General features: G+C 44.0%; 1 protein-coding gene across 1 annotated transcript; it reads left to right on the top strand.

Annotated features, from left to right (window-relative positions):
• Positions 1–23,027: 23,027 nt before the first annotated feature.
• LOC126427959 (serine protease 1-like) lies at positions 23,028–143,084 on the top strand. Its single transcript, XM_050089847.1, has 6 exons — positions 23,028–23,243; positions 51,882–51,997; positions 58,773–58,908; positions 67,580–67,696; positions 80,344–80,484; positions 142,781–143,084. The coding sequence occupies exons 1-6, from the start codon at positions 23,028–23,030 to the stop codon at positions 143,024–143,026; spliced, it is 972 nt and encodes a 323-aa protein (XP_049945804.1). The 3' UTR covers positions 143,027–143,084.
• The last annotated feature ends 1,095 nt before the right edge of the window (positions 143,085–144,179 follow it).

Below are 144,179 nucleotides of genomic sequence, written 5' to 3'. Positions count from 1 at the left end.
TGTGCTACAAACTTCTCTTCTCCCCAATCCTATTCAATACTTCCTCATTAGTTAAGTGATCTACCCATCTAATCTTCAGCATTCTTCTGTAGCACCACATTTCGAAAGCTTCTATTCTCTTCTTGTCCAAACTATTTATCGTCCATGTTTCACTTCCAAACATGGCTACACTCCATACAAATACTTTCAGAAACAACTTCCTGACACTTAAACCTATACTCGATGTTAACAAATTTCTCTTCCTCAGAAACGCTTTCCTTGCCATTGCCAGTCTACATTTTATATCCCCTCTACTTCGACCATCATCAGTTATTTTGCTTCCCAAATAGCAAAACTCCTTTACTACTTTAAGTGTCTCATTTCCTAATCTAATTCCCTCAGCATCACCCGACTTAATTCGACTACATTCCATTATCCTCGTTTTGCTTTTGTTGATGTTCATCTTATATAGTTATCTAAATATAAAATAAAACGAAATAGAAATAAAAATATACAAAAAAAAAATTCTAAACTATAAGGTATCAACCAAAAACCAAGTTCTCACTGATGCAATTCAAGAATGCCAGGCTGTACATGTGCCCCAAAGTTGAACTGAACTAGATTTCTCTATATGAGATTATAAATGAAGTTAAAATTTCGCATGAAACATAAGAGCATAATGAATATTAAGACATAGTGATGTAGGTTTAAGTTAAACTTTCAATTCTATCAATAAAAAACGGAATTCGAAATTCTTCAATAGCAATCTTAGATACAGGAAGTGTTCAGCCATCTATAGTTGAATATAACAAGATTCCTCTATTCTAAATTTAAAAATTAAATTTAAAGATGAGATAACGTTACAAATCATCAATTGTTAGAGACAAGTGGTTACCAAAGTTAGTATAATTAATAAAAAGAATATAATTATACTTGGTATAAAAGAAAATGAGTATAAACAGTGAATTTTTAAAGTGTATGGTGTCTCCTAAAACCAGATTCTCACTCATGCAATCCTTGAGTGTGCAGGCTGTGTATGTACCTTTAGGTTGAACAGAACTAGATTTCTCTACATAAGATTGTAAATAAGATTTCAAATTTCACTTGAATAATAAAGCAATATGAATATTAACATATAACAATACACTTATACCTTTTAAAGGCTAGTAATCATAATTGATACCAAAGTTCTCAATACACAAATAAAAATACAAAAATATTTAGGTAGCTGAAGGTTGTACATAATCAGTTCCTCTGTACAAAATATTATTTGGGACAGTGGATTACTAAAGTGGAAACATTGTTAAAAATCACTAAGTAAATCTAGAAGTAGATGGTTGAAAGACACATTGAAAAACAAATCATATACTCTACTGGCCATTAAAATTGCTACACCACGAAGATGACGTGCTACAGAAGCGAAATGTAACCGACAGGAAGAAGATGCTGTGATATACAAACGATTACCTTTTCAGAGCATTCATACAAGGTTAGCGCCGGTGGCGACACCTGCAACGTGCCGACATGAGGAAAGTTCCCAAACGATTTCTCATACACAAACAGCAGTTGACCTGCGTTGCCTGGTGAAACGTTGTTGTGATGCCTCGTGTAAGGAGACGAAATGCGTATCATCACGTTTCCGACTTTGATAAAGGTCGGATTGTAGCCTATCGCGATTGCGGTTTATCATATCGCGACATTGCTGCTCACGTTGGTCGAGATCCAATGACTATTAGCAGAATATGGAATCGGAGGGTTCAGGAGGGTAATTTGGAGCGCCGTGCTGGATCCCAACGGCCTCGTATCACTGGCAGTGGAGATGACAGGCATCTTATCCGCATGGCTGTAACGGATCGTGCAACCACGTCTCGATTCCTGAGTCAACAGACGGGAACGTTTGCAAGAGAACAACCATCTGCACGAAGAGTTCGACGACGTTTTCAGCAGCATGGACTATCAGCTCGGAGAATACGGCTGCGGTTACCCTTGACGCTGCATCACGGACAGGAGCGCCTGCGATGGTGTACAATACGAGGAACCTGGGTGCACGAATTGCAAAACGTCATTTTTTCGGATTAATCCAGGCTCTGTTTACAGCATTATGATGGTCGCATCCGTGTTTGGCGACATCGCGGTGAACGCACATTGGAAGCGTGTATTCGTCACCACCATACTGGTGTATCACCCTGCGTGATGGTATGGGGTGCCATTGGTTACACGTCTCGGTCACCTCTTGTTCGCATTGACGTCACTTTGAACAGTGGACGTTAAATTTCATATGTGTTACGACCCGTAGCTCTATCCTTCATTCGATACCTGCGAAACCCTACATTTCAGCAGGGTAATGCACGACCGCATGTTGCAGGTCCTGTACGGGCCTTTCTGGATACAGAAAATGTTCGACTGCCGCCCTGGCCAGCACATTCTCCAGATCTCTCACCAATTGCAAACGTCTGGTCAATGGTGGCCGAGCAACTGGCTCGTCACAATACGCCAGTCACTACTCTTGATGAACCGTGGTATCGTGTTGAAGCTGCATGGGCAGCTGTACCTGTACACGCCATCCAAGCTCTATTTGACTGAATGTCCAGGCGTATCGAGGCCGTTATTACGGCCAGAGGTGGTTTTTCTGGGTACTGATTTCTCAGGATCTATGTACCCAAATTGCGTGAAAATATAATCACATGTCAGTTCTAGTATAATATATTTGTCCAATGAATACCCATTTATGATCTGCATTTCTTCATGGTGTAGCAATTTTAATGGCTAGAAGTGTATACAGGGTGTTACAAAAAGGCACGGCCAAACTTTCAGGAAACATTCCTCACACACAAAGAAAGAAAATATGTTATGTGAACATGTGTCCGGAAACGCTTACTTTCCATGTTAGAGCTCATTTTATTAGTTCACTTCAAATCACATTAATCATGGAATGGAAACACACAGCAACAGAACGTACCAGCGTGACTTCAAACACTTTGTTACAGGAAATGTTCAAAATGTCCTCCATTAGCGAGGATACATGCATCCACCCTCCGTCGCATGGAATCCCTGATGCGCTAATGCAGCCCAGGAGAATGGCTTATTGTATCACAGCCGCCCACAATACGAGCACGAAGAGTCTCTACATTTGGTACCGGGGTTGCATAGACAAGAGCTTTCAATGTCCCCATAAATGAAAGTCAAGATGGTTGAGGTCAGTAGAGCGTGGAGGCCATGGATTTGGTCCGCCTCTACCAATCCATCGGTCACCGAATCTGTTGTTGAGAAGCGGACGAACACTTCGACTGAAACGTGCAGGAGCTCCATCGTGCATGAATCACATGTTGTGTCGTACTTGTAAAGGCACATGCTCTAGCAGCACAGGTAGTGTATCCCGTATGAAATCATGATAACGTGCTCCATTGAGCGTAGGTGGACGAAACTAAAATGAGCTCTAACATGGAAATTAAGCGTTTCCGGACACATGTCCACATAACATCTTTTCTTTATTTGCGTGTGAGGCATGTTTCCTGAAAGTTTGGCCGTACCTTTTTGTAACACCCTGTATATTTTGAAAGCTGGAAATAACTTTAGTAAACAGACCAAACGTTAAGTGGTTCTAATGGCTCTTAACACTATGGGACTTAACAGCTGAGGTCATCAGTCCCCTAGAACTTAGAACTACTTGAACATAACTAACCTAAGGACATCACACACATCCATGCCCGAGGCAGGATTCGAACCTGCGACCGTAGCGGTCGCGCGGTTTCAGACTGAAGCGCCTAGAACCGCTCAGCCACACCAAACGTTGAGTCTCATAGAACTGTAGAATATAATAATTCAAGTGTAAAATTGCTTAAGTTGATTACAGTTGACTCTAGTACATCTGGCATGTCAAGTTACAAGGTTGTGAGCCAGGAAGGGGAACCTACATATATATCCAATGAAATCTCAAACAATCTGTGAGCCAGAAGTGGGAGCGTACATTGTCTGACTAATGAAATGCGTCAATCAGGCTTATGACACAGTCACTTGTAAGTTTGGCCCTTCTAGACCCGTATAAGTATTAGTCAGTATCTATTTCGCTGCCCTTCTACACATTCTCTCAATACTAATCAGTATCTGTTCTAGTGTGTGTGTCAGTGTCGGAGCTGGTTTCTTCCCATGTGTTGTGTTGGGGTTGTGTTACTGTCTATGTTCTTGTTCTGGCAGTAGGATGTTGATTTTTCAGCCGGCCGCGGTGGTCTAGCGGTTCAGGCGCTCAGTCCGGAACCGCACGACTGCTACGGCCGCAGGTTCGAATCCTGCCTCGGGCATGGCTGTGTGTGATGTCCTTAGGTTAGTTAGGTTTAAGTAGTTCTAAGTTGTAGGGGACTGATGACCACAGATGTTAAGTCCCATAGTGCTCAGAGCCATTTGAACCATTTGTTGATTTTTCGAACGACTTGTTGAGTCCATGCCATGTCGAGTTGCTGTACTACATCGGTAAAAGGGGATGAGACACAATACTAGGAGGTATATCTTCTGGTAAACCTTCCGGGATGTAAGGTCGTGGTCCATGAAACTCTTCAGCTCCTAACGTTTCGTCCAGAGCTGCGCTGGACATCTTCAGAGGGGTGTTTCTCCTCCGGTGAGTCGGAAAGACTCACCGGAGGAGAAACACCCCTCTGAAGATGTCCAGCGCAGCTCTGGACGAAACGTTAGGAGCTGAAGAGTTTCATGGACCACGACCTTACATCCCGGAAGGTTTACCAGAAGATATGTCATCCGGTCGTGAAAGCCTTCATACTATGACTAGGAGGTATCCCATGACTTTTGCCACCTCACTGTAAATTATGTATGAAACAAATGCCGACTCATTTCGTGCGCCAGCCCGTATGAAAGACACTATCAAATTTTTGTAGTCTCTGGACACTTTTTGACAGGCAATTTGGAACTGGAAATGGGTGTTTGCAGTGGTTAAGTAATAAAGAAAAAGAACTTCCAAAGGTAATTACACTTTCGTTCACAGTTCGTGCAGCCACGAATGAAGCGTTCTAGAAAGCCACCGGCAGAGTTATTAACCTCTTGTGGGTGCGATATATCAGGCCGGTGTGGTCCCAGACGTAGCAGGTAGGACACGTGAAGTTTATGGGCCCGGACGAGAGCTGTTGGACGGGTTTATTGCTGGGCTCGCAGTTATCAGAGGCGCTGAACGTATGTCCCTGTTTGTAGCTGGTGGGGCGCGCATATTGCAGACGACTCCACCCAAGCCCATTCCCCTTTCCCCCAACGAAGTACTGTACGGTATATTTTAGTTTCTGCTGAACATTCATAATGATATGAAACTTCCTGGCAGATTAAAACTGTGTGCCCGACCGAGACTCGAACTCGGGACCTTTGCCTTTCGCAAGTGCTCTACCATCTTAGCTACCGAAGCACGACTCACGCCCGGTCCTCACAGCTTTACTTCTGCCAGTATCTCGTCTCCTACCTTCCAAACTTTACGGAAGCTCTCCTGCGAACCTTGCAGAACTAGCACTCCTGAAGGAAAGGATACTGCGCAGACATGGCTTAGCCACGGCCTGCGGGATGTTTCGAGAATGAGATTTTCACTCTGCAGCGGAGTGTGTGCTGATATGAAACTTCCTGGAAGATTAAAACGGTGTGCTTTCAGGAGTGCAAGGTTAGCAGGAGAGCTTCTGTAAAGTTTGGAGTGTAGGAGACGAGGTACTGGCGGAAGTAAAGCTGTGAGGACGGGGCGTAAGTCGTGCTTGGGTAGCTCAGTTGGCAGAGCACTTGCCCACGAAAGGCAAAGGTCCCGAGTTCGAGTCTCGGTCGGGCACACAGTTTTAATCTGCCAGGAAGTTTCATATCAGCGCACACTCCGCTGCAGAGTGAAAATCTCATTCTGGATTAAAAATGATGATTCGTTTAAAATTCCCAACAACTTGCAATATATTTTGTAAGGTTTCTAGTTTGTTTTTGTACTAAATGAAAGTGACGTGCTCCTTTTTTAATCGATGTCTCGTACTTCACATTCATACACCGGATATTTTTCAAACAGGAGTTTTCAATACTCGATTCTGAACGCCACAGAGATTCAAATGGCTCTGAGCACTATAGGACTTAACATCTGTGGTCATCAGTCCCCTAGAACTTTAACAGAGTTCGAAAGAGAGAAGATTGGTTCAACTGGCTCTATGGGACTTAACATCTGAGGTCATCAGTCCCCTAGAACTTAGAACTACTTAAATCTAACTAACCTAAGGACATCACACACATCCATGCCCGAGCCCGGATTTGAACCTGCGATCGTAGCAGTCGCGCGGTTCCACCCTACAGCGCCTAGAACCGCATGGCTACCGCGGCCGGCGAGAGAAGATTGCGGCGGCTCGATTAGCTGCGGCATCAGTAACCAACATAGCCAACTTACTGAATGTTTGAAGAGTAATTGTTTCAACAGTCATGGCAGCCTACAAAAAGCATGGAAAGACGTCATCTTGTAAACGTAATAGTCGGTGTAAATCAAAACTAAATGATGGAGATCGTCGTACGCTAACACAAATTGTGTCAAAACAACACAAAACTACGGCGGCTCAAGTGACTGCAGAGGTCAAAAGCAATCTTCGAGACCCAGTATCTATCGACACTGTCCGCCGAGAACTTCATAAAGCGAATATTCATGGATGAGATGCTACATCGAATCCATTAGTGACGACAACCAGCGCAAAGAAGCGTAAAACTAGGTTTCATGAGCACAAATCCTGTGTGGATGATCTGTGGAAACACGTTTTCGTTATTTCCAACGTGGGGCCGTGTTTACATCTGGAGAAAGCCAAAAGAAGACTGCAATCCTGATTGCTTGATTCCAACTGTTAGCCATGGAGGTGGAAATGTGGTACGCGAAGGCACTTGTCCCCCTTCTTGCAGCGGTGTACCGTAGGTCTCTAGAAGAGCGTAGCGTTCCAGAGTATTGGAAAAGGACACGGGTCATCCCCGTTTTCAAGAAGGGACCTCGAACATGTGTAGAACTATAGACCTATATCTCTAACGGCGATCTGTTGTAGAGTTTTGGAACACGTATTATGTTCGAGTATAACGACTTTTCTGGAGACTAGAAATCTACTCTGTAGGAATCGGCATGGGTTTCGAAAAAGATGATCGTGTGAAACCCAGCCCGCGCTATTCGTCCACGAGACTCAGAGGGCCATAGACACGGGTTCTTGACTTCCGCAAGGCGTTCGATACAGTTCCTCACAGTCGTTTAATGAACAAAGTAAGAGCATATGGACAATCAGATTAATTGTGTGATTGGATTGAAGAGTTCTTAGATAACAGAACGCAGCATGTCATTCTGAATGGAGAAAAGTCTTCCGAAGTAAGAGTGATTTCAGATGTGCCGCAGGGGAGCGTCGTAGGACCGTTGCTATTCACAATATACATAAATGACCTTGTGGATGACATGGGAAGTTCAGTGAGGCTTTTTGCGGATGATGCTGTATTATATCGAGAGGTTGTAACAATGGAAAATTGTGCTGAAATGCAGGAGGATCTGCAACGAATTGACGCATGGTGCAGAGAATGGCAATTGAATCTCAATGTAGACAAGTGTAATGTGCTGCGAATACATAGAAAGGAAGATCGTTTATCATTTAGCTAGTATATAGCAGGTCAGCAACTGGAGGCAGTTAATTCAAAATGATTCAAATGGCTCTGAGCACTATGGGACTTAACATCCCAGGACATCAGTCCCCTAGAACTTAGAACTACTTAAACCTAACTAACCTACGGACATCACACACATCCATGCCCGAGGCAGGATTCGAACCTGCGACCGTAGCGGTCGCGCGGTTCCAGACTGAAGCGGTCTAGAACCGCTCGGCCACACCGGCCGGCGCAGTTAATTCCATAAATTATCTGGGAGTACGCATTAGCAGTGATTTAAAATAGAATGATCATATAAAGTTGATCGTCGGTAAAGTAGATGCCAGACTGAGATGCATTGGAAGAATCCTAAGGAAATGCAATCCGAAAACAAAGGAAGTAGTTTACAGTACACTTGTTCGCTCACTGCTTGAATATTGCTCACCAGTGTGGGATCCGTACCAGATAGGGTAGATAGAAGAGACAGAGAAGATTCAACGGAGAGCAGCGCGCTTCGTTACAGGATCATTTAGTAATCGCGAAAGCGTTACGGAGATGATAGATAAACCCCAGTGGAAGACTCTGCAAGAGAGACGCTTAGTAGGTCGGTACGGGCTTTTGTTGAAGCTTCGAGAACGTACCTTCACCGAGTCAAGCAGTATATTGCTCTCTCCTACGTATATCTCGCGAAGAGACCATGAGGATAAAATCAGAGATTAGAGCCCACACAGAGGCATACCGACAATCTTTCTTTCCACGAACAATACGAGACTGGAATAGAAGGGAGAACCGATAGAGGTACTGAAAGTTCCCACCGTCACACACCGTCAGGTGGCATGTGGAGTATGGATATAGATGTAGATTTGGTGTGGGCAGCCATATCATGTTATTCTGCTGTTCCCATCATTACTCTCAACGGCCATGTTATAGACAACGAATATGTGAACATTTTAGGTGATTAGGTGCGCTCCATGGTTCAAATGTTGTTCCCCAACAGTGATGCCATATTTCAGGATGATAATACTCTCATTGAACATTAGCGAACAGTTGTGGGCGGCATTGGAGGGCAGACTCTGTAACAGATTTTCGTCTCCCTCGTCTCTACAGGAATGTAATTCGCGAAAACTTTATGCCCTGGTACCGACATATCCCTTGTTCACTATCCTTGCCATCTGCGCCGCGAAATTGCGTTGCAGCGTCACACATTCGTCCACTGCCCGCCAAAGTTCACAATTTAGCATTTCCCTTCGATACCTGAATGTCAATTTCTGATCAATTTGTTTACGAAACTCCTTCATGGTGCGTGTTAACCAAGGACTATCACTGGACATTGTTCTCTTACCCATTTCATCCTGCGAAACCTGCAGTACCGTGAAGCAACGAAGCAGCCTTCGAACTGAAGATCACAACAACATTAAATTATTGTAGGCTTGACCAGTGGCTACACGTATGTTCTTACTCTGTAGTGGGCTCCAGTTGGCAGTGTTAATTAACTTCGTCTGGCGACGACGAAAACTTTTGAGTGGTCCTAGACTCATTCGCTGAGTGCATCTGAACTTCAAACCGTTACCGTGTTCCGCCGATGGGTACGCTAAAGCGCTCGCCTCTGCGCTGAGCGGCCCTTAGACCTTTACCGTTTCCACTCGTGTGGGATAACGAGGCGGAACGATCTGTAACGCTGAATCACAAGTGCGTACAGTCAGCCAGCCAAAGGTCAGAGTGCACATGTGTCGTGCTAACACACACACACACACCTGTAGTAGCCGCTTTCGGCGTTCAGCGATCAGTACTAAACAGTTAGTCAATATGTGGCCATTTAGACTACATTGGACATAATTCTTTTTTTTTTTCCGTAGGTCCACGGTGATGACATTCGCAAGATGTACAAAATGCGGTAAAACAAGAATACATAAAACATATTGAAACGTGGGACATAGGGAAAGCAGGAAAAGGTGTGTATGGGGCCTAATCAGTTACCGTTGGTTGCACAGTAAACACATACACTTTATTTATGGAAATAATTTTTTTAAAACAATCATTTTTAAAACAGTTCACTGTAACACAAGCTACACTGATGGCTGCAGGCCTTATTAAGAAAGAATTCAAAATTGTTTGTCGACTGAAGGCCGCAAAACAAAACAATTAACAGCTGAAGGCCTGAATTACAAATGAGGAAGACAATTACACCTTAAAAAATACCAAAATAATTTTTAAAACAATCATTAAATATTGTCTGTAACACAAGCTACACTGGCAGATGAAGGCCTTATTAAGAAGAATTCAAATCATTTGTCGGCTGAAGGACACAAGAATAGGAATAATTGAAACAAAATATTATTTTTAAACAATTGACACAATCAGACCAAATAAGAAGGGAGTGATCCACAGACAGCGCTCCAAGGATCGACCTGAGAAAAGTCCCTACAGTTGCGTAAGCAGTGAGACAGGCAACCAAGAGTTATGCTCACCTAACAGGATGGCGACTCAAACTAGGAACAGTTTAAATGCCGATCAATCCTCTTACCAAATCCACCTAACGTGTGATAACCAGTACAACGATGTATTAATTCAAGCGAGGGCGAAGTGACAGACAGCACTGCGTCTTCAGAATCCAGTGTTTAAAACATCGAAAGGCAGAAGGAACCACTGCAAGGTAGACAAAAGAACCCATAGTCGGCACCGCAATCAAGGAGGCTGTCGAAATACACGTCATACCAGATAGTGTCGACAAGATGAGGAAAAGTACACTGCCGCAAATATACGCTAACCTTCAGGGCAGGTAACTGGGGCATTAGCGGCCACTAGGCAGTAAAATACTGCTGGTTGCACGTCACCAGTTATAACGCAAAATTCGAAAACTACACTACTGGCCATTAAAATTGCTACACCAAGAAGAAATGCAGATGATAAGCGGGTATTCATTGGACAAATATATTATACTAGAACTGAAACGTGATTACATTTTGACGCAATATGGGGGCATAGATCCTGCGAAATCAGTATCCAGAACAACCACCTCTGGCCGTAGTAACCACGTTGATACGCCTGGGCATCGAGTCAAACAGAGCTTGGATGGCGTGTACAGGTACAGCTGCCCATGCAGCTTCAACACGATACCACAGTTCATCAAGAGCAGTGACTGGCCTATTGAGACGAGACAGGTGCTTGGCCACCATTGACCAGACGTTTTCAATTAGTGAGAGATGTGGAGATTGTGCTGGCCAGGGCAGCAGTCGAACATATTCTGTATCCAGAAAGGCCCGTACAGGACCTGCAGCATGCGGTAGTGCATTATCCTGCTGAAATTTAGGGTTTCGCAGGGATCGGCTGAAAGCAAGGGGAAACTACAGCCGTAATTTTTCCCGAGGACATGCAGCTTTACTGTATGATTACATGATGATGGCGTCCTCTTGGGTAAAATATTCCGGAGGTAAAATAGTCCCCCATTCGGATCTCCGGGCGGGGACTACTCAAGAGGATGTCGTTATCAGGAGAAAGAAAACTGGCGTTCTACGGATCGGAGCGTGGAATGTCAGATCCCTTAATCGGGCAGGTAGGTTAGAAAATTTAAAAAGGGAAATGGATAGGTTGAAGTTAGATATAGTGGGAATTAGTGAAGTTCGGTGGCAGGAGGAACAAGACTTCTGGTCAGGTGACTACAGGGTTATAAACACAAAATCAAATAGGGGTAATGCAGGAGTAGGTTTAATAATGAATAGGAAAATAGGAATGCGGGTAAGCTACTACAAACAGCATAGTGAACGCATTATTGTGGCCAAGATAGATACGAAGCCCACACCTACTACAGTAGTACAAGTTTATATGCCAACTAGCTCTGCAGATGACGAAGAAATTGAAGAAATGTATGATGAAATAAAAGAAATTATTCAGATTGTGAAGGGAGACGAAAATTTAATAGTCATGGGTGACTGGAATTCGAGTGTAGGAAAAGGGAGAGAAGGAAACATAGTAGGGGAATATGGATTGGGGGACAGAAATGAAAGAGGAAGCCGCCTGGTAGAATTTTGCACAGAGCACAACATAATCATAGCTAACACTTGGTTTAAGAATCATGAAAGAAGGTTGTATACATGGAAGAACCCTGGAGATACTAAAAGGTATCAGATAGATTATATAATGGTAAGACAGAGATTTAGGAACCAGGTTTTAAATTGTAAGACATTTCCAGGGGCAGATGTGGACTCTGACCACAATCTACTGGTTATGACCTGTAGATTAAAACTGAAGAAACTGCAAAAAGGTGGGAATTTAAGGAGATGGGACCTGGATAAACTAAAAGAACCAGAGGTTGTACAGAGATTCAGGGAGAGCATAAGGGAGCAATTGACAGGAATGGGGGAAATAAATACAGTAGAAGAAGAATGGGTAGCTTTGGAGGGATGAAGTAGTGAAGGCAGCAGAGGATCAAGTAGGTAAAAAGACGAGGGCTAGTAGAAATCCTTGGGTAACAGAAGAAATATTGAATTTAATTGATGAAAGGAGAAAATATAAAAATGCAGTAAGTGAAACAGGCAAAAAGGAATACAAACGTCTCAAAAATGATATGGATAGGAAGTGCAAAATGGCTAAGCAGGGATGGCTAGAGGACAAATGTAAGGATGTAGAGGCCTATCTCACTGGGGGTAAGATAGATACCGCCTACAGGAAAATTAAAGAGACCTTTGGAGATAAGAGAACGACTTGTATGAATATCAAGAGCTCAGATGGAAACCCAGTTCTAAGCAAAGAAGGGAAAGCAGAAAGGTGGAAGGAGTATATAGAGGGTCTATACAAGGGCGATGTACTTGAGGACAATATTATGGAAATGGAAGAGGATGTAGATGAAGATGAAATGGGAGATATGATACTGCGTGAAGAGTTTGACAGAGAACTGAAAGACCTGAGTCGAAACAAGGCCCCCGGAGTAGACAATATTCCATTGGAACTACTGACGGCCTTGGGAGAGCCAGTCCTGACAAAACTCTACCATCTGGTGAGCAAGATGTATGAAACAGGCGAAATACCCTCAGACTTCAAGAAGAATATAATAATTCCAATCCCAAAGAAAGCAGGTGTTGACAGATGTGAAAATTACCGAACTATCAGCTTAATAAGTCACAGCTGCAAATTACTAACACGAATTCTTTACAGACGAATGGAAAAACTAGTAGAAGCCAACCTCGGGGAAGATCAGTTTGGATTCCGTAGAAACACTGGAACACGTGAGGCAATACTGACCTTACGACTTATCTTAGAAGAAAGATTAAGGAAAGGCAAACCTACGTTTCTAGCATTTGTAGACTTAGAGAAAGCTTTTGACAATGTTGACTGGAATATTCTCTTTCAAATTCTAACGGTGGCAGGGGTAAAATACAGGGAGCGAAAGGCTATTTACAATTTGTACAGAAACCAGATGGCAGTTATAAGAGTCGAGGGACATGAAAGGGAAACAGTGGTTGGGAAGGGAGTAAGACAGGGTTGTAGCCTCTCCCCGATGTTGTTCAATCTGTATATTGAGCAAGCAGTAAAGGAAACAAAAGAAAAATTCGGAGTAGGTATTAAAATTCGTGGACAAGAAGTAAAAACTTTGAGGTTCGCCGGTGACATTGTAATTCTGTCAGAGACAGCAAAGGACTTGGAAGAGCAGTTGAACGGAATGGACAGTGTCTTGAAAGGAGGATATAAGATGAACATCAACAAAAGCAAAACAAGGATAATGGAATGTAGTCTAATTAAGTCGGGTGATGCTGAGGGAATTCGATTAGGAAATGAGGCACTTAAAGTAGTAAAGGAGTTTTGCTATTTGGGGAGCAAAATAACTGATGATGGTCGAAGTAGAGAGGATATAAAATGTAGGCTGGCAATGGCAAGGAAAGCGTTTCTGAAGAAGAGAAATTTGTTAACATCCAGTATTGATTTAAGTGTCAGGAAGTCGTTTCTGAAAGTATTCATATGGAGTGTAGCCATGTATGGAAGTGAAACATGGACGATAAATAGTTTGGACAAGAAGAGAATAGAAGCTTTCGAAATGTGGTGCTACAGAAGAATGCTGAAGATTAGATGGGTAGATCACATAACTAATGAGGAAGTATTGAATAGGATTGGGGAGAAGAGAAGTTTGTGGCACAACTTGACCAGAAGAAGGGATCGGTTGGTAGGACATGTTCTGAGGCATCAAGGGATCACCAATTTAGTATTGGAGAGCAGCGTGGAGGGTAAAAATCGTAGAGGGTGACCAAGAGATGAATACACTAAGCAGATTCAGAAGGATGTAGGTTGCAGTAGGTACTGGGAGATGAAAAAGCTTGCACAGGATAGAGTAGCATGGAGAGCTGCATCAAACCAGTCTCAGGACTGAAGACCACAACAACAACAACAGGGATCGAATGAAGGGTAGAGCCACGGGTCGTAACACATCTGACATGTAACGTCCACTGTTCAAAGTGCCGTCAATGCGAACAAGAGCTGACCGAGACGTGTAACCGATGGCACCCCATACCATCACGCCGGGTGATACGCCAGTATTGCGATGAGGAATACATGCTTCCAATGTGCGTTCACCACGATGTCGCCAAATACGGATGCGACCATCATGATGCTGTAAATAGAACTTGGATTCATCCGAAACAATGACGATTTGCCATTCGTGCACACAGGTTCCTCGTATTGTACACCATCGCAGGCGCTCCTGTCTGTGACGCAGCGTCAAGGGTAACCGCAGCCGTATTCTCCGAGCTGATAGTCCATGCTGCTGAAAACGTCGTCGAACTCTTCGTGCAGATGGTTGTTCTCTTGCAAACGTTCCCGTCTGTTGACTCAGGAATCGAGACGTGGTTGCACGATCCGTTACAGCCATGCGGATAAGATGCCTGTCACCTCGACTGCCAGTGATACGAGGCCGTTGGGATCGAGCACGGCGTTCCGTATTACCCTCCTGAACCCACCGATTCCATATTCCGCTAACAGTCATTGGATCTCGACCAACGCGAGCAGCAATGTCGCGATACGATAACCCGCAATCGCGATAGGCTACAATCCGACCTTTATCAAAGTCTGAAACGTGATTGTACTCCTCCTTACACGAGGCATCACAACAACGTTTCACCAGGAAAAGCCGGTCAACTGCTGTTTGTGTATGAGAAATCGGTTGGAAACTTTCCTCATGTCAACACGTTGTAGGTGTGCCACCGGAGTCAACCATGTGTGAATGCTCTGAAAAGCTAATTATTTGTTTATTACCGCATCTTCTTCCTGTCGGTTAAATTTCGCGTCTGTAGCACGTCATCTTCGTGGTGTAGCAATTTTATTGGCCAGTAGTGTAATAACAGGCAATAGAAGACGGCTAATAGATTCTACCACCCGACACACTCCACTTGTTGCTGTTCGTCTCACGGCGACCCTATGAGCACTAACGCACGAAGAAACGGCGTGATCCCATATAGTGGAGGTCTCACTACTGGATTAATGTTCACTCAACTCAACGTCTTGGGGTCCAGTGGACAACGAGGTTGTGGCCCTCGTAACTACAGCCCCTCGATCCGGCAATGCCTGCATGCCGCCAGCGGTCCCGGCTTGTCCACACACTGCCGGACCTTTCTGCTGCTCCGTCACAGCCAAACTACCGACACACCCCACCTGGAAAAACACCTCACGTCATTCCAAAGATAGTATGCGTGCTATATATCGATAAACACTGCTGCTGCCACTCGCAGACAGACAACGCTAGCAAATGTGGCGCCACTAAACTGAAGAAGAAAGCGAGACGCCACTATCCCTATTACACAATGCCAACCTACCAACGCCACCAACGCGAGCCGCACACAGCTTACAAATGTACAACAGTTTTTTATTCTGTAGAATGCTCCTCCCAATTGACATCATTATCACGCTGTGATCCCAAGAATTTGACATTCTTGAACGCTGCTAACTGCTGTCATAAATTTTACACAAATAGGAAGTGTCGGTTGTTTTATAGGTGATTGAGGATGGTGTACAGAACAGTATTTACATCATTTGCTCTAACAAGTCTTATGTTTTTAGGTTGGTTAGTACATTCAAGTACATGTAGCAAGAGCAAGCCATTAACCATTACTTTCTCCTGGGCAGCAGGTCCGTGTTAAAGTGTGGATGCGTGACCGTGAAAGGTTTAGTCTATACTGAAAGGTGCAGTCTATTTAGTGGTGCAATTATGATTGTGTGGAAAAAATCAGGTAGTAAATTATGTGAAGTGTCTGTGGGAAGACTGTTCGATGCAGAGCTAAAAAAACCAACACACACATTTGCGCACATATGAAGATACCATGTATAAAAAATCTGCACTTATACTCTTTACAACGTATATATTACGAGAAAATCTCTTACAGCTGCTGAACTGCTTATGGCCTGCCTTTTAATATTTTCATTAACTGCTCTTACTAAAAATACACTACATTTCTAATTTATTGCAACGCTGTATCATTTGCAAACAAATCAATCTTCGCATTTGGTTGTCGTCGTTGTGGTCTTCAGTCCAAAGACTAGTTTGATGCTGCTCTACATTCTGCTATGTCCTCTGTGAGGCTCTTTATCTCTGAAGAAGTACTGCAACCTATGTGCTTCTGAATCTGCTTACTGTATTCATCTCTTGGTCTCCTACGATTTGTACCCCCCAACACTTCCCTCTAGTATTAAATTGGTGATCCCTTGATGTCTCAGAATGTTTCCCATCAAATGGCCCGTTCTTTTAGTTTGGCTGTGCCACAAATTTCTTGTCTCTCCAATTCTGTTCAGCACCTCCTCATTAGATACGGAATCTACTTGTCTACTCTTCAGCATTCTTCTGTTCCACTACGTTTCAAAAGCCTGTAGTCTCTCCTTGTGTGAACTCTTTATAATCTGTCTTTCACTTCCAAACATTCCTACACTCCAGACAAATACCTTCAGAAAAGACTATGTTCGATGTTAACAAATTTCTCTGCTTCAGAAATGCATTTCTTGCCGTTGGTAGTCTATATTTTATATCCTCCGTCATCAGTTATTTTGCTGTGGAAACAGAGAAACTCGTCTGCTACTTTAAGTGTGTCGTTTTCAAATCTACACTCCTGGAAATGGAAAAAAGAACACATTGACACCGGTGTGTCAGACCCACCATACTTGCTCCGGACACTGCGAGAGGGCTGTACAAGCAATGATCACACGCACGGCACAGCGGACACACCAGGAACCGCGGTGTTGGCCGTCGAATGGCGCTAGCTGAGCAGCATTTGTGCACCGCCGCCGTCAGTGTCAGCCAGTTTGCCGTGGCATACGGAGCTCCATCGCAGTCTTTAACACTGGTAGCATGCCGCGACAGCGTGGACGTGAACCGTATGCGCAGTTGACGGACTTTGAGCGAGGGCGTATAGTGGGCATGCGGGAGGCCGGGTAGACGTACCGCCGAATTGCTCAACACGTGGGGCGTGAGGTCTCCACAGTACATCGATGTTGTCGCCAGTGGTCGGCGGAAGGTGCACGTGCCCGTCGACCTGGGACCGGACCGCAGCGACGCACGGATGCACGCCAAGACCGTAGGATCCTACGCAGTGCCGTAGGGGACCGCACCGCCACTTCCCAGCAAATTAGGGACACTGTTGCTCCTGGGGTATCGGCGAGGACCATTCGCAACCGTCTCCATGAAGCTGGGCTACGGTCCCGCACACCGTTAGGCCGTCTTCCGCTCACGCCCCAACATCGTGCAGCCCGCCTCCAGTGGTGTCGCGACAGGCGTGAATGGAGGGACGAATGGAGACGTGTCGTCTTCAGCGATGAGAGTCGCTTCTGCCTTGGTGCCAATGATGGTCGTATGCGTGTTTGGCGCCGTGCAGGTGAGCGCCACAATCAGGACTGCATACGACCGAGGCACACAGGGCCAACACCCGGCATCATGGTGTGGGGAGCGATCTCCTACACTGGCCGTACACCACTGGTGATCGTCGAGGGGACACTGAATAGTGCACGCTACATCCAAACCGTCATCGAACCCATGGTTCTACCATTCCTAGACTGGCAAGGGAACTTGCTGTTCCAACAGGACAATGCACGTCCGCATGTATCCCGTGCCACCCAACGTGCTCTAGAAGGTGTAAGTCAACCACCCTGGCCAGCAAGATATCCGGATCTGTCCCCCATTGAGCATGTTTGGGACTGGATGAAGCGTCGTCTCACGCGGTCTGCACGTCCAGCACGAACGCTGGTCCAACTGAGGCGCCAGGTGGAAATGGCATGGCAAGCCGTTCCACAGGACTACATCCAGCATCTCTACGATCGTCTCCGTGGGAGAATAGCAGCCTGCATTGCTGCGAAAGGTGGATATACACTGTACTAGTGCCGACATTGTGCATGCTCTGTTGCCTGTGTCTATGTGCCTGTGGTTCTGTCAGTGTGATCATGTGATGTATCTGACCCCAGGAATGTGTCAATAAAGTTTCCCCTTCCTGGGACAATGAATTCACGGTGTTCTTATTTCAATTTCCAGGAGTGTATTTCCCCCAGCATCACCTGATTACTTCGATTATATTCCATTACCATCACTTTGAATTTGTTAATGTTCATATCCTCCTTTCAAGAGGCTGTCCATTACATTCAACTGCTCTTCCCAGTCCTTTGCTGCCTCTGACTGAGCCGGCCGGTATGGCCGTGCGGTTCTAAGCGCTTCAGTTTGGAACCGCGTGACCGCTACGGTTGCAGGTTCGAATCCTGCCTCGGGCATGGATGTGTGTGATGTCCTTAGGTTAGTTAGGTTTAAGTAGTTCTAAGTTCTAGGGGACTGATGACCTCAGAAGTTAAGTCCCATAGTGCTCAGAGCCATTTGAACCATTTGAACCTCTGACTGATGATGCCATCGGCAGACCTCAATGTTTTTATTTCTTCTCCCTGAACTGAACTGATGGCTTGAGGAACGTGATAGCGAATTCACGTTGATGTCTTAGCTGGAAGGTACTCCCGACCTGACCGCAATAGAACACGTCTGGGACGGTACTGTGTCCTAGCTCCACACCTACCAACCACTGGCCCATGTTTTATAGAAATTCAATTGCCTGAGCGTAGAGCCGGCCGTTGTGGCCGTGCGGTTCTAGGCGCTTGAGACCGTAACCGCGCTGCTGCTAGGGTCGCAGGTTCGCCTGCCTCGGGCATGGATGTGTGTGCTGTCCTTAGGTTATTTAGGTTTAAGTAGTTCTAAGTTCCAGGGGACTGATGACCTCACATGTTAAGTCCCATAGTGCTCAGAGCCATTCGATCCATTTGAACCTGAGCGTAGACATCTGTTTTTACGTGACTCTGGAAATCCAGCAAGGACTTGTCGAATACATGCCTCGTAGAACCGCTACTGTATTGCGTCCCAAAGGTGGAACAAAACCCTGTTACGCAGGTGGTACTGGTTCACCAGTTTATGCACTGTAGCGGTCGCCCACCCCTGGGCTGGAAACATTCTTCCGTTTGTTACCATGAATGCCGAGGGACCTGTGTGGCTTCATCGGACGCAATAAAGCAGGGTTAAGTATTACTTTGTTCATGTCTCTGAATACATTCCGTCGCTGTATTTTCGGCGGTGGCTGGAGGCTTGGTGATCCGGAGAGGAATCTGCTGAACCCAGCAGCTGTCTAAGGCTGCCGGAGCTCGCTGCATCGGCCGAGCGAGCTCAAGCCGGTGACTCTTAGCACGCGGGTTGCTGCCGTCACTGTGGAAGGCTCAATTGGTGAGAGATCAGGAGAATGTGCTGGCCAGGTCAGCAGTTGAACATTTTCTGTATCCAGAAAGGCGCGTACAGGACCTGCAACATGCGGTCGTGCATTATCCTGCTGAAATTTAGGGTTTCGCAGGGATCGAATGAAGGGTAGAGCCATAGGTCGTAACACATCTGAAATGTAACGTCCACTGTTCAAAGTGCCGTCAATGCGAATCTCCTCGGAGATGGCGGTGACCATGGCGCGTCTGCGCTGTGCCTCACACGCCATTCTGCGAGTTTCCCTTCCACGTCACTGGCCATGTTGTCTCTTGAGATGGACTGCGATGCCGGATGCTGTGAGGTCACGTCGGATGCTGATCCTGGCCCACCAGTTTGGAAGGTCGACTGACCCGAGCAGAGCTGAAATGTAGAGCAGTTTGTGCCCCAGGTTGGAACGGTGTTGGTAGGCCACTGGTTCACCCATTTTTGTGGGTGTGACTGGAGGGTGGCTTGCGTCGACCGTTGCTATGGATCAGTGGTCATCTCAGGAAGTGGCAGGAGTATGACTAGTATTGGAACAGTCTCGTACACAAGATGCTACAGTACAGTAATCAGAGAATCGAGTGCGAACGATACGAGTGCCATGAATCCTACTGATCAACTGAATAGCGAGGTGGAGTATGTACGGCATCGAGGAGAGGCTTTGCTTTTTGAAACGATTCAATGTGGCCAGTTCTACTCTTACGAGATGTCAGTTGTTTTCTGTTCTGCTATATTTGCTAATCGAATTGCTTCAGTCTCTTAGATGGTTTGTTAAACTGCTGATGGGTGTTGTTGCGTCCGCCTTGGATGGTGGTGGTGATGATGATGATGTTTAGTATGGCTCTGAGCACTATGGGACTCAACATCTGAGGTCATCAGGCCCCCAGAACTTAGAACTACTTAAGCCTAACTAACCTAAGGACATCACACACATCCATGCCCGAGGCAGGATTCGAACCTGCGACCGTAGCGGTCACGCGGTTCCAGACTGAAGCGCCTAGAACCGCTCGGCCACACCGATGATGTTTAGTTTATGGGACGGTCAACTGCGTGGTCATCAGCGCCTGTACAAATTACGAATTTTTTACGCAGTCCAATTTTTAACTCAATCCAATCTAGCAACTGTGACCGGGTGGTCAAGGAAGGCAGGATTCGGTTACGTTAGTGGACGGGGCCGGAATCAGTTGCCTTTTCTTTTAATCACACACAATTTATTTAAAATCAACAACAAATTAAAATAATGGGAATAATTTTAGAATTGTTTGACGGCTGAAGGCCTGAATGGCAATAAATTAAGAATTGATTAAACTTGCTGCAACTTACAATTACAGTTATTAAAATATAAAAGACAAGTGACCAAGGTCTTGGGGCTCGCTGCAAAAAAAAAAAAAAAAAAAAAAAAAAAAAGAGAGAGCAGCAATCGCCAAATTAAAATTTTAAGGCAAGTTACGACACTCACGGCTGAAGGCCTTAATGGCAATAAATTAAGAATTGTTTAACTTGTTGCAACTTACAAACCACAGTTCTTAAAATATTGAAAACAAATCAAGAAGGTCTTTAAGGTTAACTGCTAAAATACAATTGCCACATTAGAATTTTGAGGCAAGTAGCGACAGTCATGGCTGAAGGCCTTTAACGCCAAGAGCGGCATTTATAGAAAAATTTAACAAACGTACTGACAAACAGCGATGCAATAGCAAAAGTTAATTTAAACAACGGGAAACTGATCGCTAAACAGGTGAGACAAAATGATAGTAAACCTGGTAGCACAACCTTTTAAACTTGCTGTGACGCCAAGAATGGCAATTGTATTAAAAAATTTATGAACATACAATAAAACAGCAAATATAATAACAAGGTTAATTCAGAAGGACAAGCAACTGGTCTCAAAACAGGTGTGACAAATGATGGTAACTTCGTAATACAATAATAAAATAATAACTCAATAATAAAACACAAGGGCTAGTCACAGACTTTGCTCCAGAAATCGACCTCTGAGTAGGTCAGGTCAGAAACACTTTCGCGAGCGATGAGAAAGGGAGCCAAGAGTTGCATTAACTACACAAGATGGTAACTCAGACTAGTAGCAGTCTAACGAATGACAAATGATAATCTTGCTGAAGCTACCTGAAGTCCGATAACCAACGCAACGGTGGAACACCACGCCAAATTAGGAACCGGCAGTCAGCACTATGTCCTCAGAATGGTGTATTTAGAGCGTCTGAAAGGAGAAAGCAACCATTACTTCCAGAGTAGAAGAAACACCAACCTACCTACAAATCAAGGAAACTGTCAAAACTACACGCCTTACCAGGCAGCAGTGGCATGGCCAGAAAAAGTACACTGCCGTTACATACACTAACCTCCACGGAAGGTCAATGGGCTCAAATGGTTCAAATGGCTCTGAGCACGATGGGACTTAACATCTGAAGTCATCAGTCCCCTAGAATTAGAACTACTTAAACCTAACTAAGCTAAGGACATCACACACATCTATGCCCGAGGCAGGATTTTAACCAGCGACCGTAGCAGTCGCGCGGTTCCGGACTGAAGCGCCTAGAACCTCTCGACCACCGCGGCCGGCCCACGTCACTGGGGCGTTAGCGGCGACCAGGCAGGAAAAATACCACTGGTTGAACTTAGCAAATAGTAATACATACGATGCAGTACTAGTTAGTAACAAGAAGTCGAGGAAAGCTAATTAGATCCGCCTTCCCCAAGCACTCCACCCGCTGCTCTTCATCTCGGCGATGCTGTGAGCAGCAAAACGATCCCAAGTCACTGGAGAATCGCGAGATCTCACAATGGTGGTATCACTGCTAGGACTGAAATGCACTCAACTTGAAGCTTGTTGGATCCGGCTGACGACTAGGTCGTCCACCCTCGCGACCACAGCCCTTCCATCCGGCAGTGCTTGCGTGCCGCCAGCAATCCCAGCGTGTTCTCGCACTGCCCTCTTGGCTGCTCCGGAGTCACCAACCGAACTGCTCACTCACACGACACGGAAGAATAACGACGTCACCCCTAAGATAGGGCCACAGTTACTACATATCGACTACGCCGCTGCTGCCACTAGCGGACAGGCAACACTTGCAAAACCAAGTGGCGCCATCAACTAACCGATACAGTCTGGCCAACAGAGGACGGAAACCTACAACAGCACGAACGCGAGTCGAAGCATGGCTCAGCAACTGTCACGAATGATGTTGATGAAAGTATGAGGACAATACAAACACCCTGTCCCCAGGCAGAGAAAACCCCAATCCAGCCGGGAATCGAACCTGGGACCCCGTGATCCAGACGAACGCTGGCCACTACACCACAAGCTGCGGACGTTCTCCTTGGAGCTTTTTATATAACATTATGAAATTAGCGGAAACAGGGAGGTCTGAGCTCATACGTGTTTGCTTACAGAATTGATGATATCACTCTCTTGGTCATCAACTAACTAACTAACTAACTAACTGTATGGTAAAGTTTACACCTAGCAGCTGGCTCGTGTGATACATCTGTGTGCTTGTGCAATGACATTCTGTTCAGATTTAGAAAATTTCGCTCTCCTGTTTCCTTACTTTCTTGATATGTAACATAGTGTGTTTATATATTATGCACATTTCAGTGCTAGAAGAGAAACACTCTGGTGTGAACAGAAATACCGTGCTCACATTGAAGACACACTGTATCGAATCTTCCTCCATCAAGTGCCTGGTGTAATATGTACCCGTCGTTTCTGAACTGCAAGTTGGAAGTTTGCTTTCAGAATGCCCACGTGCATCGTGTCTACCGTTTCTTCGCAGGTGCTGCCTTGGCGTCGCAGGAGTTCCACACGCTAGGAAACAACAGCTACGCGAATTCCCCGACAAATATTTTTGGAGCAGCTCCGCGAATCGTAGGTGGTGTCAAGGCTCAGAGTGGAGAGTTTTTATACCAGGTAATCTATTCTGATTTTACGTTCCTTAAGTAACAAAAACAGTATAGTAGTAATAATAATATTTTAACAAATTAGATGACATGTAAAAAATTTGGAATGAAAAATTGAAAGAAGGTAAAATATCAAATCTTACCAATAAAGCTGGGAAGAGATAAATAGTCTACTGAAGTAAGCAGCCTACCATTTGCAGACAGTTTTGCTGAGATGCAAGACGCTCTCTTGGAACAAGTAACCAGTAGAACAGGTTTCGTAATATCCACAGACAAAATCAGATCTATTACTAAAATAGAAAATACTCCCAAATGGATATAGGCAGACGTTGGCAAAACAGCAACGTAAAAAATAGTCCAAAGAATCTCGACAATAATCTGAAGAAAATGAGTTCGAAAAATCTTTCATCAATGAGAGAATGCGCTAAATGGAACGGGCATAGGCCATAACAAAATAGATTCATCATAAAAATGGAGGGAAGAAATTCTTAATAGGAAAGCGCAATCCCTATGTATACTTAAATGATATATAGGCATTCCACTTATGGGTTCTGAACATAACGAATGCTCCATTATGTTGCGAATGTATAACAATAATTGTTATGTATCATAACGAAGCTGTTAATGGATTAGTTAATCTGAAGAAGCAAATCAGCTGCCAAAACTTGTAATGTAAACATTATAATTATCAAGCGACCATAACTTAATGATTACAGCATCAAAACATACATTGATTTTTAAATTAATTATCAAATTTTAGCAAGTGAATGTGGCTCTGTCTCGAACAAACACAAGTTTTCTTGTTTTAGTACCCAAACACGTTTCAGACAAGTTTCTCCACCTTCAATGGGTTTGTTTATTACCTGTCAAATGACATATAAGGAATTCATGTATTATAATACGTAGCAGTTTTTGAGGTTATAGTATTTAAATTACTAAAAGTACTGACAGAAACAATAACAGCCGCGCGGGGTAGCCGAGTGGTCTCAGGCATCTTGTCACGGTCCGTGCGGCTCCCCACGTCGGAGGATCGAGTCCTCCCTCGGCCATGGGGGTGTGTGTTGTCGTTAGCTTAAGATAGTGTAAGTTAGATTAAGCAGTGTGTAAGCTTAGGGACCGATGACCTCAGCAGTTTGGTCCCATAAGACCTAAAATAATAATAATAATAATAATAATAATAATAATAATAATCCCCGTGGAGGCCCGGGAAAAGAATAGGCCTCCGGTATGTTCTGCCAGTCGTAAAAGGCGACGAAAAGGACAAACCACTAATAGGGCTAACCCCCCTTTTAGTGTGATTAGTTGGTTCAGGACAGAACTAAAGAAGCCTCGGACAAGCGCCGTCATGGTCGGGGACGACGCTTGAACCCTATGCCCACCCACAATGGTAACGACACTGCTAGCCAACTGGAAAATGATTTAAATCCAAATAGAGGTGTTTTGCAGGATATGCTTCCTGCAACCACCCTAGAAGGAAAACAAAGACAGAGGATGAGATGGTCAGATGAAGTTAATCGACACCTCATGTTCTGTTATTACCAAGCAACAAACCTAGGAACCAACACAACTGGATACAGATCACAAGTATACACAACATTTATTACCAGATACCCAGATATAAATTTATAACAGAACAACGACTAGCTGATCAGATCCGTGTAATAATAAAAAATAACAGGATACCACAGTCAGAATTATAAAACATCAAACAACAAGTACAACAAATACTGGAACAAAATAATGTGCAATCAGAAGAAGAAGAAAATACAGTAATGGACTCAAGCATCCCAGAGCAAACAAACAAAGAACAACACGCACCAATTAAACAATCAGAGGAAAACGAAATCTTGAGACAGCCACCAGAACAAGCACAAATAGAACACGAAGTGACACAGACGTTAGATATAGAAGAAAAATTTCAGCTAACATATATAGAATACAAAGACACAAATACAGACATTAGACCATTCTTGCATAGACCACCAAATAACCCACAAGTCGAAACAACAATAGAAACTATCAACACAATCATACACAACAAAATAAATGAAAACACAACTATGGAAGAGTTACAACTACTGGTTTATATAGGAGCACTCACTACACTAAATATACACACTAGGCAGAGATCAGAACCAACCAACACACAGAAGAAACCCACAAAACTAGCATGGCAACACAGGCTACAGATCAAAATAGAAAAACTGAGAAAAGACATCGGACAGCTAACACAATTTATAAGAAATGAAATCTCGGAAAAAAAACGAAAAAGGTTAGGTAAAATCTCACAACAAGAAGCGACAGAGCAATAAGACGAAAAGAAGCAGAAATTACAAGCATTAGCCAAACGACTCAGAAGATACAAAAAAAGTGAAAATAGAAGGAAACAAAACCAAACATTCAGCACAAACCAAAAGAAATTTTACCAAACAATAGATAACACACACATTAAAATAAACAATCCACCAAACATAACAGACATGGAACACTTCTGGAGCAACGTATGATCAAACCCAGTACAACATAACAGGCATGCACGATGGATACAAGCAGAAACAGACACATACAAGATGATACCACAAATGCCTGAAGTGATAATTTTGCAACATGAAGTCACCCAAGCAATTAATTCTACTCACAATTGGAAAGCCCCTGGAAATGATAAAATAGCAAATTTCTGGTTAAAGAAGTTCACCTCAACACATTCACATCTAACTAAATTATTTAACAGTTACACTGCAGACCCATACACATTCCCTGATACACTTACACACGGAATAACATATCTGAAACCTAAAGATCAAGCAGACACAGCGAACCCAGCTAAATATCGCCCCATAACATGCCTACCAACAATATACAAAATATTAACTTCAGTCATTAAACAGAAATTAATGACACATACAACACAGAACAAAATTATAAATGAAGAACAAAAGGCTGTTGCAAAGGAGCACGAGGATGTAAAGAGCAACTGATAATAGATGCAGAGGTGACATATCAAGCTAAAACTAAACAAAGGTCGCTACACTACGCATACATTGATTACCAAAAAGCTTTTGATAGTGTACCCCACTCATGGTTACTACAAATCTTGGAAATATACAAAGTAGATCCTAAATTGATACAGTTCCTAAACATAGTAATGAAAAATTGGAAAACCACACTTAATATCCAAACAAATTCAAATAATATCACATCACAGCCAATACAGATTAAGCGTGGAATATACCAAGGAGACTCATTAAGTCCTTTCTGGTTCTGCCTTGCTCTGAACCCACTATCCAACATGCTAAATAATACAAATTATGGATACAATATTACTGGAACATACCCACACAAAATCACACATTTGCTATACATGGATGATCTAAAACTACTGGCAGCAACAAATCAACAACTCAACCAATTACTAAAGATAACAGAAGGATTCAGCAATGATATAAGTATGGCTTTTGGAACAGACAAATGTAAGAAAAATAGCATAGTCAAGGGAAAACACACTAAACAAGAAGATTACATATTGGATTACCACAGCGACTGTATAGAAGCGATGGAAAAAAACGGATGCCTATAAATATCTAGGATACACACAAAAAATAGGAATAGATAATACAAATATTAAAGAAGAACTAAAAGAAAAATATAGACAAAGACTAACAAAAATACTGAAAACAGAATTGACAGCAAGAAACAAGACAAAAGCTATAAATACTTATGCCATACCAATATTGACCTACTAATTTGGAGTAGTGAAATGGAGTAACACAGACCTAGGAGCACTCAATACACTTACATGATCACAATGCCACAAATATAGAATACATCACATACATTCAGCAACAGAAAGATTCACATTAAGCAGAAAGGAAGGAGGAAGGGGATTTATCGACATAAAAAACCTACATTATGGACAGGTAGACAATTTAAGAAAATTCTTTGTAGAACGAGCAGAAACTAGCAAAATACACAAGGCAATCACTCATATAAATACATCGGCTACACCACTGCAATTTCATAACCACTTCTACAACCCTTTAGATCACATAACATCAACAGATTCGAAAAAAGTAAATTGGAAAAAGAAAACACTTTATGGCAAGCACCCGTATCATCTAACACAGCCACACATCGATCAAGACGCATCCAACACATGGCTAAGAAAAGGCAATATATACAGTGAGACAGAAGGATTCATGATTGCAATACAGGATCAAACAGTAAACACCACGTATTACAGCAAGCATATTATTAAAGATCCCAATACCACAACGGATAAATGCAGACTTTGTAAACAACAAATAGAAACAGTAGATCACATCACAAGCGGATGTACAATACTAGCAAATACAGAATACCCTAGAAGACATGACAATGTCACAAAAATAATACATCAACAGCTTGCCTTCCAACATAAACTTTTAAAACAACACGTTCCTACATACAAGTATACACCACAAAATGTACTGGAGAATGATGAAATCAAATTATACTGGAACAGAACCATTATAACAGATAAAACAACGCCAGATAACAAACCTGACATCATACTCACCAATAAAAAGAAGAAATTAACACAACTAATCGAAATATCCATACCCAATACAACAAATATACAAAAGAAAACAGGAGAAAAAATTGAAAAATACACCCAACTGGCTGAGGAAATCAAAGACATGTGGCATCAGGATAAAGTTGACATCATAGCAATTATACTGTCAACTACAGGAGTCATACCACACAATATCCACCAGTAAATCAATGTAATACAGCTACATCCAAACATATATATACAACTACAGAAATCCGTAATTATTGATACATGTTCAATTACCCAAAAGTTCCTAAATGCAATATAACACATACCATACAGTTAAAAGGAAGTGACGCTTGATCAAGGTCCGCGTCACTCCATTTTTAACCGGACTTAACGTTTGAGAAAGTCAAGGAAATAATAATAATAATAATAAGAGTAGTTAACTATTTGCTAACACGCAAGCAACTTATAAGACTAAGGAGAAAATCAAAAAGTGAAAACATGCGGCTGGTCACCACAGAATGCGGCGATTACGCAACCATCATTGGCCAAGTTGATGGAGCTTTTTTGTTTTTGCTCTGAACCCACTATCCAACATGCTAAACAATACAAATTATGGATACAATATTACGGGAACATACCAACACAAAATCACACATTTGCTATACATGGATGATCTAAAACTACTGGCAGCAACAAATCAACAACTCAACCAATTACTAAAGTTAACAGATGTATTCAGCAATGATATAAATATGGATTTTGAAACAGACAAATGTAAGAAAAATAGCATAGTCAAGGGAAAACACACTAAACAAGAAGATTACATAGTGGATAACCACAGCGACTGCGTAGAAGCGATGGAAAAAAAGATGCCTATAAATATCTAGGATACAGACAAAAAATAGGAATAGATAATACAAATATTAAAGAAGAACTAAAAGAAAAATATAGACAAAGACTAACAAAAATACTGAAAACAGAATTGACAGCAAGAAACAAGACAAAAGCTATAAATACTTATGCCATACCAATATTGACCTATTCATTTGGAGTAGTGAAATGGAGTAACACAGACCTAGGAGCACTCAATACACTTACACGATCACAATGCCACAAATATAGAATACATCACATACATTCAGCAACAGAAAGATTCACATTAAGCAGAAAGGAAGGAGGAAGGGGATTTATCGACATAAAAAACCTACATTATGGACAGGTAGACAATTTAAGAAAATTATTTATAGAACAAGCAGAAACTAGCAAAATACACAAACGAAACACTCATATAAATACATCGGCTACACCACTGCAATTTCATAACCTTTTCTACAACCCTTTAGATCACGTAATATCAACAGATACGAAGAAAGTAAATTGGAAAAAGGAAACACTACATGGCAAGCACCCATATCATCTAACACAGCCACACATCGATCAAGACGCATGTAACACATGGCTAAGAAAAGGCAATGTATACAGTGAGACGGAAGGATTCATGATTGCAATACAGGATCAAACAATAAACACCAGATATTGCAGCAAGCATATTATTAAAGGTCCCAATATCACAAAAGATAAATGCAGACTTTGCAAACAACAAATAGAAACAGTGGGCCACATCACAAGCTGATGTACAATACTAGCAAATACAGAGTACACCAGAAGACATGGCAATGTAGCAAAAATAATACATCAACAACTGGCCATAGAACATAAACTAATAAAACAACTTGTTCTCACATACAAGTATGCACCACAAAATGTACTGGAGAATGATGAATACAAATTATACTGGAACAGAACCATTATAACAGATAAAACAATACCACATAACAAACCTGACATCATACTCACCAATAAAAAGAAGAAATTAACACAACTAATCGAAATATCCATACCCAATACAACAAATATACAAAAGAAACCAGGAGAAAAAATTGAAAAATACATCCAACTGACTTAGGAAGCCAAGGACATGTGGCATCAGGATAAAGTTGACATTATACCAATTATACTGCCAACTACAGGAGTCATACCACACAACATCCACCAGTACATCAACGCAATACAGCTACATCCAAAAGTATATATACAACTACAGAAATCTGTAATTATTGGTACATGTTCAATTACCCGAAAGTTCCTAAATGCAATGTAACATATACCGTATAGTTAAAAGAAGTCACGCTTGATCAAGGTCCGCGTCACTTTCCATTTTTAACCAGACATAACGTCTGAGAAAGAAAAGAAATAATAATAATAACAAGAGGAAATAAGAATAGACCTTAGTATTAAACATATTGGTACTCATGTGGATGTTGTATATTTGCACACAGCTGTAATTATTGCCTTCCAGTACGTGATTTGCAATTAATAAGCGTTTATCAATTTCCTAACGCTACTTTTTATACACATTTTATAAATAAGTACTGTAACATCGTACAGAATCCCTAAAACACTGTGATGTGGCTGTACAGGGATAATCATAAAGCTTAGGTTGCAGCCTCGAAAAAAGTCAATCTGCGACCATGAAACTTGGTTAGTCATTCTCTGAGTATTCATCATACTGCACGACACATATTTAGAAACTATGGATGACTTGCGCGGTGACCTTGTTTGTAAGAGTCTGCATGCTGGCCGTTCCAGGAAACCCTCTACCACGAAAAGCACCTCATTGTCACTCTGGAAGTGCTTGCGTACAATCTGTTCTTCATCCAGGGAAGAAACCATTGGGTGTCATGTCACGAGATTATTGGGGCGGGGGGGGGGGGGGGGGGGGGGCGAGGAGAAAATTTAACAGTCTAGAGCAGCAGCGTGTAGGACTGCACCTTGTGCAGAACGGGCTGGAACACAGTCGTTGTGCGAAAACACCTCCTCTGGCATTTTCGGATGACACTTCGTTCTAAAGCAGCTTCCCGCAGCCTCATCAGGAGATTTCCGTAGTAAGCTCCTGTGACACTGTCTTTTACGAGCGTAATCTTTCAGCAGAACACCACGACAGAAACCCCTCCCCCCCCCCCTTCCAAAAAAAGTCCTTCACTGTGTATCCATCCTACAAAAACAAAAAAGCGCTATCACCTTGGCCAATGATGGATGCGTAATCGCCGCATTCTGTGGTGAAAAGCCGCATGTTTTCACCTTTTGATTTGCTCCTTTGTCTTATAATTTGCGTGTGTGTTAGCAAATACTGAACTACTCTCATAAATAGTGATAAAGCCATGAATTTTCAAGCTATGCCTTAAGTGTTATACCCCAGAGAACAATTTAGAAACGCAGTTTGACCTGTATGTTGAATGAAATACACACTAGGCGCTTCAGTTTGGAACCGCGCGACCGCTACGGTCGCAGGTTCGAATCCTGCCTCGGGCATGGATGTGTGTGATTTCCTTAGGTTAGTTAGGTTTAAGTAGTTCTAAGTTCAAGGGGACTGATGACCTCAGAAGATAAGTCCCATAGTTCTCAGAGCCATTTGAACCATTTTTGAACTCTCACAGACGCGCACACACACACAGACGCACACACACACACACACACACACACACACACACACACACACACACAATCACTTACTTAACATAGCGCGACTGACAATGGGTTGGGGTTGGGATGTTTGGGGGAAGAGACCAAACTGCGAGGTCATCGGTCTCATCGGATTAGGGAAGGACGGGGAAGGAAGTCGGCCGTGCCCTTTCAGAGGAACCATCCCGGCATTTGCATGGAGCGATTTAGGGAAATCACGGAAAACCTAAATCAGGATGGCCGGACGCGGACAATGGGCTTAGCACAGCTATCATTTGATTACTAAGCGGTAAGCAATGATACATTGGGACAGCGATACAAAATAGAACGAGTGCTACCTTTCTGCATATAGCATCTAGCTGTGTGAATAAGGATATATCGTCAGTTTTATAACCATTGACTTTAAATACAGCGAGTAAATAAACTATGATAATCAACACACATTCCATGTATGTCATTTGCACGTAATCACAGTAATGTGCGATATCATTTCGTATGATATTTAACAAGCAGCAGTGGTCAGCCTGCCTCGTCTGCATCTGTAACCTTATAGCATCCAGGTGGAAGCAACTTACTGCCAATGTTTCGTGACTGCAACTCAACATGTCGTTTTCGATCCGGAATATTTATGCAATGATGACGTTACAGACTTTTAGGGCTGATGAAGAAGGGTAAACGTATCAATCTGAGGTAAGGGTTTCTGTACCGGAAACGAACGAGTCAAAAATTATAAGCGAGAGTGGTTCTGCTATCTCTGGAAGTGGAAATACATGTACTAGTGCTGTTGTTGTTACGGCTGTCGGATAGGCAGCTTCCAGAGGGGGCAGTATGGACGAAAACAACTAAACGTGAGATCGTAGGTGCATTCCTTAAGAGCTATGAGCACTTCATCTTCTCTAGTGTGAAACACGTATCTTGTACTGAAAAAGTGCTCATAGCACTTACGGTATGCATTTCAGAGCTCATGTTTACCAGACATTTTTCATTGTTTTCCACGCTATCACTACCCTACAATCTTAACAACAACATTTCCGGTACAAGTGTTCCACTGTCAGAGATATCTGATTCTCGCTTATAATTTTCGACTTGTTTGTTTCCGGAACAGGAACCCTTACCTCACATTGATGTGTTTATCCTTCTCCATCGTCACAGAAAATTTGTATCATGATCACGGAATCACCCTGTGTATTGCCACCAAACACAAGTAATTGATTTACAAGCCCAAATGAGTCCTCGGACCAGCAGATATAGAATACAATTCCACAATGTCTAATCAGAATAATACGTTTCCATTAAATGACGGTAAACGAAAGCAATAACTCTTGCAGAATTTACTAGAGGATGATAAATTTGAATATATATCACGGCGAAATGAAAGGACAATATACGGCGCCATAATCAGCTTTCATTCAATCAAGTTTGAGGAGCCTAAGACTTTCCATTTTACCATGCGGAGGGATCGTGCCGCATCCCTAATCACGGAGAAATCGTGTGCAAACAATGCGGGCATAGCCTAAGCTTCACACCGGCGTATGTTTGAAATGATCACTCCGGACTCATTCGCCATTTTAATATCGGCACACCATCATTAGCACAGCTGCCTTGGCTGCGTGCCGACAAGTGCACAGATATCCATACCCTCTGTCTTATCTATTTTCTTATCAACTAACACTGCCCTCTCACATCTCGTCTCCATCTTATCCGTCGCACCTAACAACACAGCAGGAACACCCGTTCCCATCTGAGCAAAATCCTTTCCGTTCCACTCCATCCTTCAGCCACTGTCTCAAAGTCCTTCTCGGTAGCAAGAGCCCGACTTTGTAATAACCACCCGCATTATGTTAGGAGAACCGAGTAAGTTCTCCAACAATAGAATGCCATGTCTACTAAAACAACAGTAAGGATTACCACTGTCCTTGTACATCTATACAAACAAATCTTCCTATTTTCCCACTTTTCGTAGCTAGTGCAGTCTCCTTTAAATTTTCTTTCCCCACAACTCGCTATACCAGAACACATTTACCTTGTATACCTACAAAACCTTTTTACACCTGCCACTGTCATTATTATTATTATCATCACTATTACTATTAGTGGCAACAGCTGCAGTTGTAAAACTGTTGCCAGTATCGACTTTATTAGTTCATCGTCAGTATAACTTACTCACAATGCCACGTCAGACACTCAAACCATTTTAATACTAATGGTCATATTGTGTTTTACGAAACTATGACCTAAAAAACGTACTGTGTGTGTAAAACCCTGGTCCTATATAAGAGAATGTCGCACGGCCATAATCAGACCAGGCTAAATAAATAGATAAAAACAAATAGTGAATCTTAAACGGTTGTCGAGTAATGTTAGACAGGCGACAAGTGGGAAGAGGACCTTTTATTAATAATGTTGGAAAAAGAAAAATGTTACACGTTCACAGCCAGTGATGTGTTAGTCACCATCCAGCTTCGCATTCTGCGGAATCCAGTACACGGGAAACCGACGTCAATGCGGTGACGGTGAGCAAGAAAGAACTAGCTATAAGAGGGGCGGCATTCCTAACCAGTCGTTGTTTTATCAACAGTCACCGTACATCTATCTATCTATATCCGGATCCCGCTCCAGCTATTGCTGAGTTTGGGTGCTGACGAGTCCCCTCCATTTGGCTCGGTCCTCCCACCACTTTTCTTCCTCCACTTACTGCCAGGTCACACCTCTCCTTCCAACAGATATTCTCACTCCCGTTTTCCACCGTGTTCTAGGGCGCCCTCTAGTTCTTTTTCCACCCATCTTTAGTTCTTCCTTAATTTTGGGGAGTCTCTGCCCATGCATCTTCTTAACATGCCCATACCAACTTAATCTCTTTTTTCGATTTCTTCTCTCATACTTTCTCGTTTAATGCCCTTTCTAATATCTACATTCCTTTTTCCCTTAACTGCTCTATTTCATTTTCCATGCTTGCAGTCTGCTCCAGTCCCTTTCTGTCATTGTTCATGTTTCTCCTCCATTGGTGACAATAGGGAAGTAATAACTCTTATACATAAGGTGGTTTGCTTTTTCTGAAACCTCCTTACTCCAAATGAGGTGTTTTACTGTTTGGTAGAAATTGCCTCCCTTCTGTACCCTCCTATTAATTTCGTTGGTTATTCTTCCATCACTAGATATTTCCCTCCCTAAATAAGTGAAACTGTTGACCACTTTGAGGGGTTCTCCATTCAAAGCAATATTTCCGTTGATCCCTTTGTCTCTTCCAAATACCATTACTCCACTCTTACCTTTTTAATCAATAGCTTTTCATTATTTCCTTCCACGTATCAAGTTGTAGGTGTACCACTACCTCTTTATCGCCCCAATTGCCATATCATCTGCAAAAATCATCTTTTTGTCTTTTCTTTTAATATATCTTTAGCTGTCCTATTCATTCCCTCCATCACAACGCAGAAAAGGCATATGACTCAGTTAACAGCGAAAAACTCTGGGAAGAAATCAAGAAGATAGATATAGAAGATGGATGCATTAATGTAATAAAGGCAACGTACAGAGGACACAATTGTGGAATTACAACACCATTGGGGAACTCTGAATACTTAGAAATAAGACAAGGACTTAAACAAGGAAGTTTTTAATGGTGTGATGGAGTCGCCTAACATATCACTTTCTAATGCAAGTAGTTTTTCCTTCACATTCTTTCCGGACTGATGTGATTATAATTGCACCTGGCTAGAGCTCTTGAAGTTATTACTAATATTTTTAAAGGCTGTCAGGAAGTTTAATTCTACGATGCGTAGCGCTTGTAATTTTACCGGGGAAAAAGTATGCTTTTAATTCAGTTATCAATGGTTTATTCAAGCAGTCGATTTCTATGAAAGTGTGCCTGTTGATTTCCAGTAGCTTTGCGTGGTGTGCACTTCTTAAATCGCTGCAAACATTTGTTTCTCCGAAATTATATTCCCATTTCAACTGTTCTGTTAGCGACCTAACATTACTGATACAGTCTGCTGAATATAGAGCCACAGTCATGATCATTATGAATTTAATGTAATCCACCATACAGTAACTAAATGCGGATTGAACACGAACTGGGAACACCTGTAGTAGTCATCATGCATATACATGCGTCCGTACAGAAACCAACATGAATAACAAAAAATTTGAAGCTAACAGCAACAAAAAGACGTGGACATTTTCTAAACCTACGTGATAAGTCTGTATTTCACACTTTAGCACGTGGCAACGGATCAGAGGACGACTTTCAATTTTTCTACCTTTTTTTTCTCTCGAATAGCACTCCTAAAATTTTCCGATGCGAGCTCTGATTTATTTTATCACGATGGTTATTTCTCTCTGATTTCCAGAATCAGAATGAAGAACGGTTGCCTTAAAAGCAGGTGGGCTCGGTATAACGAAACAGTTTAAGAAACTCAATAAAATTACAGCGTATAAGAGCTGCGGCTCTTTCGGAGTATGCCAAAGCAACACTTTCAGTTTTACCAGTCACATACTACCCCTCGCTCGACGAAAGACGCAACTTCCCAAAGTTCCACAGCTCACATTAGTACACAAGGATGGAAATGGAAGTAATACGCTGAATTGTAGACCAATGTAATTGACATCGATTCACAGTAGTGTTTAGTAGCGTATATTCTGTTAGAACAATATGAAAGAGCCGATGACTGGCGGTGGTAAGTTTCTATGGGACCAAACTGCTGAGGTCATCGGTCCCTAGGCTTACGCACTTCTTAAACTAACGCTAAGGACAACACACATACACCCATGTCACCCCTCCGACGGGGGGGGGGGGGGGAGGGGAGGGGGGGCCGCGGTAACCTTGGTGAGGCGTCCATCTCATTGCTCATTGAAAATGTTTTTCAAATTTACTCATGTCAAATTATTAATGGAATTCTGTAGTAACATGTAAAGTACACAAAAATACACTACTGGCCATTAAAATTGCTACACCAAGAAGAAATGCAGGTGATAATTGGTTATTCATTGGAAAAATATATTATACTAGAACTGACACGTGAATACATTTTCACGCAATTTGGGTGCATAGATCCTGAGAAATCAGTACCCAGAACAACCACCTCTGGCCGTAATAACGGCCTTGATGCGCCTGGGCATTGAGTCGAACAGAGCTTGGACGGCGAGTACAGGTACAGCTGCCCATGCAGCTTCAACACGATACCACAGTTCATCAAGAGTAGTGACTGGCGTATTGTGACGAGACAGTTGCTCGGCCACCATTGACCAGACGTTTTCAGTTGCTGAGAGATCTGGAGAATGTGCTGGCCAGGGAAGCAGTCGAACATTTTCTGTATCCAGAAAGGCCCGTACAGGACCAGCAACATGCGGTCGTGCATTATCCTGCTGAAATGTAGAGTTTCGCGGGGATCGAATTAAGGGTAGAGCCACGGGTAGTAACACATCTGAAATGTAACGTCCACTGTTGAAAGTGCCGTCAATGCGAACAAGAGGTGACCGAGACGTGTAACCAATGGCACCCCATACCGTCGGGTGATGCGCCAGTATGGCGATGACGAATACACGCTTCCAATGTGCGTTCACCGCGATGTCGCCAAACACGGATGCGACCATCACGATGCTGTAAACAGAACCTTGCTTCATCCGAAAAAACGACGTTTTTCCATTCGTGCACCCAGGTTCGTCGTTGAGTACACCATCGCAGGCACTCCTGCCTGTGATGCAGCGTCAAGGGTAACCGCAGCTATGGTCTATGAGCTGATAGTCCATGCTGCAGCAAACGTCGTAGAACTGTTCGTGCAGAAGGTCGTTGTCTTGCAAACGTCGCCATCTGTTGACTCAGGGATCGAGACGTGGCTGTACGATCCGTTACAGCCATGCAGATAATATGCCTGTCATCTCGACTGCTAGTGATACGAGGCAGTTGGGATCCAGGACGGCGTTGCGTATTACCTTCCTGAACCCACCGATTCCATATTCTGCTAACAGTCATTGGATCTTGACTAACTCGAGCAGCAATGTCGCGATACGATAAACCGCAATCGCGATAGGCTACAATCTGACCTTTATCAAAGTCGGAAACATGATGGTACGGATTTCTCCTCCTTACACGAGGCGTACTTACAATTCCACAATCATAATGCCTTGTATCCCCTAACTTGATAAGAAACATTCGTGCCATAACTTTCTATGGACAAGCGTAGAGAAATGAAAAAAAAAAATAAAAAGCAAAAAAGAGGATTTCGAACACGAGACAGAAAACGAAGTCCACGACGCTAGCAACTGAGCTACCAATTAGGCTGGGTTTATTGCACGCTAGAAGGCATCTACTTTGCGCAAAATGAAGTGCAAACTTTGACGGTCGTTTCCTGAGAAACGGTCGAGTATCTACGGATAAGGTGAGACGCGTGTTCGTTTATTTTGTCTCCTCTTCCATAGAGAGAAATTTCTGGGTAGTCAAGTTATGGCACTTGACGTGTTCTCCTCATTAGTAGATTTGTTGCACCTTATAAGTGTTCCGCCAATAAAATACAGTCTCTGCTTCGAACTGTAAGCTTTCTATAAAAAAAAAAGCTGTATGTGAGAAAACTGAACACACTGATTTCAAAAAATTTCTCGTCATATAAGGTAGCCTTCAGGAATCGTATTCAACTGCTTAACAAAACTGACATTTGGCTGGCCCTGCGTGTAGTGAAATGAAGCTTTAAGTTTTACGAAAAGGAATCTAATTAATGGCAAAAAGAAACTAATTGTGAGCTGAGTGTAAAGTAACTACAACTCAGTACCGAATTACATTACGAACGTCGCGCGAGATGAAATGCAATGTTTGGCTTGGAATATCTTCAAAAGTAAATTACTGGTCTACTCAGAAGAAAATAACTGTTTGAAATTAGCAAAACTGTTCACCGAAAATTAATCTGCTTGCTAGCACGAAATCGCTCAGTACTGACTACACACTGCTTGCTCAAGAACGCAGGGCGAGGTCTGCCCTGGAATAAAAGTGGCTTTCCTCTTGTTTAGCATGCAGTGTTTGTGTCTGGTGTACTGTAGTTCTCGAAACCAAATACAAATCAGCAGATCCACTAGCTAAAGGAAAACAAAACTACTAACTATTATTTTTATTCATTTTGCTTCATAGAAAGAACCTGTCACTCCCTATGACGTAAGGTACAACACACACACGACAAAATAGTCAAAACTTTATTATAAATCATGGAGGTGGATTCCGCTTTAAAGAAATAGTTCTTGAAAAATTAATATATGATTACTGACGAAAAGGACTGAGCACCATAAGTAGACTCGCACTGCGAAATTCTCTAAGTACAGGCATCTCAACCAACTTCACAATTTGTGAGATAATGAAAACAAAGAGATGAAATTAACACCCATTATAAAAGTTATTGCCAGCCGCTGTGGCAGCAGGGTTCTAAGCGCTTCATTCCGGAACCGCGCTGCAGCTATGGTCGCAGGTTCGAATCCTGCCTCGCGCATGGATGTGTGTGATGCCGTTAGTTTAGTTAGGTTTAAGTATTTCTAAGTCTAGGGGACTCATGACCTCAGATGTTAAGTCCCATAGTGCTCAGAGCCATTTGAACCATAAAAGTTATTAATTACCTGAGAGACGTAGCTATCCTTCAATAAATAGTCCTGACAAGCACACATTTCGTACTTGCGCATGCTTTCGTTACCTTTAAAATTCCTTAAAAATCTTCTCCATCAACATAAACAGCGAGAAAGTACACTACTGGCCATTAAAACTGCTACACCAAGAAGAAACGCCGATGATAAACGGGTATTCTTTGGACAAATATATTATACTAGAACTGACATGTCATTACTTCTTCACGCAGTTTGGGTGCATACATCCTGAGAAATCAGTACCCAGAACAACCACCTCTAGCCGTAATCACGCCGGGTGATACGCCAGTATGGCGATGACAAATACACGCTTCCCACGTGCGTTCACCACGATGTCGTCAAACACAGATGCGACCATCATGATGCTGTAAACAGAACCTGGATTCATCAGAAAATATGACGTTTTGCCATTCGTGCACCCAGCTTCGTCGTTGAGTACACCATCGCAGGCGCTCCTGTTTCTGATGCAGTCAAGGGTAACCGCAACCGTGGCCTCCGAGCTGATAGTCCATGCTGCTGCAAACGTCGTCGAACTTTTCGTGCAAATGGTTGTTGTCTTGCAAACGTCCCCATCTGTTGACTCAGGGATCGAGACGTGGCTGCACGATGCATTACGGCCATGCGGATAATAAGAGTATGGCTGTCATCTCGACTGCTAGTGATACGAGGCAGTTGGGAAACTTTCCCCATGTCAGCACATTGTAGGTGTCGCCACCGGCGCCAGCCTTGTGGGAATGCTCTGAAAAGCTAATCATTTGCATATCACAGCATCCACTTCCTGTCGCTTAAAGCCGGCCGGTGTGGCCGTGCGGTTCTAGGCGCTTCAGTCTGGAACCGCGTGACCGCTACGGTCGAAGGTTCGAATCCTGCCTAGGGCAATGGTGTGTGTGATGACCTTAGGTTAGTTAGGTTTAAGTAGTTCTAAGTTCTAGGGGACTGATGACCACAGATGTTAAGTCCCATAGTGCTCAGAGCCATTTGAACCATTTTGTCGGTTAAATTTCACGTCTGTAGCACGTCGTCCTCGACGTGTAGCAATTTTAATGGCCAGTAGTGTATTATAAATAGGTTTTCATTCACATAATAAAGCATTCGAGATAGCTTCTCACAGATTCACAAAAAAAAAAAAAAAAAAAAAAAACACATGTCAGAAGTGCTGGCTATTATCCCTCAAATGGGAATGCCCGAGCGGTGCACAAGCGACTGACTAGCAGGTCAACCGCACATAAAACTAAACACAGAGTCAAGGATGTTATTCACTACCCGTGGAGTGCGCTCTGTCATCTTAGTGCCAGTACAGTAAAGGTCAGTCATTTACAATAGCAGAAATCACGTGAGCGCATTACAGAAAACATAAAAATTCCAAAGAAATTACGCTGCTGAGCGTCACACGGCCGGTTGTTCTAGTTCGCAGGTACAACAGCATACCGCTGTGCGGAGACTGGTGACGGGATGTTTCGCAAGCGACAGCCGCGGATAACATCGAGCCGGCGTTCTTACGTGGGGCCGCGCGCCACGCGAAATACCTCAGAGCGGGCGGAAGCGGTCTGATGTTACACAAGGAAGGACCTCGTGGAGGGGCGGGATGCTGATACGGCCGTGTCAGGCACAACCGGCGCTGTTCCAGAACGTATGGGACACATGTTACGCCACGTAGCGTAGTGAGCCCCAGTAACACCCGGAAGATAATTGCGTCAGATGACAACTTCAAAAACCCCACCCACCTGGACCAATTGTATGGAAAATCAGACTGCCCTTGTCACAAGTTACAACAAAGGTGTTTCATAGAGGAGTAAAAAAAAAAAAAAAACACTTTGACTTGCTGATAGTACCTTGTGAGGGCACTTAGTAAGGCTGACAGCGAAAAACCCAAGCCGAGCGGATCAGGCGCTACAGTCTGGAACCGCGCGACCGCTACGATCGCAGGTTCGAATCCTGCCTCGGGCATGGATTTGTGTGATGTCCTTACGTTAGTTAGGTTTAAGTACGCTAAGTCCTAGGCGACTGATGACCTCAGAAGTTAAGTCCAATAGTGCTCAGAGCCATCTGAACCATTTTTGAAAAACCCAACAGTAGTCAGGGTGAAAGTGAAGACCTTTGCAACGACTCAACTCGAGAAAGAGGCATCTTCAATGCAATCTCGAAACACTGCTGCCGCGCATAAACAGGCGTTGACTCGTTAAAGGCTAGAGGAAGGAAACACCTGCCTCTCCTGGATGCTAATTTTGCTGTCGGTTTGTTATCCGTAAGTGTAAAAAGATACACAGTCTACACTCTCACACCCAGCCTCGGAAAAAGGCCAGAGATGGAATAAGGACATGAAAAAACCGATTAACAGACGTATTAAATGTAGGCAGATGGAACGTACTGGGACGAACATTAAATACAACCGAAAAATCGTTCAAATGGCTCTAAGCATTATGGTACTTAAATCTGAGGTCATCACTCCCCTAGACTTACACTACTGGCCATTACAATTGCTACACCACGAAGATTACGTGCTACAGACGCGAAATTTAATCGACAGGAAGAAGATGCTGATTAGCTTTTCAGAGCATTCACACAAGGTTGGCGCCGGTGGCGACACCTACAACGTGTTGATATAAGGAAAGTTTCCAACCGATTTCTCATACACAAACAGCAGTTGACTATCAGCTCGGAGACCATGGCTGCGGTTACCCTTGACGCTGCATCACAGACAAGAGCGCCTGCGATGGTGAACTCAACGACGAACCTGGGTGCACGAATGACAAAACGTCATTTTTTCGGATGACTCCCGGTTCTGTGTACAGCATTATGTGGGTGGCAACCAAGTTTGGCGAGATCGCGGTGAACGCACATTGTATTTGTCATCGCCATACTGTCGTATCACCCGGCGTGATGGTATGGGGTGCCATTGGTTACACGACTCTGTCACCTCTTGTTCGCACTGACGGCACTTTGAACAGTGGACGTTACATTTCAGTTGTGTTACAACCCTTGGCTCTACCCTTCATTCGATCAAATGGTTCAAATGGCTCTGAGCACTATGGGACTCAACTGCTGAGGTCATTAGTCCCCTAGAACTTAGAATTAGTTAAACCTAACTAACCTAAGGACATCACAAACATCCATGCCCGAGGCAGGATTCGAACCAGCGACCGTAGCGGTCTTGCGGTTCCAGACTGCAGCGCCTTCATTCGATCCCTGAGAAACTCTCATTTAAGCACGATAATGCATGACCGCATGTTGCAGGTCCTGTACGGACCTATCTGGATACAGCAATATGTTCGATTGCTGTCCTGGCCAGCACATTCTCCAGATCTCTTACCAATTGAAAACGTCTGGTCAATGGTGGCCGAGTAACTGGATCGTCACAATACGCCAGTCACTACTCTTCATGAACTGTGGTGTCGTGTTGAAGCTGCATGGGCAGCTGTACCTGTACACACCATCCATGCTCTATTTGACTCAATGCCCAGGGGTATCAAGGCCGTTATTACGGCCAGAGGTGGTTGTTCTGGGTACTGATTTGTCAGGATCTATGCACCCGAATTGAGTCAAAATGTAATCATGTGTCAGCTCTAGTATAATATATTTGTCCAATGAATACCGGTTTATCATCTGCATTACTTCTTGGTGTAGCAATTTTAATGGCCAGTAGTGTAGAACTACTTAAACCTAACCTAAGGACACCACACGCACCCATGCCCGAGGCAGGATTCGAACATACGACCGTAGCAGCAGCGCGGTTCCGGACTGAAGCGCCTAGAACCGCTCGGTCACAGCCGCCAAAATGAAACCGAACTAAACGGAATTCTCAAAGAATATATATGACTGAAACGAAGAAAGTGCTTAAAGGCACGAAAGTGCTGGAGGAGTAGGTCAGGTTTTATAGAGTACTGACAGAAATACCAACAGCACGTTGTGGTGTAGGAAATTTAATATACAGCGACATGCCCTACGCCTAGCAACAGAAAAAGAATGATGATAATGATGATGATGATTATGAGGAGGAGGGGGAGGAGGAAGTTTCAGTTTTGGCCTCAGTTTTCGACGTCATACCCTCATACGCATGCTTCATCGCCTGTTATAACCTTAAGAACAAAGGAATTACATACATAGGTTGCGAGCAGGCATTGGACCGAATCAGCAGGGAAATGTTGAAAAATTGTGTCGGACCGGGATTTGAATCTGCGTCACCTGCTTACTAGGCAGATGATCTGACGACTTAGTCATCCGGACACAGGATCATCGCAACTGTATGGACTACCATAGGACGCCTCCCGTCAAACCAAATTTCTCAAACTATCAGCACGCTGAAAATGTAGTGCTCCTTGCCCATTACCCTCATTACTCGCGGCATCTCGACGATTACCGTACGAGTTCGAGTCTGGTGCGCATCCACCCTGAGGAGATCGTTTATTTATTTATTTATTGTTCCGTGGGACCACATTTAGGAGAAGTCTCCATGGTCATGGAACGAGTCAATACATGAAATTATAACACGATAGTAGAAACAGATAAAATGAAATATAAGAAACATATTCAGGCGACAAGTCGTTAGTTTAAACAAAGAAAATCAAGAATGTAACACTGGAATTTGCTTAATTTTTTATCTCTTCCAGGAGCTCCTCGACAGAATAGAAGGAGTGAGCCATGAGGAAACTCTTCAGTTTAGACTTAAAAGTGTTTGGGCTACTGCTAAGATTTTTGAGTTCTTGTAGTAGCTTATTGAAAATGGATGCAGCAGAATACTGCACTCCTTTCTGCACAAGAGTCAAGGAAGTGCATTCCACATGCAGATTTGATTTCTGCCTAGTATTAACCGAGTGAAAGCTGCTAACTCTTGGGAATAGGCTAATATTGCTAACAACAAACAACATTAAAGAAAATATATACTGTGAGGGCAATGTCAAAATTCCCAGACTATTGAATAGGGGTCGACAAGAGGTTTTCGAACTTACACCATACATAGCTCGAACAGCCCATTTTTGAGCCAAAAATACCCTTTTTGAATCAGAAGAATTACCCCAAAAATAATACCATATGACATAAGCGTATGAAAATATGCGAAGTATACTACTTTTCGTGTTGAAATGTCACTTATTTCAGATACTGTTCTAATGGTAAATAAAGCGGCATTTAGTTTCTGAACAAGATCCTGAACATGGGCTTTCCACAACAGCCTCTTAATCGCCTTAATTGCCTTGCTTTACCTATATACGAAGACTAATCAGAAAGTAGGAAACATTTCCGTCTGACGCTGCTAGGCGCGCGCCAAATGCCTATATATTTCGGTATGTGCGTGCTCGGCAGCTCAGTCGGCATCCATCCATGACGGCGGGAACGTCTCTGCACTTCTGGCTTTTCGATATTCAAATTTTTAAATGTGCGCTGCAATCGAAAATCCTGCCAGCTGTGAGGTGTGGTCTGTGATACGGCTTTTGTTGGCAAAAAACCTAAGACATATAGAAACTGTGCGAAGTGTACGGAAACAACGTAATGAGTGAATGTTCCTTCCGGAAATGGTGCATTCGGTTTAAAAATGGCCGTACGAACGTTCATGATGAACAGAAGAGTGGACGCCCGAGCATTGAGACCTGACGACCTTGTCGCTAAAGTTGATCAAACGATTCGTGAAAACCGTCGCGTCACGATAACGGAGCTTTCGCTTTCTTTTCCAAACGTTTCACGGATTTTGTTGTTGGAAACTGTCACTCAAATGCTAGGCTACCACAAATTTTGTGCACGATGGGTGCCCAAAATGCTTACAGAGCACCATAAAGAGCAGCAAATGGGGAGCAACGTTGACATTTCTGGAGGCCTACCACAGACATGGTGATTCATTACTGGATCGAATCGTAACCGGTGACGAGACTTGGGTGCAACACGTCAGTTGCGAGACAAAATTACAGTCAATGGAGTGGGGGCACACAAGGTTCCCCCAAAAACCGCACTAAAGAACTCCTTAATTCATTAAAACGTGAAATTTTCCCTCATCCGCCCTGTAGCTCCGATCTTGCACCAAGCGACTTCCCCTTGTTTCCCGAGATGAAGAACTGGCTTGCCACACAACGCTTTGACGACGACGCGGAACTCGATGCGGGCGTGACTCACTGGCTGAAGTCTCAGGCGGCAGAAATTTACGACGAAGGTCTTTCAAAGCTTGTCTACTGCTATGATAGGCCGGCCGAAGTGGCCGTGCGGTTAATGGCGCTGCAGTCTGGAACCGCAAGACCGCTACGGTCGAGGGTTCGAATCCTGCCTCGGGCGTGGATGTTTGTGATGTCCTTAGGTTAGTTAGGTTTAACTAGTTCTAAGTTCTAGGGGACTAATGACCTCAGCAGTTGAGTCCCATAGTGCTCAGAGCCTTTTGAACCATTTTTTTTTTTACTGCTATGATAAGTGCCTCAGTGTGTTTGGTGACTATGTGGAGAATACGTATGTCAGTAGCTCTTTCAGATGTATATAATAAAAAGTATTTCTTGTAATTAATTTTTTAAGGCTAAGACGTTCCCTACTGTATGATTAGCCCTCGTATGTTGTGTCTCTTCTTTCGGGCTCTTACGATCATCGGTGAAATGCCGCGAGTAATGATAATGGGCAAGGGGCACTACATTCTTGTGAGGATGAGCTGAGAATTTAATTCATAGTGACTGCTGGATACAAATTTACATGAAATGTAATTGAGGCTTTCGAGGCGACTAGTTCGCGTATTTCCTTATTCCCTGTCTCAGAATCTTCGGCCGACATTAGTTTAATGTTCTTCGTGATGTGGCTGTCATTGTCAGAGGTTTGCTCTTTATTAGTGTGAACCTAACGTGTGGTGCGGGTCGCTGAGAGGAACGACGCGGCGACATCTTAAGATATCTTAACGGTCGCCATCATAAAATTTACCATGAAGATAGAAAAGGACTATCAGTTATAGTTCCTAAATGCGCTGGTTCCCAGGAATGGCGTGGAGCCGGCCCCTGTGACCGAGCGGTTCTAGGCGCTTCGGTCCGGAACAGCGCTGTTGCTATGGTCACAGGTTCGAATCCTGCCTCGAGCATGGATGTGTGTGATGTGCTTAGGTTGGTTAGGTTTAAGTAGTTCTAAGTCTAGGGGACTGATAACCTCAGATGTTAAGTCCCATAGTGCTTAGAGCCATTTGAACAAATGGTGTGGACCTGAGCCACAGCTTGTATCGGAAAACGACGGACGAGAACCGATAACTGCACAGTGTAGCAAATCGTCTCTCGATCCAGAAAAGATTAGTGATCGACACGATCGTAGCGCGCTCAACACGAATCCCGGACGCTAGATGCAACAACTGGTGAACGTTCTAAGGAGCGATAGGAACCACACCAGTTGCTAAATAAGCGTCAAGAAATCTAACATCCAGCGAGGAAACACGTCGGAAGAAGAAATGTTGGATGCGGCCTTATCTGCCATATATCCCTACGGTGGCGAACCGAAACGGTCGTTTATTGCATAAATGCGGCGTGAAGACTATTTACGAACCGATCAAGACTCAAGAGTGTTTCCTACATCGGCAAAGGCCACACAAAGTCAGGAATATACCGCACCCCGTAGACATGACATGAAATCTATGTTTGTAATAAAATACAGGCTTCCACGGCCGATACTGATTTCACTTAAAACTTCCGGGCTGATAGGCCGCGGTCAGTGCATAAAGCTTTTCCCTAACGTTTCACCGAGCGAGGTGGCGAAGTGGTTAGACACTGGACTCGCATTCTGGAGGACGACGGTTCAATCCCGCGTCCGGCCATCCTGATTTTGGTTTTCCGTGATTGCTCTAAATCGCTCCAGGCAACTGCCGGGATGATTCCTTTCAAAGGGCGCGGCCGACTTCCTTCCGCGTCCTTCCCTAATCCAATGAGACCACTGACCTCGCTGTCTGGTCTCCTTCCCCAAACAACCCAACCCAACCCCTAACTTCTTCAGAGGTAAAGCGGAGAACTGCAAGCAGCACTCGAGGGAGTGCCGAGTATGTGGGTAGTGTAAAGGGCACCACGGTCATCACATCGTCTCGGACAGCCATCCAAGGAAGTTCTCCTGAATTGTTTTAATATGATATGGTCATCCGGCACGTTCCCTGATTCGTGGAGGGAGGCGATTTTGATTCCCCTGCTCAAACCGCGGAAGGACCGAATGCATCCCAGTAGTTATCGGAGTATTGCTTTGACGAGCTGTGTCGGGAAAACATTGGAACGCATGGTCAACCGTCGCCTGGTTTGGCTGCTTGAGACCAGGCAGCTCCTCAGCCACTCTCAGTATGGCTTTCGGAGATGTCGTTCAACTATAGACAACTTGACCCTGCTTGAGGCGGCCATCCAGCAGGCCTTCCTACGTAACCAGCATTGTCTCGGTGTCTTCTTTGACATTAATAAGGCGTATGACACTACTTGGCGCCGCCTTATCCTCAATCAACTCCATCAGTGGGGCTTTCGTGGCCATCTCCCCATCTTCATTCGGTCCTTTCTTTCCCGCCACCTCTTTCGATATCGGGTTGGTAATGTGCTATCTGATTTGTACGTGCAGGAGAATGGTGTTCCTCAGGGAAGCGTTTTAAGTGTCACCCTCTTTGCCGTCGCCATTAACAGTATCACGTCCACTATCCGCAGTCTGGCCCAGTGCTCCTTGTTTGTGGACGATTTTGCTGTTTTCTATTCTTCCTCCAGTCTTGTCGCTGCTAGTCGGCAGCTGCAGCTTACGATAAAGCGATTAGAGGCATGGACTGCGAAGACGGCTTTTACCTTTTCTGCAGACAAATGTGTGTGTCTTCATGTTAATCGTTCTCGACGTGCTTTTACCTCACCTGAATTGCGTCTGAGGGACACCATTCTTCCTTTTAGAGACACTGTGAGGTTCCTGGGCCTCACTTTTGATTCCAAGTTGTCGTGGTTGCCGCACCTTAAAGACCTCAAGGTGCGGGCCCTGAAGGCGCTGAATATTTTGAAGTGTCTGAGCCATCGGTCCTGGGGAGCAGATCGGGCGCGTCTGCTGCAGTTTTATAGGGCTTTCGTCCGGTCGCGTCTTGACTATGGATGCACTATGTATGGGTCAGCGAGGCCTTCGTATCTGAAGATTCTTGACGCAGTACACCCTGAGGGTATCAGGCTGGCCACTGGTGCCTTCCATACCAGTCCCATCCCCAGCCTGTGTGCTGAGGCAGGGGAACCGCCACTCGCCATCCGGCGGAAACTCCTCATGGTGCGACGGGTGTGTCATTTCCTTGCCTGTCCTACCTCCCCTGCATACCCTACTGTTGCCCGACCGCCTATGGAACGTCTCTTTTCCAGTCGTCCAAGGGCAACGAGACCATTTGGGATTCGTGCCAAGCATTTGCTTGAGTCCCTTGGTGTGGAGCGTGTGGCACCCCAACTCCAGGGTTTTACCCGCCTGCCTCCCTGGTTGCTCCAAAGGCCCAGCGTCCTTTCAGAATTGTCAGAGTACCGGAGGAGCTGCACTCCTGCGTTTGTTTTTACCACCTTATTTTACGATATTTTAAACCACCATGCCGACCATGTACCAGTATTTACGGATGGCTCTAAACAGGGGGACTCTGTTGGTTGTGCTGTTGTTTTCCCTGATCGAGTCGTCAAGTTACGGCTTCCTGCGGCGTTTACCATCTTCGATGCCGAATTGTTTGCGATCTTGCGGGCATTGGAGCAGATGAGATGTGTTCCCAGTCTTAAGTTTCTCATCTGTTCTGACTCCCTGAGTGCCCTTCAGACCATGCATCACTTGTACCCAGCGGATACGGTCGTCCAGAACATCCACGATGCCCTACTCCACCTGCAACGGCAGGGGAAGGAGGTTTCTTTCTGCTGGGTGCCGGGGCACGTGGGTATTAGGGGAAACGAACTGGCGGATGTGGCTGCCAAAGATGTATGTTCCCTCCCTCACGTTGTTGAATGTGCCGTGCTGCCAAAGATGTATGTTCCCTCCCTCACGTTGTTGAATGTGCCGTCCCCCCCCCCCCCCCCCCCCATGCTGTTACCTCCCTTTTGCGTTTTCATGTTATGCGTCAATGGGAAGAGGAGTGGCTGGCAGTCGGTGAAAATAAGCTGCGTTTGGTCAAGGCCACCACACGCCATGGCGTACGTCCAACCAGTCATGCAGGCGGAATGAGGTTCTACTCACTCGCCTCCGAATCGGACACAGTCCCTTAACGCATGGTTTTTTATTCCGGCGGGAGGACCCCCCAATCTGCAGTGCTTGTGGCGTCCAGATTACTGTCCGCCACATTCTACTTGACCGTCCTTTATTCTCTGACCAGAGGACGGTGCTTTCCTTACCACCGGATTTGCCCTCTAATTTGCAAGACGACGCAACGACTGTGGTTAAGGCCTTACGGTTTTGTGTCCTGTCCAATTTGTTGCCTCGGATTTTAGGGAGAGGATTTTAATGTGCTGCTGGGTGACTGGCTCACCCAGGCTTTAGGTAAGAGGTCCGCCAGTCACGATTACCTACTTGTTTCACTTCGATTTCTGTTCTCTTTTCCTTGTGTTTCCTTTCCTTTTTTAGTGCGTTTCTTCTCCTCTTGTTTTGCCTCTGTATGTGAGGATTTGTAACTGCGTCAGGTCTGTGTCTTTTAGCCGTTCTCCTTGTTCGCTGTCCGTCTTCGTCCCTTCACTGCATGTGTTCCCGTTTTTACGCGTTTGGGCATTGATGACCACGCTGTTTAGCGCCCGAAAACCTCAAACCACACACACACCTCGGACACGAGGCTATCTCTGGTGATGCCAACATTCTCGATTGAAGATAATTGATCGTCGTTCTACGTTGGCAGCTAAACTTTATCTAATTTATCACTTTCCTAAACCTATGTTGTACAACCGGGCAATCTATCAATACCAAAAAGGTCGAACGCATAAGCTACACTCATGCTCATAAAATGCAAAATGTGGTGCCACACAACGTGGCACTACACGAAACTGGTGCTAATAGCATAGGCACATAGAGAACACATATGACACACATCTGTAAGCCCATGGAATTGGTGATAAGTTGAGAAAACCGTCCCGAAACACGTGCTACAAAACGCCACTGTTTCCTGCGCATGTACCCCGACATCAGTATGGGATATGATCACCATGCACGTATACACAGGCCGCACAACTGGTTGGCATACTCTGGATCAGGTGCTCGAGCAGCTGCTGGGGTATAGCCTCCCATTCTTGCACCAGTGCCTGTCGGAGCTCCTGCAAGTGTCCAAGGAGTTTGAAGACGTGCAGAGATACGTCGACCGAGGGCATTCCAGACGTGCTCGATGGGGTTTACGTCTGGAGAACAGGCAGGCCACTCCATTCGCCTGATATCTTCTGTTTCAAGGTACTCCTCCACGATGGCAACTCGGTGGGGCCGTGCGTTATCATCCATCAGGAGGAATGTGGGACCCACTGCACCCCTGAAAAGGCGGACATACTGGTGCAAAATTACGTTTGGATACACCTGACCTGTTACAGTTCCTCTGTCAAAGACGTTCAGGGGTGTACGTGCACCAATCATAATCCCACCCTATACCATCAAATCACGAACCCGGTATAGATCCCTTTCAAGGACATCAAGGGGTTGGTATCCGGTTCCTGGTTCACGCCAGATGAAAACCAGACGAGAATCACTCCTCAGACTATACCTGGACTCCTCCGTGAAGATGACCTGGGACCACTGTTCCAATGACCATGTACTGTGATCTTGACACCAGGCCTTACGGGCTCTCCTATGATGAGGGGTCAGTGGAATACACCTTGTAGGTCTCCATACGAATAAACCGTGTCTGTTCAGTCGTTTGTAGACTGCGTGTCTGGAGACAACTGTTCCAGTGGCTGCGGTAAGGTCCCGAGCAAGGCTACCTGCAGTACTCCGTGGTCGTCTTCGGAAACTGATGGTGAGATATCGGTCTTCTTGTGGCAGTGTACACTGTAGACGTCCCGTACTGTAGTGCCTGGACACGTTTCCTGTCTGCTGGAATCGTTGCCATAATCTTGAGATCACACTTTGTGGCACACAGAGGGCCCGTGGTACGACCTGCTGTGTTTGACCAGTCACCCTTGTAGTATTCTACTCCTCATAACGTCATCAATGTGTGTTCTTTGAGCCATTTCCAACACATAGTCACCATTAGCACGTCTGAAAACGTCTGCACACTTACTCGCTGCACCGTACTCTGACATGCACCAACACACCTCTGCGTATGTGGACTGCTGCCAGCGCCAGCGTGCGACGACCGCATTTCAGATGCAACGCATGGTCATACCCCGAGGTGATTTAAACCCGCAAACCGCCCACCAGAGTGTTGTTTCACCATCTATCTGCATTATCCTTAATTTATGAGCATGAGTGTATTTCCGGTCGGGATTGGTAGAGCCCTATGTGAGACCGAACACGTAATACGCCGAAACGGGGGTGCTCGCTGCGGAGAAGAGCTACCACACCCAGTTGTTCAGCGAAGATGTTGAAATCCACAAACATGAGAACAGGGGGATACCACTGTTAATGAACATCAAAAATGGTTCAAATGGCTGTAAGCACTATGTGACTGAACATCGGGGGTCATCAGCCGCCTAGACGTAGAACTACGTAAACCTAACCAACCGAAGGACAGCACACACATCCAAGCCCGGGGCAGGAATCGAACCTGCGACCGTAGCAGCAACGCGGTTCGGGACTGATGCACCTAGAATCACTCGGCCACCGCGGCCGGCGAATGAACATCGAAAAGACCACGGCCACGAGCTCTAATACAGTGTGACACCATCAGTGGATGACGAAGTTTTGACAACGCCAGCCACTCGCACTGACGATAGGAAAATGGGCAAACGAACAACGGCCGAAGAACGCGAGGCAGAAGTCAACAGGAAATATGTCGCTACTAATAAGAGCAATTTTCATAGTCGCCGTTTCGTATCTTCCTAGTGATAAGTTGATGACTAAGCTATCATTTGTGATGAGTGATCCACTCCTGTCACCTGCCCGCAGGCTGGACTCTGGAGGAGCGGCTACCCGTTCCCCTACTGCGGGGCGACCGTGGTCGGACCCCGGCACGTCGTGACGGCCGCCCATTGCGTCTGCGTCGCCGATGACCCTCCGTCCCTGTAAGTCTGACAATGCAACTACTTGCACTGGCTTTTTTTAGATTTTTTTTTGTTTTTTTGAGTCGTCAATCTTCTGTCTGGGTTGATGAGGGCCACCACGAATTCCTCTCCTGTACTAACCCTTCCATCTCACAATTGCAATTACAGCCTGCGTCCTCACTTACACTACTGGCCATTAAAATTGCTACCCCACTAAGATAACGTGCTACAGACGTGAAATTTAACCGACAGGAAGAACATGCTGTGATATGCAAATTATTAGCTTTACAGAGCATTCACACAAAGGTGGCTCCGGTACCTACAACGTGCTTACATGAGAAAAGTTTCCAACCGATTTCTCATACACAAACACCACTTAACAGGCGTTGCCTGGAGAATCGTTGTTGTGATGTCTCGTGTAAGGAGGAGAAATGCGTACCATCACGTTTCCGACTTTGAAGAAGGTCGGATTGTAGCCTATCGCGATTGCGGTTTATCGTATCGCGACATTGCTGATCGCGTTGGTCGAGATCCGATGACTGTTAGCAGAATATGGAAACGGTGGATTCAGGGTAATACGGAAGGCCGTGCTGGATCCCAACGGCCTCGTATCGCTAGCAGGCATCTTATACACATGGCTGTAACGGATCGTGCAGCCACGTCTCGATCCCTGAGTCAACAGGTGGGGACATTTGCAAGACAACAACCATCTGCACGAACAGTTCGACGACGTCTGCAACAGCATGGACTATCAGCTTGGAGACCACGGCTGCGGTTACCCTTGACGCTGCGTCACGCACAGGAGCGCCTGCAACGGTGTACTCGACGACGAACCTGGGTGCACGAATCCCAAAACGTCATTTTTTCGGATAAATCCAGGTTCTGTTTACAGCATCATGATGGCCGCATCCGTATTTGGCGACATCGCGGTGAAAGCACTTTGGAAGCGTGAATTCGTCATCGCCATACTGGCGTACCACCCAACGTGACGGTATGGGGTGCCACTGGTTACACGTCTCAGTCGCCTCTTGTTCGCATTGACGGCACTTTGAACAGTGGACGTTACATTTCAGATGTGTTACGACCCGTGGCTCTACAGTTCATTCGATCCCAGGAAAACCGTACATTTCAGCAGGATAATGCACGACCGCATGTTGCAGGTCCTGTACGGGCCTTTCTTGATACAGAAAATGTTCGACTGCTGTCCTGGCCAGCACATTCTCCAGATCTCTCACCAATTGAAAACGTCTGGCCAAGCACCTGGCTCGTCACAATACACCAGTGACTACTCTTGATGAACTGTGGTATCGAGTTGAAGCTACGTTGGCAGCTGCTCCTGTACACGCGATCCAAGCTCGGTTTGACTCAATGCCCAGGCGTATCAAGGCCGTTATTACAGCCAGAGGTGGTTGTTCGGGTAATGATTTCCCAGGATCTATGCACCCAAATTGCGTGAACATGTAATCACATGCCAGTTCTAGTATAATATATTTGTCCAATGAATACCCGTTTATCATCTGCATTTCGTCTTGGTGTAGCAATTTTTAATGTCAGTAGTGTATTTACTGGATGTATTTCAATGTCTCCCTTCCTCTACTGCTATTACCCTACACAGCTCCCTCTAGTACCATGGACGTTATTCCGTCATGTCCTACAATTCAGTCCCTTCTTCTTGTCAGTGTTTCCATATATTCCTTTACTCGCCTATTCCGCAGAAAACCTCATCCCTTCCCTTATCACTCCACCCTATTCTTTATATTCTTCTGTAACACCACATCTCAAATGCTTCGATTCTACTCTGTTCCAGTTTTCCCACGGTCCTTGTTTTATTACCATACAAAGCTGTGCTCAAAAAGTACATGACCAGAAATTTGTTCCTCTAATAGTAACAGATTTCTCTTGACAAGGGATGACTTTTTTGCCAGTGACAGTCCCCATTTGAGCCGGCCGGGGTGGCCAAGCGTTTTTAGGCGCTACAGTCTGGAACCGCGCGACCGCTACGGTCGCATGTTCGAATCCTGCCTCGGGCATGGATGTGTGTGATGTCCTTGGGTTAGTTAGGTTTAAGTAGTTCTAAGTTCAAGGGGACTGATGACCTCAGAAGTTAAGTCCCATAGTGCTCAGAGCCATTTGTTTCTCCTTTTGATGCCCTCCTTGCTCCATCACTCATGGATTGTTTTGCTGCCTGGGTAGCAGAATTCCTTAAGTACCCACTTCGTTATTATCAACCCCGATGTTAAATTTTTCACTCGTCTGGTTTCTGCTACTTCACACTACTTTCGTCTTTTGATTTATTCTCGATCCACATTCCGTTCCCAGTACACTGATCATTCAGTCCGACAGATCCTGTAATTCTTCCTCACTTTCAGTGAGAACAGCATTGTTATCAACGAATCTTATCGTTGATATCCTTTCACCATGAATTTTAACTCCACTCTTGAAACTTCCTTTTATTTCCATCATCGCTTCTTTTATGTACACATTGAACAGTAGCGGTGAAAGACTACATCTCTGCCTGAAAACCTTTTTGATTCGAAGGCTTCGTTCTTTGTCATCCATTCGTATTGTTCCCTCTTCGTCCTTCTACATATTATACATTACCAATGTTTCCCTCTAGCATACCCATGTTTTTGTCAGGATTTGTAAGATCTTGCACCAGCTGACGTTGTCGAACGCTATTTCCAGGTCGACACATCCTATGAACGTGTCTTGAGTTTTCTTTAGTATTGCTTCTATTATCAACCGTCACCTAAGAACTGCCTTTCTGGCACCTTTACCTTTTTCTTATTTTCAATTTTTACGTTACTTACACTGCAAATAAACAGTATATTGTATTAAAAATATTTTCATGAAAGACTTGACAACGAAAGGAAAATGAAAATTTGGGATTGCAAAATAATTCCCAGCAAAGGATTGTAAGGCGTACACAAGAACTTCGTATATGAAAGTGTACTTTTATTAATTTGATTTGATGTTTTACACATGCTGGGGCGATATTCACCATGAAAACGATGGAACAGTATTTGTCCCGACATCTTACACACATTATAAACGCCATATTCTCAGAATTACACGACTGTCTTTAAGTTTTATATAAACAATGGTAACTGACAGTCAACTGGAAACTGAGTTACTCATTGCAGAATTTAGTAAGTGATGTTCTTTGATCTTATTAGTAGAAAGTTCCGTGGTAATCCTAGATGTAGCAGCTCTGTCTCGATATTCGGATTCTAGCCAGTGACAGCTTTGACATGATGTGTGCTTATGAACAGTGGCAAGTGCCACAAAAATCGTTGGCTGTAGATGTTGTTATCGTTGTTGTCCTGTCAAGAAAAAGTTTCCTAGGAACTAGATGTACGAATCGGGAGATGATGATGCCGATAAAAATTCTGCCTATATTCCTGAACGAAAATGCACGTCAAAAGGTGTTACCCATCTGACGAAGGATGCATGTTTCGTTAAGCGAGAAGACAGTGTTAAGTCGCATCGCTTAAGACTGTCCGTCCATTTATGTGACAATGCGATGTCGGACATGTTAAGCGCCGTCCCTAACATTGTTGCCGTGTTGTTGGTTTCTAATAAATCATTATCTTTTCTCTTGTTTTGGTCCACACTACCACCTCTGTAAGTTGCCTACCCTAAAATCTTAACAACAGTACCAGTGCATGTATTGCACAGTCTCAGGTATCAGAACGATTTTCGTTTACATCTTTCGACTAGTTCGTTTGCGGTACACAGATCCTTTCCTCTAATTGATACATTTATCCATCACATTTGAAATTTTGTAGCATCATCACGGATCACCCCTCTATATGCATGCATTTACAGGCGCCGGCGCCTATAACTTTAACGCTCTGTAACGTCGTCCGATGGTGTTTCCAGAGACGGGTTCCTACTACTGAGTCCCCTCTACAACAAGTGAACTGTGAAACTCCCTGTATATTCTGTAAGGCGTGTCTTGCCCATATATTTAAATTTGGCGTATGCAGGGTGTAAATTTTAAGTTGACAAACCAGAATACCTCGAAAAATAAGCTTCACACGAAAAAATGTGTAGAATACAAAGTTGATTAATTTCGAGCGGGACACCTGCTGGTGCTATAATTAGCCCGCCACCCCAGCCCCCTGGGGGTGGGGCGGGAGGCAACATTAAAATTTCAAATGGGAACCCCCATTTTTTATTGCAGAATCAAATTCTACATAAAAGACTACGTACATTTTGTCTTAAACATTGCTTTTTATTGCTGGTAGTTGGCGCTGTAATTCAAGAAAATCCATGTTCTCATTTTTGCGTGGAAAATGGTAACGGATAAATAAAAAATACTTATTTACTTCGTAAATCTAGATTCGCTAAAACTAGAACTCTCCCTCTCTCCCGATGGGGTGGGGTTTGAGAGAGAAGAATTAGTTTTATAAATGTTAACCCAAATATTTTTTTTCCGCACATTCGGATAAGTTTTGTTTGTTTCGTGGTCATGATGCCACATAACTTTTAATTATCAAATAAATCATCTGACTAGCTAACTAACTGATCAGACATCATACGAAGTAAATAAGTATTTTTTTATTTATCCGTAACCATTTTCCACGCAAAAATGAGAACATGGATTTTCTTGATTTACAGCACCGACTGTCAAGAATCAAATAAATGCTTAAGACAAAATGTACCTAGTATTTTTATGTAGAATCTGATTCTGGAATAAAAAAATGGGGGTTACCATTTGAAATTTTAAAGTTGCCTCCCGCCCCACCCCCAGTGGGCTGGGGTGGCGGGCTAATTTTAGCACCAGCAGGTGTCCGCCTCTAAAATAATCAACTTTGGATTCCACACATTTTTTCGTGTGAAGCTTATTTTTCGAGTTATTTTGGTTTGTCAATTTAAAATTTATACCCTGTATAAAGGCTGTTGACGAGTATATTCTACGAACTATCGAGGGACATATACTACTTTTCTGCAGGACACACAACAAGCGGAGAGGGGAGATGCATATTCGGGAATTTGTGGCAGCGCTTATTTGCTGTGATACTCAAAATAAGTACCTAAAAGGTCGGTTGTGGTCGAAAAGTGTTATCCGTAAAAGGACTTTTTAAGTTATTTTTTGTGATGGTTCGCGGTATTGTTTCATTAAGTCGTCTAGCAAGTAAACGTTAGTAAGTCAATGGCAACTCATGTGAAGCGCACTCGGCTTGCACGTAAACAATGTTAACTAGCCACTGACGAAATTTTAAGAATGGATTTAGAGAATTTACCGTTTTAAGAATACGTAGATATGGTAGATACATGTGAAAATAATCACATGTACGGGTAAAAATATTACACTAAGTGTACGTGCAATATCTTCTTTGCGAGAATTTATCGAAGTTTTGCTGCGCGTTTTCTCGAAATAACCAAAATTTCGCTTACTATTGTTCACAGCCGACGTCTTCATATGGATAAACAAATTTGGTTTACATTCACAAAAGGTTCTCTCTCTTCATACAGTGTGGCAGCAAAGCACGTCCAATGCACCATTTCACCAAATGTTGACAGGGATAGCTGGTGACGTACAGTGGAATATATTTTGTCTGATGCTGTCTTCTCGGGATTTGATTTCTTTCTCTCTCTCGATGGGTTGATTTTAACAGAAACGGGAACCCATTATTCGTATCGAACTGCCGAGGGCTGCTCGAAGGTCGAAATGAAACTGATGGAGTACGAATTTCTATACGCTTTAATTACAATGCGTTCTTGGAAAGTTGTTTTCTGAGTCCTCATGGATGCCGTAGGTACAGTCCTGTCTTGAAAATTTATTTGTAATCGTGATTTTTCCTTTCTCTTTCCTTGTCATGCCTTGTATGTAATGTTGCCAACTGTCTATCCATGTTTTCCATTCTTCTTGTTACGTGTGTGTGGTGTTTCATTAATATTTCATTATTTAGTCTGGTTATGTGCAATATATTCATCAGTCACATAGAAAATGCATTCTTTGATAAAATAATCATAAAGACAAGATGCAAAATTCTTTATTGGTAAAGATTAGTGGATGATATAATCTGTATGGTAGATGAACCAATAGAGACAATAAATGAACTTCATCCAGACATAAATATTATACATAAAAATATCAAACTCAGCGCAGAAAAAGGAATGCAAATACGAACAGACTTCTTGGATATAACAATACACAGAGATGACTATAACCACAGACTTGACATTTACAGCAATAGTCACGTTACACATACCACATCAAATAACCCAGGAAACTATGAACTAGGAGAGCGTGCTGGAAGGTAATGCCTCCGAATTTTCTGTGTGCAAAGTCTTAAAGCTTTTTAAATACTGTAAAACGTTGATAGCATTCTACATCTTTATCCTCCATGTCTACTTATTTGTTTCTCGACATAGTCACCTTGGCGCCTAACTCATTTCTCCGAATGACATACCAGTTTGTTGATATCCTCACTGTGGAATGTTCGACTTTGTTGACGGAACCACAGCCTCACATCTGGTTGCACCCCTTCATCACTATCGTGAAGTAGGTGTTCTGCCATTTTAATGTATACTGTACAATTTTCTACTGGAAAGAACAGGTTCTCTAATAAGTTACATTCATACCATTTCTATTCGTACAGGTGCTCTGCTCTCTTTTATACAAAAAGAAAAAAACACTTGAAAATGCCTTAAAAAGGAGAAACTGGTCATGTGATAATAAAATAAATACAAAAAAATGGAAAATGTCGCCTTATTCTAATTTTGTCTGGTGAATCAGATTGCTTAAGAATTTGGGAATTATGATACTGAACTCTATGTATTTTAGACTGTCGCCGAAGTTGCTGAAGGTGTCCGTTGGGAGCGTCAAGTACACAAACGCCAAGAAGATCCAAGCGGCGGCCATTTTCGTACACTCTCAGTTCAACGCAGCCACGATGGAAAACGATATAGCAGTCATCAAGGTGAGTCACACTTCCTGTAGACGGAATGTTATCAATCTGTCACGTATTTCTCGAAAAATGAGACGGTAAAATATTGTTCTCATTAGTCATGATTTCACTGCATAAACATTCCAATTTTTGACACTTTTATTGAGTTTTGTGTCATTTTATTTGGGATGACGCCGATATCAAATACGAGAGTTAGTCAAATGGAAACCTTAAATTTGTAATAAGAAATCGAAATTTCGCGCCGTTATCCTGTAAGTTGGTACGCGTGCTACAAACAGCGTGCAGAATAGACTGTAGGTGCACATGCACACATACCGTCGCAATATCAGTATAAAGATGGCCGCCCCACTTGAGACTTGCACCAGAGAAGAACAGCGTTCTGTTATTCGGTTTTTGCGTAGTGAAGGTGTGTAACCTATTGAAATTCATCGACGAATGAAGGTTCAGTACAGTGATGCATGTTTGTCACAGCAGCAAGGCTGCGAATGGAGTAGGAAGTTCGCAAAGTGTGTGACTTCAGTGGAAGATGCTCCTCGTCCAAGTCAGTTGTGACTCCACAGAACATTGCAGCAGTTGAAGCCATAGTGAAGGAAAACCGTCGAGTGGCGCTGAATGATATTGCAGCATGTTTACAGATTAGTCATGGGTCAGCACAGCACATTGTGCATGATGTGCTCCAGTTTCACAAAGTGTCTGCAAGATGGGTGCAACGGCAGCTGACTCCTGAAACGAGAGAACGACGTGTTGGTGTTTGTGAAGAACTTCTTCGGCGCTTTTAACGAGAAGGTGATGACTTTCTTGCAACACTCGTTACTGGGGTCACAAAACCTGGGTTCACTTCCACCAACCAGAAACGAAGAGAGCGAGTAAGGAATGGCGCCATTCCTCTTCACCAAAACCAAAGAAGTTTCGAACAGAACCGTCAGCAGCGAAGGTTATGCTGACTCTCTTTTGGCACGAAAAAGGCGTCATTTTGGAGCATTACATGCCTAGAGGGACCACTGTCACCAGTGCATCACACACAGATCTACTTAAAATCATCTGCGGCCTGCAATCAAATCAAAGCGACGTGGACTGCTGTTAGCAGGTGTCCTTTTGCAACAGGACAATGCAAGGCCCCACACTGCCCGTACAACAGTTGCAACAATCACAGACCTGCATTTTGAGTGTCTTCCTCATTCACCATACTCACCAGAACTTGCCCCAAGTGATTCCCATATGTTTGGACCACTCAAAGACGCAATGGGAGGAAAGAAGTTCCGTTCTAATGAAGAGGTACGCCACGTGGTGCATGAGTGGTTGCGCCGACTACCAAAAGAATTTTTTTTAAGGGAGTTATGCACTTTGTAAGCGCTGGAGGACTTGCATTGAGTCCGCAGCTCGTGGTCGTGCGGTAGCGTTCTCGCTTCCCGCGCCCGGGTTCCTGGGTTCGATTCCCGGCGGGGTCAGGGATTTTCTCTGCCTCGTGATGACTGGGTGTTGTGTGCTGTCCTTAGGTTAGTTAGGTTTAAGTAGTTCTCAAGTTCTAGGAGACTGATGACCATAGATGTTAAGTCCCATAGCGCTCAGAGCCATTTGAACAATTTTTTTTGAACTTGCATTGAGCGTGGGGGAGATTAAGTTGAAAAGTGATACAGCTTTGTACCACTTCTGCACAATAAATAATATTTACAGAATTATTTACGGTTTTCATTTTACTCATCCTCGTACATATGAGACACGTTATCTTAAGACCAGTATCTGGTTTGAGTACAATCTCAAGAATACCATTAGTAGCTGCGTATAATATCTCCTCGTTGTTCAAACAGCGTGAAATCTGCGTTAGAACTCAAGCTTTGGAAAGTTATGACCACCTTCTTCGTCAGAACATGATTGTCTGCTGGGTGTGAAGTTTGCTTCAATTATAGTGACTCATTGGTTGGATGACGTGTTGGAAGTGACATCACCCATCCGCTTGAAGGCCACTATAAAGGGAACACAGGCTTCATTCACGGCAGACAGTCATCTCCAGACGAAGCAGACGGTGGCAATCTTCGAAAGCTCGAGTGCTAACTCCGATTTGACGTTGTGTGTATACCGATGAGATTTTATATAAGAATGCCACATTTATTTCAGCACTTCACTTGCACTTTTAACTGTGGTGGTTCCACCTAGTGTTTCCGTCCTGTACATCAGAGCAAAAATTGAGGTCGCGCTGCACTCCAAAAGAGTCCGATCGTATTCACTGAGGTTACAACGTGCTTGGAGAAGGGTAGAAGTGTCCAGGATGTGTCAACAGTGTGGCGATTGTCATGAACGTTGTCCTGTCGCTTAGCGCATAGTGAAATGTCGTTTTCGACCGCGAAATGTGTGGGCATCAACGCCCCAAGGGAAAGAGTAGTTGCACTGATTCACCTTATGCCACCCTCTGAAGCCTTTTCCTGTAGATGCTGAGTAGCGATGCGCCTGAACTCTTTTCCTCGGCCGTTTATAAGAAAACCGCGTGATTTCAGCGCTGGGTGTGATGGTCCATTGCAGAGGAGTCGAGAGAAGGGGGTGAAATCTGTGTAATAGAGGGGGGGGGGGCGGGGGTAGGAAGGGAGTCCAACGACCTTCCCGTTGTATGACACGTCTCAGAGCACCATGCTTTTGTACCATTATAGAGGAAGTCTGTACGGAACTATGCGTCAGACTTCAAATTTATGCGTCGTAATGGAAGACAATTATGGTGTTTCGGAAAAGTGTCCCATTAATTCATCACAAACTGGAGACAATTTCCCCATTACAGAATCAGGTTAGACGTAGTGACCTAGACCCACTACTGTTTACAGATGACCTGACGCTTCACAAGTTGCGACATTATCGCGAATGAAACAGTGACCCGTATATACAATAAGTTTCCTTTAATTTACGTCTATGGTCACAAACTTTTTGTTAACATATTACCGGTTTCGCTTTATAATGACCATCAGATCTGTTTTATAAAAACAAAGTCCTAATGTACTGCCACTGTGGCTGCAGTTCCTTAGGACTTTGTTTTTAGAAAACAGATCTGATGATGGTCGTTATAGAGCGAAACCGGTAATCTGTTAACAATAAGTTTGTGACCATAGACATAAATTAAAGGAAACTGACATGACACTTTTTGCCACATGCGAGGATGATCTACACAAATCGTGTTACCTACAATCAACAGCACAGAAGTACAACAAGGAGATGTCCCTCAATAAAACGAGAATTACGGCTTTAATCGGGAACGATCACAACAGAACCTAAATCTTAACAGATAACACAGTCCTCGATAAAGTATCAATACTAAAATGTCTAGGGTACAACCTCAGCTACATTCAAGTAAACGATGTGCATCACAGAATCACAAACTTCTTCACAAAGTTCATAGGATTGATAAGTAGGATCTTCAGATCATCTCTTATTCAGCGGCACAAGAAAATTAAACCATACAACATCCCTCTTGAATTGCAACAGAGCTTGGACATGACTTAGAGATGACGAACGAAGAGTAATGAGCACCAGGATGCAGTTTTTGGTAAGAACAGGTGGCTACAGACTATGGGACAGCAGGGAAAGGCGTGGTGACATCCTTAAGCTTCTGAGAGCAAAATCAGTTCTCGATCCCACAATGAAGACATAAAAAAACACTGTACAAAACTACTGAACATTTTGGAAAGACTATGCACCGGTTGATTCCGATTAAAGGTTCGTTGTGGACTGCAATTATCGCATGGCATCGAAACTTGGTAGACGTCCGAATACGTTAATGCAGAACGGATCAAAGCTGCAAGAAGTTAGTTCATGTTTTGGCCACCAGTTGCAAATTTGGCACTGTACGGCGTCTCGTCGACGTCTCCAGTGCTCATATTGACCAATCTGTGCAAAGGGCAGTTAATAATAAAATCAACATAATGCCCCTCTCACTTGTTTGACCTTTCTGCCGACATCCCGTTTCTAATCAATTGCATATGGAAAAACTTCTATACGTCTTTCTCGCATTAACGGTGCCAGATTTGCACCTGGTAGCCTAAACTCAAAATAATTTTTTTTCTGTGTAAATTGATTCCGCATTGACACCCTTTAATATCTACCAAGTTTCGCTGCTGTAGCATAGTTTCAGCACACAGTGGACGTCTGTGAGTAGCTGCACTAAGTGGAAACCACCTGGTACTTGGATGAAGACTGTCAAATTCCCCAATAACTCTTCAAACACCAACAGAGGGGCAGAAGAAAATAGGGAAACATACTGAGATCTGACACTCCACTAGGCCTGACAGCAGATAAGAACAGGGAAAAGTTTCTGTACAAAATCTTACCTGGTGAAGATGAGTTTCCTCCAATGGCCTTGCCACAGGGGTAACACTAGTTACCGCCAGATCACCGACGTTAAGCGCCGTCGAGCTTGGCTGCCACATGGGTGGGTGACCGTCCGGCGTGCCGAGTGCTGTTGGCAAGCTGGGTGCAGTAAGCTCTTGTGTGGCCAAGTGAGGAGCCACTTGGCTGAGAAGTAGCGCCACCAGTTCTGACCACATACCGCTCAATATCCGCATCCGGTGATGCCTAAGGGCTGAGGATTATCAAGACTGCTAAATCTGAGTACAGGAGAGTAGTCAGTCAACCAAAAATTGAGTGTTTTAGAAAACTGATCAAAGATATGAACTGGAAAGATGTTTATAGTGCTCACGACATGAGTGAAAAATATAACACATTCATGAACAATGTCAGTACCATGTTTGAAAACTGTTTTTCTCTAAAAGTTACTCAAATTAAACAGAAGTCTATAATAAAGCCACGGATTACACAAGGAATAAAGATTTCCTGTAAGACAAAAAGGAAAATGTATCTGTCGACCAAGAATAGCTCCAATGCTGATGATTTAGCTAAATACAAGGAATACTGTAAAATATTAAAAACAAGTAATTCTGACATCTAAACAAATACACTACTAGAAGAAGATAGCAATGTCAGGGAACAAAATAAAAACAATATGGGATATAGTGAAAGAGGAGACAGGTAGAACCAGAAAGGAACAGGAGCAAATAGCACTAAAGGTAGATGACACATTAGTAACCGATGGGCATAGTGTGGCAAATCTATTTAACAAGTACTTTATATCCGTTACTGATAGAATGGGGTTGTCAGGATCAGTAAATAATGCCCTTGAATATCTGAAACTAACCTGTACAAATAGCTTCAGGTACATGAATATGTCACTCACTTCACCAAAAGAAATAACTTCTATAATAAAATCTTTAAAAACAAAGAATTCTAGTGGTTATGATGAAATATCAACAAAGTTAATTAAGGCATGTTATTGTGAGTTTAGTACAATTCTAAGTTACTTGCGTAACCAGTCAATTATAACTGGGACATTTCAAGACTGGCTAAAATATGCAGATGTTAAGCCTCTATTCAAGAAAGGTGATAAAGAGATACCATCAAACTACAGACCGATTTCACTTTTACCAGCATTGTCAAAAATTTTAGAAAAAGTAATGTACAGGCAGCTTCTCAACCATCTGAGCACAAATAACATATTACCAAGAACACAGTTCGGATTTCAGAAGCGTTCTGATATCGAGAAGGCTATTTACACTTACAGTGAAAATGTACTTAATTCATTAAATAACAAGTTACAAGCAGCAGGTATTTTCTGTGATTCGTCAAAGGCATTCGATTGTGTAAACCACAACATCCTTTTAAATAAATTTGAATTCTATGGTGTCACAGGCAGTGCTGCAAAATGGTTCAAGTCATATCTCGCTAACAGGAAACAAAGGGTGTCAGTGCAAGGGACTAGTGAATTAAGTCATCAGTCACCATCAGAATGTGAAGAAATTACATGTGGTGTCCCACAAGGATCCATCTTAGGGCTATTGCTTTTTCTTGTGTGCATTAATGATCTCTCATTAGTTACATTGCCAGAAGCTGAGTTCGTTTTGTTTGCAGATGACACAAGTATTGCAATAAATAGTATGTCGAGTGTAGTTCTAGAAAGATCTGTTAACGATATTTTCATGGATATTAATAAATAGTTTAAAGCCAACTCACTGACATTAAACTTCGAAAAGACTCACTAGATGCAATTCAGAACCTGTAAGAGGTTTCCACCCAGCATATGCATAAAGTATGAAGAAGAGCAGATAGAAGAGGTTGACAGTCTTAAATTCTTGGGATTACAACTTGATAATAAATTCAATTGGGAGGAGCACACCGCAGAACTGCAGAAACGCCTTAACAAATCTGTATTTGCAATTCGAGTGTTAGCAGACATAGGCGACTAAAAATGAAAAAGCTTGCATACTTTTCCTACTTTCATTCCATAATGTCATATGGTATAATATTTTGGGGTAACGCTTCAAGTCAACCAAAAGTTTTCAGAGTCCAAAAGCGTGTAATCCGTATTATTTGTGGAGTAAATTCACAGACGTCCTGTTGAAACCTCTTCAAAGAGCTGGGTATACTAACTACTGCCTCTCAGTATATTTACTCCTTAATGAAATTTGTCTTAAATAATATACCTCTTTTTCCAACAAACAGCTCAGCTCATACATACAATACCAGGAACAAAAAGGAACTGCACAAGGAGTTAAAAGCACTTACTTTAGTTCGAAAAGGGGTCCACTACTCAGGAACACTCATCTTCAATAATTTGCCAGCAAACATAAAAAATTTTGTTACAAATAAAGATTAGTTTAAAAGGTGCCTGAAAGACTTACTAGTGGCCAACTCCTTTTACTCCATTGACGAATTTTTTAATAGAAACAAATGATGTATTGTATACATTCATACTAGTAGTATTGTTATTCCAGCTTTTTTTTAAAAAAAAAATTGACACGTTTCACGAGGATCTCCTCAGCACGGATCTATGGAACGAAAAAATAATCTAATCCAATCTAATCTAAGGATGACACGGCGGCCGGTCGGTACCGTTGGGTCTTCAAGGCCCCTTCGGACGCTGTTCTACATCTACATCTACATCTATACTCCGCGAGCCACCTTACGGTGTGTGGCGGAGGGTACTTATTGTACCACTATCTGATCCCCCCTTCCCTGTTCCATTCACGAATTGTGCGTGGGAAGAACGACTGCTTGTAAGTCTCCGTATTTGCTCTAATTTCTCGGATCTTTTCGTTGTGATCATTACGCGAGATATATGTGGGCGGTAGTAATATGTTGCCCATCTCTTCCCGGAATGTGCTCTCTCGTAATTTGGATAATAAACCTCTCCGTATTGCGTAACGCCTTTCTTGAAGTGTCCGCTACTGGAGCTTGTTCAGCATCTCCGTAACGCTCTCGCGCTGACTAAATGTCCCCATGACGAATCGCGCTGCTTTTCGCTGGATCATGTCTATCTCTTCTATTAATCCAACCTGGTAAGGGTCCCATACTGATGAGCAATACTCAAGAATCGGACGAACAAGCGTTTTGTAAGCTACTTCTTTCGTCGATGAGTCACATTTTCTTAGAATTCTTCCTATGAATCTCAACCTGGCGCCTGCTTTTCCCACTATTTGTTTTATGTGATCATTCCACTTCAGATCGCTCCGGATAGTAACTCCTAAGTATTTTACGGTCGTTACCGCTTCCAATGATTTACCACCTATGGCATAATCGTACTGGAATGGATTTCTGCCCCTATGTATGCGCATTATATTACATTTATCTACGTTTAGGGAAAGCTGCCAGCTGTCGCACCATGCATTAATCCTCTGCAGGTCCTCCTGGAGTACGTACGAGTCTTCTGATGTTGCTACTTTCTTGTAGACAACCGTGTCATCTGAAAATAGCCTCACGGAGCTACCGATGTTGTCAACTAAGTCATTTATGTATATCGTAAACAATAAAGGTCCTATCGCGCTTCCCTGCGGTACTCCCGAAATTACCTCTACATCTGCAGATTTTGAACCGTTAAGAATGACATGTTGTGTTCTTTCTTCTAGGAAATCCTGAATCCAATCACAAACCTGGTCCGATATTCCGTAAGCTCGTATTTTTTTCACTAAACGTAAGTGCGGAACCGTATCAAATGCCTTCCTGAAGTCCAGGAATACGGCATCAATCTGCTCGCCAGTGTCTACGGCACTGTGAATTTCTTGGGCAAATAGGGCGAGCTGAGTTTCACATGATCTCTGTTTGCGGAATCCATGTTGGTTATGATGAAGGAGATTTGTATTATCTAAGAACGTCATAATACGAGAACACAAAACATGTTCCATTATTCTACAACAGATTGACGTAAGCGAAATAGGCCTATAATTATTCGCATCTGATTTATGACCCTTCTTGAAAATGGGAACGACCTGCGCTTTCTTCCAGTCGCTAGGTACTTTACGTTCTTCCAGCGATCTACGATAAATTGCTGATAGAAAGGGGGCAAGTTCTTTAGCATAATCACTGTAGAATCTTAAGGGTATCTCGTCTGGTCCGGATGCTTTTCCGCTACTAAGTGATAGCAGTTGTTTTTCAATTCCGATATCGTTTATTTCAATATTTTCCATTTTGGCGTCCGTGCGACGGCTGAAGTCAGGGACCGTGTTACGATTTTCCGCAGTGAAACAGTTTCGGAACACTGAATTCAGTATTTCTGCCTTTCGCATTTCTTTTCTATCTAAAATCATTAACAGTAGTTAGGAAATAAAAAGAGAAACTGGGTGAGAGATTTGATGTTAAGCAAATTCCGCTGTTGCAGTTGAAGCAGCTCATCCCAGTGGGGGAGGAAGTTCTGGTGTTTCCGCTGGCGCTGGCACACAGGAGTCCCGCCCCCGGCACGTCGTGCAACGTCAGCGGCTGGGGCGTCACCACCTTCGTAAGTCTCCACTGCTGACACTTGCCAGCCTAACATCTAGAACTGCCGCAGGGAAGCGTGGTTGGTCCGCTGTTGTTTTCTATCTACATAAATGACCTTTTGGGTAGAGTGGATAGCAATGTGCGGCTGTTTGCTGATGCTGCTGTGGTGTACGGGAAGGTGTCATCGTTGAGTCACTGTAGGTGCATACAAGATGACTTGGACAGGATTTGTGATTGGTGTAAAGAATGGCAGCCAACTCTAAATATAGATAAATGTAAATTAATGCAGATGAATAGGAAAAAGAATCCTGTAATGTTTGAATACTCCATTACTAGCGTAGCGCTTGACACAGTCACGTTGATTAAATATTTGGGCGTAACATTGCAGACCGATATGAAGTGGGACAAGCATGTAATGGCAGTTGTGGGGAATGCGGATCGTAGTCTTCGGTTCATTGGTAGAATTTTGGGAAGATGTTGTTCATTTGTAAAGGAGACCGCTTATAAAACACTAATACGACCTATTCTTGAGTACTGTTCGAGCGTTTGGGATCCCTATCAGGTCGGATTGAGGGAGGGCATAGAAACAATTTAGAGGCGGGCTGCTAGATTTGTTACTGGTAGGTTTGATCATCCCGCGAGTGTTACGGAAATGTTTCAGGAACTCGGGTGGGAGTCTCTAGAGGAAAGGAGGCGTTCTTTTCGTGAATCGCTACTGAGGATATTTAGAGAACCAGCATTTGAGGCTGACTGCAGTACAATTTTACTGCCGCCAACTTATATTTCGAGGAAAGACCACAAAGATAAGATAAGAGAGATTAGGACTCATACAGAGGCATATAGGCAGTCATTTTTCCCTCGTTCTGTTTGGGAGTGGAACAGGGAGAGAAGATGCTAGTTGTGGTACGAGGTACCCTCCGCCACGCACCGTATGGTGGACTGCGGAGTATGTATGTAGATGCAGATGTAGAACTGTGAGCTAACATTTCTGCAGTAAAGGAACTCTCTGAAAATAATTTCTGTTTTGGCTGGAGCCACAGTTCAAATGGCTAAAAATGGTTCAAATGGCTCTGAGGCACTATGGGACTTAACATCTGTGGTCATCAGTCCCCTAGAACTTGGAACTACTTAAGCCTAACTAACCTAAGGACATCACACACATCCATGGCCGAGGCAGGATTCGAACCTGCGACCGTAGCGGTCGCGCGGTTCCAGACTGAAGCACCTTGACCCACACGGCCACACCGGCCGGCGGAGCCACAGTCATCGTAAACTTTTTGAATGATGCTGTCGCCCTTGTAGGTGGGTGTACACAAGTTTTATCAGCACTGCAATAAGTTTTATAACATGGACTCTACAAAGGTTGTATGTACGAGGGTTGTTTCAAAAGTAAGGAACCCAACTCTGTACCCTTACCGTACATGGTGCAATGCGAAACCTGGTAACACCACCGTGTTCGCCGGATCCCCCACCACAGCCAGCGTGGCTCTGCAACGGTCAGAAACGCCCAGACAGCCATAAGCGATGGAGCTCGTCATCGCCGTTACCACCAAGTGTGAAATTCGTGCGATCATCCGATTTTTGCACGCAAGAAAGTTACCACCTGTAGAAATTCATGGGCAACTAAGTGAAGTGTATGGGGAAACGGGTATAAGCATTCAACACGTCCGAAAATGGTGTAGGGAGTTTGCCAACGGCCGTACGGACGTCCACGAAGCGGGAGGGCGTCGATCTCCGACGAAGTTGTGGCGAAAGTCGGTCAAATCCTGCTCGAAGATCGGGAATTCACCATCCGGCAACTGGCTGCTCAAATTCCTGAGGCTTCTGAAGCTTCGATTGACAGGATATTGAATTAACAGCTAGGCTACCACAAGGTGTGCGAGCGCTGGATGCCCCACGTGCTTTCAGAAGTCTGTGCTCTGAAGTTCTGGAGTGAATGCGACGAGAATAAGAAAGAATTCCATGATTCCATTGTTACGGGGATAAATCGTGGTGCCATTACGTTACTCATGAAACAGAACAACAATCGCGCCAATGGAAACGCACCGGATCGCCACCACCAAAGAAGTTTAAGCGTGGCATCGGTGTTTTGGGACCGGCGTGGTGTACTGCTTGAGCCGTGGCGCTCGATACTGGTGCGCCCATATCTTGGATGTCCATTATCGATCCTTGGATGTTTCTTATCTTTGCTTGCCTTGTTGTTTTCCGCATTCGCGGGGCGAGTGGCAGTCGACGTTTGCTCGGGCTACCTGCTGAGACGCCGCGAGGTACGAGGTGCGAAGCGACCACGTATATGTGGAGTTGGTTGTACGCGGTCTGCCGGTTCAGGATGGAGGATGTGTGTTGGTTGCCTGCCTGTCTGCTCTCCTGATTTTGCTCGCCGTGTCTTGCGATCGCCTAGCTTGGGTTGCTGCCTGGTGTATCCTACACGAGCCATACCTGACGTCCAGCAGAAGTTAAGCAGCCTTGTGTTTCTTTTAAAGAAAAGTAGCAAATGTATAAGACTTTTGGTAGCCAATTTTGGTGGCCTCTTAAGTGTGGCCTTAGCGTTTACACTGCCTTTGGGGAGAGCTAATTCTTTTAAACTTAAATAGTTGGGGTTCCCTGTCCTTTATAATCTTTTGGCGGTTTTATTTGAATTTTCTCTTTGGGGTTCCTTCCTTACGCTTGGTTAAACGTTTACTTGTATAGCGGGAAGTGACTCCTGGTTAAAACTCGGAGAAGGTGTTTGATGTTACTGCCGCCTCCTGCATTCGTCTTTTCAATTAAGTGTTGTCATCCCTTCGAGTGACTTGGCGTCACTCCTCGTTAATTAATGCTGCTCTATGTGTACTTAATTTTGAATTGACCATTTTAATTAATATTTTGGAGCGCAGTTTAGCACTAAGGCAACCTCACTGTATACCACCTTGTGCCCCTGTCTGGTACCTTAATCTTCAGTGGCACGAGTTAGCTCCACTACCGGTTTTACTGATGTGCTTCGTTCAAAATCTTGTCTTGTATAAGTTTGCCCCATGTGCGTCTGGGAACACAGAGATGAACTTTGGTGTGACTTCAGTGCTAGTTAGTTAATGTAATCTTCATTTTGACTTGGCTTCCACTGAAGAGTTTGAGTGGGGCGTAGTGTGTTTGATTTGTTATTCATTTAATTACTGTAAGTTTTTTTATTTAATGGGGAGCAAGACTTTTAAAGTCTGTTGGTATTAACTCCCCTAGTTACGGGGCGTTGCTAATTCGTTCCAAATGGCCTGCTACTTATTCAGTGGCAAGGCTGTTACTGTGAGTACAAATTCACGCTATTTATTTGTTGCCGAAATTGTTAAAGTGTCTGTGTCGTGATTCAATCACTAGTTACTTGTTTGAGCTAAATTGATATAAACCTTACATTGCCTCCTTAAAATTTGTTGCCAGCAGAAATCCTTAAGAGAACTAAGTTTTGTCACTGCTTATGTTAACCTTTACTGGTAGCAATATTTCATGTAGTAAAATTTTGTCTTAAAATGTGTATTTCTCTGATATAACAAACGAGTGATAAAAGAAAAAAAGCTGAGAGGCCTGGTCCTTCCTATTGTGTACGGTTTGTAACACGTATCACTGCTCATTGATTTTACGCCTAGAGGGACCAGTATCAACCCGACAGGTTATTGCGAGACCCTGAAAAAGCTCAGACGGGCACTCAAAAACCGTCGTAGGGGAAAACTCAACAACGACGAAAGGCTGCACCACGACAATGCCCGTCCACGTGTCGCAACAAACGAAGGAGTTAATCGACAAATTTGGCTGGGATCTCATTGACCCCTCCACCCCTCCCCCCCCTCCCCCTACAGCCCCGATTTTGCACCTAGCGATTTCCATCCGTTCCCGAAATTGAAGGAGCACCTAGGCGGTCTACGATTCCAGACGGACGAGAAGTAGCATGAAGTAGTTTCCAAATTTCTCAACGAGTTGGCAGCGGACTTCTTTGAGGTGGAAATGCATGGGAATGCAAAAGTGGATTACTCGACAGAAAAAATGCATAGAAAATGAGGACTATGTGGAAAAATAGCGTAAAGATCAATGTTTCCAATGGTGCAATCGTTTTTTCCGAATAAAAAATTCCTTGTTTCAAAAAAAAATGTGGGAACTTTATTTTTGGAACAACCCTCGTATATTCGTCAGGTAGTATGCATCTCAGTACAATAACCATATGATTTTTTGTTTACACCCTTTCGGTACACAATTCTCAGATCACACCCACCCCGTGAATCCCCCGCCCCATTCTTTGCCACCCAACCTACCGCCACCCCTATCCAGTCTGAATAATGCCTCATGTTTTGTTGGCTCCACAGCTGCAGATATGTTCCTTCCCCCACCCCACCATTTCGTTGGGTTGTTGTTCTCTTGATTGACTGTGCTAGTGTGAGGGACTTTTGGGAGCATCTGCGTACTGTTGTTGCAATTTTTAACGATACATATTACTACTCGCTTATATATTGCGTCATGTTTTACGTAGTTAACTGTATTACAAAGCAGAAATTCCATGGTTTGTTTGCTTACAACATACTACATTACACAGATTCCATGTTTGTTACAAATATATTACGATAAGACACTTCACGATGTTTCTATGTGAACAAAGATAACATAATTATCTCGCAAAATAAACAGTTAGGCTACCTTGTTTCCTAACACACCACAGACTGCATTTTGCAGACTCTGATAACTATCTTTGGAAGCTAGTTTCATCTATGTCCATGTCAGTTATTATTTAGGCACAACAGTGTGGCGCACATTATTGGTTAGCAGTGCTACAGCGTCCAGAAATGAAAGTCTGCGATATATTTAGGTGTTTAGAGAAGTTATCCCTTTTAATAATGACGGATCTCGCCTTTATGACCAGACATGATTTTCGAGAAGGACTTGTATTTCATACCAGTCTGATGTCTTGACATTTAAATAAGATAAAGAATCATGTTTTATACACTATTTTTGTGGTTGCACTGTTTCTTCCTCCTGTGATTTATTTTTCTATTGTTTATTCCAGTTTATGTATTTTAAAATAGCCACAGCTTCATTCAAAATCTCGTGAAGACAATTTCAACCATAAAAGCTGACTGCTGCACATCCAAGCTCATATTTGGACATGAGGCAAGTATTGGTTTGTAAGTTCGTAGCAGATTTTTTTTTTTTTTTTTGCTAGTTTATATTAAGGCTGATATGCGTTCATCTATCGATTGTCAGTCTTTTTATTTGTGGGTCACTGCTGCCATTTGACTTTACATATTGTCTTTTGTCCTTTGGAGATAGCGAATGGAGCTGTGGTCGCTAGAAAACGGAGTGCCAAGTGGAGAAATTAGAATATTTCCAACAGATTCTTCTGTTTGAGTACAGTAGAGTGGCGACAGCGGCCAGAAGCATTTGCGACCTGTGTGGGGATAATGCCACTGGACAGGGCCCACCAATTTTCTCGTTTCAAGTATGATCGTTTTGACAACAGTGGCTCTCCACGTTCAGGAAGACCTTCAGTGTTTGATGAAGATTGGTTAAATGAATTGATCCATAATGATTTACGTGAATGTACTCGAGAACTGGTAAATGTGATGATCTGTGATCATTCCACCTTCGTGCGACATTTGCATGCAAGATGGAAGGTTGAAAAATTCTGCATCTACAGCTACAAAGATACTCCGCAAACCACCTTACGGTCCGTACCATTACTCGGCATTTCTGCTCCTCTTCAACTTGTAAATAGAGCGAGGGGAAAACGACTGTCCGTACTCCTCCGTGTGAACTCTAACTTTTCATATTGTACACTTTTGGCCATTAAAATTGCTACACCAAGAAGAAATGCCGATGATAAACGGGTATTCATTGTACAAATATATTATACCAGAACTGACATGTAATTACATTTTCACGCAATTTGGGTATATAGATCCTGAGAAATCAGTACCCAGAACAACCACCTCTGGCCGTAATAACGGCCTTGGTACGCCTGGGCATTGAGTCAAACAGAGCTTGGATGGCGTGTACAGGTACAGCTGACCATGCGGCTTCAACACGATACCACAGTTCATCAAGAGTAGTGACTGGTGTATTGTGACGAGCCAGTTGCCCGGCCACCATTGACCAGACGTTTTCAGTTGATGAGAGATCTGGAGAATGTTTAGCTGGCCGGGGCAGCAGTCGAACATTTTCTGTATCCAGAAAGGCCCGTACAGGACCTGCAATATGCGGTCGTGCATTATCCTGCTGAAATGTAGGGTTTCGCAGGGATCGAATGAATGGTACAGCCACGGGTCGTAACACATATGAAATGTAACGTCCACTGTTCAAAGTGACGTCAATGCGAACAAGAGGTGACCGAGACATGTAACCAATGGCACCCCATACCATCACACCTGCTTATGCGCCAGTATGCCGATGACGAATACACGCTTCCATTGTGCGTTCACCGCGACGTCGCCAAACACGGATGCGACCATCATGATGCTGTAAACAGAACCTGGATTCATTCGAAGAAATGACGTTTTGCCATTCGTGCACCCAGGTTCGCCGTTGAGTACACCATCGCAGACGCTCCTGTCTGTGATGCAGCGTTAAGGGTAACCGGAGCCCCGGTCTCCGAGCTGATAGTCCATGCTGCTGCAAACGTCGTCGAACTGTTCGTGCAGATGGTTGTTGTCTTGCAAACGTCCACATCTGTTGACTCAGGGATCGAGACGTGGCTGCACGATCCGTTACAGCCATGCCTGTCATCTCGATTGCTAGTGGTACGAGGCCGTTGGGATCCAGCACGGTATTCCGTATTACCCTCCTGAACCAACCGATTCCAAATTCTGCTAACAATCATTGTATCTCGACCGACGCAATCACGATATGCTACAATCCGGCCTTTATCAAAGTCGGAAACGTGATGGTATGCATTTCTCTTCCTTACACGAGGCATCACAACAACGTTTCACCAGGCAACGCCGGTCAACTGCCTTTTGTGTATGAGAAATCGGTTGGAAACTTTCCTCATGTCAGCACATTGTAGGGGTCGTCACCGGCGCCAACCTAGTGTGAATGCTCTGAAAAGCTAATCATTTGCATATCACAGCATCTTCTTCCTGTCGGTTAAATTTCGCGTCTGTAGCATGTCATCTTCGTGGTGTAGCAATTTTAATGGCCAGTAGTGTATCTACGAGGTCCTTACGCGAGATACATATAGGTGGCAGTACATTCGTTCGACAGTCAGCTTCAAATGCCGATTCTCTAAATTTTCTCAATAGCGTTTCTGGAAAAGAACGTCGCCTTCCCTCCAGGGATTTCCATTCGAGTTCCCGAAGCACGTCCGTAACAGTTACGTGCTGGTCGAACCTAGCGGGCCGCGAGGAGTGGCCGTGAGGTTAGAGGGGCCATTGCGCGGCTCCTTCCACCGGAGGTTCGAGTCCTCACTCGGGCATGGGTGTGTTTGTGTTGTTCTTAGCCTACGTTAGTTTAAGTAGTGTGTAAGTCTAGGGACCGATGACCTCAGCAGTTTGGTCTCATAGGAATTCACACACATTTGAGCATTTGAACCTAGCGGTAACAACTCTAGCAGCCCCCCTCTGAATTGCCTCGACGTCTTACTTAAATCCGACTTGGTACAGATACCAAACACTCCAACAGAACTCAAGATCAGGTCGCACCAGAATCCTTTACAGGTGAATCACTCTTTTCTGAAATTCTCCCAGTAAACTGAAGTCCACAATCTGGCTTCCCTACCACAGTTTTCAAATGCTCGTTCCACTTCATATCCCTTTGCAACGTTACACCCAGATATTTAAACGTTTTAACTTTGTCAAACAGGACACTAATAATACTGTATCTGAACCTTACAGGTTTTTTCGTCCTACTCATCCGCATTAACTTATACTTTTTCTGCGTTTAGAGCTAGTTGCCATTCATAGACCAACTGAAAATTTTGTCTAAGTCGTCTTGTATCTTCCTAAAGTCACTCAACTTCGACAGCTTACCCTACACCACGGCGTCATCAGCAAACAATCGCAGATTGCCCGCCCCCCCCCCCCCCCCTATCCGGCAAATCATTAATGTATATACAGAGAACAACAGCGGACCTATCACACTTCCCTGCGGCCCCTCTGACGAGACCCTTGTCTCCAATGAACTCTCGCCGTCGAGGACAACATACTGCGTTATATTCCTTAAGAACTCTTCGAGCCACTCATATATCTGTGAATTTATTCCATTTACTCGTATCTTCGTTAACAGCCAGCAATAGGGCACTGTGTCAAATACTTTTCGGAAATCTAGAAAGTTGGAATCTGCCTGTTGTCCTTCATCCATAGTTCAGTGTATCATGTGACAAAAGGGCAAACAGAGTTTCGCACGAGCGATGCTTTCTAAAACCATGCTCATTCGTGGAAATAAGCTTCTCAGTCTCAAGAAAGGTTATTATATTCGAACTGAGAATATGTTCGAGGACTCTATAGCAAACAGAAGTTAGGGGTACTGGTCTGTAATCTTGCTGGTCCGTTGTTTTACGAGGTGCATTCAAGTTCTAAGGCCTGCGATTTTTTTCCTAATTAACTACTCACTCGGAATCGATGAAACTGGCGTTACATCTCGACGTAATCGCCCTGCAGACGTAACATTTTTCACAACGCTGACCCCATGATTTTATGGCAGCGGCGAAGCCTTCGTTAGGAGTCTGTTTTGACCACTGGAAAATCGCTGAGGCAATAGCAGCACGGCTGGTGAATGTGCGGCCACGGAGAGTGTCTTTCATTGTTGGAAAAAGCCAAAAGTCACTAGGAGCCAGGTCAGGTGAGCAGGGAGCATGAGGAATCACTTCAAAGTTGTTATCACGAAGAAACTGTTGCGTAACGTTAGCTCGATGTGCGGGTCCGTTGTCTTGGTGAAACAGCACACGCGCAGACCTTCCTGGACGTTTTTGTTGCAGTGCAGGAAGGAATTTGTTCTTCAAAACATTCTCGTAGGATGCACCTGTTACCGTAGTGCCCTTTGGAACGCAATGGGTAAGGATTACGCCCTCGCTGTCCCAGAACGTGGACACCATCATTTTTTCAGCACTCGCGGTTACCCGAAATTTTTTTGGTGGCGGAGAATCTGTGTGCTTCCATTGAGCTGACTGGCGCTTTGTTTCTGGATTGAAAAATGGCATCCACGTCTCATCCATTGTCACAACCGACAAAAAGAAAGTCCCATTCGTGCTGTCGTTGCGCGTCAACATTGCTCGGCAACATGCCACACGTCCGTCAGCATTCGTGGCACCCACCTGGATGACACTTTTCGCATTTTCAGGTCGTCATGCAGGATTGTGTGTACAGAACCCACAGAAGTGCCAACTCTGGAGGCGATCTGTTCAACAGTCATTCGGCGATCCCCCAAAACAATTCTCTCCACTTTCTCGATGGTGTCGTCAGACCGGCTTGTGCAAGCCCGAGGTTGTTTCGGTTTGTTGTCACACCATGTTCTGTCTTCATTAAACTGTCGCACCCACGAACGCACTTTCGACACATCCATAACTCCGTCACCACATGTCTCCTTCAACTGTCGATGAATTTCAATTGGTTTCACACTACGCAAATTCAGAAAACGAATGATTGCACGCTGTTCAAGTAAGGAAAACGTCGCCATTTTAAGTATTTAAAACTGTTCTCATTCTCGCCACTGGCGGTAAAATTCCGTCTGCCATACGGTGCTGCCATCTCTGGGACGTATTGACAATGAATGCGGCCTCATTTTAAAACAATGCGCATGTTTCTATCTCTTTCCAGTCCGGAGAAAAAAAAATCGGAGGCCTTAGAACTTGAATGCAGCTCGTACATTTCTTATACGCTGGAGTCACCGGCTCTTTTTTCCAATCGCTTGGGACTTTCTGCAGGGCGATAGATTGATGGTAAATGGAAGCTAGGTAAGTGGCCAGTGCCGTAGAGAACTCTCTGTAAAATCTAACCGGAATTTCATATGGACCTGGTGATTTATTTGTTTTCAAATATTCAGGCTTCAAATATTCAAGCTTATTTCCATGTCGTTCATACGGGAGTCTGCCCGATGGTCACGGTTCTTGAATGTGAAATTTAAAACTTCGGCTTTCGTTTTGCTATCTTCAGCTGCTACACCAGACTGTTCAACAGGGGACTGAATGAAGAAGACACAATGACTGAGCTGAACATCGTGAGACAATTAGCCAGAGCTAACGGATATCGCCCAAACGTTGTCAATAAATTAATACGACAGAAACAGCGCGCGGATGCAAGGAAGAATACCGAAAATAACATGACGAGAGTCACAATACCATACTTCGGTGATATTTCGGAAAATGTGGCTAACATTTCCAAACCTTTTATAGTTGATACCGCTGTTCAGACCAATAATACGCTGCGATTTAAACTAAGAAATAATTTACAGCAGGAAAGCGATAAATATGAGAGAGCTGGTGTCTATAAAATTCAGTGTATCACGTGCAGCCGGCCGCGGTGGTCTCGCGGTTCTAGGAGCGCAGTCCGGAACCGCGCGACTGCTACGGTCGCAGGTTCGAATCCTGCCTCGGGCATGGATGTATGTGATGTCCTTAGGTTAGTTAGGTTTAACTAGTTCTAAGTTCTAGGGGACTGATGACCACAGATGTTAAGTCCCATAGTGCTCAGAGCCATTTTAACACGTGCAAAGCAAGCTATGTAGGCCAAACTGGTACGTCCTTTAAAGTACGTTACAAAGAACATAGTGATGCTTTCCGGCTTAATAATTTCGAAAAGTCAGCTGTAGCCACGCATATTTGGGAAATGGGACACCCCATGTTGGAAATAGATCAGGATCTCGTTATTTTACATAGACAGGACAAAGGCAAAAAGCTGGATCTACTAGAACAGCTGGAAATTACGATACATAGTGTGGATAATCGGAACACACTGAATGAACAGCTAACTGGTGATACAAATAACTTTTTCAAACATTTCACTGGTTCCTTTTAGTAACCACATTTTTAGCAATCGGCCGGATACCATCATTTCATGAGGTCCTTGGAACATGTATACGTTATCTGTTTGTATAGACATCTCTGTGACTTCCTTGTTAACTTGCGCCTGAGGTGTCTCGCGTTTCAGTGTCGTGTTTGGCTACGTGGTGTGTGGTATCAACGAAGACGCACGGTGCGGTTTACGACGATAGAAGAGAGAGCCATGTGGTTAGATGTTGAACACCATAAGCGACACCATTTTAGAGGTTTTTTTATATTTTGACGACTATGTGGAGATGCACCTTGGAAGACACGGCTGCAACAAGGGAAGTAGCCACGAGGTTTTAATTTTATTATCAATTGCCTGGTGCATGTTCCATTTTAGCGCGTTTTAACAGGTTCTTTTACTTTTTATTATTCTGATGATGGAAGCTTGACTTCCGAAACGCGTCAGTCTTAGTGTTTTACACTATAAACAAGTGGTTTAGATACAGGCTCCCAGGTAGATGCTATTTTTCTTGACTTTCGGAAGGCGTTCGATACAGTTCCGCACTGTCGCCTGATAAACAGAGTAAGAGCCTACGGAATATCAGACCAGCTGTGTGGCTGGATTGAAGAGTTTTTAGCAAACAGAACACAGCATGTTGTTATCAATGGAGAGACGTATCCAGACGTTAAAGTAACCTCTGGCGTGCCACAGGGGAGTGTTATGGGACCATTGCTTTTCACAATATATATAAATGACCTAGTAGATAGTGTCAGAAGTTCCATGCGGCTTTTCGCGGATGATGCTGTAGTATACAGAGAAGTTGCAGCATTAGCAAATTTCAGCGAAATGCAGGAAGATCTGCAGCGGATAGGCACTTGGTGCAGGGAGTGGCAACTGACCCTTAACATAGACAAGTGTAATGTATTGCGAATACATAGAAAGAAAGATCCTTTATTGTATGATTATATGATAGCGGAACAAACACTGGTAGCAGTTACTTCTGTAAAATATCTGGGAGTATGCGTAAGGAACGATTTGAAGTGGAATGATCATATAAAATTAATTGTTGGTAAGGCGGGTGCCAGGTTGAGATTCATTGGGAGAGTGCTTAGAAAATGTAATCCATCAACAAAGGAGGTGGCTTACAAAACACTCGTTCGACCTATACTTGAGTATCGCTCATCAGTGTGGGATCCGTACCAGATCGGGTTGACAGAGGAGATAGAGAAGATCCAAAGAAGAGCGGCGCGTTTCGTCACAGGGTTATTTGGTAAGCGTGATAGCGTTACGGAGATGTTTAGAAAACTCAGGTGTCAGACTCTGCAAGAGAGGCGCTCTGCATCGCGGTGTAGCTTGCTGTCCAGGTTTCGAGAGGGTGCGTTTCTGGATGAGGTATCGAATATATTGCTTCCCCCTACTTATACCTCCCGAGGAGATCACGAATGTAAAATTAGAGAGATTAGAGCGCGCACGGAGGCTTTCTTCCCGCGAACCATACGCGACTGGAACAGGAAAGGGAGGTAATGACAGTGGCACGCAAAGTGCCCTCCGCCACACACCGTTGGGTGGCTTGCGGAGTATAAATGTAGATGTAGATGTAGATATATTTTTTAACATTGACAATCACAACCACGACCTCTCATCCAGTATGGATACAATCGAGGCGACCACTGTTGTTTAGTACATAGGCGACGTCGTTGATAAGGTTTTTCTTTTTTCTCCCTGCTGACAGAAGGGCGTGAAGCCTAAGGAGACGCTGCGCTACGTGGAGGTGCCTGTGGTGGGGGCGGAGGACTGCCGGCGCCAGCTGCCGGGACTGCTTGGAGAAGGCATGCTGTGTGCCGGGGGCCAGGGCGGCCGGGACGCGTGCAGCGTGAGTACAGCACTCCTCCAGACACAGACTGCGGCCTGCCGCCCTAACCAGCCCTGGCCAGACAGGATCCGGCCTGCCGCTGCGACGGACGGCGCGGCGGTGGGCCGGACCCGTCAGCGGCCAGGGACGCCACACAGGCAACGGCCGGCCGGCCGCAGCGACTCTTGATGCGTCAGCTGTTAACACTGTGGAAGGGGCCGAAACCCATTATTAAGCTTGCTTGCAGAAATGAGAACCGATACGAAATGGCACCAAGAAGAGATGTTGGGTGCACGACATTGATAGCGTGAAAGAAAGCTTAGGAGAATACCATCGCCTGTGTATTGATCTAGAGTCTGACGAAGATAGGTTCTTCAAATCTTTTCGGATGTCGCGAGAATGTTTCGAGGAAATGCATCGGCTGATAAAAAGGTAGCAGCGAGAAGTGCACAACGAACCGGAGAAAGCCAATTGATACAAGGCACAGACAAGCCGTTTGTTTGACGTAAGTTTTACCGTTTGTGGCCTCTTTGTGTTCGAAATAGAAGTCATATACACTCCTGGAAATTGAAATAAGAACACCGTGAATTCATTGTCCCAGGAAGGGGAAACTTTATTGACACATTCCTGGGGTCAGATACATCACATGATCACACTGACAGAACCACAGGCACATAGACACAGGCAACAGAGCATGCACAATGTCGGCACTAGTACAGTGTATATCCACCTTTCGCAGCAATGCAGGCTGCTATTCTCCCATGGACACGATCGTAGAGATGCTGCATGTAGTCCTGTGGAACGGCTTGCCATGCCATTTCCACCTGGCGCCTCAGTTGGACCAGCGTTCGTGCTGGACGTGCAGACCGTGTGAGACGACGCTTCATCCAGTCCCAAACATGCTCAATGGGGGACAGATCCGGAGATCTTGCTGGTCAGGGTAGTTGACTTACACCTTCTAGAGCACGTTGGGTGGCACGGGATACATGCGGACGTGCATTGTCCTGTTGGAACAGCAAGTTCCATTGCCGGTCTAGGAATGGTAGAACGATGGGTTCGATGACGGTTTGGATGTACCGTGCACTATTCAGTGTCCCCTCGACGATCACCAGTGGTGTACGGCCAGTGTAGGAGATCGCTCCCCACACCATGATGCCGGGTGTTGGCCCTGTGTGCCTCGGTCGTATGCAGTCCTGATTGTGGCGCTCACCTGCACGGCGCCAAACACGCATACGACCATCATTGGCACCAAGGCAGAAGCGACTCTCATCGCTGAAGACGACACGTCTCCATTCGTCCCTCCATTCACGCCTGTCGCGACACCACTGGAGGCGGGCTGCACGATGTTGGGGCGTGAGCGGAAGACGGCCTAACGGTGTGCGGGACCGTAGCCCAGCTTCATGGAGACGGTTGCGAATGGTCCTCGCCGATACCCCAGGAGCAACAGTGTCCCTAATTTTCTGGGAAGTGGCGGTGCGGTCCCCTACGGCACTGCATAGGATCCTACGGTCTTGGCGTGCATCCGTGCGTGGCTGCGGTCCTGTCCCAGGTCGACGGGCACGTGCACCTTCCGCCGACCACTGGCGACAACATCGATGTACTGTGGAGACCTCACGCCCCACGTGTTGAGCAATTCGGCGGCACGTCCACCAGGCCTCCCGCATGCCCACTATACGCCCTCGCTCAAAGTCCGTCAACTGCACATACGGTTCACGTCCACGCTGTCGCGGCATGCTACCAGTGTTAAAGACTGCGATGGAGCTCCGTATGCCACGGCAAACTGGCTGACACTGACGGCGGCGGTGCACAAATGCTGCGCAGCTAGCGCCATTCGACGGCCAACACCGCGGTTCCTGGTGTGTCCGCTGTGCCGTGCGTGTGATCATTGCTTGTACAGCCCTCTCGCAGTGTACGGAGCAAGTATGGTGGGTCTGACACACCGGTGTCAATGTGTTCTTTTTTCCATTTCCAGGAGTGTAAATTATTCCATTTCAGTTTTGCCATATCATATGAAAGGTTCGGCGGAAGAAAAAATGGCGCTGAGCACTATGGGACTCAACTGCTGAGGTCATTCGTCCCCTAGAACTTAGAACTAGTTAAACCTAACTAACCTAAGGACATCACAAACATCCATGCCCGAGGCAGGATTCGAACCTGCGACCGTAGCGGTCTCGGCGGAAGAAAGTGCTATCCCACAACGTAGTTACGAGTAAAGTGATAAATTTATCTGCAGTGTTTACGAATACAGTAAACGACAGTAACATCTAGTTCCGTATGTCCCGCTAGAGAGAACTTTCTACTTAATAGATTGTTTTCTTTCATTGTATTCATAACATTTTCATTGAATTTAAACAAACATATCTTTGGTCGTTAACTTATCTATTAGTTCTATCGGCATAATTGATTTTACTCTTTTCCAGATACTTGACTACAGGCGACAGTCACCAGACCATAGCCTTTTCTTTTCGGTTAGGACGTTCAACAGTCTCAGATATTGTTAAACAAGTGTGCCAGGCAATATGGACTTCTACAGCCCAAGTATTTACCTACTCCTACAACAGAGATGTGGAAGAAATCTGAAGAAGGGTTTATAGAACTGGGGGTTTCCGAACTGCCTTGGAAGCATAGACGGAAAGGCTATCAGGTTAAAATGCGCGAAGGATAGTGGATCGCAGTTCTTTTCGCTAGTTCTCCCGGCGATCGTCGATCCATACTACCGAGTTTACAGTAGTTGATATTGGAAGTTATGGACGTCACAGTGACATTACTATTCAGCTTTCTATCAACAGTATATTGAGGACAAAAGTATTCTACCTCCAAATCAGGATCGCGTGTATCATACAAAAAGTTGTATTCTCTCAGCTCCTCTGTAAGTCTTTCTGTGTCCATGGTGCGTTCACTACGAGCTACAAGACAAAAACCGCCTCACGCCGCTGCTTCTAGTGTGACAGCAGAGCAGTTGAGTGCGCCAACAGAGGCAAGCAGCCGCTCCGGCTTGCGGCGAATCTGTAATCTGTGACAACCCGGCGGCGGCCGGTGCGGCAGGTCGGCTGCCGGTGCGTCAGAGCCGCGCTCTGTGTGACCGCCCCAAACAACAACGAGCGATTCAACAGTGCGGCCTGCCGGCTGCGGTTCAAGGCCACTGGCCGGACGGCCAGGCCGCATTCTGTCTGGCCAAGCCTTAACTAGCCCTTTGCGACCGGCAGTCAGAAATTTGTAACAGTAGCCACGAAAAATGAACTTACGATATTAACTTTTTATGCTTATTCGATATACAAGCTGAACACCTGGTGCTGCCCCGGTAGATAGTTATTCTGTTCCATTAGCGCAGGTCCGCAGGTGGTGGTCTCGCGGTAGCGCTCTCGCTTCCCAAGCACGGGGGTCCCGCGTTCGATTCCCAGTGCGGTCAGGGATTATCACCTGCCTCGAGATGATTGGATGTTGGTTTTTTCAAATCGAGACAAATTAATTCAAAATAACCAAAATAACACACAACCTAATTTTAAAAAAAACTTTTAATCTGTATATTAAATAAATGAAGTGCCTGATTAAAGGGTTACCTTGTTAGGGTAAATTAAGCAAATAAAAATTACCTTCATTAAATAAATTACTTAAGATAGAATTAAATTACCTCCTTTAGTATCAAAAACTAACGTGCATCATACACCTTAATGTAAAAAGGTAAGCTAAACAAGCTAATGGGTTCATACCCCATTTATAGAGGTATCAATCCTCTCCTTTTTAATGACCAACAACTCTACAAAACTACTCTTCCTATTACCATTAATGATAGGAACGATCCTGTCCATTTCATCAAATTCCTGATTTGGAGTTTGAATAGGACTTGAGATCAACTTACTTTCATTTGCCGGCCGTTGTGGTCTCGCTGTTAAGGCGCTCAGTCCGGAACCGCGCGACTGCTACGGTCGCAGGTTCGAATCCTGCCTCGGGCATGGATGTGTGTGATGTCCTTAGGTTAGTTAGGTTTAAGTAGTTCTAAGTTGTAGGGGACTGATGACCACAGAAGTTAAGTCCCATAGTGCTCAGAGCCATTTGAACCGTTTTTTTACTTTCATTTATTCCGCTTCTAACGAGAAATAAAAATATAATGATAAATGAGTCATCAATTAAATATTTTATTGTCCAATTACCTGTTTTTATTGTCGTATCATTCAGATCTGATATCTTAATCTGTGTTGCAATTAACTAAAATTGCGATTGCCAGAGGCCTATCTGTTTCAGAGGTATTTGTGTCAATAAGGTAGTAACAGGAAATGACACATGATGGTACATGGGCCATAAACTTTCGCCTTACGTCCTTTTATCCATAATTGCAGGTTTCAAAAGCAGAAACCATAAAAAAATTCTCGAATGCGGAGTCGACTAAGTTACTGTTGGTGACTGGCGAAGGAACCGACTTAAAGTGGAACAGGTTTCTTCAAGGAAATGTTCTGAAGAATCTCTCAACCGGAAAACTATAAGTCGCAGCTTGAAAAAACAAATGAGCCGTAGTTAATGTCGTTTATTGTTTTCAACATCGTCTTACTTCTTTAACCACATACATTTCGATAATCCAAGTTTTCAGTAGTTTCAGGTGGTCGCCGTCCCTTTCACCTCTAACTATCGAGGCTGTACTGCAACAGCTCCTGTAACTTTTCGAAAGAGAGGAAATCTGAATTTGCACTGCTAGAAACTTAGCGTCATCGATTCGGTAGGTTGGTCAGTGAAAAATAAAATAACAAGGACATGTGAATGATACTTAAAAAATCGAAGTTCGTACAAGAAATCTATTTGCAAATACATTCATGTATAAAATTTATATTATAATTACTTAAATACATGAGTTATTGAATGATTAAATTTCACATTCGCTTTGCTCTCGCTTCTTGACGGCTGCCTTGGTATGTTTATAAGCTCTTTCTTCTGTCTCTAGTAACTAATAATAGAACGCTATCAAAACTCCTGGTTGTCCTTTCAACAGCCGATCGATGAGAAGATACTTACATTCTTCAGCAAGCACGATATGTCCTAACGCACCTCCAGTTATTTTCGATTTTATTTATTGTATTTCTTTCATTCTTTATACAGAGCTTACAGCTGTGGTCTGCTGTTTCTCATCTAGTGTCTGATAATTCATGCATATTTCCAATAAATCGTCACTTTCCGCTTTATTCAAGTCGCAGGGTCTAGGCCACACTTTTAATATAGATACCTTCAAATTATATACACTGACTTAGGTTTCATTGATGGCACATTTCTTACAATTGTTTGATGCGATTAACGCCCAAGCGAATAATTTTTCTCCTGTAAACGAATTTACTGTGTCTGCTTCCTTACCTCACAAATGGAAGATGATTGGCATGCCCTGGACCCGGAAAGAGAAGGGAATTGCTCTCCTGTGGGTTCTGGCTAACTGCTTGGAACCACTGACCATTCACGTAACCCCGCGAATGCTATCCATGAAATTCGAGGTCATTACTGTAATGAGACTGTCATAAACAACCTGTGCGCATGTGGTAATGAATCAGTTTTTCGTGATGAAGTAATGCAATCTGAGGAAAAAGAAAGAGATAGAGAGGGAGAGAGAGAGGAAACGACGCACCACGAAGGAGTTATGCAAATTGGTCAAAAATTAATATTCATACAAGTATTGATGGAAATTGCAAACCTTTGGCCGCGCGGTTTGAGGCGCCATGTCACGGACTACGCGGCCTCTCCCGCCGGAGGTTCGAGTCCTCCCTCGGACATGTGTGTGTGTAACCATTGGTTAGTTTCAGTAGTGTGTGTTAGTCTAGGGACTGATGACCTAAGCAGCTTTGTCCCTTAGGAATTCACACACATTTGAACAGTTATCCAAACGGACGAAGGGGACTTAAAGTTTAACGTGGGGCAGACCTAAAAATCAGAGATCAAATAGGACCTTCCATTCCGTGACCTTCCGATTTGCTTATATGACAAGCTTTTCGTAACAACCTGATCGTGATTAGTGAACTGTGAATCATTTCCAACATATCATACACAGCTGGGTGATGCACGTGGTATTCTTATTAATCTCGTTCGTAAGTTATTCAACTGCGAGTATGCGACCATTCTACAGAGTACTCTGAAAGCCGTCTGTCGACGCACTCTTTATACACTAACTCGAAACGACGGTGCTTACAAATTATTTATTGTATTGTATTGTATTTTATTGATCCAGGCAATCATAGTATTGTACAGTTGTACATATGATATTGGACAGGTCAGGAGAGCAGTTTTACAAATTGATTTTTACGTTATTTTGTAGCGAGGAAATTATCTATCTTAAACGAAACAGTCAATACAAATCATAGAATTGTACTGTTGTACATATGATATGTGACAGGTCAAGTGAACATATTTGCAAGTAATGTTTAATAAACTGATTTTACATTATTTTGTAATGAGAAAATTATCTATCTTTAACAGTAAATACAAATGTCGTATAGTAAAATACAAACAGCCAATACAAATGTAATAGTAAAATAATCCAGTATATTTCATAGACATGCACAGTATATAATTTTCAGACCAAACTGAACATTTATTATAAAACTGTTTACAATTTTAACCCCATTAAAAAAATTATCTAAATTTGTATCCCAACTTTTAAAACACTTTTTTTGTAGCAGGTACTTCTGGACTGAATCATATGTAGGTCAGATTGCTGCCTTGTTGCATAGCTATGAATATCTCCATTGAATTTTAATGTGCAGTCATTGTTTAACAGGTATGACTTGACAAATGAGACGATATTATAAATGTAAGCAGAGGGCAGTGTCATAATGCCATTTGTTTTGAAATGTTGTCTGCATGATTCGTTATGTCTTAGGTTACATATTATGCATATTGCATTTTTTTGCGTTTTGAAAAGAGTTCCCCCAAAATATGATTCCATATTGTATGTAGAGTGGAAGTAAGCATAATATAAATGTATGAGAAAAGATTTTGTGACTGATTTTTTGAGTATCATTAAAATGTAACATAGAGTTGATAGCTTTTTTGAGATATAATTTGTGTGAGTCTTCCACTTAAGAATTTCTTCAAGCCATAAGCCAAGAAAGTTGACAGAGTCCACACACGTAAGCTCGTGGTTATGTAGAATTACATTGGGCATTTCTTGTTTTTGGGATGATAGTCTGAAGTTTATGTATGCTCTTTTCTGTATATTTATAATCAGTTTGTTCTCATTGAACCATTTGCCGAGTGACTACATAGCGGTTTAATGTTTTGGTTGTGCTCCTCTGCATCAGTACCTGTTATTAGTATACTCGCGTCATCGGCAAATAGTGTGGTATGTCCTGTAGCAAGCTTCATGCTTATGTCATCGATGTATAGCAGAAACAGTATGGGTCCCACGATTGAGCCTTGTGGCACACTATATCTAATTGGCATTGTGTCAGAGGAGTGGACAGTACAATGATGGGTGGTTGTATTCTTTTTTTCAAAATTAATTTCAACTTTTTGTAATCTGTTTGACAGGTAAGATTCTAACCATTTGTTTGCAGTTCCTCTTACATCCTTATTTGCTGGCTTCTTAAGGAATATGGTATGGTCAGTTACATCGAAGGCTTTGGATAAATCTAAAAATGTTCTTAGTAGAGATTTCCTTATTATCCAGTGCCTTTAAGGTTTTGTTGAGATACTCATAAATAGCTGTGGTTGTCGTTTTTTGTTTTCTAAAACCATGCTGGTGTTTTGTTAATAAGGATAGTTTATTAGTTAAGTATTCCAATCTGGTGTAACATAATTTTTCAAATGCTTTTGAGAATGAGCTGAGTTGTACTATGCGTCTGTAATTGGCTACATCATTTTTAGGGCCCTTTTTGTGAAGGGGGGTAATTTTAGAAGTCTTTAGTAGGTCAGGGAAAACTCCATTTGTAAAGGATGCATTTATTATGTGGGTTAGGGGTTCTACAATAGATTCTCCACAGTTCTTTACAATTAAATCAGGAATGTTGTCACTGCCACTGGAGTACTTATTCTTTAGTCCTTTTATAGCTGTAAGTACTTCAGTATAGGAGACTTTGTGAAGAAACATTTATGCCTGTACTAGTATGGTTCCACTAGTGTCTGGTATCGAGTATTTGGTCTGTGGCAGTTACTGGCTTAATAAAAAAGAAACATGCAATAGAAGACAAGAAGGACAGTGCACGAATTTCGCAACTCTTGCGACATCGGAAACAGACACAGAGCGACACACCTCAGAACCTTGACTACATCCATGATTTGTATATGAAAGGATTAGATTAAATAAAATTAACCGATCTGCTCGCCAAATTCTCGGCTTAATCCGTAGCAAAACATTTCACAACCTTTTCACTTCTGCCGCTCGGGATTAGCCGAGCCGTCTAAGGCGCTGCAGTCGAGGACTGTGCGGCTGGTCCCGGCGGAGGTTCGAGTCCTTCCTCGGGCATGGGTGTGTGTGTGTGTGTGTTTGTCTTTAGGACAGTTTAGGTTAAGTAGTGTGTAGGCTTAGGGACTAATTACCTTAGTAGTTAAATCCCATAAGATTTCACACACATTTGAACTTTTTTTTTCATTTTTCGCCTGAGCTGTTTATCGTCCACATTTCCCTACCATGTAAAAATACTTCCACAAAATACTTCTTAACGTCCGAATTTGTATTACATGTTAACATATTTCTCTTTTTCAAAACCGCTTTTCTAGCTATCATCAGTCTGTATTGTATCTCCTACTTACTTTGCTACGCAAATAGCAAATCTACTTTTCCTGTCTCGTTTCGGCCGGCCGAGGTGGCCGAGCCGTTCTAGTCGCTACAGTCTGGAACCACGCGACCGCTACGGTCGCAGGTTCGAATCCTGCCTCGGACAAGGATGTGTGTGATGTCCTTAGTTTCTGGGGGACTGATGACCTCAGAAGTTAAGTCCCAGAGCCATTTGAACCATTTGTCTTGTTTCCTAACATAGTTTACCTTTGTTGACCGTCTTACAACCTCTTTGTAAGACACTCCCCATTCTGTGCGATTACCGTTCAAAGTCTTTTGCATTTCTTGACAGAATTACTGTGTCACGGACAAAACACACAGCCATTATCTGTTCTACCTGATCTTCTGTTTCCTTACTACAGCTTGCCTTTCATGTCCTCCTACCCTTAAAATGCAGTCTCTGTTGTAGAATTTCTATTGCCTGTATTTTATTCGTTGTAACTGCAGCATTTCAAAGAGTGCAGTGTAGTCAATGAAGCTCTCTCAATCTACAAATGAATCGGTTAGTTGGAAAAGAGGTCATATCCATTTTTTTTTTAAGAAAAGGGAAGCTACGTTAACCGGAGATACCTGATCTTTATATCTGCACGCATCTTTTGGTATAACAGGAGTCGTATCGCATCAGCAGGAGAGCTCATCTGATGGGTACTGAGTTAGGAAATGGCATGTCCGTTTAGTCAAGGGGATAGTAGACTTGTTCCAAAAAAAAAAGAAGAAACTAGTCGATGTAAGGAAAATTCTACAATACATATCCGACGAGCAGGAACCATTTCACAACGTTATCTCTCAGTAGCCAGCGAAGGATGGACAAGATAAAGATGAACTGTACCCACTGTTCTCTCTCTCTCTCTCTCTCTCTCTCTCTACTTTTGTCTTGGCTCTGATTGTAGATTGGGTATATTGTAAATAAACCAGCATTCTCATGAAACACTGTCCTATTGCTATAATGTATATGAATAGTATAAACTTGAGTAAAACAATCCTTCCGCTGCAAAGAGAACGCAAGTTCGCTCATCGGCATCATCAGGTTCTAAAAGGGCCCTCTCCAGTGCGCTCAAACTCTTCAAACTCTATTACTGACCATAGTCGATGGCAAAAATATGCTGTAATGGAGTACACTGTTTCACCCTAGGGCCAGTTGCTACAAGGTAACTCCACAACACCACGCTTAAATCCGTTGTGTACTAAAGCATTCTTTTGAGTTTCCAGAAAAATTTGCTCTCTGAGACTTAACTTACTTTCCAACCAGACGATTCAAATACTATAAATGAAGCATTACCTCTTTCTTTTTTCAATTTATCTTCTAAGCCACAGCCTCAGTATTTCCTCTCGTATTCCTGCCCTTTTTCTGGAAACCAGACACAAGTGCGCCCATGTCGTCTTCTCTACAGTCTACAGGATGACAGATCTCTACTCAACATGATAATAATGATTAGATGACTTTTTATTTTGGGTCATACAAAGCACACAGAAAAAACATTGCGTAGACGACCGACGGCGATAGTTTCGCCTACAATATTTTTTTTATTTTTACTTATTTACTTATTTTTTTTTCTTTTTGAGACCATTAGAACGAGAAAGTGTGTCTTCTAATGGAGGATCCCTCAGCTTTATGTTGTATACAGCAAATACTCTTGGGATCCAACATATGAATCTGGCCGGAAGAGAATCCCCTACCACCAAAATACAGGCGTTGTTCTGAAAGTAAAGAATGATCAGTCATGAAATAAAAACCACCGTTAAAATCCGATGATGTTTTGCACAGGTAGACTGGGCAGTGTCTCTAGCATGCCCGTCGATCGCGTTACGTCATTCCTTTTAGTTCCGAGCACACAGGGAGCACATAAAGATACCTAGATCTAGAGTGTCTCCCGCCAAGTACGAGAGCCTGGTGAAAAATTTCGCCTGAAGCTATGCAGCCAACATTACATAACTGTCGTGCGTTTTCTTCTTCAAGGCAATTCTCAGCCGCGTTCTGCAGGGGCAATGAAGATGCTCGTGCAAAGTTTTGAATTGAAAACGCTTGATTACCCACAATACGTGCATTCAAGTTCTGAGGCCTCCGATTTTTTTTTTCTCCGGACTGGAAAGAGATAGAAACATGAGGCCGCATTCATTGTCAATACGTCCCAGAGATGGCAGCGCCGTATGGCAGATGGAATTTTACCGCCAGCGGCGAGAATGAGAACTGTTTTAAATACCTACAATGGCGACGTTTTCCTTACTTGAACAGCGTGCAATCATTTGTTTTCTGAATTTGCGTGGTGTGAAACCATTTGAAATTCATCGACAGTTGGAGGAGACGTGTGGTGATGGAGTTATGGATGTGTCGAAAGTGCGCTGGTGGGTGCGACAGTTTAATGAAGGCGGAACATCGTGTGACAACAAACCGAAACAACCTTGGGCTCGCACAAGCCGGTCTGATGACATGATCGAGAAAGTGGAGAGAATTGTTTTGGGGGATCGCCGAATGACTGTTGAACAGATCGCCTCCAGAGTTAGCATTCCTGTGGATTCTGTGTACACAATCCTGGATAATGACCTGAAAATTCAAAAAGTGTCATCCAGGTGGGTGCCACGAATGCTGACGGACGACCACATGGCTGCCCGTGTGGCATGTTGCCGAGCAATGTTGACGCGCAACTACAGCATGAATGGGACTTTCTTTTCGTCGGTTGTGACAATGGATGAGACGTGGATGCCATTTTTCAATCCAGAAACAAAGCGCCAGTCAGATCAATGGAAGCACACAGATTTACCGCCACCAAAAAAATTTCAGGTAACCGCCAGTGCTGAAAAAATGATGGTGTCCATGTTCTGGAACACCGAGGGTGTAATCCTTACCCGTTGCGTTCCAAAGGGCACTACGGTAACAGGTGCATCCTACGAAAATGTTTTGAAGAACAAATTCCTTCCTGCACTGCAACAAAAACGTCTGGGAAGGGCTGCACATGTGCTGTTTTACCAAGACAACGCACCCGCACATCGAGCTAACGTTACGCAACAGTTTCTTCGTGATAACAACTTTGAAGTGATTCCTCATGCTCCCTACTCACCTGACCTGGCTCCTAGTGACTTTTGGCTTTTTCCGACAATGAAAGACACTCTCCGTGGCCGCACATTCACCAGCCGTGCTGCTATTGCCTCAGCGATTTTCCAGTGGTCAAAGCAGACTCCTACAGAATCCTTCACCGCTGACATGGAATCATGGCGTCAGCGTTGTGAAAAATGTGTACGTCTGCAGGGCGATTACGTCGAGAAGGAACGCCAGTTTCATCGATTTCGGGTGAGTAGTTAATTAGAAAAAAAATCGGAGGCCTTAGAACTTGAATGCACCTCGTACAGCCCATAATTGTCTCCCTCTGGGTTTCATCTCTGCTCACACGAACCACTGGCTATGGAGAACACATTTTGGTACAGTCAACGAGCTGCAGGCCAGCGTAGAGAATTGTCGAAATGTACTGGCGGCTGCCTTCTATAACGAGGGTGTTGGAAAGTTGGTACAAGGCTATGACAAACGTCTAAGTCGGATCGGCGACTATGGAGATAAGCAGATGGAAGTTGTAGCTAACTATTGCAAATGAAACAGTTCTGATTTTCACTGCGGTTTCCATTTCGGGACCTATCGTTCCTTACTTTCCGAATAGCACTCGTAGTTGCTGTATGGGGCATCTTGTTTGCAGAAACCAAATTTAGAGGCCTGTCACAGGGCCAGAAAGAGTTGGGCAACATTATGGCAAAAATTCTGCCAACAAAGATTAGCATAAAAAACTTCCTGGCAGATTAAAACTGTGTGCCCGACCGAGACTCGAACTCGGGACCTTTGCCTAGCAGAAGTAAAGCTGTGAGTACCGGGCGTGAGTCATGCTTCGGTAGCTCAGATGGTAGAGCACTTGCCCGCGAAAGGCAAAGGTCCCGAGTTCGAGTCTCGGTCGGGCACACAGTTTTAATCTGCCAGGAAGTTTCATATCAGCGCACACTCCGCTGCAGAGTGAAAATCTCATTCAAGATTAGCATATATTTACAATAACTTATTAATAGGAACTCTACATTAGTTGCCTTTGAAGATGATTTGTGACAAGAGTTCGGTTTGAACAGACCTGTGTTTATTATAGGATAAACAATAACTACTAGCAACTGAAGACTATCTGGTTTGGCTCTAATTGCTGATGCCTGTAGGCATGGTGCGGATGGTGTCTTGAAGTATTATTGGTATTGTCGAATACTGTATTGATGCAAACTGCTGAGTAGAGTTGTGTGTCAGGTTGTATCCACATCTGCTGGATGGGTATTCACTTGGGAACTGCTCGAGTGATATAATGTGGACGCATGAAACATGCCGCCTCGCCTCCTTGCTCCCTCTGTTGGAGGCCAGCCATAACTTAGTTGCTCCTTAGAACTAGGCAACTCGGCGCCTCAGCAGAGAATACCTAAGGCGTGCGACGTGTTACAGAGACACACTGGCGATGCCAAATGGTGACGGATGTCCTCTGTTTCTCTCTGTGCTGAACGGATCACTCTGCCCTTTAGTTTGCAGACCAATCTAACACAGCACAACTTTCCCTAAACAACACATAACTGTTACCAGAAAACAAATGTAATATTACATATACAACTATGCTGAATTGTACAGCAGTGGGTACCTCATACTAGAGATTATTTCCATTCCATTCGTGGATCCAGTGCGGGAAGAATGTACAGCTACACTCTAAGACAAAATAAAACAACGCACCACGAAGAAATTATCCGAATGGGACGGAAAAAGGGTAGATGTGATGCACAAATACAGAAAAACCACAGATTGGATGATTTATTTAAGACAGCGAGCTTCGCAAATTGAGCAAGTTAATAACGCATTCGTCCACTTCTAAACCTTATGTAGCAGTTATTCGCCTTGCCACTCATTGATAGCCTTGTTGGATGTCCTCCTGGGGGATATCATGCCAAATTCAGTCCAATTGATGGGTTAGACTGCCAAAATCCCAAGCTGAAAACAGGGCGCTGCCGATAATGCTCGTAAAGTTGTACGGTTTGGCATGCACGAAGACAAGCCAAACAGTAGAAACTGTCACCATACGCGAGGGGGCGTTATCTTGCTGAAATGTAGGCCCAGGATGGCTTGCCATGAAGGAAAACAAACGAGGCGTATAATATCGTCGACGTATCTCTGTGCTGTAACTTCTTCGGCGTCGAATCTCGTCGACGTATCTCTGTGCTGTAACTTCTTCGGCGTCGAATCTCATTGACTGGAGTGGAATTGCGATCACTGACGAGTCGCGCTTTGTCCTGCACCCCAATGACCAGCGACGTGTCTGGAGACGCCCCAGATTCCAGTGTGATTTCATCTTTACTGTCACCCGTCATACGGTCCTACAGCCACGAGTGACAGTCTGGAGTGTCACTTCATTTCACAGCAGGACCCCTTTGGATATCATCTGTAGCACCCTTCCAGCACAGCGGTACGTCGGCGAAGTTGTACATCCCGTTTTGTTGCCCTTCATGGCGAGCCATACTGGGCTGACATTTCAGAAAAATTATGCCCGCCCGCAAGCGCCGAGAGTTTCTACTGCTTGTCCACGTGTTTGCCAAGTCCTGCCTTGGCCAGCAAGGACGCCTGAACTCTCCCCAATTGAGACGTCTGGAGCATCAGGAGAAGGTTCGGGATTTTGACGCCCTAACGCACTAGTTGGGCAGAATTCTGAAGGTGCCAGGGGTAAAATACAGGGAGCGAAAGGCTGTTTACAATTCGTTCAGAAAACAGATGGCATTTATAAGAGTCGAGGGGCATGAAGGGGAAGCAGTGGTTGGGAAGGGAGTGGGACAGTGTTGTAGCCTCTCCCCGATGCTATTCAGTCTCTATATTGAGCAAGCAGTAAAGGAAACACAAGAAAAATTCGGAGTAGGTATTAAAATCCATGGAGAAGAAATAAAAACTTTGAGGTTCGCCGATGACATTGTAATTCTGTCAGAGACAGCAAAGGACTTGGAAGATCAGTTGAACGGAATCGACAGTGTCTTAAAAGGAGGATATAAGATGAACACCAACAAAAGCGAAACGAGGATAATGGAATGTAGTCAAATTAAAACGGGTGATGCTGAGGGAATTAGATTAGGAAATGAGACACTTAAAGTAGTAAAGGAGTTTTGCTATTTGGGGAGCGAAATAACTGATGATGGTGGAGGTAGAGAGGATATAGAATGTAGACTGTCAATGGCTAGGAAAGCGTCTCTGAAGAAGAGAAATTTGTACATCGAGCATACATTTAACTGTCAGGAAGTCGTATCTGAAAGCATTTGTATGGACTGTCGGCATGTATGGAATTGCAACATGGTAGATAAATAGTTTGGACAAGAAGATAATAGAAGCTTTCCAAATGTGGTGCTACAGAAGAATGCTGAAGATTGGGTTGGTAGATCACATAACTAATGAGGAGGTATTGAATAGAATTGGGGCCGAGCGGTCTATGCGGACTGCGCGGCTGGTCCCGGCGGATGTTCGAGTCCTCCCGCGGGCATGGGTGTGTGTGTTTGTTTAATTTAGGTTAAGTAGTGTATAAGCTTAGGAACTGATGACCTTAGCAGTTAAGTCCCAAAAGATTTAAAAAAAATAGAATTGGGAGAAGAGAAATTTGTGGCACAACTTCACTTGAAGAGAGGATCGGTTGGTAGGACATGTTCTGAGGCATCAGGGGATCACCAATTTAGTACTGGAGGGCAGCGTGGAGGATAAAAATCGTGGAGGGAGACCAAGAGATGAATACACTAAGCAAATTCAGAAGGATGTGAGCTGCAGGAGGTACTGGGAGATGAAGAAGCTTGCACAGGATAGAGTAGCATGGAGAGCTGCATCGAACCAGTCTCTGGACTGAAGACCACAACAACAACATTCCGCAGGAGGACATCCAACTATCAACCAACTCCAAACGGCGTAATAACTTGCATGAGGGTCAGAGGTGGACCAACACGGTTATTGACAAGCACAATTTGTTAAGCCCTTTTTTAATAATAAATTATCCAATTTATCTGAAATTTTACTCATTTGTTTGTCTGTACACGTACATCACATCTACCTACTTCAGTCTCATTATGACAATTCATCCGTGGTGGGTCGTTTCTACTTTGGAGTGCAGATACTTGCTGTGCACGACGAAGTGTACTTTTGAACACTGCTGGTCATTTCCTTTCTTGTTCCACCTGAAAGCGGAGCGAGGGAAAAAGAATCTCTACATGTCTCCTGATTCGCGGTCCATACGTCCGTATGTGATATTATATGTAGGTGGAGCAGCAAAATCTCTCTGCAGTCAATTGAAAAATAACGGTAGTTTAAATTTTCTAAATAGTGTTTAGCGTAATGACCGTCGGATTTCCCATTTCAGGTCGTGATGTGTTTCCATGTTGGATGCGTGTTCATCAGACTTACTGGTAAGAAATAGAGCAGCAAAGTTCTAAACTGCCTCAATGTCTTCTTCTAATCCGAGCTGGTTGGGATACCAAACACTGGAGCATTTCTCAAAAATATGTCGCACTAGTGTTCCGTACGCGGCCTGATTTATAGATGAATAACGTTTCTACAATTCCCAAATAAATTTAAATTCGCCTTTCCTACAACCGGCCTTATGCCCTCGTTCTACTCCACGTCGCTTTGCAACGTTACTCCTGAATATTTAGACCGACGAGACTGTGTCAACCAGCACAGACTAGTACAGTATTCAAACATTCGAGATTATTTCTCGTACAGATATGCTTAAACGTGCATTTTCACATGCACTCCTGGAAATTGAAATAAGAACACCGTGAATTCATTGTCCCAGGAAGGGGAAACTTTATTGACACATTCCTGGGGTCAGATACATCACATGATCACACTGACAGACCCTCAGGCACATAGACACAGGCAACAGAGCATGCATAATGTCGGCACTAGTACAGTGTATATCCACCTTTCGCAGCAATGCAGGCTGCTATTCTCCCATGGAGACGATCGTAGAGATGCTGGATGTAGTCCTGTGGAACGGCTTGCCATGCCATTTCCACCTGGCGCCTCAGTTGGACCAGCGTTCGTGCTGGACGTGCAGACCGCGTGAGACGACGCTTCATCCAGTCCCAAACATGCTCAATGGGGGACAGATCCGGAGATCTTGCTGGCGAGGGTAGTTGACTTACACCTTCTAGAGCACGTTGGGTGGCACGGGATACATGCGGACGTGCATTGTCCTGTTGGAACAGCAAGTTCCCTTGCCGGTCTAGGAATGGCAGAACGATGGGTTCGATGACGGTTTGGATGTACCGTGCACTATTCAGTGTCCCCTCGACGATCACCAGTGGTGTACGGCCAGTGTAAGAGATCGCTCCCCACACCATGATGCCGGGTGTTGGCCCTGTGTGCCTCGGTCGTATGCAGTCCTGATTGTGGCGCTCACCTGCACGGCGCCAAACACGCATACGACCATCATTGGCACCAAGGCAGAAGCGACTCTCATCGCTGAAGACGACACGTCTCCATTCGTCCCTCCATTCACGCCTGTCGCGACACCACTGGAGGCGGGCTGCACGATGTTGGGGCGTGAGCGGAAGACGGCCTAACGGTGTGCGGGACCGTAGCCCAGCTTCATGGAGACGGTTGCGAATGGTCCTCGCCGATACCCCAGGAGCAACAGTGTCCCTAATTTGCTGGGAAGTGGCGGTGCGGGCCCCTACGGCACTGCGTAGGATGCTACGGTCTTGGCGTGCATCCGTGCGTCGCTGCGGTCCGGTCCCAGGTCGACGGGGACGTGCACCTTCCGCCGACCACTGGCGACAACATCGATGTACTGTGGAGACCTCACGCCCCACGTGTTGAGCAATTCGGCGGTACGTCCACCCGGCCTCCCGCATGCCCACTATACGCCCGCGCTCAAAGTCCGTCAACTGCACATACGGTTCACGTCCTCGCTGTCGCGGCATGCTACCAGTGTTAAAGACTGCGATGGAGCTCCGTATGCCACGGCAAACTGGCTGACACTGACGGCGGCGGTGCACAAATGCTGCGCAGCTAGCGCCATTCGACGGCCAACACCGCGGTTCCTGGTGTGTCCGCTGTGCCGTGCGTGTGATCATTGCTTGTACAGCCTTCTCGCAGTGTCCGGAGCAAGTATGGGGGCTCTGACACACCGGTGTCATTGTGTTCTTTTTTCCATTTCCAGGAGTGTATTTAGGGCTAGCTGCCATTGATCACACGCAACAGAAATTCTAAGTCATCCCGTATCCTTCAGTAGTCACAAGAGCAAAACGAAAATTTCTGTTCTGACACTGACAATGTTGAGTGTTTATGGAAAAAGTTCAAGGCAATCGTAAAATGCGTTTTAGACAGGTACGTGCCGAGTAAAACTGTGAGGGACGAGAGAAACCCACCGTGGTTCAACAATAAAGTTAGGAATTTACTGTGAAAGCAAGAGAGCTTCACTGCAAATTTAAAAGCAGCCAAAACCTCTCAGACAATCAGAAGCTAAACGATGTGAAAGTCAGCGTAAGGAGGGCTATGCGTGAAGCGTTCAGTGAATTCGAAAGTTAAATTCTATGTACCAGCTTGACAGAAAATCCTAGGAAGTTCTGGTCTTATGTTAGATCAGTTAGATCGAAACAGCATATCCAGATACTCTGGGATGATAATGGCATTGAAACAGAAGATGACACGCGTAAAGCTGTAATACTAAACACCTTTTTCGAAAGCTGTTTCACAGAGGAAGACCGCACTGTAGTTCCTCCTCTAAATCCTCGCACGAACGAAACAATGGCTGACATCGAAAAGAGTGTCCAAGGAATAGAAAAGCAACTGAAATCACTCAACAGAGGAAAGTCCACTGGACCTGACGGGATACCAATTCGACTCAACACAGAGTACGCGAAACAACTTGCCCCCCTTCTAACAGTCGTGTACCGCAAGTCTCTAGAGGAACGGAAGGTTCCAAATGATTGGAAAAGAGCGCAGGTAGTACCAGTTTTCAAGATGGGTCATCGAGCAGATGCGCAAAACTAGAGGCCTATATCTCTGACATCAATCTGTTGTAGAATTTTAGAACATGTTTTTTGATCGCGTATCATGTCATTTCTGGAAACCCAAAATCTACTCTGTAGGAATCAACATGGATTACGGAAACAGCGATCGTGTGAGAACCAACTCGCTTTATTTGTTCACGAGACGCAGAAAATATTAGATACAGGCTCCCAGGTAGATGCCATTTTCCGGAAGGCGTTCGATACAGTTCCGCACTGTCGCCTGATAAACAAAGTAAGAGCCTACGGAATATCAGACCAGCTGTGTGGTTGCGTTGAAGAGTATTTAGCAAACAGAACACAGCATGTTGTTATCAATGGAGAGACGTCTACAGACGTTAAAGTAACCTCTGGCGTGCCACAGGGGAGTGTTATGGGACCATTGCTTTTCACAATATATATAAATGAGCTAGTAGTGTCGGAAGTTCCATGCGGCTTTTCGTGGATGATGCTGTAGTATACAGAGAAGTTGCAGTATTAGAAAATTGTAGCGAAATGCAGGAAGATCTGCAGCGGATAGGCACTTGGTGCAGGGAGTGGCAACTGACCCCTAACATAGACAAATGTAATGTATTGCGAACACATAGAAAGAAGGATCATTTATTGTATGACTATATGACAACGGGACAAACACTGGTAGCAGTTACTTCTGTAAGATATCTGGGAGTATGCATACGGAACGATTTGAAGTGGAATGATCAAATAAAATTAATTGTTGGTAAGGGTAGTGCCAGGTTGAGATTCACTGGGAGAGTCCTTAGAAAATGTAGTCGATCAACAAAGGAAGTGGCTTACAAAACACTCGTTCGACCTATACTTGAGTATTGTTCATCAGTGTGGGATCCGTACCAGGTCGGGTTGACAGAGGAGATAGAGAAGATCCAAAAAAGAGCGGCGCGTTTCGTCACCGCAGTCGTCCTTCCCACGAAGCATACGCGACTGGAACAGGAAAGGGAGGTAATGACAGTGGCACGTAAAGTGCCCTCCGCCACACACCGCTGGGTGACTTGCGGAGTATAAATGTAGATGTAGAAATTACGACACATTCTCGTTTACTAAAGAGTCATCAGCAAATAGTCACTGATCTCTCCGTCACACTATTTAGTATATCGAAAAGGAGAGCGGAACTATCAGTCTTCCCTGGGGCACTACTGACGACGCCCTCTTATCTCAAGGTCACTCGCCGTCCAGTACGGCATACTGGGCTCTTTTACTTAAAATCTCTTGAAGCCTCATTAATCAGAACCAATTAGGCCCGTTCGGACATTCCGTAGGAGCCTGCGGCACGGCACTACGTCAAACGCTTTCCGGGACTCTAGGACTATGGAAGCTGGTTAAGTGCCTCTGCAATTAGTGTAATAATGTCTTCAGTGTCCCTACGGGATCAATATGTAAGGAACTGAAGCATATTCCTAGACTCTTTAATTAACGCTGGTGCTTGAAATTTTGTAAGTAGACTTCCACGGACATTGTTGGCGTCTATACCCAGGCGCGTGCCAGTTTAGGTTTTTTACCAACCCGTTGTGAACATGGATCACACATACCTGTGACAACATGTGCTGTCTTTTCTTATGGAATTTAAAAGTCGTCACTAGGTCCTATTTGGTATGGGTGCCAAAACACATCCCCCAAATTTTTATACCTACGTATTTGTGATATTTACTTACTAAAGTAGTGCGGAATTTTTGCACTTCGAGTGTGTAACTGGACACTTCCTCTTCGTTCTCACCACTAATTTCGTTTCCTCCCCCCACCCCCCCTCCTCTCTCTCTCTCTCTCTCTCTCTCTCTCCCTCTCTCTCTCTCTCTCTCCTCCTTCCTTATCTTAATGGCACATGTGACCTAAGGTTCTGTAATTTTCAGAAGAGGTATCAATTCCTAATAATAATTTGCCCAAGAGAACGCCAGCGAGTACACTACTGAATATGAAACCACAAATAATTATCCTGTCAAACAACGACCGAAAATAAATTGAAATTACAATTCTGTTAGTACCTTCAGCTGCTGACGGGCGGTGATATATATCAACGGGGACAGGTAAAAATGTGTGCCGGGACTCGAACCCGGGATCTCCTGCTTACATGGCAGACATGTCCGACAGAACAGACACTATATCCATATAAGTATATAGTTCTGGCAATACCGGCCAAGACCTCCTTCTTCTGTGCGGATGCACACATATTACCCGAACTCTTACGGGACTTGGTAAGAATGTCTTACACGAGCAATGACTCTGTTAGGTAGGGTCACTACGAATGTAGTGTGTGGACATACGAGGTGAGAATGTGGGTCTCGCGGTAGGCGTGCGCGAGATAGTCACTGCAGTCGCACTATCCTCTGCGCCCGCGGTGGCTCAGATGGATAGAGCGTCTGCCATGTAAGCACGCGGTCCCGGGTTCAAGTCCCGGTCGAGGAACAAATTTTCACCTGTCCCCGTTGATATATATCAACGCCCGTCAGCAGCTGAAGGTATTAATATAATTCTAATTTCGTTCTAGACGGCTGCAGGTCATCAATGGTGTCTTTTCTTTCGGACATGTCCGAAAGAACAGACACATAAGAAAATAAACTGTGTAATCAATTAATGTAGTGCACTTACAAGGGGAGGCCGCCAATTGTGAAATTCAGATTCGATTCATACTGCGCATAATAAAAGCTCATGGCCAGAGGTGTAATCTGGCAAAGCACCAAGATGCACTTCTCAGCCGTTGTCGAGAAAATCGACAATTAAAAGAAACTGTTGCGCTGAAATACTCTCTACGATTAATAGTTTTCTACAGCGTCGAGGCGCAGCGGTAAGCGCTCGGGTTCGTAATCCGAAGGTCGCCGGATCGAATCTCGCGCCATGCAATTTTTCTTATTGTTAGTTTTTCTGTAATTCAAATATATATATATATATATATATATATATATATATATATACACTATTAATGAATTGCTTATGCATGTTGGTGAAGGCGGATCGCTCTCCTATTGTACAGCCTCCATTTTTCCGTTTTTTTCCGTCCGCACTGATTTTCGACGATGTTATAAGTTGCGCTAGGTACCGCATCTACCTTCTTTCGAAATTAGCAGGCAATTACGCTGTTATGCGGCGGCTCGTTTCGGCCCATTCAACATCTGTCCTTCAAGTGTAACGAGCGAGTAACGGAGTTTATATTTCATACCTGCCACAGCGAATTTGTGATCGTGGGGTCTCATTTCTAATTCGAACGTTTGACTTACGTTATACGTATTCGTTTCGGAATATCGTTTCTACGTCTTCCGTTAACTATACGTGGTTATCATTATGAAGACAATTAATAACATTTGTGAAATACAACTTTGTTTGCGGAAAACATAATGATGTTCGAAGTCGCCAGTTTTTCCACGACAAACGACTTTCAACGACTTATTATATGCATAATTGTTGCAACTGATTGCCAGGAATATATATATATATATATATATATATATATATATATATATATATATATATCTGAATTAGAAAAAACAAATACTAAAAAAAAAAAATTGCATGGTGCGAGATTCGATCCGGCGACCTTCGGATGACGAACCCGAGCGCTTACCGCTGCGCCCCGACGCTGTGGAAAATTATTAATCGTTGAGAGTATTTCACCGCAACTGTTTCTTTTAACTGTCGATTTTCTCGACAACGGCTGAGAAGTGCATCTTGGTGCTTTGCCACATTACACATCTGGCCATGAGCTTTTATTATGCGCAGTATGAATCGAATCTGAATTTCACAATTGGCGGCCTCCCCTTGTTAGTGAAGTTTGTAACTAATCACGCAACTGAAATTTACTCAGATATTAATCGCTGAACGTTATTGCATGGTCGCCAGCTCATGTTTGAATAACAGTTATGAATGTAAGCGTAGGCTTTCATGGCCGTTGTTACAGTCAGCAACATTGTTCTGGATAGTGACAGCATTTCTCTATGTGTAGCATTCTCCAACGTTTCGGCCACTATTGCAAATGGCGTTGCCCAGGATGCTTTCGCTTCGTCCTAAGGAAGACTGTTTGCGACAGTGCCCGAGACATCGGAGAACTGTATACATAGACAAATGTGATCACATACCCAGACGATTTTAATGAAGCGTTATGAAATTAAATACGTTTGGTAGTAAATTATATTATGAAACAGTTATTAGCTCAAGTGTGGCCGAGCGGCTCTAGGCGCTTTAGTCCGGAACCGCGCTACTTCTACGGTAGCAGGTTCGAATCCTGCCTCGGGCATGCATGTGTCGGATGTCCTTAGCTTAGTTACGTTTAAGTAGTTCTAAGTCTAGCGGCCTGACGACCTCAGATGTTAAGTCCCATAGTGCTTAGAGCCATTTCAACCACTTCTTTATTGAAAACGCGACGTATAACTTGAGGCTATCCTTCCAGGGCATGTATTTTGCTATGCTAAAGCCACGTGTAATGATGTAAATGAATGCCAACTTTTACTGTATTAGAACCTCTACAACAATGCAAAACCACTGCCAATTAGTTACTAGCAACGCATAATGCGATACACATTGAGCAACGTCTTCATGTGCCAGTGTTTATAACAATTAAGCTCAACATGATTTCATAAAATAACAGCAATTAATTTAGACAACACTTACGTAACATATTTATAAAGACATATGAAACATAATGACTTTTGGCTGACTGTAATAACTGACTTCATTTTGCCACGATTTTGGAGTTGCCTTTAATATGCAATTAATTACAACGCTTCCTTATCTGATACCTGTAGAATGCAGTTAACACGATGTAATCATGATTTCAGATACTTATCACTATTTCTCTTTCATGAAGTAGCAAAGTTTAAGTTCTGAAAGCAGTTGCAATAATTTTCTTTTAAGTCAAAACAAAAGTCTATTAAGTCAAAATATAGGTCCTTTAATACTGTATCACTCGGTAATAATAATGATAGTAAAGGATCCAACTGATTACTGACGAGTAGATGATTAACACTGAATGTTATTTACGTTTTACCAGAAAGTACTATAATGTTGGCAGATCCTGAATCTACGACACTGGCAACTATTTGACAATACCACACTGCTAAATGGTACGGTCTTGCTTTGTGACGAGTTCGAGATAATGTGGCGTATTGCAATGTGGCTGAAGGCTCTTCCTTCAGAAACGAGAAATTTGTATTAAGTAGTAAAGAGTACAGCAACCATCGTAAATGATGTTTTATGCATGTCTAGATGTAGGTCACTATGTAACCATCTTCAGTGGTAAAAGCCAGGTGAAGGGCAAGTTACAATATGGTAACATGCATCCCTCACTAAATGTACATTTGTATAAGTTTTAAATGTACGTCAGCCATAAAATACACACCAGTGAATGTAAGCCGAAACATTAAAATGACTTTTATGTACACACAGTCCCACCTGGCCTACTGAAGTTAGAGGCTGTGTTGACACTGAGGCGACTGTTTATAGTTACAGCACAGCTGGTTTCAGAGTACGTCATACCAACTTACATGTATGACGCACTGACAACATATACTTTACCTTCACAATTCGTATGTTTCATCATTTTTTGCAGATGGGCACAGTACACCAGTTTTATTCTCACTCATGAGAATGCTCCATGTGACAAGGGAAAACGTATGGACCTGTTGGAGAAACATGAAATCTTCTTTGATGAGGTGCCATCTCATGAACACTGCTTAAGAAGCAGGTGCCCAAGGTTAGGAACTTGTTTAAAAATCATGTAACCCTGCTTAAGGAGCATGTGCCCAAGGTTTGGAAGTGTTTAAAAATCATTGGGTTGCACTGATCCCAGCAGTCACACTGACTTGACAATAATGACCTAGTTACCACTGCAGTTGCATATGAGTAAAAAGTTTCTGGAGACACACCTAATTTGTTCCCAAAAATATTAAATGATTTAGCAGACGGGTTATTAGTTTTAACACCAAACTGTGTAAATTATAATGGTTTTCTATACAAAATTCATACGAGAGGACCTTTTAGAGCATGACGATTTCTAGCATATCTACACACTGCCTGACGGTACGACGACTTACAGCACCATTCTTGTACAATTCCTTTAACTGTACTTAGAATGACTCACGACGTTACCAAAATTTTTATTAACTGAGGTTTTTCAACAAGATGTTTTGCATTTTTAAAAATTATGTTTAATTTTAAAATGTGCTGAAGTATGTGACGCCACTGTCTAGTCCACACAGTTATCAGCATGTACGATTGAAAAACCATTAGTCACTGCTTTTAATAACGATCGTGTTATTTGTTTTACGTACGTACGTCTTTAAAAATATAAAATAATAAATTCAATGTTAAAACATAAGATTTGTGAAAATAAAATAAAATTAATAGATTTTGTCAATGCACTGTACATGTAAGGAGAGTGCTATAGATTTGTACTGTTATATCCTAGCCAGTAATGCCACCCGAGCCCGCTGCCAAAAGGTTGGCAGCATCAAAGTCCGGACGCCGTCCGCATAAGCAGCGCCAGCGATACAGGAAATCGCCGCAAGGTTGCGCGCGCCACCGCTGGCTTCTGGCTTCTTAAGCGCTGGAGTCGCGAGCGCTAGGACAGTTCTGTATTCGCCGCTCAGTTGTATACTCGCCACCGAATTGTGTACTTGCTAGTCAGTTGTGCGTTCATCGCAGCAGAGTTGTTGTTTGTCGTCAGCCGACGCTGACCTAGCCGCTCCGACTCGAACTAGACAGATCTCTGTAGACACGGAGTTCACTAAGGTGTTTCTGTATCTTCTATAATAAAGCTAAGTACCGACTTTTATTTAATCAGAGTGTTTGGGTTTTCATCTTTCTGTTCACTGTTCCAGCGGACCGGTCGGCCCGCTATTAAAAGTGTGGCGGTGACTTCGTAAGCCGTTTCTACAGCGAATTGCTTGTCGCTACGGACACCGCCACAAAAGGTACTACGTGCACTGAAGCCAGCTGTGGTATAACTGTAAACAGCGACCTTCCTGTGAACTCAACTTATGAGATGAATAGTCTACTTGGGACTGTTCGTTGTTGTTGCTCTGGTCTTCAGTCCAGAGACTGGTTCGATGCAGCTCTCCATGCCACTCTATCCTGTGCAAGCTGCTTCATCTTCCAGTTCGTACTCCAGCCTACATCCTTCTGAATCTCCTTAGTGTTTTCATCTCTTGGTCTCCCGCTACGATTTTTACCCTCCACGCTGGCCGACCGGGGAGGCCGAGCGGTTCTAGGCGATACAGTCTGGAAACGCGCGACCGCTACGGTCGCAGGTTCGAATCCTGCCTCGGGCATGGATGCTCTTAGGTTAGTTAGGTTTAAGTAGTTTTAAGTCTAGGGGACTGATGACCTCAGTTGTCCCATGGTGCTTGGAGCCCTTTTTGAACCCTTCACGCTGCCCTCCAATACTAAATTGACGATTCCTTGTTGCCTCAGAAGATGCCCTACCAACCGATCCCGTCTACTAGTCAAGTTGTGCCACAAACTCCTCTTCTCCCCAATTTTATTTAATACCTCCTCATAAGTTATGTGATCTACCCATCTAATCTTCAGCATTCTTTTGTAGCACCAAATTTCGAAAGCTTCTGTTCTTGTCCGAACTATTTATCGTCCATGTTTCACTTCCATACAAGGCTACACTCCATACAATTACTTTCAGAAACGACTTCCTGACAAATCTACACTCCTGGAAATTGAAATAAGAACACCGTGAATTCATTGTCCCAGGAAGGGGAAACTTTATTGACACATTCCTGGGGTCAGATACATCACATGATCACACTGACAGAACCACAGGCACATAGACACAGGCAACAGAGCATGCACAATGTCGGCACTAGTACAGTGTATATCCACCTTTCGCAGTAATGCAGGCTGCAATTCTCCCATGGAGACGATCGTAGAGATGCTGGATGTAGTCCTGTGGAACGGCTTGCCATGCCATTTCCACCTGACGCCTCAGTTGGACCAGCGTTCGTGCTGGACGTGCAGACCGCGTGAGACGACGCTTCATCCAGTACCAAACATGCTCAATGGGGGACAGATCCGGAGATCTTGCTGGCCAGGGTAGTTGACTTACGCCTTTTAGAGCACGTTGGGTGGCACGGGATACATGCGGACGTGCATTGTCCTGTTGGAACAGCAAGTTCCGTTGCCGGTCTAGGAATGGTAGAACGATGGGTTCGATGACGGTTTGGATTTACCGTGCACTATTCAGTGTCCCCTCGACGATCACCAGTGGTGTACGGCCAGTGTAGGAGATCGCTCCCCACACCATGATGCCGGGTGTTGGCCCTGTGTGCCTCGGTCGTATGCAGTCCTGATTGTGGCGCTCACCTGCACGGCGCCAAACACGCATACGACCATCATTGGCACCAAGGCAGAAGCGACTCTCATCGCTGAAGACGACACGTCTCCATTCGTCCCTCCATTCACGCCTGTCGCGACACCACTGGAGGCGGGCTTCACGATGTTGGGGCGGGAGCGGAAGACGGCCTAACGGTGTGCGGGACCGTAGCCCAGCTTCATGGAGACGGTTGCGAATGGTCCTCGCCGATACCCCAGGAGCAACAGTGTCCCTAATTTGCTGGGAAGTGGCGGTGCGGGCCCCTACGGCACTGCGTAGGATCCTACGGTCTTGGCGTGCATCCGTGCGTCGCTGTGGTCCGGTCCCAGGTCGACGGGCACGTGCACCTTCCGCCGACCACTGGCGACAACATCGATGTACTGTGGAGACCTCACGCCCCACGTGTTGAGCAATTCGGCGGTACGTCCACCCGGCCTCCCGCATGCCCACTATACGCCCTCGCTCAAAGTCCGTCAACTGCACATACGGTTCACGTCCACGCTGTCGCGGCATGCTAGCAGTGTTAAAGACTGCGATGGAGCTCCGTATGCCACGGCAAACTGGCTGACACTGACGGCAGCGGTGCACAAATGCTGCGCAGCTAGCGCCATTCGACGGCCAACACCGCGGTTCCTGGTGTGTCCGCTGTGCCGTGCGTGTGATCATTGCTTGTACAGCCCTCTCGCAGTGTCCGGAGCAAGTATGGTGGGTCTGACACACCGGTGTCAATGTGTTCTTTTTTCCATTTCCAGGAGTGTATATTAGATGTTAACAAATTTCTCTTCTTCAGAAACGCTTTCCTTGCCATTGCCAGTCTACATTTTATATCCTCTCTACTTCGACCATCATCAGTTATTTCGCTCCCCAAATAGCAAAACTCCTTTACTACTTTAAGTGTCTCATTTCCTAATCTAATTCCCTAACCATCACCCGGCTAAATTCGACTACATTCCATTATCCCCGTTTTGATTTTGTTGATGTTCATCTTATATCCTCCTTTCAAGATACTGTTCATTCAGTTCAACTGCTCTTCCAAGTCCTTTGCTGTCTCTGACAGAATTACAATGTCATCGGCGAACCTCAAAGTTTTTATTTCTTCTCCATGGATCTTAATACCTACTCCGAATTTTTCTTTTGTTCCTTTACTGCTTGCTCAATATACAGATTGAATAACATCGGGGAGAGGCTACAACCTTGTCTCACTCCCTTAGCAACCACTGCTTACCTTTCATATCCCTTGACTCTGCCGGTCGCGGTTGTCTCGCGGTTCTAGGCGCGCAGTAGTTCTAAGTTCTAGGGGACTGATGACCACAGCAGTTGAGTCCCGTAGTGCTCAGAGCCATTTGAACCTTGACTCTTATAACTGCCATCTGGTTTCTGTACAAATTGTAAATAGCATTTCGCTCCCTGTATTTTACCCCTGCCACTTTCAGAATTTGAAAGAGTATTCCAGTCAACATTGTCAAAAGCTTCCTCTAAGTCTACAAATGCTATAAACATGGTTTGCCTTTTCTTAATTAGATTTTAAGATAGGTCGTAGGGTCAGTATTGAATCACGTGTTCCAATATTTCTACGGAATCCAAACTGATCTTCCCCGAGGCCGGGTTCTAACAGTTTTTCCATTCGTCTCTAAAGAATTCGCGTAAGTATTTTGCAGCCATGCCTTATTAAACTGATAGTTCGGTAATTTCGACATCTGTCAACACCTGCTTTCTTTGGGATTGGAATTATTATATTCTGCTTGGGACTATAAGTGGTTTTAATGCTTCAACTTATATTTACTGGTTTGTATATTATGGCTGACTTATATTTAAGGCTTATGTAACTGTACAGTAATAACACACGCATGTTACATTTTTGTAACTTCATCTCCACTTTTTTTTTTTTTAGCACTGATGATAGTCACACACTGACCAAAACCTTGATATGCAATAAAGATCATCAGCGTTTGGTTTCTGTACCCTTCACTACTTGAAATGAATACAGACGCTGGACACAACTCTTCCCCTATGGAATCAAATCTGATAATCTGTATTAATATTATCGCCACTCAGTAGCCTTCTTGCAATAATTCATTTTACCAGTTCCTCTCAATTAGCCTCGTACTACGACACAGACAGATGCCCGCTCGTCATTTCCGAATAGTTTGTCACACATTGGATTCCACATCGACAATGCACTTCATTGTGCAAACTAAGCACAGCTTCTCTGCTTCTCTTTGAGTCCACTGTAACTTGCACCACCCTTCTCTATCTGGGTAAGTTCGCGTCTCAGCGACTTTAGTACATGCCTTTGCCGGCCATGTGGCCGTGCGGTTCTAGGCGCTTCAGTCTGGAACCGCGAGACGGCTACGGTCGCAGTTCGAATCCTGCCTCGGGCATGGATGTGTGTGATGTCCTTAGGTTAGTTAGGTTTAAGTAGTTCTAAGTTCTAGGGGACTGATGACCTCAGATGTTAAGTCCCATAGTGCTCAGAGCCATTTGAACCATTTACATGCCTTTAACAGTATCTTTGGATGTGACACAATGCAAGGTCTCTTACTTTGCCAGCCTCAGCCTGTTTCCTACATTCATTTCCAATGTTGGATGTGAATAATATGTCCTAAAAACACACCACACACACACACACACACACACACACACACACACACACACACACACACACAGTGTTTCACATTACCGACGATGAACAATAGCTCATAGCACTTGAAATACCCATTTTAGACGAAATGTTTACTAGACTTTTTTCTCGATTTGGTCAATACTTACCCCTCGCAAAGTACAGAACGCGAAGAGCTTGCGGTAGAAGAGATCTTTTTCATAGTATCTAAGATGAACATGTACTCATACCTCTTAAGGTCTGCATTTTAGAGCCCATATTTACTACACATCATAGATAACACTTGGTTCAAGAATCATGAAAAAGGTTGTATACATCGAAGATCCCTAGAGATACTAAAAGGTATCAGATTATATAACGGTAAGACAGAGATTTAGGAACCAGGTTTTAAATTGTACGACATTTCCAGGGGCAGATGTGGACTCTGACCACAATTTATTGGTTATGAACTGTAGATTAAAACTGAAGAAACTGCAAAAAGGTTGGGATTTAAGGAGATGGGACCAGGATAAACTGAAAGAACCAGTGGTTGTACAGGGTTTCAGGGAGAGCATAAGGCAACAATTGACAGGAATGGGGGAAAGAAATACAGTAGAAGAAGAATGGTTAGCTTTGAGGGATGAAATAGTGAAGGCAGCAGAGGATCAAATAGGTAAAAAGACGAGGGCTAGTAGAAACCCTTGGGTAACAGAAGAAATATTGAATTTAATTGATGAAAGGAGAAAGTATAAAAATGCAGTAAATGAAGCGGGCACGTCACAAAAATGATATCGACAGGAAGCGCAAAATAGCTAAGCAGGGATGGCTAGAGGACAAATGTAAGGATGTAGAGGCTTATTTCACTAGGGGTAAGATAGATACTGACTACAGGAAAATTAAAGAGACCTTTGGAGAAAAGAGAACCACTTGCATGAATATCAAGAGCTTTGATGGAAACCCAGTACTAAGAAAAGAAGGGAAAACAGAAAGGTGAAAGGAATATATAAAGGGTCTATACAAGGGCGATGTACTTGAGGACGATATTATGGAAATGGAAGTAGATGAAGATGAAATGGGAGATACGATACTGCGTGAAGAGTTTGACAGAGCACTGAAAGACCTGAGTCGAAACAAGGCCCCGGGAGTAGACAACATTTCATTCGAACTACTGACGGCCATGGGAGAGCCAGTTCTGACAAAACTCTACCATCTGGTGAGCAGGATGTATGAGACAAGCGAAATACGCTCAGATTTCAAGAAGAATATAATAATTCCAATCCCAAAGCAAGCAGGTGTTGACAGATGTGAAAATTACCGAACTGTCAGTTTAATGAGTCACGGCTGCAAAATACTAACACGAATTCTTTACAGACGAATGGAAAAACTGGTAGAAGCCGACCTCGGGGAAGATCAGTTTGGATTCCGTAGAAATGTTGGAACACGTGAGGCAATACTGACCCTACGACTTAGCTTAGAAAATAGATTAAGGAAAGGGAAACCTATGTTTCTAGCATTTGTAGACTTAGAGAAAGCTTTTGACAATGTTGATTGGAATACTCTCTTTCAAATTCTGAAGGTGGCAGAGATAAAACACAGGGAGCGAAAGGCTATTTACAATTTGTACAGAAACCATATGGCAGTTATAAGAGTCGAGGGGTATGAAAGGGAAGCAGTGGTTGGGAAGGGAATGAGACAGAGTTGTAGCCTATCCCCGATGTTATTCAATCTGTATATTGAGCGAGCAGTAAAGGAAACAAAAGAAATATTCGGAGTAGGTATTAAAATCCATGGAGAAGAAATAAAAACTTTGAGGTTCGCCGAGCAGTTGAACGGAATGGACGGTGTCTTGAAAGGAGGGTATAAGATGAACATCAACAAAAGCAAAACGAGGATAATGGAATGTAGTCGAATTAAATCAGGTGATGCTGTGGGAATTAGATTGGGAAATGTGACACTTAAAGTAGTAAAGGAGTTTTGCTATTTGGGGAGCAAAATAACTGATAATGGTCGAAGTAGAGAGAATATGAAATGTAGAGTGGCAATGGCAAAGAAAGCGTTTCTGAAGAAGAGAAATTTGTTAACATCGAGTATAGACTTAAGTGTCAGGAAATCGTTTCTAAAGGTATCTGTATGGAGTGTAGCCTTGTATGGAAGTGAAACGTGGACGATAAATAGTTTAGCCAAGAAGAGAATAGAAGCTTTCGAAATGTGGTGCTACAGAAGAATTCTGAAGATTAGATGGGTAGATCACATAACTAATGAGGAGGTATTGAATAGAATTGGGGAGAAGAGGAGTTTGTGGCACAATTTGACTAGAAGAAGGGATTGGTTGGTAGAACATGTTCTGAGACATCGAAGGATTACTAATTTAGTATTGGAGGGCAGCGTGGAGGGTAAAAATCGTAGAGGGAGACCAAGAGATGAATACACTAAGCAGATTCAGAAGGATGTAGGTTGCAGTAGGTACTGGGAGATGAAAAAGCTTGCACAGGATAGAGTAGCATGGAGAGCTGCATCAAACCAGTCTCAGAACTGAAGACCACAACATTTACTACACACATTTTACTTATTTCTGCACAAGGAACCTGTCGCTAAAGTACTTTGGTGTTTTTTTCCTTTCAGTTAACGAGCACGGATACTAAAAGAACAAAAAATATGATCTATATCCGGAAAAGAGTATCGAGATTGCAAAATTATATGGTGATTACGATGTCTTGTGTTGTAGTGTTATAAGCCATTATCGAGTATGTAGATAGAACAATGTGCTCCAGATGGTGCTGTGTGCTGTCGTGGAGGGTGGTCGGTTGAGGTGTGTCAAATGCAACTTAATAATAACAAAGTTCCTTTATTACTTTTATACATTGTAATTATAAAATATAATAGATTGTATTATTGATATAATTACATTCGTCATGTGTAAAAAGCACAACGAACGAAGGTTGCTGCATACAAACTTAATATGTAAGTTTTAGTCATGTGTAACTAAGTAAATCAAGATGCTTTTAATAAATCTTCTGTGTCTGCATTTACAAACTGAAGCCCAATGCTCGCTTCTTTTTCAATGTCCGGCCTACTCTGGCGAAACGCTGTAGAGATGTTGATACGGTCTTGGAATTCCTGGGACCAAAATCTTCCCATTATACATAACAGGAAAAAATTGTTGCGATCCTCGAGCCCGTATGTACTCGTAATTAAGTTTGTACTGGACCCTCAGTTCTCGAATCCTTTTCACTCTCTGACAATTTTTATTTAGGCTACCAGTCCCATACACTTCTCTACTAAATCTATTCGCAACACATTTTGCAGAAAGAATTCAGCCATACCACCGGATGTACCTGTAAAATTACATCAATGTACCTCACATAGTTAGGAAATATTGTCGTAAATATTTAGGTGTGAAAGTTTAGCTTTCATTAAAATGGAGAGAAAATTACCCACGCTATACTTATCCAGCGCTCGATTCCTTGAATAATGGACAGTAGGGTTATTGATGTTAGTACATTCTATGGTAATCAAATTTAATATGATCTAGAAAGAAAGCATGGAAATTTCGTGCTAAGACAGCACAGCAGATTCCGACACTTTCCATAGTCTTATTCTTTGGTGTCTTTTTCTACTCTCAAAACAAAAATTCTGCTTTTCGGGAACGAGATAGCTGCTATGTTCTCTAAGTGCGAAATGTGCTATTTTTTTTTCAATCATGTGAGATTTTACCACAGCAGGCCACACGAATGTTTGTTGGAGGCCAAGTAGAAACTCATAACACGTAAAGGCACAGCCTGAAGATGATCGCTATAGAAATGGGTTCAAATGGCTCTGAGCACTATGGGACTCAACTGCTGAGGTCATTAGTCCCCTAGAACTTAGAACTAGTTAAACCTAACTAACCTAAGGACATCACAAATATCCATGCCCGAGGCAGGATTCGAACCTGCGACCGTAGCGGTCTTGCGGTTCCAGACTGCAGCGCCTTTAACCGCACGGCCACTTCGGCCGGCGCTATAGAACGAAATCGAAAGTCTGACGGCAATTTGTATTCACTGACTGGAATTACGCATTAGAATTTTATACTTGCTGTAGGAACTTATTTTATTCGCATCTATGTTGCAGCTTGTAAATCTACGTGGGGAGACTTAACGTATTCAGAGTAGGGCAGCACGGATGGTCACATATTTGTTTGACTTCTCGGAGAGCGACACAGGGACGATGGAAAACCTGAACTCACAGACTCTTGAAGTCGCATGACATCTCCAGTCCCGATTCTTTATGGAATCGAACTCCCATGTAGTATTTAATTTAGGGGCGACTAGAGACTTCAACAAGAACAACGAACAGCAAGACTAGCGTTGCCACAACTTAACAAATACCCTGTAGTCCCCCTAATGTTACATCAATGCCCGTTCCCAACTTGCCATGGTTGACTGGCTAATGGAGATGGGTGCCTTCAATAACTGCTTTCACAACATTACTGGTTTACGTAATTTATTAATAATAGTTCACTGAAAAAAAACACGTCTTGAAACACTTCACAGAAAGGCTGGTTAAATAACTGTTCCTTTGATTAATCGGGTAATAAATCCTCAACCAATAACAGTAGCAAACATCAGTCCCAAATAAAATCTTACGGACTCGTAAAGGCAGAAAAGTACCTTACAAGCTTCAGATTTGCTCTGAGCACTATGCGACTTAACTTCTGAGGTCATCAGTCGCCTAGAACTTAGAACTAATTAATCCTAACTAACCTAAGAGCGTCACACACATCCATGCCCGAGGCAGGATTCGAACCTGCGACCGTAGCGGTCGCTCGCTTCCAGACACTAGCGCCTAGAACCGCACGGCCACTCAGGCCGGCAAACTTCAAATTCACTTTCATTTAACACGCAGATATAAAAACATATACAAAACTCACAGTTAGCATATCGATCAAATTCTATTATTTATAACCCGCTGCACTACAGCGCAGTACTGACAAATTCAAATCTGTCCAATGAGTAATTCTGATAACAGAACATTGTTGGGTTGGGTTGTTTGGGGGAAGAGACCAAACAGCGAGGTCATCGGTCTCATCGGATTAGGGAAGGATGGGGAAGGAAGTCGGCCGTGGCCTTTCAAAGGAACCATCCCAACATTTGCCTGGAGCGATTTAGGGAAATCACGGAAAACCTAAATCAGGTTGGCCGGACGCGGGATTGAACCGTTGTCCTCCCGAATGCGAGTCTAGTACAGAAAATTGTGTTCACAAATAATAAACATAATAACTTTATGACAACATCCATCCAGCATTGGCCACACTTTTTCACAAATCTCGTTGAAAAGTGACAGTTACCGCTCCATCTCCACACAGTTCAGTAAACTAACACCGCAGAACTCACTGAAGACTAACACACGTACAGTAGTCCACAGCTTTCTTCTCCAATACCGTGACACCATTATTGTGGGCGAACATGCTACAGTACAGCGTGTTCAGGTTGGGCCCGCGCTGTCTTGTTTATCTGCCGTGGCGAAACAACCACAAACGACATCGGCCACAGCTCGCCGTAAATTGCGTCCATACAATTGCAGAGCCCGCGGGTTATTGTTCCACAGCAGCGTTGAATTCCCAAGCGTCTAGCTTTCACCACCAGTTCATTTCGACAGCATGCCAAAATTACACTACTGGCTATTAAAATTGCTACACCACGAAGATGAAGTGCTACAGACGCGAAATGTAACCGACAGGAACAAGATTCTGTCATATGCAAATGATTAGCTTATCAGAGCATTCACAAGAACTTGGCGCCAGTGGCGACACCTACAATGTGCTGACGTAAGGAAAGTTTCCAACAGATTTCCCATACACAAACAGCAGTTGACCGGCGTTGCTGGGGGAAACGTTGTTGTGATCCCCCGTGTAAAGGTTCGCAGCTCGTGGTCGTGCGGTAGCGTTCTCGCTTCCCGCGCCCGGGTTCGATTCCCGGCGGGGTCAGGGATTTTCTCTGCCTCGTCATGACTGGGTGTTGGGTGTTGTCCTTAGGTTAGTTAGGTTTAAGTAGTTCTAAGTTTTAGGGGACTGATGACCATAGATGTTAAGTCCCATAGTGCTCAGAGCCATTTGAACCATTTTGAACCTCGTGTACGGGGGAGAAATGCGTACCACCACGTTTCCTACTTTGATAAAGATCGGATTGTAGCCTATCGCGATTGCGGTTTATCGTATCGCGACATTGCTGCTCGCCTTGGTCGAGATCCAGTGACTATTAGCAGAATGTGGAATCGATGCGTTCAGGAGGGTAATACGGAACGCCGTGCTGGATCCTATCAGCCTCGTATCACTAGCAGTCGAGATGACAGGCATTTTATCCGCATGGCTTTAACGGGTCGTGCAGTCACGTCTCGATCCGTGAGTCAACAGATGGGGACGTTTGCAAGACAACAACCATCTGCACGAACAGTTCGACGACGTTTGCAGCACCATGGACTATCAGCTCTGAGACCGTGGCTGCGGTTACCCTTGACGCAACATCACAGACAGGAGCGCCTGCGATGATGTACTCGACGACGAACCTGGGTGCACGAATGGCAAAACATCATTTTTTCGGACGAATCCGGGTTCTGTTTACAGCATCATGATGGTCGCACCCGTGTTTGGCGACAACGCGGTGAACGCACATTGGAAGCGTGTATTCGTCATCGCTAAACTGGCGTATAACCCGGCGTGATGGTATGGGGTGCCACTGCTTACACGTCTCGGTCACCTCTTGTTCGCATTGACGGGACTTTGAACAGTGGATGTTACATTTCAGATGTGTTACGACCCGTGGCTGTACCCTTCATTCGATCCCTGAGAAACTCTCATTTAACCACGATAATGCATGACCGCATGTTGCAGGTCCTGTACGGGCCTTTCTGGATACAGCAATATGTTCGATTGCTGCCCTGGCCAGCACATTCTCCAGATCTTTCACCAATTGAAAACGTCTGGTCAATGGTGGCCGAGCGAATGATTCGTCACAATACGCCAGTCACTACTCTTGATGAACTGTGGTATCGTGTTGAAGCTGCATGGGCAGCTGTACCTGTACACACCATCCACGCTCTGTTTGACTCAACGCCCAGGCGTATCAAGGCCGTTATTATAGCCAGAGGTGGTTGTTCTGGATACTGATTTCTGAGGATCTGTGCACCCAAATTGCATGAAAATGTAATCCTTTGTCAGTTCTAGTATATTTGTCCAATGAATTGCCGTTTATCATCTGCATATCTTCTTAGTGTAGTTTAATGGCCAGTAGTGTGCTTAAAAGCATAACGTACCTTGTGAAAATGGCCGTCTCCATATATATATATATATATATATATATATATATATATATATATATATATCATTCACAGAAGCTTGTCACTTCGCGAAAAGACAGTACACAGTAGCACATCTATTTAGGTTCAGGAGGGTAATACGGAACGCCGTGCTGGCTCCCAACGATATCGTATCACTAGCAGTCGAGATATCTGCATGGCTGTAACGGATCGTGCAGCCACGTCTCGATCCTTGAGTCAACAGATGGGGACGTTTGCAAGACAACAAGCATCTGCACGAACAGATCGACGACGTTTTACAGCAGCATGGACTATCAGCTCGGAGACCATGGGTGCGGTTACCCTTGACGCTGAATCACAGACAGGAGCGTCTGCGATTGTGTACTCAACGACGAACCTGGGTGCACGAATGGCAAAACGTCATTTTTTCGGATGAATACAGGTTCAAAAATGGTGCAAATGGCTCTGATCACTATGGGACTTAACTTCTAAGGTCGTCAGTCCCCTAGAACTTAGAACTACTTAAACCTAACTAACCCAAGGCCATCACACACATCCATGTCCGAGGCAGGATTGGAAACTGCGACCTTAGCGGTCGCGCTGTTCCAGACTGTAGCGCCTAGAACAGCTCGAAAATCGAGGTTCTGTTGACAGCATCATGATGGTCGCACTCGTGTTTGGCGACATCGCGGTGAACGCACATTGGAAGCGTTTATTCGTCATCACTATACTGGCGTATCACCCGGATTGATGGTATGGGGTGCCATTGGTTACACGTCTCGGTCACCTCTTGTTCGCATTGACGGCACTTTGAACAGTGAACGTTACATTTCAAATGTGTTACGACCTGTGGCTCTACCCCTCATTCGATTCCTGCGAAACCCTACATTTCAGCAGGATAATGCACGACCGCATGTTGCAGGTCCTGAACGGGCCTTTCTGGATACAGAAAATGTTCGACTGCTGTCCTGGCCAGCACATTCTCCAGATGTCTCACCAACTGAAAACGTCTGATCAATGGTGGCCGAGCAGCTGACTCGTCACAATACACCAGGCACTACTCTTGATGAACTGTGGTATCGTGTTGACGCTTCATGGGCAGCTGTAGCTGTACACGCCATCCAAGCTCTGTTTCACTCAATGCCCAGGCGTATCAAGGCCGTTATTATGGCCAAAGGTGGTTGTTCTGGGTACTGATTTTTCAGGTCCGCCATGCGCTGTTGCCGTTTTTCAGGGTGCACTCAGCCTCGTGATGCCAACTGAGGAGCTACTCGACCGAATAGTAGCGGCTTCGGTCAAAGAAAACCATCATAACGACCGGGAGAACGGTGTTCTGACCACACGCCCTTCCTAGCCGCATTGAGGAGGACCCGGCGGTCGGACGGTCCCGATGGGCAACCTGTGGCCTGAATACGGAGTGCTTTTCAGCTACAAAACCCATTCAGTGTGGCAGCCCTAAGTCACCCTACTGGAAGAGCCTGTATGCGCATATGGTACCACTCTGGTCGACGTCAGAGCCAACATCTTGCTGCATCAGGCTGATCCCCCTCATCCAAGTACTTCTACCCACGGGGTACATCCTTCAATGGGTCAAAGAGCTGAAAATTGGAAGGTATGATATCAGGGGTGTAGGATGGACGAAGAAGAGAAGCCCAATGAAGTTTTGCCAGTCCTCTCGGGCGCAGAGGCATATGTGAGGCGTTGTGTTGTCATGAAAAACAACAAGTTCGTTTGCGTTTTCCTGAGAGTGTCACACTACACGTCAGAGCCATGAGGGAGGACATCAAACAGAACATCCCCTTCAGAGTCGCAGAGGACTGTCACCATATCTTTACCGACTGAGGGTGCGCCTTTCAACTTTTGCTTCAAATGCGAGTTGATGTAGCGCCACCCTATGGACTGCCGTTTTGTTTCCGCTTGGAAGTGATGAACCCATGTTTCATTGCCTCCGATGGTGTTAGTCAAATAATTGGCACGATGAGCCTCATAATGGGCCAGCAACTCCGCAGATCTTCTTTTAGGCGGCCAGGTACCCAATGGGCACACATCTTTGAGTACCCCAAGTGATGGACGAGTGTGGTAGAACTAAAAAAAAGGGGTGTGGAGTTGAGCAGCAAGGTGTGGGTTGGTTGGTTGGTTTGTGGGGGTTGAAGGGACCAGACTACAAAGGCCATCGGTCCCTTTTTCCACGATCGTGAAACACCCACAAGGAGCAAAAACAAGCAGCAGAGATGACAAGGGATCACACAGAACAAGAAAGACATAGACAAAGACCAAAATAGAGGAATTAAAAACACGCAGAGTGTTACAGTGGTTGGCCGACTGTGGAAACAAAAAAAGGAACAGCCAACCACCAAGAGACTAAAAAGCCCAATCTAAAACCGTAGGCAAAAGGCCAGACTCAACACGAAAGAAAAAGCCTCAGATGAAATGGTTCAAATGGCTCTGAGCACTATGGGACTTAACTTCTGAGGTCTTCAGTCCCCTAGAACTTAGAATTACTTAAACCTAACTAACCTAAGGACATCACACACATCCATGCCCGAGGCAGGATTCGAACCTACGACCGTAGCGATCGCGCGGTTCCAGACTGTAGCGCCTAGAACCGCACGGCCATTCCGGCTGGCTAAACCCTCAGATCGAGCGATAAGTGTCCCCCTGCACGAATAAAACTCAAAACTAAGCCTGCCATGGCAGCGTCATCCCTTAAAAGTGCAGGGACCGTATCAGGCAGCGCACACGTCTGCCTGACCGCAGTTAAAAGCGGACAATCCAACAAAATGTGGACCACTGTCAATGCTGAAGCACAGAGACAGACAGGTGGGTTCTCGCTGCGCAATAAATAACCGTGCGTCATCCAGGTGTGGCCAATGCGCAGCCGGCAGAGCACAGTTGAGTCCTTGTGAGAGGTCCGCAAGGAGGAGCACCATACACCGGTAGCCTCCTTGACGATCCAAAGTTTGTTGGGTGAAGGCACGGTGCACTATTCATCACCCCTGATACCAAGGACTTTCTGCCGCAAAACTGAACGGAGATCACAGTCCGAAAGGCCAGTCTGCAAAGCCGGTGCACCGATAGTCTGTTTGGCCGGCGTGTCAACACGTTCATTACCCGGGATGCTGACATGACCCGGGGTCCACATAAAAACCACGGAGCAAGAGTATGGATGGACTCCTGGATAGCCATCACCAGACTAAAGTGTGGGAAACACTGGTGGATAGCTCGTAAACTGCCCAGGAAGTCACTACAGATAACGAAGGACTCATCTGAGCAGGAGCGGATATACTCTAGGGCGCGAGAGATGGCGACCAGCTCGGCAGTGAAAACACTGCAGCCAGCCGGCAATGAGCGTTGTTCATAATGATATCCAAGAGGAAGAGCATAACCAACTCGACCAGCAGCCAGTTGAGTAGCGAGGTGTTCCATTGTCATCTGTGGATCACAACGAAGAGAGTGTCCGCACGTTCCAACAGTGCATGAGTCTCAGCTGTCTGTGGCCTCCGTTACAGACGCCATTTTGAAGACTACGTACAGCGCCACCCGCTACCGGACCTTCACGTAACTATAGACTAAAGTGAGGGAAACACTGGTGGATAGCTCGTAAACTGCCCAGGAAGTCACTACAGATAACGAAGGACTCACCTGAGCAGGAGCGGATGTACTCTAGGGCGCGAAAGATGGCGACCAGCTCGGCAGTGAAAACACTGCAGCCAGCCGGCAATGAGCGTTGTTGATAAGACGATTGCGTAAGCACATGCAACTGTTACATAAGCATATCTACTGTGAGAGGCCCCTGAGGGGGGGCCAAGGAGCAGGATACTGAGTGAGGTGTGGTGCTACAAGAGAATAAAATGGACCATAAGGTACTAAATAAGAACCTTCACTTAATACAAGAATTTTGGCCAAATGTACAGTACGAAATGCCAAAACTTCACGAGATGTAAAACTTTCCAAACCAGTTCTAGAAGCGTCATGACAAACAACAACAGCAAACGTAATCCAACCATTACCTATAGTACTTGATTTGGATGATTTTGCAGTAGAGAAATTCAATTTAAGTCCTAAAAAATAATTAGGACCTGATAATATAGAGAGACTGGCAATCTTCTTGAGATCTGATACCTTTTTACTCGTACCTGGCGCTGGAATGGTACCATAAGTGCCAGAAATATTCACCAATTGTTTATCTCGTGAAGTTTTGGCATTTCGTACTGTACATTTGGCCGAAATTCTTGTATTAAGTGAAGGTTCTTATTTAGTACCTTATGGTCCATTGTCACTTAATTGTAGGACTAGACGTAAGATTAATTCCGACGAAAAAATTTATATTTGGTCTAAAATAAGTGGTACATCCAATATGGAAGACTGTAAATTTGTTGGTGATTGTATGGTGTATTATCATTAATAAAAACTACACATTGATCTTGCCAAAAGCCGAGAAGCGATTTTATTCTTTTGTAGCACCACACCTCAATCAGTATCCTGCTCCCTGGCCCCCCCTCAGGGGCCTCTCACAGTAGATATGCTTATGTAACAGTTGCATGTGGTTACGCAATCGTCTTATCAACGACGCGGCTCGTCCTTAAAATTACTAGGACCGTGCCGCGGAGTTATCCTGTGCTTTTTAACATGGAGCTGATAACCGTGGGGACGAGTTTGTACAGGCGACTAAGCAGCGTGCGCTTACAACAACAAATTCCGCATTTTTTAATCGAAACTGGCCGAGAAAAATGTGTAACATTGCTTTTTGAACGCTTCTCGTTATTGGGAAGTTCGAGGCGGTTCAAAAAGCCGGAATAACAGTGCTGTGGGCGGAACGTGTGTAGTACGCATTTCATTTCTACCGCTAAGTGTGTATAGCGCAACTACTTGCCAATTCAGGATTGTGATGCGCTCAACTGCGCGGTTATCAGCGCCCGTACAAATTCCCAACCTTTGCTCACTCCAAACTCGCCACTTTCATGGATGATGATGAAATGATGAGGATAACACAAACACCCAATCATCTCGAGGTAGGTGAAAATGCGGCTGCTCCCGCCGGAGGTTCGAGAGCTCCCTCGGGCATGGGTAATTTAGGTTAAGTAGTGTGTAAGCTTAGGGACTGATGACCTTGGCAGTTAAGTCCCATAAGACTTCACACACATTTGAACATTTTTGCATGTGAAAATCCCTGATCCCGCCGGGAATCGAAGCCGGGACCCCGTGCTAGGGCAGCGACACCACGAGCTGCGGACTGTTGTCGACTTGGCTTGTTCTGTTCATCTGCACTGATTGTTTTTGCTAGCGATATTGTTTTTGTTTCTTTTTTATAATGGCAAGCTTACGTGCTGCAGAGCAAATTTTGTTTTCTACTCGGTAAAAATGCTGCTAAAACTGTTTTAATGTTGAAAACAGCGTACCAAGATGACACTATGGTAAAAAAAAAAAATCAAGTGAACGATTGTTTAGCTCGATTTAAAAATGGCAATATGTCGGGATTGATGGGGAAGCTCGTTATGGACGTCCATCAACTGCCCGAATCATTCAGTTTGTTCACACAGGCCATTTCGAAGTTTTAAGAAGACTGTGCAAAGGTGTTCGTCGAAAAAGACCCGATTAGTAGCAGACAGGAGACTGTTTCTTCCACCACAACAACGCGCTCGCGCGCACACACACACACACACACACACACACACACACACACACACACACACACACCTTACTCGATTGACCTGGCTGTGTGCAACTTTTTCTTATTTCCACGTATGAAAAGGGCATGGAAGGACACAGATTTGACAACACTGAAGAAGAAAACGGGGGAGTATCTATCAGCCATTTATAAAGATGACTAGAAAAAATGTTCCGAACAGTGGAAGCACCGATGGGACAAATGTATTAGTTGTATAATGGAGAGTATTTTTAAGGGAATGAGGTTGTTTTGTAAACAATTTGATTATATATAGCTTATAAAAAGTAATTACAGTATATTTGGGTACCCTCTCGCACATTCAGTGGTTCTTATGAGTACTGGCTGGAAAATGTGTTGGAAATAGGACAGCTAGGAAATAAGTAATGAATCAAAACTTTACTGATGTTAAAGTTTTGTTGCATGAGCAGCGAAAATGTAGTACGTTGTCAGGAGAGTGCCATGACGAAAATTGCCGCAGTGGTAACACAGGTTCCCGTCAGATCACCGAAGTTACGCGCTGTCGGGCTGGGCTACCACTTGGACGTGTGACCATCCAGTCTACCGAGTGCTGTTGGCAAGCGGCGTGCACTCAGCCCTTGTGAGGCAAACTGAGTAGCTAGCTGATTGAGAAGTAGCGACTCCGGTCTCGGAAACTGATTAAACGGCCGGGAGAGCGGTGTGCTGACCACACGCCCCTCCGTATCCGCATCCAGTGATGCCCATGAGCTGAGGATGACTCGGCGGCCGACTGTGCGGCTGGTCCCGGCGGAGGTTCGAGTCCTCCCTCGGGCATGGGTGTGTGTGTGTGTTCGTCTTTAGGATAATTTAGATTAAGTAGTGTGTAAGCTTAGGGACTGATGACCTTAGCAGGTAAGTCCCATAAGATTTCACACACATTTGAACAATTCGAGCGTCTTGAGTTACACCGTCTTAAGACATATTTTCCAACTTTAACTCTTGACTCATTGTGTTTAACGTATGATTATACCCCTTAATAAGCAGATTACGTGAGCATTTAAAATTTTTAAAGTCGCTCAAAAATTGTGTGAAATACTCAAAATAAATTTTTTTGACCCTGGAAGACGTTACACAGGCAACCTGCAACTGGAATCACTGAGCGGGTAACCGTTTTAGCCATTTACTAGTACAGATATGTGGTTCTGGTCATATAAGATATGATTCAGCGGAAAGACTGTGCTTAACTTCGCCATGCCGACGAGAACAGATATCTAACGCTTTGGTATCGCTGTTCTGACGGGAAGAGACACGCAATCCCTACGGGAGAAGAGGAATCTCTTTCATAGCGTTACAAAAAATCTGCAATAATGCTGCCGCATAATTTTTGTTACAGGTTTAATAAGACCACGAAGATATTTGCATGTTTTTCGAAATTATTGCGGCGTAGTTTGTTGTTAGTGATTACTGACGAGAAATTTTGCACGATCGTACTTGTGCAAGCAGATAAAATGTGTTTAACTGATGCTGTCGGTTCCTGCCATATTGTTTGGTGTTGCAGAAAATCGCCACGATTAATCCTCTGCCGGTTGTTGGTGCTGGCAGTCAGCAAACAGAAGCCGCGTACGCCTAATTAGTTGCCGTCAATGGACGGGGCAGCTGTTGCTGACAGCAACACATTTTCAATATCGATGTTGATGCTTAATAGGGTATTGAACGAAATTCGTGTGTTAATTTAAAAAATTTCGTTTTACCTTACTGTTAATAATGTATTTAAATACATCTGCGTTTAATAATAATAATACAGAGAGTTAGTGAACAGTTACTAGTAAAAGAATCAGCAATTAATAATTTTAATTGGTTTCGATTGTTTGCAACTTTTGGTCACACCTTGTCTTCATTCTGAGTTATATTAATTTTGTTCATTTCCTTAGTAACATTGTGCTCTAGCGGGACATTTAAATAAGGACTGAGTTACTGTTCGTATCTCCCGAGAACATTCACAATTCCATGAACATATCGTTAAACATCTTGCACTCTTGCTTCATCTCTAGTTTTGTATATCTCTTACAGTGAGTATAGTCAGGTATTTCATTACGAATGTTGGTGTTGTGATCTTCAGTCCAGAAACAACCTACATCTGTCTGAACATGCTTAGAATACTCAAACATTTCTCTTCTCCTACAAATTGTATTCCCCGCACTACCTTCCACTGCCAAACTGCTTTGATCTCTGAGGATGAGTCCTTTCACCATTTCTTCCTTTACTGTAGTTATGCCGTATTCCATTTAGTACCTCCTCATAATTTATTTAACCTACTCATCCAATTTTCAGTATTCTTCTGCAGCACCAGATTTCAGAAGCTTTCATTTTCTTCTCTCGACTCATTCTCGTCCATTTCGCAATCCAATACATGGCTAAACTGTGGACACATACGAGGGGGGTTCACTAGTTAATTCTAAAAACCAACAGCCTCAGTTGCAAAGTTTACATAGATTTACCTAGGTTTCAGTCGGGATAACCCAACCTTCTTCAGAATAAAAGTAACTACCGTTTGTCCACAACGGACATCGTCAAGCTAAAACTACAATTCCATAAATTATCAAATGGTTCAAATGGCTCTGAGCACTATGGGACTTAACATCTGAGGTCATCAGTCCCCTAGAACTTAGAACTAATTAAACCAAACTAACCTAAGGACACCACATACATCCATGCCCGAGGCAGGAATCGAACCTGCGACCGTAGCAGTTGCGCGGTTCCGGACTGAAGCGCCTAGAACCACTTAGTCACAACGGCCGGCCATAAATTATCGTCAGACTGTAAAAAATTATCTGAAACTGCAGCAAGACGCTGGCTCCGATGTCAACCCGCGGAGTGGTACAATGCGGGCATACAAGCCGTCCGAATAACGTGGCGAAGACCGGTGCAATGGAAGCATATCATGAAACTTGCTGGCAGATTAAAACTGTGTGCCCGACCGAGACTCGAACTCGGGACCTTTGCCTTTCGCGGGCAAGTGCTCTACCATCTGAGCTACCGAAGCACGACTCACGCCCGGTACTCACAGCTTTCCTTCTGCCAGTATCTTGTCTCCTACTTTCCAAACTTTACAGAAGCTCTCCTACGAACCTTGCAGAACTAGCACTCCTGAAGAAAGTTTCATATCAGCGCACACTCCGCCGCAGTGTGAAAATCTCATTCTGGAAACATCCCCCAGGCTGTGGCTAAGCCATGTCTCCGCAGTATCCTTTCTTTCAGGAGTGCTAGTTCTGCAAGGTTCGCAGGAGAGCTTCCGTAAAGTTTGGAAGGTAGGAGACGAGATACTGGCAGAAGTAAAGCTGTGACGACGGGGCGTGAGTCGTGCTTCGGTAGCTCAGATGGTAGAGCACTTGCTCGCGAAAGGCAAAGGTCCCGAGTTCGAGTCTCGGTCGGGCACACAGTTTTAATCTGCCAGGAAGTTTCACAGCAGCGCACACTCCGCTGCAGAGTGAAAATCTCATTCTGGAAGCAGATCATGTTGAAAAATAGGGTTTTGTAGCCGAAAGAGTGGGGATTAATATGGTGTAAATAATAACTAACTGAAAACCTCAGCTGCCGACAGGTGTTGTTGATATACCTCGATGTGGACAGCTGAAAATGTGTGCCCCGACCGGGACTCGAACCCTGGATCTCCTGCTTACATGGCAGACGCTCTATCCATCTGAGCCACCGAGGACACAGATGAATAGCGCGACTGCAGGGACTTATCCCTTGCACGACTCCCGTGAGACTCACATTCCCAACTGTCCACAATTCTACATATGTATTACCTTATAGGGTATAGGAAAAAGCTGCACGGTCATCAACAGTAACTGTTCTTTCGAGAGCAAATTACTGCCTTCGTATATTAATATGGTGTATTAAGTTCCTGAATAAAACGAACGTGCTTTCAGGAAAAAATAGCATTACTTATTGAATGCCCCCCGTAGGTCTTCCATAAATGACTGAACGCAACTGTGCTAAAATAACCTCAATATCGAGAGAATATTCAGGTCTACGCTGTGTTTCCCTTCAGTGATATCGAACGAGGATGAACCTACGCGAAAGTAATTAAGGTAAAGTTGACCGGAAACGAGAAGTGGGTTTGCCTATGACCAGACATTTTTCTCGCGTTGTGCAGTAAGTGAATTACCAGTAGACGCACGACTCCAGTAAAAGGGGAAAAAGAGAGAGAGCAGAAGTTGCGGTAACAGGGTGCGTGAGCGCCTTCCATTCACGGCGTAACTCGCGCACCGCACGGCCATTACTCACGTCCTAAGCAGACCGTCGCCAAGTCCGCTGGCTCGCAGTCAGAGGGAGGGGGGGAAAAAATGTCCACTCCTGTAAATTGCCGTGCTGCAGGGGGAGGGGGGCGGGGGGGGGGGGCGCTGGCGCCGTTTCAGAACACTTTGTAACACCTGTCGCCCCCGACCGTTCCTCTTTCAGACTGCATTTATCTTTCCTGCAAAGTGCTGGGCGCTGCTTTGCGGGCAAACGTACTGCCACTGTGTTATTTAGTTGTGGTGCAGTGAGGCTCCGAATTCTACTAGCACAGAATTCCCTGATGGTATCAGCATCTGCAGTTACGCACGTAGATACCTACACATGTCGTTCCACTGTAAGGTTATTTCGCAACAAGAGTGTTGCATTGTCATGAGACAGTAGACGTTCCCGAGTTCAGCCGGCCGAAGTGGCCGAGCGGTTCTAGGCGCTACAGCTGGTACCGCGCGACCGCTACGGTTCCATGTTCGAATCCTGCCTCGGACATGGATGTGTGTGATGTCCTTAGGTTAGTTAGGTTTAAGTAGTTCTAAGTTCTAGGCGACTGATGACCTCAGAAGTTAAGTCCCATAGTGCTCAGAGCCATTTTTTTGTTCCCGAGTTCCTGCAAGAGACAGTTCTGCTGCGGTACGGATAACTGGTGAGTGACAGCAGGGAGTGGAAGGTTGCAGCGACTGGGAACTTAGTCCATAGCAGAAATACGCCGGACTGTGCAAGTCCTGTGGGCGAATGCTTCTAAACTGCACACAGACTGGCCGCAAAATTCTGGCGGTATGTGGACCAAACACAATGTCGCGTGCAGCCACAGTGAAATTGTGCCAACTAGTGTTATACGACTAGCATAGGCTACCGTACACTATCGTAAAAAAACAGAGACTACAGTAGGTTTCCTACTACCTTTTGTCGGTTAAGATCGTAACCGCGTTGCCTATACGTTAAGTGTGTTGCATATGTCATTTCGATGGCTTTGTCTGCGTATTCAGTCAGCATCTTACTAGACCTCTAGAAATCGGAAGCAGTGAACCGTCTAGAAACTGAGTGAGGGTATATAGAGGGGCAGGTAACCTACAGAACATATTTGTTCTACATAGCTATCCTCCGGGCTATTACTTAAACATGAACAGTATTTATAGCAACATTGAGACTGTCAATATTTAATAGTGGTTTCATTCCGAAATTGGTGGACTGTTACATGAAACAGCTGAATATTCAAAAAAAAAAAAAAAAAAAAAAAAAAAAAACGATTTGTCATATGGCACTAGAAAACGCAATGCCGAAAATGGCTCAAATGGCTGTGAGCACTATGGGACTTAACATATGAGGTCATCAGTCCCCTAGAACTTTACTTAAACCGAACTAATCTAAGGACATCACACACATCCATGCCTGAGGCAGGATTCGAACCTGCGACCGTAGCGGTCGTGCGGTTCCAGACTGAAGCGCCTAGAACCGCTCGGCCGCAGCGCCCGGCCCACTCCCGAACGTTGTTTACACAAACTTGCTGAAAATTTTGAAAAATAGTGTGATGTGTCAGTTGTGCCGCCTTGCCTTGTAGGGCAACATTCATTGATAGTTACTTGGCAAGCACTAGTAAAGTTTTTGAAATTATTTCGAATTTTAGGTGACGATGAAACGAATGTCGTTAGAGTTTTAATGTGAGACCTACAAGAGTCAGTACACAAGTTCCATCGTAATAGAGAAGTCTACTCACATTGAAATTAGCGGGATAAATACGTATGCAATTGCAAAGGAAATCAAAGTTTAGGGAGACGGACTTAAAAGTTTGAGGTTTACCGTGACGTATTTTTTCAGAGACGGCGAAGGAGTTGAAAGAACAGTTGAACGGAATGGACAGTGTCAACAAAAGAAGTTGTCAGATGAATATCAACGAAATTAAAAGGAGGTTAATCAAATGTAGTGGTATTGAATCTTGTTATGTTGACAGAGTTAGATTAGGAAAACGGACACTAAATTTTGACAGCAAAATAAACGACAATGGCTAAAGTAGAGGTTATATAAAGTGCAGATCAGTAGTAGCAACGAATGCGTTCCTTAAAAAGAGAAACTTGTTGACGTCGAATACAGATTTAAACGTTAGAGACTCTTTTCTGAAGATACGAGGGGCGTTCAGTAAGTAATGCAGCACACTTTTCTTTTTGAAAGCACGTCGGTTTCAAGCAGAATTCCAATACACCATATTAATTATTACTTCCCATTCATTCGGCTACAAAACCAATTTTTCACCATAACCTCTGTTCAGTGTGATGACCTTACGGCACCTTACTGGCAAAGCCTGTACGCCCGCATGGCACCATTCAACGGGTCTACATCTGCGGCACTGCTTCCCGAGAAGTCCATCAATCATTGGGCGAAACGGATGGAAGTCGGAAGGTGCGAGATATGGGCTGTGGAGGTGGATGAGGAAGAGCAGTCGAATCAAGTTTTACGATCTCCTCTCAGGTGCCCAGACTCGTATAACGCCTTGCGTTGTCATGGAGAAGAAAAAAAATGAAATCGTTTCTTCAAGTTCCTGCGGGTGGCACAACACACATCAGAGGTGACAGAAGCACTGTGAGAGAGGAAATCTTGCAGAATAACCGCTGTAGAGTCCCAGCTGACGGGCTGACGATGCGGCTCAAATGGCTCTGAGCACTGTGGGACCTAACATCTGAGGCCATCAGTCCCCTAGGTTTAGAACTGCTTAAACCTAACTAACCAAAGGACAATACAAACAGCCATGCCTGATGCAGGATTCGAACCCGCGACCGTAGCAGCGAGGGCGCAGCTTTGAATTCTTTTGCACCAACAAATTCCGTAACTTTTCAACCCAAATCATTTGAGAAAAAAAATTGTTCATTCGTTACTGAACGCCTCCCGAATACGAACTGTATTATTATTATTATTATTATTATTATTAGTGGTATTAACATCTGTTATAGCAAATGTTGACAGAAATTATATTCTTATATGGTGTACGAGCAGTATAGGAAAGACGTGCAAGTATCACAGTTTTGCTACATATTTCTAACCAGATGGTTGCCTGTCTAATGACTTCGAATGGCAGCAAAACATCAATTTTTCCTTGTTTCATGTAACCACTGACGGAGTTTAAAAATTTAAAATGTTCTCATAATTTACTCATTAACAGGTATAATCAGATGTTTAAGGTTTAATGCAATGAGGGAAGTATTAAATTCAAAAGCCGCGCGCGCGCGCGCGCGTGTGTGTGTGTGTGTGTGTGTGTGTGTGTGTGTGTGTGTGTGTGTGTGTGTGTGTTCTGAGGAAGCATTAACTCAAGCCGCGGAAATTTCGCGGACTCTTTTCATCCAGGATTTTAGAATGAGAACATTTAGCGATTTCCAGCAAATGTTACACACAATTTCAGACCTTACAGAAATATTTTCTCGCTGACACCATCCGATAAAACGAGAAAAAACTTTATCGCTTAGTACGTTGTCGCTTTTTAAGCAGTAAAATGTTCATCTTTTGGATTTGCAGCTCCTTGTGTTGACCGTGTTTGCCGTTAAAATTGTAGGATGTGAGGTCCGCCTGTTATGCAAAACACCTTTTTTTCTCAGTACCCGGACATGTTTCAGCACCACTGTGCTATCATCAGTGGGTTTCCGTTTTATTTATTCTGTAATGGGAACATTTTTGTTAAATGATTACAAAATTATGTGGATGTTTAGTTCAAACAATAGTTCATTTCTTTTTGTTAATACTTTTACACTTGGTGTGCATGAATTTTCCGGATAACTTGTGTATTATATACTACGGGTGGCTTGTCATCTGCAACCAAACGATGTTGATGAGAAAAATTTGCTGGGAGTTAACCTATCATCTATAATGTTATTTGGTTTGTCGCGATGTTTTCGCGTCTATATTCGTTTACTTACATTTTCGTGTGGCAAGTTTTTACGTAAGTAAAAGCGAATAGAGGCGCGAAAACATCGCGACAAACCAAATAACATTATAGATGATAGGTTAACTCCCAGCAAATTTTTCTCATCACCATCGTTTGGTTGCAGATGACAAGCTACCGGTAGTATATAATACTCAAGTTATCCGGAAAATTCGTGCACACCAAGTGTAAAAGTATTGACAAAAAGAAACGAACTATTGTTTGAACTAAACATCTACATAATTTTGTAATAATTTAACAAAAATGTTCACATTACAAAATAATTAAAGCCGAAACCTACTGATGATGGCACAGTGGTGCGAAACTTGTTTGAGTACTGAGAAAAAAACGGTGTTTTGCATAACTGGCGGACCTCACATCCTACAATTTTATGCAGTAAAACTTCAGATTCAGAGAAAACGCTGTAATTTGTACTTCTTTACTACTAACTCTTTTTCACAACAAATTTTGTAGACAGCATCCACGTATTTCAATGAACATATCATTATGCGACTCATAACTCGGGGGATACGACGTCATAGTAATTTTGCTCAAATTACTTAGATTGTACACTCAACCTGTGTTTGATAATGAGATCTATTGTGTACATGAGAGTTCGATTCTTTAACAAAATTGTGGATATGGGGTTACTAGTTGTACCTATGCGTCTCGTAGTCGTTATACAAATGCAGATTGTAGTTCTTTATGTTTCTTCAAATACTACTGTTAACTATGATCTTTTTATAATGTTGGCTGTTACCGATCTGAAGACGTTTAACGATGAAACCAGTCATCATAATAAAATGCATATGCCATAAATGGTTGAAAATAATTATAGTACAAGTGCCACCATGATCATCAACTGTCAATGTGAAATTGTTTTTGACAGCAGTTATACAAAGATAAAGAAGGAGAAATTTTGAAAGAGATCTAAAGATGAGGAGAAGTAATAAAATTTTTGAACCTTGCCACTGACACAATAACGGTATCAGAGAAGGCAAAGTACTTGGTTGAGCAGATGAATGGACTCGATAGTGTCTTGAAAAGCGGTTCTAAGGTGAATGTCAACGAAAGTAGTACAAGGGTTGGAATGAAGTCGAATTACATCATTTGATGCTGAGGGAACTGGATTACGAAGGGAAATACGAAATTGACATTTGGCTGGAAAGTAAAAGGTAAGAAACGAAATGCAGACTGCCTGTAGGAAGAAAATCATTTTTGAAACAGAGAATTCGTTAATACAGAATACAAATTTATTGTGAAGTCTTTTCTCTGGAGTAATAGTTGAGGTACAGTAAAGACACAATAGCCGGCCGGAGTGGCCGAGCGGTTCTGGGCGCTACAGTCTGGAACCGCGTGACCGTTACGGTCGCAGGTTCGAATCCTGCCTCGGGCATGGGTGTGTGTGATGTCCTTAGGTTAGTTAGGTTTAAGTAGTTCTAAGTTCTAGGGGACTGATGACCTCAGAAGTTAAGTCCCATAGTGCTCAGAGCCATTTGAACCAAAGACACAATAACTTTTGAAATGCAGTGATACAGAACGATGTGCAACATTAGATGGGTAGATCGAATATGTAATGAGGAGGTACTGAATCGAACTGGCGGGAAACTAAATTTGTGACGCAACTTGACTACTAAGGGGCTCGGCTCATACGTCATATTCCGAGGCATCAAGGAATTGTCAGTTTGGTAACAGAGAGAAGTGTGTGTGGAAAAAATTGTAGAGGGAGACCGAGAGATGAATACGGTAAATATATTCAAATGAATGAAGGTTGCAGTGGCTGCGCAGTGATGATGAGGTATTGCTCTAACTGCTATAAATAAACAAATTATTTGTCCGCACATATCATAAAGACAAATAAGAGACGTGATGTACAAGTACAGACAAACAAATGACTACAATTTCAGAAAAAATAGATAATCTAGTCAAGAAAAAGAACGCCAGAAATTGAATAAGTCAACAATACGTTGGTCCACCTGTGCAAGCAGTAACTCGATCAGGCATTGATTAATTGCTGGATGTCCTCTTGAGCGTTAGCGAGCCAAATTGCGCCCAGGTCACACTTCAGATCGTCAAGTTCCGATCTACACTCATGCTCATAAATTAAGGATAATGCTGATACATGGTGAAACAACGCTCTGGTGGTAGGATTGCGGTTTTAAATCACCTCTGGGTATGACCATGCGGTGCATTTGACCTGCGGTCGTCGCACAGTGGCGCTGGCAGCAGTCCACATACGCGAGAGGTGTGTTGGTGCATGTCAGAGTACAGTGCAGCGAGTAAGTGTGTAGACGTTTTCAGACGTGCTAATGGTAACTGTGGGTTGAAAATGGCTCAGAGAAATATTGATGACGTTATGAGGGGTAGAATACTAGGGCGACTGGAGGCTTGTCAAACACAGCAAGTCGTAGTACGGGCCCTCCGTGTGCCACAAGATTATGCCAACGATTCCAGCAGACAGCAAACGTATCCAGGCGCTACGGCACGGGACGTCCACATTGTACAACACCGCAAGAAGACCGATATCTCACCATCAGTGCCCGCAGACGGCCACGGACTACTGCAGGTAGCTTTGCTCGGGACTTTGCCGCAGCCACTAGAACAGTTGTCTCCAGACACACACTCTACAGACGACTGAACAGACACGGTTTATTCGCCCAGAGATCTACAAGTGGCATTCCATTGACCCCTGGTCACAGGAGAGCCCGTAAAACCTGGTGTCAAGAACACAGTACATGGTCATTGGAACAGTGGTCCCAGGTTATGTTCACGGACGAGTCCAGGTATAGTCTGAACAGTGATTCTCGCAGGGTTTTCATCTTGCGTGAACCAGGAACCAGATACCAACCCCTGAATGTCCTTGAAAGGGACCTATATGGAGGTCGTGGTTTGATGGTGTGGGGTGGGATTATGATTGGTGCATGTGTTTGACACAGGAACTGTAACAGGTCAGGTGTATCGGGACGTCATTTTGCACCAGTATGTCCGCCTTTTCAGGGGTGCAGTGGGTCCCACCTTCCTCCTGATGGATGATAAAGCACGGCCCCACCGAACTGCCATCGTGGAGGAGTACCTTCAAACAGAAGATATCAGGTGAATGGAGCGGTCTGCTTGTTATCCAGACCTAAACCCCATCGAGCACGTCTGGGATGCTCTCGGTCGACGTATCGCTGCACGTCTTCAAACCCCTAGGACACTTCAGGAGCTCCGACAGTCACTGGCGCAAGAATGGGAAGCTATTCCCCAGCAGCTGCTCGACCACCTGATCCAGAGTATGTCAACCTGTTGTGCGGCCTTTGTACGTGTGCATGGTGATCATATCCCATGTTGATGTCGGGGTACATGCGCAGGAAACAGTGGCGTTTTGTAGCACATGTGTTTCGGGAATGTTTTCTCAACTTATCATCAGTACTGTGGACTTACAGATCTGTGTCATGTGTGTTGCCTATGTGCCTATGCTATTAGCGCAAGTTTTGTGTAGTGCCACGTTGTGTGGCACCACATTCTACAATTATCCTTAATTTGTAAGCGTGAGTGTAGTTGCAGAGCCCTGCCCATAATGCTCCAAACATTATCAAGTGGGAAGATACGGCAACCGATGGCCAGGGTAGGGTCTGGCAAACACGAAAACAATAGAAACTCTCGCCGTGCACGGGCGGAAACTATCTTGCTGAAACATTAGAGCCCAGGACTGCTTGTCATGATTGGCAACTGCATTGTTATCATCCGTTTTGCTGCACACGTAGATCACATTTATCGACTTTCGTCTCATTTGGATAATTCCTTGGTGGTTTTAGTCCTTTTTTTGTTTTAGAGAATATCTGAAAAATGCAGTTATGGGATCTTACGTAATTAATATTGCAGTGTCACGAAACAGTGCTAACATTAATATTCTTTTCATAATAATTTAGGATCGTGACCGAAACACAATCATCGCAATGAATGTGATAACGTACAAGGGAGTTCCATATCGGCGCGCACACGCTGCTGCAGACTGAAATACATCATTCTGGACTGCGTCTTTATTTCAAACCAAACCCTCATGTCATGGAATCAATATTGGAAGTAACGATTTTATACATAAAGATCAAAGCCATTCATTTTGATCTAGACGGGGGTCCATTATTCAGAAACAAACATTTTTCAATAACTAGCTAGGAGCCATAAAAGGCGTAGCTACTAATAAAGTCTACAGTGGTGACCAATTTCCTCCAGCGAAAGACTAGTTTCTTAGCAGACCCTAGTGATGTATGCATCATTAATAATATCAAATAATGCGCCTGTTACGTAATGTCGGTCAGCTGCACATATTCAATGCAGTGATTTGGTCAGTGTAAACAAATGGTGTACACCGATTATCTGTTTGCTGCCGCGTAGCTACAATAACCTAAAAGTTGTTATACACGCACTTCAGTCTGTTGTATACGTACATGTTTTGTAAGAAGTTTGTTAAAACCTCTCAAATGAATGCATTTTTAAGATTTTTTGACTTATTCCAAATGCATGAGGACCATTTCATTTAGGATCTGACGATGAAAAATAAACATATCTTTAAATTAAGATTTTTGTATTTGCTATTTACATCCTTGGTGATGTTGACTTATCGGTTTTTAATGGTGCTCTAAGCCACAGCTCTGTGCCGAAAGTTTCATCCACTACTGCAGAAAACCATCTAAGAGACTGTAAAAGCACGGTTAATTTTGAGATGTAAACTTGTTTAGCAAACACAAACTGCTGAACTGTTTATTAGCAACAATGTTTAACGACTAAAGTTTTAATAACCTTCGACAACCCCCTTTCGTAACGACCTCATTTCGGAGAGGAAGACAGCCCTGAAGCTCCTTCAGGCACGTAAATCTGCTGTCGAAGACACTCATCGACGATTAGGCACCATAGAGATTCCAAATTTTCGGGATGTTTGCCACATTAGAAAGAGACCCAGACATTTTCAGCGGGATGAACATTAGTGACTCTACTGGCCAATCTACGTGTGACACAGTCTTCTTCAAATGAGCAACGCATGCGTGCAGCTCTGTGAACACACTTCCTCTCATTATAGGATATGGATCCCGCATTTTTGCAAACACAGCTCTTTCTTTTTACCCAAACACGTTTCAGCACCACTCTACCATCAACTGTGGATTTTTGTTTACTGAAAACTGTAGAAAGTATTTCAGGTTGTTAAATCAGTTATAAAGTGAGGCCTAAAAAAACTTTTTGTTCGTTTTGCTTCTTAGCGTGATTTTACATCCTATGGTTTTGCAGGACCAAACTATATGGTGTTCTGCACCTGATAGCTTGTCATATGAAAACCAAAGGATGTAAATGTTAATTTCATTGGCCAGTTCACACCTCTCTTGATTTTTAAAAAACGTGATTTTGACGTGTCATAATGTTTTGCATATATAATTGTTACTACTCACGTTTTGTTGTGGCTGATGCTCCTCCTTTTAGGTTGCAAGTACACTGCACGCGCATATTAAAGTACTTTATACACGCCCTTTTACTTCGTAAAACGCGGTGAGCAGTGTGTTGTTTGTTTCGTAAGCCCGTCGGCGTTCATTTGTACGTGAAAGTTTTCTTCTATTGTCAATTTATGCTATAGGCTGTGGCTGGACTTCAGTAATATTAAATCTGAAACTTCCTGGCAGATTAAAACTGTGTGCCCGACCGAGACTCGAACTCGGGACCCTTGCCTTTCGCGGGCAAGTGCTCTACCACAGAGCTACCCAAGCACGACTCACGCCCCGTCGTCACAGCTTTACTCCTGCCAGTAACTCGTATCCTACCTTCCAAACTTTACAGAAGCTCTCCTGCGAACCTTGCAGAACTAGCACTCCTGACAGAAAGGATATTGCGGAGACATGGCTTAGCCACAGCCTGGGGGATGTTTCCAGAATGAGATTTTCACTCTGCAGCGGAGTGTGCGCTGATGTGAGTCGTGCTTCGATAGCTCAGATGGTAGTGCACTTGCCCGCGAAAGGCAAAGGTCCCGAGTTCGAGCCTCAGTCGCGCACACAGTTTTAATCTGCCAGGAAGTTTCATATCAGCGCACACTGCCCTGCAGAGTAAAAATCTTATTCTGGAATATTAAATCTGTTGCTACTGTAGTTCTGTCGCGATTACGGACTAATAGGTGGCACATTATTTAACACATTAAAGAAACTTTACAGAAAAAGCAACAGAAACAGCTAAAGGAGTTAACACACAGTTAACATATATCACATATATATAAAAGGATACGTATATTTGTACAGTATGCTTCTTAAAGATTAAAAACAGTTTTTCTTTATAAAATTTTACTTACGAGATTTCTGCCTCTTTTTCACATATCCTGCAAACCACTGCTTTTTACTTCTTTGTTAGCCGGAATTGAAATGGAAAGAAACTTCATTAGACTTACGAAATTGGCAGTTTTTTGCCTTTTTGCGCTTTCTGTTTCGCCTCGTTGGCGTTCTTTGCACTTCACCTCATTCTGGAAATAGAACTCCAGTTACGTGTGTTCGCACCCAGCACAGTATTACAGTGTTTAGGTTTGTTCCTTTGTTTTTCGTGTAGGTTGTGACCGTCGCCAACTTGTAACATATATTTTAATAATATATATGTCATCCATCTCTCTCTCTCTCTCTCTCTCTCTCTCTCTCTCTCTCTCTCTCTGCGTGTGTGTGTGTGTGTGTGTGTGTGTGTGTGTGTGTGTGTGTGTGTGTGTGTGTGTGTGTCCAGGAATTGTTGGTTTCAGGTATATATGTATGCCTTGTTTTTTGAAAAAATAGTGGGTATTCTACTTTAGTATTTGAATTTGTATGTTTCTGTTTCTTTCTCACTTTGTGCTATTTCTTTTCTTATGTTTTGTGTGTGTGCTTGTAGAGATTCTGTCCTCATGTTGGTGATAGCTGAGTATTTGCTCTTTACCTGTCTCTTAGTTTTATTGGTCAGCTTTATTACGATGTTTTCTTTTTCTGTTGTTTGTTGCTATTTGTACTATGGTATTCAATCTTTTGGTAGACAGCTGCAGCAAAGCGGTATTAGAGAAATTGGTCTTTAATTCTGCGGGCCCGTTCTTTTAGCCTTCTTACATACAGGCGCTTTTTCAAGTCGTTTGGGACTTTGCGCTTGGCGAGAGATTCGGATAAGTGCAGTCAAAGTAAGTGGCCAAACCGAAATGTGACTTATTTGCTTTCAACTCCTTCAGTTGTTTCTCAATACCACGGATGCTTATTGTTATGTGCTCCATATCGAAGTCTGTGCAAAGGTCAAACGACGGTATTTTTGTACGATCCTACTTCGTGAACCGTTTCTTAAACGCGGAATTTAAAACTTCGGCTTTCGTTTTGTTATCTTCTATTACCACACCAGATTGGTCAACGAGTGACGTAATGGAGTCCTTAGACACGCTTAGCATTTTTACATGGAACCAGAAATTTCGCTGGTTCTTTGCGAGATCTTGTGCTATTGCATGACGGTCATAGTTGTATGCTTCGCGAATAGATCTTTTTACACACGCATGGTTCTCAACTAACCGTTGCCTATCGCCATTTGCGCGTTCTGTACCGAACCGAGACGGCAACAATCTTCGTCTCCTCAGTATTTCGTTGTTAAATCATGGTGTCTTTTCCACCCATAATCCACTTACTAGGCACATATTTCTCGAGACCACGATTTACAGTTTGTTTTAACTTATCCCATAATTCCCCTACGGCCATCATACTGAAAATCAGCGATTAAAATTCATCGTCTAGGCTAGATTCTAACCACTGCTTATCTGCTCTTTCTGGCAAAAACGCTCTCCTAGCCTTCTTTGCTACCTATTGACTTCCGTAACTGTAGTCGCTACGATGACTTCATGATCACTAGTTCCTGTCTCTGTATTGACGTCATCGACAAAGTCTGTTCGTAGCTACAGAGTCTAAGATATTTCCATTGCGTGAGAGCAGCCGAACTAGCAACTCAAGACAGTTTTCGGACAACGTGTTGAGAAGTACTACGCAAGACCGTCTGTCTGTACTCTGCGCAATATACGGGGTGTCCAAAAAGTCTCCCCATAGTGCCTCTCCTCAGTGAAATACAAGTTATTAATAAATTGAATATTCATTTTTGCTTACAAATTTTCACATTAAATGTTGAAAGTGTCCCTCCTGTTGTTGAATACACAATTCAATTCGTCTAATCATGTTTCCAAACACAATCTGTAACATTTCTTCTGTAACAGAAGCAGTGAAAGTGGATATTGCAGTTTTCAGTTCATCGATGGATTTTGGACGGTTGTTATAGACAGTTGCTTTCGCTGCACCCCAGAAGAAAAAGTCAGGTGGTGTTACGTCACGTGATAGTGGAGACCAAAGTCCCTATGAAATTATGCGATCACCAAAAACATCAGCAAGCAGTGACACTGAAACGCGAGCTGTGTGCGAGGTTGCACCATCTTGTTGAAAATAACCATTCAGTATCTCACTTAATACAAGTTCTTCTATGAATGGGTACAGAATATCACTGCAGTATCCTTGTGCGTTTATTATTTCCGTTAAAAATATGGCAGCCACAATCCGACGTCTAGAAATTGCTATCTAAACTCCTACTTTCACAGAATGAATTGATCCACATGAATACACAATAGATTTGCAGTACTCCACATACGAGAATTTTGCGAGTTCATGTACCTGGATAAATGAAAGAACGCCTCATCAGTGAAAACGTTTCATTAAGAATATTCCTTCCATTTTGTTGAACGAAATTTTTGAACCATTGACAATAATGCACAATAATGCAGTCTCTTGCCATGATCAGTATTTCTCAGTTCTTGCACGACTGTCACTTTGTATGGGAAAAGTTCTAATTTTTTCCTTACAGCTGCATGGGCCGTTCCGACACTAACATCGTTTGCATGGGAGAGTTTTCTTATTGACTTGTTCGGAACCATCGACATTTTATCAGAAATATCAAGTAGTTTATCCTCAGGCAAAACGCTAGGACTATCACTCCTCGGTGCATCCGTCACTAAACGCGTACTTCGAAATTTGTTAATCAAATCTCGCACAGTATCGAGATGTGGGAGTGTTGTCTCCAGGAAAACTGAATTAAATGTTTGACGAACTGAAGCTGTGTATTTACCGCAAGCTTTGAACACTTGTTCGACTAAACACACACGTTCTTCAATGGTTAGCATTTTAACACTGACAAAAGCGAAACAAAGGAACTAAACTTAAACGTTCATGTCAACACGTAACGACACACACCAACGACACTACTGATGCTGGCTGAGATAAACGAAACAGTGGAATGTTGGGAGAGTCCACTTGAAGGGAAATAACCCAGGCAGGCGAACAATCATACGGCATGCGCAGCTTACAATCATGCGGCACTGCGGAGAGACTTTTTGAACACCCTGTAGTAGCATACGTACATATACGAGGGCAGTTCAATAAGTAATGCAACACATTTTTTTTTTCTGAAACAGGGTTTTTTTTTCAGCATTGAAATACACCAGGTTACTCCCCAATCTTTTAGCTACACAACACTATTTTTCAACGTAATCTCCATTCAATGCTACGGCCTTACGCCACCTTGAAATGAGGGCCTGTATGCCTGCACGGTACCATTCCACTGGTCGATGTCGGAGCCAACGTCGTACTGCATCAATAACTTCTTCATCATCCGCGTAGTGCCTCCCACGGATTGCGTCCTTCATTGGGCCAAACATATGGAAATCCGACGGTGCGAGATCGGGGCTGTAGGGTGCATGAGGAAGAACAGTCCACTGAAGTTTTGTGAGCTTCTCTCGGGTGCGAAGACTTGTGTGAGGTCTTGCGTTGTCATGAAGAAGGAGAAGTTCGTTCAGATTTTTGTGCCTACGAACACGCTGAAATCGTTTCTTCAATTTCTGAAGAGTAGCACAATACACTTCAGAGTTGATCGTTTGACCATGGGGAAGGACATCGAACAGAATAACCCCTTCAGCGTCCCAGAGGACTGTAACCATGACTTTACCGGCTGGGGTATGGCTTTAAACTTTTTCTTGGTAGGGGAGTGGGTGTGGCGCCACTCCATTGATTGCCGTTTTGTTTCAGGTTCGAAGTGATGAACCCATGTTTCATCGCCTGTAACAATCTTTGACAAGAAATTGTCACCCTCAGCCACATGACGAGCAAGCAATTCCGCACAGATGGTTCTCCTTTGCTCTTTATGGTGTTCGGTTAGACAACGAGGGACCCAGTGGGAACAAACCTTTGAATATCCCAACTGGTGAACAATTGTGACAGCACTACTAACAGAGATGTCAAGTAGAGCACTGAGTTGTTTGATGGTGATCCGTCGATCATCTCGAACGAGTGTGTTCGCACGCTCCGCCATTGCAGGAGTCACAGCTGTGCACGGCCGGCCCGCACACGGGAGATCAGACAGTCTTGCTTGACCTTGCGGCGATGATGACACACGCTTTGCCCAACGACTCACCGTGCTTTTGTCCACTGCCAGATCACCGTAGACATTCTGCAAGCGCCTATGAATATCTGAGACACCCTGGTTTTCCGCCAAAAGAAACTCGATCACTGCCCGTTGTTTGCAACGCACATCCATTACAGTCGCCATTTTAACAGCTCCGTACAGCGCTGCCACCTGTCGGAAGTCAATGAAACTATACGAGACGAAGCGGGAATCTTTGAAAATATTCCACAAGAAATTTCCGGTTTTTTCAACCAAAATTGGCCGAGAAAAGAAATGTGTTGCATTACTTATTTAACTGCCCTCGTAGTTTAGTGGAGGTCGTCACAAGCTGTGACGCCACCACCTGGAATGTTTGACAGGTTTGCTGTTGGAGTCCTTAGCTCCGCCCTCCCTTATGCCCCCACTGACGACGCAAGACATACCACCACCCTTCTACTACCTCAGGAACTTTTACATTGAACACAGCTATGTCTGTATCACAGTACGAGTCCGTTTGCCACCGTGCCGAGTCCGTTTCCACCGTGCCGAGTCCGTTTCCACCGTGCCGAGTCCGTTTCCACCGTGCCGAGTCCGTTTCCACCGTGCCGAGTCCGTTGCCACCGTTCCGAGAATGTTGCCACCGTGCCGAGAATGTTGCCACCGTGCCGAGAATGTTGCCACCGTGCCGAGAATGTTGCCACCGTGCCGAGAATGTTGCCACCGTGCCAAGAATGTTGCCACCGTGCCGCGAATGTTGCCACCGTGCCGCGAATGTTGCCACCGTGCCGCGAATGTTGCCACCGTGCCGCGAATGTTGCCACCGTGCCGCAAATGTTGCCACCGTGCCGCAAATGTTGCCACCGTGCCGCAAATGTTGCCACCGTGCCGCGAATGTTGCCACCGTGCCGAGAATGTTGCCACCGTGCCGCGAATGTTGCCACCGTGCCGAGAATGTTGCCACCGTGCCGAGAATGTTGCCACCGTGCCGAGAATGTTGCCACCGTGCCGAGAATGTTGCCACCGTGCCGAGAATGTTGCCATCTCGGTATGGTTGTAATCTAGTGTGGTGTGATCGTGTGCAGGGCGACAGCGGGGGCCCCCTGGTGTGTGACGGCGTGCTGGCCGGGGTGGTGAGCTGGGGTGTCGAGTGCGGCGTGGCCGGCTACCCCGGAGTCTACACCGACGTCGCCACCTTCGCCGCCTTCCTCGCCGACGCCACTGGAAGCGATGGCCCCGAAGTCGCCGCCGCTGCTGACGTGTCCCAGGCGCCCAGCGTAGCGATGCTCGCGACCTCCAGTGTGATCGCCACTTTGATTGGCAGGCTCTGAACCCACACCGTCATCCTCATGGTCGTCTCATCAGGGTTCTGAGGCAGTGCCACCTATTCTGAATTACATCCGTTTGCGGTCTTATGGATACCAAAATAATATAATGCACCTATTATGTCAGCCATAACCATCAGATTCAAGAACTGTAATAACTGTAAGATAGTCCTTTACAGGTACTTTAATTACCACTAATATCTTAAACAGTTATGAGGGTCCACCTTTCCAAACTTTACTGAATTCTGGAAGACAAAATTTTATTTTAGTACAAATCATTTTTTTCTTAATGCTGCACAAGTATGTAAGAATTTAAATTACCTACTTTTCTTTCTTTGATGCTTATAATTTCTGCTGTACTCTTTCATCCACATTGCCTTCTCCTTTTTTTTCTGTCCATGTTGTTCTTATAACTAATTTCTTCTATCTCGACAGGCCTCTAACTTTAGTACTTTAACCAGAGGGACAATTTCTTTGTTATTCGCGATTCTTTCACAATACAATTGTTTGTCTCCAAATATTTTCTTATCTCTGTAATATATGCTATTGTCGATCACTTTTTTCCAAAAATCCAGTAATATTTCCTCATTTATGTGCCCTTATTGTCCGCAGCTGCTTTATATGTCCTGAGGGTATTTTTATTTCTTTGTTACAAATACAAAAAAATGAGGCTTTTTTCCTCAAGGGACGCATTCCACTTTATTGAAATAAAGCATATACAGTGTTCTGTAATTAAACATGTTTACAATTTGATTTAATTTTTAGGTCGAAAACAGATCGTTAACAAATTATTTGTTTTTAGTTACGGTAATTTCTGCTTCGTTTTTCGCCTACATCAGCAAATGCAGTCTGCTAGCACGTCTGTGTTCTTTCTTACTTAGGCACTGATAAAAGAGGTCTGATTTTACGCTGTTTGGCAGAACTGCAAAATGCAACGGCAAAATGCATAGTTCTGCAAAGCAGCGTAAAATTAGAGCGCAACTATCTGTGCCTAATGAACAAAGAAACCAAAGACGTGCTAGCAGACTGCATTTCCAGACTTGGGCGAAAAAATCAAACAGAAATTATCGTAACTAAAAACTATTTGAAAGGGACGCAGGCGATTTCTTGCCCTTTCTTTACTGGTCCGTGCCGCCTATTGGAGTCGTCGCAGGAAATT

Source organism: Schistocerca serialis, chromosome 12, assembly GCF_023864345.2.
Source record: "Schistocerca serialis cubense isolate TAMUIC-IGC-003099 chromosome 12, iqSchSeri2.2, whole genome shotgun sequence".
Classification (NCBI taxonomy): domain Eukaryota; kingdom Metazoa; phylum Arthropoda; class Insecta; order Orthoptera; family Acrididae; genus Schistocerca; species Schistocerca serialis.
The sequence above is the reverse complement of the archived record's forward strand: the minus strand, read 5'-3'. Positions and strand labels throughout refer to the sequence as shown.

What these genes read in the sequence shown, in the direction of transcription:
- LOC126427959 (XM_050089847.1), top strand. Translation starts at nt 23,028, where the DNA reads ATGTACCCGTCGTTTCTGAACTGCAAGTTGGAAGTTTGCTTTCAGAAT. An exon ending in GCCGATGACCCTCCGTCCCT is followed by an intron (nt 51,998 to 58,772) that starts GTAAGTCTGACA and finishes TATGTATTTTAG; the next exon opens with ACTGTCGCCGAAGTTGCTGA. An exon ending in GCTGGGGCGTCACCACCTTC is followed by an intron (nt 67,697 to 80,343) that starts GTAAGTCTCCAC and finishes CCCTGCTGACAG; the next exon opens with AAGGGCGTGAAGCCTAAGGA.